Here is a 142,208-nt window from a genome sequence, read left to right as displayed (position 1 = left end):
AACTCGGCCCGGAGCTTGGAGCCATTCCCACGGAGGAAAGGCCGGGCAAAGATAAGCCTGGTCCTTCGGAGCACGGGATGCTTTGACTGCTCCGACTTCGGTTTTTCTTCACATCCTTTTCTTCCTTCCGAGACGTTTCTCCCTGACGACTTCCTCTCCTTGTTTGAATGTGTACCCGTGGAAAGGCTTGGGTATTGAAACCAGTGACACATCTGTCCTATTGCTCTTGGCTGGAAACTTCTGAGGGGGGACTGGATGGGGATGTTCTTCCACAAACAAGCCCGTGAACGTTGACGTCACCAGGCAGTACCTTTAGGCCCCCTTAGAGCACAAAGAGAAAGGAACACATTTAATCAAAGAGCCGGGGCCCAGTCCCTCCCCCTTCTCAGCTCCCCCGGCTCCCACCCTCCCTCCCAGTGTTTTGAATCTGCTGAGTGTTGTGTGCATGTCGGTTCCTAAGTTTGTGGTTTGCCGGAGGGGTTCAAAGGCACCGGCTGGTAGTTGGAAGTAGTGTAACTCAGTGGAATGTCTTGATCGCGTCCCTTAGAAACATGCTCTACTATGAGGCAACAGGTCAAGGACAGAGTCCAGAAAAATCAAAGGCTGCCCGGATTCTTTGAGGGAACTTTGCTCCTAAGGCCGGACTGAGGAAGTCGTCTGTGCCGGGCTGGCTTCTCGCCCACTCTCTCTCGGGCACATTCGTGGGGCTCAGGCTTCCAAGGGGACGGGTCTTGGAGACTCAGGACCTGATAGTAAAAAGCCTCAACAGAGTCCCTCAGTCACAGGCTATGGAGAATTTTCACACAAATTTTAACTCCAGTGCATGTTCTGCTGCCGGCATCTAGGACTAAAGCAAGCTCCCTGGGCCCCCGGGAAGGATGGATGTGAGAAAATACTGTTAACATTCTTTACAGGGTCCTGTAGATGTCTGACTAAAGATGAGCAAACAGGCCTGAGATGCAAGCCGAGACTCTGCGGAGCTGAAGTGACTTGCCCAAGGGCGTTTCATAAATTTCTCCTGGTGACGGTGAAGATGGGGGGGGGTGCTGCTGGTGGTGATGGTACTAATGGTAATGGTGGTGACGATGGCAATTTTGGAAGCGGCAATTGTGGTGATGTGGTGGAATATGGTCATAATGGTGGCATTGGGACATTGGCGGTGGGGGTTGCCCACTGGTGGGGGAGAAGATACTGATGGAAGGAATGCTGTAGTAGTGATGGTGATCATAGTGTTGTAGTGGTCAGGGCGGTATGATAATGATTAGGGTGACTGTGGACGTGATGGAGATGGTGATAACGATGGAGGGAATGGAGATGATGGTGGGGATGGAGATGATGGTGGAGACTAGATGCCAGATCTGAGTTTGGCTTGCACCAAATTCCTCATACCACAGCCTGGGGTGTTTTACCAAAGGATGCTGGAGGTACAAGGTGACTTGTAGGAGCCCACAAAGAATGCTGTAAGAGTGAATCAAACTTTAATGTTTAATGCATCGAGTTTCTTGTTTTCTTTTCCTAAGGAAAATAAGAAGCTCCTAATGAAGCAAACATGGAAAATATATCCAAGTTTAAAGGCAAAGGAGCAGGTATATCTGGGGGGTGGAATTTCAGAACATATTTGCTTCTGATTTTTAACATCTATGTTTTACATGAAGGTTTTTACCACGTGTTGATTTTATCTTTTCAGGTGACAGAATGAGATTTTAGGATGTCAATAAAAGCTTTCAGCCCTGACTGGTGTAGCTCAGTGGATTGAGCGGGGGCCTGTGAACCACACGATCGCGGTTCAATTCCCAGTCAGGGCACATGCCTGGGTTGCAGGCCAGTTCCCAGCAGGGGACCCAGGAGAGGCAACCACACATTGATATTTGTCTCCCTCTCTCCTTCCCTTCCCCTCTAAAGATAAATAAATAAAATATTTTAAAAAAAGAATTCTCTTATAAAAAATAAAAGCTTTCATTTTGATGGCTTCATACCCCCACAATGGATATATAATTGCTGGAATATCGTAGATGAGAAAATTAATAGGCTAAGTAACTCACCCCAACATCCTACAGAAAATGAGCGGAAGAGTCAGGATTCGAACTCGGGCTTCTTTGATCCAATGGGATGCCTGTACCCAGAAGGTAACACTGTCTACTGAGGAGGGCCCTTAGGATCGTCATGGGAACACTGTCTCCAGAGACGACAGCTCACGAGCCTTGGGAAGTGGTCCTTCGGTGGCTTTTGTGAATCGAGCTTCTTGGCCCCACCTCACCTGGGTTTGGTTCCAAGGGTTTGGTCTCCACTGCAAACCCTCTCCTCAGTGCGAGAAGCCCTTCGTGACAACCCAGGTAGGTGGTCCCGCTTGGTTCTTGACTACTGTCTTGACAGGGAGTCCTGGCTCTCCTGGGCAGCCATGGAGGAACGTGTACACAGGGTCTATTCAGAAGGTACCCAGCCATGTACTGTGAAAAATAGAGACATTTATTGAAGAAGACACAAGATACCATGTTTCTTGTATCTTGTATCTTATACCTTGTACATGGGACAATGACACCCCAGTCCCCTTCAGAGTAGGCCCCTTGGGACCTCACACAGTTCTCCCAATTGCCATCAGCTGCCCAGTCGCGTCTTCCTGAATCTCATCGATGGTCTGAAATCGCTTCCCTTTCAAAGGTGGTTTTAGTTTTGGGAAAAATCAGAAGTCGCAGGGCGCCAAATCTGGGCTGTAGGGGGGCTGAGTCACCTGGGTGATTTGGCATTTCACCAAAGAACTCTGCGGGAGACAGGATGCGTGCGCAGGTGCGTCGTCGTGACAAAGCTGTCAATCACTAGTTGCCCACAGCTGCGGCCTTCTGATTCATCCGAATAGTTTCCGTGGAGGCATCTTCAAGCTTAATGCAAAATTTGATGGAGATTCGCTGCTCTGCTCGCTCAGTCAATTTGAACGTGATGGTCACACAGGACACATGCTCACTCTACACCCCCCGCTGGCTAGTACAGTGAAATCATCTCTGTTCACGCATGCGCATTCCAGTCCACTCTCCTTGGCCTCTAAGTAACATCGATGTTGTGCAAACCGTTCTCATCATACTAACAATGGCTGGACTTTTTCCGGACAGACCTCGTATATATAAATCTCTCTTACTCGACTACATATTTTAAAAATATATATTTGAAGAGCCCTAGCTCTTACAATCTCGATCACATTTCCAGCCCACACGATTCCCACGTGACCTTCGTCAATTATACGGAAGGAGGCTCTTTCTTCTTCAACAGCCCAGCTCTCCAGATTTAATTTGTGGGCTGCAACCTCCTGTCCCCAGGATTAATAGCCCCAAGATGCTTAATGTGTTGGCCTTGAGGTCCAGCATCCGTTCATCTTGGTATTTCCTGTCCTTCACGGTCCGAGGAGCCCCAGACCCGAACCCTAGGGGTGGTCCAGTCAAGAATGTTGACTCTGATGCTTCCCTGTGAATGCGGCCCAGCCCAGCTCTGAGCAGCGTTTCCAAATAGCTTCATCGAGATAACGATCCACACACCACACAGCCCACCCGTTTCAAACGTACAGACGGATGGTTTTCGGTGCATTCACGGGTATATGCAATGATCGCTCCAGTCCATTTTTGAACATTTGCATCTGTTTTTTCAAAACGAAATACTGGACCCTTCAGTTCCCATTCCACTCTGCTCTCTCCCTGCCCACCCCAAAATCAACCGCTGAGCTACTTCTGGTCTCTGTGGATTTCCCTGCTCTGGACATTTTATGTGAAAAAAATCAGGCAACACGCAGCCTTTTGTGTCTGGCTTCTCCCCCCCCCCCCCCGCCCCCAGCATCCTGCTTTCCACCTTCATCTATATTGTAGCATGTGTCCCTGCTTCCTGCCTTTTGATAGCTCAACGATACTCCATCAGATGGAGAGACCCCACTTAGCACCTCCATTTGCCCACGAATGCACAGTTGGGATGTACCCCCACCCCTAGTTGCTTTGACATCACTTGCTGGTGGGTTTCAGGGACCCAAAGCCCTGGGTCCCAGGCACGTCCACCGCAAGGAAGTCACTTGTCTTTTCCTCTGCTTCAGCATTGGATTACAAAATACAAGTGGGCTTAAATTCACCCCTCCACCACTCTTCCCGCAGGGTTTGGGATTTTGGCTTCTTTTACCATCATCCTGGTTTTGCGGTATCCTCCCCAGTTTGATGTCCTCTCCAAACAGGGCTGTCTTTGGGGTTGTGGCTGGGAATGGGAGGGAGAGAGAGGACCCCAGCACAGAGCTCGGGGCTGAGGCAATGTTTTCCCATGGAAGTTCCTCAGATACCTAATTCCATGAGACGAATAGGTGTCATGAGAGAGGGGGTTCTCCGCCGGGAAGGCATGGACAACTTCAGCTCCTTTGTCCGTTTCCAGCCAGGGGCCAAGGTGAGGCGTGTTCCGGAGGCACCGGGGCCCTGTGGGTCTGAGGAGGTGGGGCCACGGGAACCCAGCAGGCAGCTGGCACTGTCAGACTTGGGAGATTGCTCCCAGTCTCCCTCCCCCAGGTTATAGTTTCCTCACCGTGTCCTTCCCTCGTTCTTGGGACACATCTCCCATCATCCTCCAGGAGCCGTGGCCAGGGACCATGATGCCTTGGAAAATCATTTTCCACTTGAGTTCCACTAGGGTGAGTGTGCATGCCTGTAACAGTGGCCTCTCGGGGGCTCTACAATGCATTCACCCACCCCATTGTGCTTTGCTTTGACAGGAAGAAAATTTGCCCAAATATCAGCAATGCTAACCTGGCCACGGCATTCTCCGGGAGGTCTTTGTTTGAGTTATGGTTTAAATCAGACGTTTTTAAAAGTAAAAGATGAAAGATTCGGAACCTGGGGGTTGACAGGGAAAGGATGAGAGGGACAGTCCTGGCTGAGCATGGAAAGAAACGTTGGCAGGCGGAGAAGGCAGGCAGGCTCGATACCTTCCCATCAGAGACCTCAAATGTCTCCCCACTGTTGGAAAGTACATTGCAATAATGTGTACATTGTTTACACGTGTAGGGATATCCTTCTGTCCGCCTCCTTTGCTTCTGTGTCTCTGTTTCTCGGTGTCTTTCTCTGCCTTTACACTCTGACAATAACCATCGAAAGGAAATTTGGGACTTTCGAGAGATGAGCAAACAGAGTCTTGAGGGGTGGGGGGGAGAGACACGCCCCCTCCCCGCCCCTGCCGGCCAGCACAGTGACAGAACTGTGCTTTGCTGTTCTAGCATTTTCCCTGTGCTCTACCAACTCTGTGGGCAAGGGAGCTAGGGAGCAGCTAGCTACCACCATCCTTATTGCTTAATCACAGGCACCGCCCTTCCCCATCCCAAAGCAGCCCCAGGAAACAATGACGGGGGCGGGGGGGGGGGTATTTTGTTTTCTTTGTCTGACCTGCTTATCTCGCCTGCTTTACTGTTAGCTTCTAAATGTGCGCATTAGAGGTGATTAGGAGGCTTGGGGACATCCTCTGTCATTAGTTAATGCGTTAGAGAGGGTCTCAGCCCCAGACCACGGCGTCCGGGCCCTTCGCCCCATGCATCACTGACCGCCGACAGGCCTTTCTGGCCTCCCTCGCCAGGGCCTGCCCCACATCGGGCTGCAGATCCGAGGGGTCGGAGACGAGTTTAATTTAAAGACAAGCCCCCCTCGTGCTGCCAAAGGAAATGGCATGTCAGCTGCGTCAAAAATAGATACTGTTGCACAGATATATGGACCGGGCGGTGGGCGCCGCCCCTGTCATTTATTACCTGGATTGCCTTTAAACGTCAAAACAAATCCTTCTCCGGTCCTTCTCCAAAACTTAAATCATTGAGAGAGACAGGGTCAGCCTCGGCAGCTTGGAATGCTGGAGGAGAGGGGGATGGGTGGGCGCCTGGTGGAGGGGTGGGTCAGCAAAGGCTGCCTGAGCGGCCGGGGTGGGGGGTGGGGGGTCTCTGCGTGCACGTCCTAAGCACAGATTTTCCCTGCCGTCCTCCGCCAGACCGAGCACATTAGTGTTTGCCACGGGCAGACGTGTGGACACAGAGGCTGGTGTGGGGAAAAGCGGCCACTCGCCCTGTGTGGGGACATCTACAGCCCGTCAGTGTCGAGTAAGGCATGACAAATATAACAAAAACAGTACCAGTCGACACTCATCACTGCTTTTTCTGTGTGAGACATCAGATGCTCATCTCATTGAACAGTAGAGAGACCCTGCCAGGTGGGTGGTCCCCCCTCCGTCGACAAGTGGGAGGACTGAGGCTCAGAGACGTTGCAGTACCTGCTCCAGGCTGCACAGCACTACTGGGCACAGCCGCACAGTACCTCGTCCGAGGCAGGACGCCACAGCTCACGGTCTGAGGCTGCGCGGGTACCGGAGCCAAAAGTCAAAACTGCAGCTCATCGGGAGGGAGAGGAGATGCTCGGCCTGTGTTGGCACGGATGCTTGACAGCCAAGGGACCAGCAGGCTGTGGTAGGTCATTTATCCTGGTGGAAGAAATCAGTACCTGCATGGTGGTTAGGAGCCTGGGAGCCAGGGGCTTCGACACCTTCTGTTTCCTAAGTATATGCCCTTGGGCCCAGGATTCATCTGCTCCTCAGTGTCCTCATCTGTAAAGAGAATGACTTCACCTTCCTAGTTGTGTGGCCCTGAGACTAGAAGGAGTGAACGCTTGTCCAGCATTTCAGTAGCTTCAATAGTTCGAGTATAAACTTTTAATAAATACTAGCCAGTGCTAAGCACACGGGTATGAGGATTATTTAGCTTTTGGTCCTTTTCGCTCAGTGACTTCACGGCTTCTGAGTTAAAGAATTCTGGGCTGCTGAGACTTTCCCGAGAGTGTGGGGGTGACAGATAGATGATGGATAGATGGAGAAAGATGCCTTGTAGCATTTACGTAGTTAAAGGAATTGTTAATATTCTGGGTTATTTACATATATAGGGAAATTCGGGTGTTCTCAAGGTCTAATGGATTAGATAATTATATATCAATATACTTTTAAATTTTTATTTATCTTAGAAAGAGAAGAAGGGTGGGGGAGAGAGAGAGAATCTGTTGCTCTACGCATTTATGCACTCATTGGCTGATTCTTGCACGTGCCCTGACTGGAGATCGAACCCACAACCTTGGTGTTTCTGGACGATGCTCTAATCAACAGAGCTACCTGGCTGGTGGACGGAGGCCTAGACTGTGGCACCTCCACGGGACGGAATATTACTTGGCTAGAGAGAGGCACAGAGCGCGGATACCTACAGCGACAGGAATCTCCAGAAACCTGCGTGGAGTGGAAGGAGGCCTTGCCATAGGATCCTGGCTGCACACAATGTCTAGCAGAGTCGGGGCACTAAGGGAGGAAAAGCCTGAGTGTGTCCGCCCGGGTCTACGGCCAGAACCGGTAGCGGCTACAGATGGGGTCAAGGGTCCTTCTGGGGACAATGGAAATGTTGTCCCCCAACACCATTCCCTTAAAACATGCATTTTGTGAAATATAAATTTGTCAAAGAAAATGGAACCTCCTAAAAATGGAACCACTGCCCATCACAAGTGGTTGTTGGTATTCCCGTGTTCCTAACAACAGCATATATTTAAATATTGGCATTCTAGTCTATGTTTTTAAATTCTTATGTTCTTTTAATAAAATATTATAACACAAAGGCATGGGTGCTCTAAAAAGTCCTGGACAGCCCTGGCTGGTGTGGTTCAGTGGATTGAGCACAGGCCTGCAAATCAAAGAGTCGCCGGTTCGATTCCCAGTCAGGGCACACTCCTGGGTTGTGGGCCAGTTCCCCAGTTGGGGGCGAGCAAGAGGCAACCACACATTCATATTTCTCTCCTTCCCTTTCTCCCTCTCACTCTAAAAAAAAATCCTGGGCACTACAGAAGTGTCAAGTGAAAAAGAGAAATTTACCTTCTTTCTATGCCTTTTCTCCCCAACTATTTTGCTCATAGCTGAGTGTATCTACTTCCAGACCTTTCGCTAGAAATGTATATGATATGCCTTATCCATACAAATGGCATATGCTATATATGCATGTATATAATGTACTTATGTGTGCACAGTCATACACACATACGTGAGAGAGAAAAGGAGATTTTATTTCTGTCATTTTTCTGGTGTGTGCTCACGACACACACACTGCTCTGTGGCTAGAGGTCAAGGTCGATCCTATGAGCAAGCCTGGTTTTGATTCTTGCCCCGTGAACCCACCTTAAGCTATTCTCCCGGCACCAACCGTGTGGGAGTGCCGTCCAGCCCCCTAAACCCGTGCCTGTTCAATTCCTGCCCCAAAGTCCAGGGCGACCAGGCTCTGCAGAGTCTTCACACAGGAGGGGCTCCAGGTTAACCCTGGATGCACCGAGCAGGGGCCCGCAGCGTGTGCCCCCTGCGCCTCTCCACATCAGTTCTGCGGACACTTGGGGCTGCACAAGTCATTGTGGGGGGACTGGGGGTGCCCTGTGCATGTAGGGCGCTGAGTAGCTTCCCTGGTCTTTACCCACAAGATGCCAGGAGCGTCCTCACATCGACCCCACCCTCCATGTTGACAAGCCAAATGTGTCTCTGGACACTTCCTAGGGGGACTAAAATCACCCCCCATGGAGACCCACTGCTCTGGAGAAGCGGTCCCGAGCTTGCTTTTCCTGTCGGGCGTCTGGGCGCTTTGGGGGAACTGATGCATGACATGTGGCCATGTGGCCCGGGGAACCTGGTTTGCTAAGGGAACACGTGTGTTTCCACTCGGGATGGAGTCACTTCCTGGTGACAGATCCATTAGTGACCAGAATGTATGACGTCTTATGAAGAAGACCCGTCTTCATGATGTGATTACAAAAGCATTAGATGGTTTTTTTCGGTTTAAAAAAATAGAACACTGCAATTACGGTTGATTTAGACAGTGAGAGTGCCTGAAAATGCCATCCCCCTGGAAAGCCCCCATTAACATCTGCTCTGTAGACGGGCACACACATGCGTACACACACATACACACACATACTCAAATGCACATGGGTGATCATGTACCTCCATAGCTGAACAAGGGCTTACCATAGACATTCTTTTTATTTTACATTTATTTTTAAAGTATTTATATTGAACAAATAAAATAAAATATTTTTATTGATTTTAGAGAGACAGGAAGGGAGGGAGGGAGGGAGGGAGAAAAACATCAGCTGGCTGCCTCCCTTTCTCAGCGTGCGCCGGGATCAGGAATCAAACCTGCCATCTTTTCGGTGTCGGGGACGACGTTTCGCTGACCGAGTCAAACCGTTCAGGGCACAGTGGACATTCTTTGGCAGCTGTCCCCCCACATATTCACAGCATCGTATGTGTTCGTTTTCGCCGCCCTGAAGCTGTGTCGCAAAACCGCCCTAACACTCAGTGGCTCGCGATGACATTCATTCATCCTCAAGCTCTCAGATCTGTGGGTCAGCTGCAACGCAGGATGAATCCAGGTCTGGCTCCCCCGGACCATCCCGAGCACAAGATCTGCTCCACGCGTCTCATTCTGAAGCTCAGATGGACGGGCGACGACTACGTTGGGAAGGTCCTTTTGCTGCCAGATCCTCAGAGCGCACATAGGGCATGCGCATGTCAAGCCTCTGTGCACCTCACATCTACTCACATCCCATTGGTCAAAACGAGTCACGTGGACAAGCCCACCCGCAAAGCTGGCCCCGCCCACCTTGAGACCACAGCGAGGAGGCCTTGTGTAAAATGACCTCAGGTGACCTTGTACAATCATCCAGACTAATCACTCAATCTCCCAGACTCATAAGAGATGTGCCGTCTTGTGACCAATGCCTAGTCCCAGGCCTTGCCTGTTTCGGGGTTCAAATCCACCCTCCCTCCTGCAGTGTTCTGTTTCTCCGAAGCTTCACGGTCATTATTGTAATATTATTTCCTCACAATAATAATAATAATAATATGCAACCGGCAGGGAGTAGGTGGAAGACAGGAGGCAACACCACACTCTGCCTCACATGGTGCAGGTTCCAAAAATGCGGGTGTTGCAGTCACTTTGGTGTAGTGCAGAAACCGCCAGGCCGGCCGTTCACCATCATTGTCCCCTGAAGCCTGTCACCCACGTCCTGTCCATGGACGTGCCCGTCCATGACTTGGGAATAACAGTCTCTGGCCTGGCTCTCTCCTGGGGCGAGTTAAGACACTGGACGTGATGATGAAGGCGAAAGTATGGGCTGAGGACCAACAGGCAGGTCCAATGAGAATGTGGATTGCTTTCCTTTGTGTTTTCTTCTATGTGTATAGCTTCTCCAGCGAGCTTTCTTTTTGCTCGTAGGGTCTGACACGTTCAACGCCAGCCGGGTTGCCTCGGGGAGCTGGGCAGCTGGAAAACGGGGCGTGCGCCACCCGGACAGGGGCTGTCTGTAAAAGGCTCAGCAGGAAACAGGGCTGGGGCCATTGGCATCAACTCGCCAACATGGGTTAACTCATTTCGTTGTCGCGGCTGTGCCAGGGGCTGGAGAGCCCTGAGGTACGCACGAGGAAACTGAGGCACACACAGTTTAGAGCAGAAGAAATGTGTTCTTCTGCTCCCTGGAGTTGCTACCCGTCCCTGTCCCTTGAGACGGTCTGTCCCAGACGGGGTCCCATCTGAGAACGGGACCGGTGTGAGGTCTGGGAGGAGGCCTTCCCCAATGCTCACGGCAGGGAGAGCCGTGGAAGCCAAGGCCCAGGAAGAAGTCAGAGGTTCCCGAAAGGCATGGCCAACCAGACACAACCCGAGCAAGGGTGCACGTCCAGCAGTTACAGTGCACAACTGGAGGGAAGACTGTGGGTGGGGCGAGGGGTCCGCACGCAGTTCCGCTTCCGTGCGACTGTGGCCTCCATGAGTCCAGCTCCAAGCATCTGCTGAGAGCCTGGGGCTGCTGTCGGTCAGCCGTTGGGAAGCAAAACTGGAAAGGGAACAGAGAAAAGGCGGACACGCCTGTGCCTATCAGCATGCGTAACCCAGACGACCCTCTGAGGACAGTGGCTGGGCTCCCTTCCTCCCTCCTCTCACACACATCTTCCTTTTGGCCAACTATGACCTGGACCCAAACAGGAAGGGGACTCTCGGGGACATAGTTCCCACTTAGCCAGGGCGACACCCCACAAACCGCCACATGGTCCAAGTGGGAGTCTGTGAACTTGGTGTGGAGAACCCACTCTGGGACCTGCTCCATGAGGCACCGAGTCTATAAAGAAGACACAGAGCGTCTTTTATGTCTTTCCCTTGTAACCCTGCAGGAGAGGCGAGACCCGGACACATGCACCATTCAGAGACCTCGTGGCGACACCGCACCCAACCCCTGGGCCTGCAGCTACACCTCTGCAGCCGGACACGGAGACATGCCTGTTCCCTCCACAGTTTCATGAGCTCTGACCAAGACAGGGAAAAGCGAAAGTTGGCAGTGGGCCGGCGCTGGCCTCTCCACTCGTGATGGAGTGAGTGGTTGTCTGCTGTGTTGCATAACGCCCCCCCCCGCCCCACCCGGCGCTACATCCACACCCTTGCCTCGTGACTTTTCGGCACTGCCTGCCGAAGCGGATGGGGCCCGTTTCCCTGACCCACTGACTCGAGTCTCGCCCTGGACTTGCCTCCGCCAGTGACACATCAGGAGTCGTGCCGGGGATGAACTCACAAATGCTTGGTTTTATGTACCTTCCAGTCACGGTGTGAAGAACATGTCCTGAGTGGGCTTGTCCGTGGAGGGTGGGCGGGAGAGAGGATAAATCGAGCCTGATTGCAGCTCACAGCTTTGCACGGAGCCATCCCCGCTGAGGCCGGCGTGCACCGGCAGAATCGCAGTCCACGCAGAGGTTCTCGAGCAAGAAGGGTTTGCTGTGGAAGCCGTCGTGTGCTGGGAAGGCGTGCTAGGCGGCGTTCTTGGAGGGGCAGCTGATGGCAATGCCCTGTCGCTCACACGGAGACTGACTTGGGGAAACCTGAGATCTACTAAAATGTCGTGGTCCCCACCGAAAGAAATTCAGAGGGGCCGAGTGACGGCTCAGGGCAGCAGACAGCAATAGATGCGAGCGCTAACACAGTGTGTATGTTGTGGTCCCGACTTGGGGGCTGCTTCCTTACCGACATTGTTCTTCTGAGGGCGATTGGATGAGCTGTGGGGAAGGAACTGTGGGTTTAAAAACAAGCCACTCTGCTTCTTCCTAGAAGTCCTTCCTCGCCAGAGCCTGTATGTTAATGTGCGCCATCCGGAGCACCTCGCAGTCCCTCGCCTTAAGATTTCCTCATGGCGTTTATTACTCCGTTCACTTATGTGTATCATAGAAAATGGGGGGATTAAAATAAAACAATGAAAAAAAGAAGAAATAACCTAACGCCACCATCTAGAGACAGCGTGTCTAAGCTTATTGGCATCCAGCCATCTGTATAGATATTTTTCCTAACAACATGAGGATCACATCATCTATACTGTTTGACAGCAATTCCCCCTCCCCCCCCCGAATGTACAGACCACATACATTCACTCTTAGAGACAGTTTTCTAAACTAGGAAATGCAATGGCATAATCTAATCGACCAGTTTTCCGTGGCTGGACGCGTGAGTTATTTCCAATTTCCTTCCATCCTAAACAGCACAGCAATGAACATCCTGCAACTAACGTATTGGCGTAGGGTTCTGAATATTTCTTTACGGTGAATTCCTAGCAGCAAGATGACTGGGGTTCAAGGCTTGTCAAAAGCGTGTTTTAAATTTTGCCTCCAGAAAAGTTGATCAGCTGGCACTCCTATCTTTAGTTTTTAAGAATGACCCCTTGGATTTTCTCAGAATGAAAGGATCTCAGAGTTCGTCAATTTTTTNACATTGTTCTTCTGAGGGCGATTGGATGAGCTGTGGGGAAGGAATTGCGGGTTTAAAAACAAGCCACTCTGCTTCTTCCTAGAAGTCCTTCCTCGCCAGAGCCTGTATGTTAATGTGCCCCGTCTGGAGCACCTCGCAGTCCCTCGCCTTAAGATTTCCTCATGGCGTTTATTACTCCGTTCACTTATGTGTATCGTAGAAAATGGGGGGATTAAAATAAAACAATGAAAAAAAGAAGAAATAACCTAACGCCACCATCTAGAGACAGCGTGTCTAAGCTTATTGGCATCCAGCCGTCTGTATAGATATTTTTCCTAACAACATGAGGATCACATCATCTATACTGTTTGACAGCAATTCCCCCTCCCCTCCCCGAATGTACAGACCACATACATTCACTCTTAGAGATAGTTTTCTAAACTAGGAAATGCAATGGCATAATCTAATCGACCAGTTTTCCGTGGCTGGACGCGTGAGTTATTTCCAATTTCCTTCCATCCTAAACAGCACAGCAATGAACATCCTGCAACTAACGTATTGGCGTAGGGTTCTGAATATTTCTTTACGGTGAATTCCTAGCAGCAAGATGACTGGGGTTCAAGGCTTGTCAAAAGCGTGTTTTAAATTTTGCCTCCAGAAAAGTTGATCAGCTGGCACTCCTATCTTTAGTTTTTAAGAATGACCCCTTGGATTTTCTCAGAATGAAAGGATCTCAGAGTTCGTCAATTTTTTCACTGAGTGGTAAAGTTCATCAAAACCTTAAGTCAGTGGTTCATCCATTTGCTAGGTCTTTATTGGGTGTAACTGTGTGTCACGCACGGGGTTGAGGAGGAGACCGAACAGTAACCAGAGCGAATAGAAATCTCTGCCCTGGGTATTTAAGGTCCAAAGAGACGCCGGCACTTGGACGGAGAGTGGCCAGGGACCCAGCTCAGCCCAGACAAGCACGGATCCGCTTGCTGAGACCCCGGAGAAGGGGCTGCACTCTCCAAGGAGCTCCCGTCCATGTTTTTTTTAAAAATCCACAGTTTTCAACCTGGAAACCCTAGAAGAGAGTGAGTCAAGGAGGTAGGTGAACACTCCTTGAGTGAAAATGAGAAGCCATGCCAACTGCCCCCCTCCCCCCCCAAAGTGAAAGGGAAAACCCTCCGCTCAAGAGGTCAAGTACATACCTTCGGAGCCGCCTGCCCTGCACGTGCTCAGGAGACCGCTCTTGCTGCAGTGACTTCGCCACCGTGGAGCCCTGCGCAGGGAGTTCGGGCTGATGTCACCTGGACCGAGGATGTATTTACGGTTTCGTGTCCGCGGCTACCTTTCACTTCTCCTCTTCGGGTTAATACATCAAGGGGCCATCACGGCGAAGCCGGCGAGTGCCAGCTGAGTGGTTTATGGTGGCGCCTGGGCTGGGAGGTGTGTGTGCAGGCCTGCCTGGCAGGTCCCTCGGCGCGAGTTTCTACGATGCTAGGCCCTAGAGCCCCAAACCAGGAGACCACGGAGCCTGCTTTTGTCTCTTTTAGGATGTCCCCTCCCCTTTTGCTCCCAGCCCCTGTCCTCAATGTCAACAGAGCCACCTCCCACCCCACATCTTTTCTTTCTTGAGTCGCGGCCAGAGAAAGAGGCACACATCGTCCTCGACCTCCCTGGACCAAATTCCAAATCTCTTCAGCTCACACCTCCACCATGCTGACCTTTTGACTTGTGATTTGGGGGGAAAGGAAGGTAAAGGAGACATGAATCTAGCAACTGAATTTGACCTCTTCGGCAGTTGGGGTAAGGGTGGGGAGGGGCACTCGGGGGTTGGTGGGGAGAGGAGGGTAGAAGGGGAAGTCCTCTGGGGAGACTCCATGCCTCCCATCCCCGGTGGGGTTAAGTCTCCCTTCTCCGCGCTGACCTCTGTCTCGGCTGTCGGGGCATCTTTCACACTCCAGGGCACCATGCCATGAGATGCTTGAAGATGGGGGCCGTGGGTCTAGCGGCCCTGGCTCATTCATTCATTCTTACATTTGATGAAATGCTGCCCCCACCACCACCGTGCACCAACAGCAGGTTGCAGGGCTGAACATTGATTCAGTTATTCATTCAGTAAAAATCCACGGAGCGCCTACTGTGCGCCAAGCGCTGGGTTTGGCTCCAGGGGTGACATGTGAAGGATGGGCCCTAAGTTCATGATGGTCGGCCGAGTCAGGAGGAAAGACGAACAGGGAATTCCCATTTTGCTATGAGTGTCCCCCGTGGGGAGAGAACTGCATTCTGCGGGGCCACAGAAAAGGGGGTCCTGGCTGAGATGCTGAAGCCCAAGAGAAGGGCTCCTTGTAGACTTGTTTGGGGGAAGGACTGCAAATCACTTGTCTAGCTCAATGGCCAAAAGCAAGAATGCCTTGGCCTCCAAAGAGATCACATGGTATTCCTAATAATAATTGCATTCGCTTCCATTTGATGAAACCAAGGGTTGGTGAGGATGTGGGGCCCCCCAGTCACCCCTGGTGGCAGGCAGGGTAAATGGGACAATGTACTGGAGTGCACACTGGCCATAGCCGAACAATCCCAGGATGCACAAACATTTCTACCCAGCAATCTCTGTGGTCTCCGGAGAAACTCCCACCCACGTGCACGGAGGGCCACGCACAGGAACGCTCATCGCAGCGTTGGTCGTGGTGTTCAAATCCCCCAAACTCCCAACATGGCCATCAACCGGGAAGGAATGAGTTAACCGAGGCACGTTCATTCAGCCGAATGTGCTGGAGCGGTTAACATGACCAACCAGACATACAACACAGAGCGCGCTCGGGAGCAGGGTGCCGGAGGGACTTTGCACAGGGACATGGATGGGACGATACTATTCATGCGAAGTTTTGCCGTGTGTGAAACAAGACCAGGTGTGACGTGAGACCATGTAACGTTTAAGGGCTACAGCCACCATTTCTGGCGAAAGCTTACAGGTGCGAATGATAACCCTCTGAGTCAGGAAGGCGGCCCCCCTTGGAGAGCGTGGAGGAGAAATGCAATCAGGAGAATTACTTAGGAGAAATGCTGCCTGGAAGATTTTACTTCTTACGCCGGGTGTTGAATACCTTGGTATAATATTTTCTACTCCTTTCGTGTGTCTGCCATATTTCAGAGGCCAACCTGCTGCATAACGTCCATTACGTCCTTTGCTCCTCGAGAAACCCCTGTGGCAAGAACGCGTTCTTGTCCCCTCCAGGCCCTTCCAACCCTCTCTGTGATTTTGGACATGGGGAAGGAGGTTCCCAAGGTTTGGGAGAAAGAACACCATGGCTAATATTATCTCAGCAGCACGATGAGGTATTTAGGATTAATGGCCCCATTCCACAGAGGCAGCAACTGAGGCTCGGAGAGGGAGCAGCTTGCAGAAGTCACCCAGTTGCGCAGTCCTGGGGCAGTGGGGCTTGAACTCACGACCCAGAGCTCCTATGCCAGGGAAGCATACTGTGGAGGGGTTGAGAGGGTCGCCTCTGGAGCCACACTCCTGGATTGAGCTCCAAGCTCTACCTTTTCCCAGCTCTGTGGCTTTAGGCAAGCTCACTTTCCCATGCCTCAGTTTCTTCACCTATAAAGTGGGGCTAATCATAGGAAATTCTTCATAAAGTTGTCATAAGGATTTAAAAAACTCACAAAAGCTCAGGATGGTGCCTGCCACATTTTAAATGCTACAAACATCCACGTGGATACTGTTGCTAATTAGGCCTGAACCCTGCCCTTCTCAGACCTCCAGAAGTCAGACCCAGGTAACCTTCAAGCCTCACGATGACCAGCGTTGCTGGGGGCTGGTGGGTGGTCCAGGGCTGGCTGCCCAGTCTGGGGGACCAGGAGCTTTTGCAAGGGGCACCTGGTGTGGCCAGCGGATGAAAGGACATCAGGGAGGGCGAGGCGGGCTGGGCACTCCCCGCCCGCCTGCATTTCAGCGTCTCTCCCTCACCATCACTCACTGGCTCTGTAAACAGATTTCCCACTAATCGGTTTGCCTCCCCTTTGAAGTCGCCCCATCCATTCTCCCTCTGTTCTTAGCCCGCTCCCCTTCCTCTCCAAGGAGGACCTTGTGTTGGCAGCAATTTCCACCCGGACAGGCCCAGAGACGCAACATAACATGCCCCAGCCGGTCAGTTCAGTTCGATCCAGGGCATCTTTTCAAAGGAGCACCTACCGGGTGCCTTTGAAGAACTTGGTTGGGGCCGGGGGTGTTGAACACCACAAGGGCGAGAAGGAAAAAAGTCTGACCAACTGCAGGGGGAGCCGGGTGTAGTCGGAGTGGGAAGCTTCGTCTTTGCTCTGAGCCTCGGTTTCCTCATCTGTGCAATGGCGCAGTAACGCTGACCTCACAGGCATCTGGGAGGGGTGCAGGGGCTCAGCGCCTGGAAGTTGCCCATTTCTGTTGTCACTGGTGTGATGGAGAAGGAAGACACGGGCCACGTGCGGCTTGGAGATGTGGTGAACAGAGCAGCCCCGGACAGCGGCTAGGAGCCCAGGAAAAAGCCAGATCTGGAGAGAAGACAATCGATTCCAGTTGGAACACACTGAGTTTGGGGGGGCTGAGTGTGCACCACATGGAGATATCCAGGAGGCATCTGGAAGCCCGGGTCTGGCGTCCCAGGGCTCACGGCATGGGATGGCCACGACTCCTGGGGCCTAGACTCCCAGCGTCCCCAGGGGGCGCACAAGCCTGCTCCGAGGAGCTTGAATCCCTCACAGTTCGCAGGGGGACGAGCTTCACCAGCCCCCCCATCATTGCACGCACGCACACACACACACACATCTCGGAGCCAAGTTCCGAAGGAAGCACCCGGTTCAGAAAATGACCAACTATCATTTCTTTGCCAGAAAAGGAAGTCCAGCCTCATCCCCACGCTGGAAACGGCGCACAGGTCGTGTTTCCGGGAGATTTCATCTCCGAGGTTGTAGAGCGCCCTTGAGAGATCGATCCCGCCCACGGCACAGGGCCAGCACACAAAGTGCGTCTCCCTTGTATTCGATAGGTGCCACCAACTATGTGTTCTCTGGGTGGGCTGGCCCCTCGGCCCTTGAGTCTCTTTAACCCATGAGAAGGGTGTGGCTGAAAGAGAAACAGAGTGGGATGGGCACTCAGGACAGGGCCCCCCTTACCCAAGACTCTGGGTCCACTGCACATCCGTGTGTGTGTGTGTGTGTAGCCTCCATCAGCTAAAAGCCATCATAAAGCTCATACACAGAGTCTGGAGAAACACATCTCAATAACCGTCTATGCTCTGGTTACATGTGAAAAATAATGACCGCGCAGGGACCAGAGGGCAGGAAGACTTAAATATTTGACCGGTCGCCATGGAGAACGGCCGCCCATGTACCCTTCCGCCGTGACGTCTCCTCCACACCCTCCGGGATATTTTCTTGGTTCTTCTTCACTTTCTACAGTGACTTTATTAATTTCTTAAACTCTTGAGGGATGATGAGAAAAGAAGAACTTCTTTAACCGAACAAAGCCAGAGCAGGCCTTGTGGCAAAACGCTGCCCATATAGAACTCTCAGAAACAGAAACTAAAAGCCAACCGTCTCCCTTCCTCCTCCCGTTCCCCAGAGGCGTCCACAGCCCCCTGGGGTCCTTATTTTCTCGCTCCATCTCCACATGGGACATGGAGGGAAGCTAACTGAATATGTGCAATAAATACAAAAGGTTTTGTGTGTTTTTTAAAAATTCCTGCTCGTTCCGCAGTTGTGAGGGGGAGACGCCATGGCCCATAAACATGTGTACTTGGAAAGTTCACAAATGAAGATTGGTACTTTGATGCATGGCTTAAGAATTTATTGAGTGTCTGCCTGGTCTATGGAAGGCAGCATGCGTATTTATTTGTACGCAAGTGAGCAAGGCCTGGCGAGGCCTGCGCTCCGGCCAGTGTCGGGGGGACGTCCATTTTTTATCTCAATTGCTTCCTTACCCGGGGTCTGCTGGTAGCCGCCACAGGCCAGTGCACCCAAGGCCCCTGCCTTTGTGGGGCTCCTTGCTCTTTTTTATTCCCCCCTCTTTGGAGATTTTATTTATTATCTGTCGGGCAGTGTATTGTTTGGAGATTCTGGTTTTTATTTCTCTGCTGGCTCTGACAGACACTCAGGGAAAGGGGTGTGGGAGGCGGGGAGGGGGGAGAGAGCATTTGGTTTTGTTTTATGATATGCCGAGGAGACTCTGTTAACTTCTCAGAGGCCTCCGGGCCGGCAGGGCCGTGGGAGTGGAACCGCACCGGCGATGGTCAGGAGGGTCACTGGTGGCGGGAGTCCTGGGAACACGGGAGGGGTGATGGCGATGCCAGGGCTGGGTTCAAGGCCAGCGGCAGTTCTAACAAGAGCTAATGATATGTGGCCCAGAGGGCGGACTGAGAGTGAGGGGATCTGCTTGGCCTGCGGGCTCCGCCTCTGAGATAAGAGCACCCCCTTGGACCTCCTCCCTGTATCACCTGGGGCTAGTTCCTTGGTCCATCAGGGCCTCTGTTTCCTCTTCTGCTAAATGGGCGTGATAATCACGGCGGGTTATGGAAAGCCTGTAGCTCTGTGCCGGGGCACTTAGGACAGGGGCCGGTGTTCTCTGCGGCCTCACGCTGCTGCAGGAGAAGCAACTGGATCTCTTTTTATGGATTAACTAAGTTTTATTAAACTAGGTTACGTCTCCTGGACAGAGATCCAACGTCCTTGCCATCATGAAAGTCAGCGTGTCCCAAATCAAAATCACGTCTCTCTTTCCTTGCTCTGCCCAAGCCAGTGTTCTCGAAATTCTCCCCAGAGTCCCCTGGAAATGTGTCAGTAATCCAGCAGCCTCCAACCTCAGTCCCATGGGGGCATTTGTAGTGGAGATTTTTAAAAGCGCCCATGACTGGGGCCCAACCTGCAGGCTTTGGTCGAGCTGAGTGGGTGTGGAGATGAAACAGTTCCAGCTGGGGAAAGCTCCCCTGGATGGTTCAAGTGCACGGTCAGGGGCGAGGAGTGATGAGGTGCACAGCCGCCCAGGTGCAGAACACGCTTTCTCCCCTCCGCGCCTCCCCGTTCTCGGGGACCCTGTTAACCCCTCTGCCCAGGCTCTGCACACTCCACCCCCATTCTCTCCCTCCTTGGCCCCGGTCCGCCTGCGCCTCCCTCCTCACCAGACGGCTGCACGGATTTCCTATCGGCTTCTGGACATTTATGTAGTGTAACCCTGGTCAATTGTCACCTACCTTTCTGGCCCCGCAAGGCCTCCTCCTACAGCTGGCGTCTAAGTACAGAACGTAATCCCCGTGATGGTTTCTTATTACCCGTATGATCAAGTCCAAGGTCCCAGCCTTCACTTCGAACCTCTTCCTACCTGGGCTCAGCCTGCCTTTCCAACCTCACCTTCATGTTCTGCTCCTGCCTGAACCTTCCCTGTTTGATGGGCCTTCTCCCGAATGCCCTCTCTGCCCTGGCCTACCTGGGGCACCCCCTCTCCCCCTCTCCCCCCCACCTCCTCACCCCCCGCCCCGCCCCCGAGCTCCAGCCCGATCCGCTGCTCAGGCAATACGGATTGCTTCCCGGGCACTGTGTAGCCTAACATGGTACACGCTGTCCAAGTCGGTAGAGTATGGTTTTCATTTACATAGCCATCTCCTCCATTTGCCTTGGGAATTCCTCAAGTTCAAGGACTGGGTCTTATTTATCCACATGCTTATTCATCACCCCGAGAAGCATTTGTTGAGCAGAACAAGCTGTATCACCACCAGCTTTGACTCTGTGGTGCGTTGGACTCCCCAAAGGCTGCTCCTGCCGCAGCCTCCACCTTCCATCTCCCCCAGCGTGGAACTTGTGTGCGCCATCCGCTGTCTCGTTTTTCTTCTCTTGAATCTGGGCAGGTCCGTGACTGCTCCTTCCGTGAGAGGAGGCAGAAGTACTGCCGTGTGACTTCCAAGGCTGGGACAGAGAAGTCGAGGCCACCTTGGCTTTGCTCCCTGGAATACTTCCGTTTCAACCCCTGAGGCTGCTGTATCCTGAGGAGGTCAGGCTATGGGAGGAGGCCAAGGTTAGGTGCTTGGTACACAGTCCCAGCTGAGCTGAGCCTCCATGGGGGCCCCATCCAGGCACCAGACGTATGTGAGTGAAGGAACTTCCAGCAGATTCCAGCTCCAGCCATCAGGTCACCTCTGGCCATTGGCGTCTCCCCAGCTCAGATGTCAGGCATCGTGAAAGAATGACTGACCATTTTTTCTGGGCCGAGCCTAAATTCTGGACTCTTGGGATCTATGAGCTTAATATAAAAGTTGTTACTTAACACTATGAAGTCTCGGGATAATGTTACGCAGCAATAGTATCCAAAGGACTCTATTTTTTCCTTTTCGTAAGATACGCAACTGTGCACCGGCCTTCCTGCTTCTCAACCACCCAGCCGGTTCCTACCTCAGGGCTTCTGTCCTTGCTGTTCCCTCTGCCTGGAACAGTCTGCCCATGGCTGCCTTCCTATCAGCACTGAATGAATCCAAATACATGCTATATACCACATGTGTTATGTAATTGCAAACATATAAATGACATGCAAATTATAATATATTATAGACATATACAATTAAATGTCTCATAGAACCATGGCCAACGAGCTCCTGAAAAGATGCTTGATATCATCGATTATTTAGGAAATACAACAGAGACGCTGAGGTGGCTGAAATGGCTGAAAGGACAAAGGCTGACCATAGCAAGTACTGTCACAGATATGAAACGACTGGAATGCTCATTGGTCCCCGGTGGACTTGCACAGTGGTCTGGCCACTTTGGGACAGCGTTTGGCAGTTCATTGTCAAGGCAGACCTCGAGTTCCCATGTGGGCCAGCAGAGACACGCCTCAGGCTTCCCCCGAGAAAGAGGAAAGCACGTCTCCACAGGGGGACACGGGTGTCCGTGTTTGGAGCTGTTGCATTCTCAGCAGCCAGGACATGGGAACCACCTCCTGCATCCGTCCACCGCTGTGCGGACAGACACACGGCAGCATCTCACACCCTGGGGAACTAGTCAGCGATGGGAGGGAACAGGGGGAGGAGACATGCAGCGACACAGGGCCACCTCGAGCATATTGAGCCAAGCAAAAGAAAGCCAGGCCCCAAAGACTACATACTCCGTAATTCCATTGCTGTGACATCCCAGAAAAAGCAAAACTGGAGGGCAAAAAAAAAAGACATCAGCAGTTGCCAGGCATCAGGGCAAGAGACACGCACTGTGAAGGGACCCGAAGGAACTTTGGGGGCGAGGGAAATGCCCCACTATCTCGACTGTGACGGAAGCCACATGACCATATTACATATTCGTCAAATCTCACTGGACTGTGTGACTCTCAAGGGTTAACTTTTTTAAAAAAATATTTTATTTATTTATCTTTAGAGGGGAAGTGAAGGAGAGAGGAAGGAAACATCAATGTATGGTTGCTTCTTGTGCATCCCCTGCAGGGAACTGGCCCCTGCGGGGAACTGGCCTGCAACCTGGGCATGTGCCCTGACTGGGAATCGAACCGCGATTGTCTGGTTCGCAGGCCCGTGCTCAATTCATTGAGCTACACCAGCCAGGGCTCAACGGTTAACTTTAACGGATATAAATTTAACTCAAGAAACCTGCCTTTAGAAAATGTACTTTTTAAAAAAGATTTTTAAAAGAGATTTTATTTATTCATTTATCTTTAGAGGGGAAGGGAAGGAGAAAGGGAGAGAAATATCAATGTGTGGTTGCCTCTCGTGAGTCCCCTGCTGGGAACTGGCCTGCAACGCAGGCATGTGCCCTGACTGGGAATCGAACCAAGATCCTCTGGTTCAGAGGCCCGCACTCCATCCAGAAGTACAGAAAGTACTTCTTCAGAGAGCCCTTCCTCCCCCCACTTCATCCAGCGGAGGCCTCCTCCCCCGTCACTCTCTCACATGAGCTCCTTCCGCTTCCTGCGTAGTACTCCCGATTTCTAAAAGTACGGACGATGCTCTGTGTAACTGCGTGTAAAACATATTCGTAAAGTTATTAAAAATTAAATAAAGTAACACACAAAATACAAAACCATATAGATCATTTTGGACACCGTGGAGTGCTCTGTGGAAAAGAACGTAAAATCACGCGTGACCGATTGGTGGGGCGGGAGGGTGTTTGTGTGTGTGTGTAGATATTATTTTCTGCACGTGAACTTCAAAGTTGCATAGATAATTACGGATGCATTATGCATCATTTTAGAAATCAGCACGGGTTATGCAGAAAACTACAAACAAGCAGGCGCACACCTTGTATGTATAAAACCGTCTGGCTCCTCCCCTCCAACGGCTACCCCACCAACACCGGAATTCTGCCCATCAAGTTCACGCTTTTCTCCCTAGCTCTAGCACCTGAGTGCCCATAATGGTCAAAATAAAGATTTCTTGAGTTAATCAGCAGGAAAACAAAGGCGCTCGGGGGAAACAGATGGCGTGACTCAAGCTGGATGCAAACCCACGATCGAATGGCGGCGCACCCAGTTACGTCTGGGCTCGGCTCCTGCGCCGCCAGAGCCCACCCTCCGCCAGGGCAGCCCCTTCGGAAGAGCCCAGCGTCGGTGGCGAGGATCCCGGCCGGACTGGCCCGGGGGTCAGGGGACGGAGATAAGAGCTTTGGCGGGACAGTTCGGGTGGCAGGAGAAAGCTCCCCGCAACCCCAGCGCGGCTTCGGCATATGTTCCAATCAGGTAATAAAACTTTGGTCAGAGGCTTGCGCCCTTTGGGTTTCATTTCATTTTATTTTATTATTAAAAACTAAACATGTGGAACACAGATAATTGGGTTCTGCAGGAGGCTTCCTCTGGCCCCTGCATCTGAGGAATTTAATGAGGGAGAAAAGCGAGGGAAATATAAACATAGCTATTCGGTATATTTGGAAGGGTTGAAAGCAAAGTTGTACTTCAAAGGGTTATTGGGGTTACCTCTCTGGGCACGTTGTGATCAGTTATGCTGCCTGGATCGCCGTACCGTGGGCTTTTTGAAGGATTTGGAGGCGGGTGGGGGATTGTAAGATTTTTGTTTTTGTTTTTTTAAATTAGTTTTCAAAGGAAGAGCAGAGTGACGGCAGAGCCAAACTTCTAAATACCCTTCTTGGAATGGTCAGAATTGAGTTTCAAACCTTAACGTGCTCCAAGGGGCCGTAATCACGGCTGGAAAATAATTATTTTCCGAGCTCCAGAGCTTCTCTGCCCCTCTGTCTGCACTGTCCTGGACTAGTTACGTCTCCACACACGGGTCGTGCTGCCCCGTTAATCGTTCCCTGCCCCTGCCTCCCCTCAGCGTGACGGAGGGGGCAGGTTCTGTGTTATAAACTCTTGGGGGTCATTCCAAGACCCGCATTAGCAGAGCAATTTAGAGTTTGGCCTTTAGGAGTTTGAAAGGGTGAGACGAACCGTGGTTCAAGTTCAACTAGACTCCTCAGACGGGTAAATGTGGCGGCGGCTTCTACCCAGCGCTATGCTGGAGAGTCATCCACATTTTTGGCGCCATGTGGTAGTTATTTTATTTCCACTGCAGAATAGCATTGCCAGTGATGAACTTCCCACAATGTATCCATCTGCCGCACTACTTACTGATGGATGTTTAGGTCTTTGTGTCCGTGGTGGGGCTATTAGCAATAACGTTGTCACAGAGGTTCTCATCCGTCTCCTGGTGAACAAAGGCGCTGCTTGCCCTGGAAAGCCCTTAAGCCCTTCGACCCAGTCCAAAACCCTTTTGGGGTCATGGACACCTTGAGCAATCGGATGCAAGCTGGGCCCCCTCCCTTAAATGCGCAGATATAGAAACGCGGAGGTACCGACATAAACCGTATTTCACGCCATGTTAGGGAGGCCTCACAGAGGCCCACGTGCACGCAGGGACCACCTCCAGGCCCCTAGCTGTACTTTGATCCAGGAAGAGAGGCCGAGAGGCCGTCTCTGTAGTGTGGGGAGAGCTGTGTCTATGGGTGGGAGGCAGAGCAGGGAAGGTGGGCTCCCCTCAAAGGCTGCTTCTGAATGCCTTTGTTTTTTCCTCCTTGCTGCCGAGAGGGCTCCGGCCCAGAGAGGGAGAAACAAGAGGCCGGTCTCCCTGGCACAGCCCCAAGCCCCGTGGCGCTCAGCACAGCCCGCTCGCTCTGTGTGGATGTCTGTGTGTGCACCGAGGGCGAGGCGAGGCTGGAGCCAAGAACAACCCATAATTCTGTACACAGCAGGTTGAGTTTCTTGGAGAGTTTGCTCCCAGAGGAAACGTCTGCCGTGGCAGGATCTGAGCGCGGCTGGGGCCTCGGAGAGTGGGTAAGCTGTGTGTGTCAAAGCACCCACGCAGGGTCTGCAGACAGTCAGGGCTCCGGGCGGCACCCGCCGTGGGGTCCGGCCGTGCCAGGGGTGCTGCTGTTAGTTCTGGGTGAGGGGGGCGTCTCTGCTTTAGGGGGCTCTGCCCTTCCTCCCTTCTGAGTATGCCTCTCTCCCAGGGGCAGAGGGCTTGCAGGACAGAGGCCACACATCCCCATCACTGTACCCCCATGTTCAGGGCACCCAGAAACGGAGGCTTCTGTCCACATGGTGCCAGCCTGAGCCCAGGGTCCTAGTCCCTGGATCTATCTCTGGAGTATGAACACCCCCACGCTTAGGCCTGAGGGATGGCCAAGGGGTCAGTACTAGTCAGAGGGGATGCGGATGAAGCTTGTGTTTGCACGAGAGGGTGTCCACACAGGTTCACGGAGCCTGTCGTGGTGAAAACAGACGGTCGGGCATGCAGAGAAGGCTGAGTGTCGGCTCTACTGTGCTTTGGGGACAGGACTCAAGGCCGCTTTGGCCTCCCAGGTGATTAGAAAGATACGCTTGTCAACTTGTCAGATGACGGGAGGCGATTTGTTAACCCTTTGCCAGCTTCATTTACAACTCTGAAGTGCTCCTCTCAGGTGTGTGGCCCTCGCTCTGGACCCTGCCCTGTGGAGCCACAGTGTTACATTAAGGTTGGGCCTGCCCAGGTGGTAAACCCCGGAAGGTTCTTCCCTCTCCACCTGGGAGGTGCAGCTCAGAGGCAGAGGTGGGTATTTGGGGTCAAGAGCTCAGGGACAAAGGTCCAGCCCCTAAAGCAACTTCCAGGGAACAAGGGATTTTCCTGATCACCGCCCCCCATCACCCTCGTAACTCTCCTGGGGTTGGGGATTGGCGCGTGGAAGTCAGTACTCCGGCCTCCAAAGGCCTGGGAAGGACTCAGGCGGTGGAGGTCCGGCAGGTCTGGTTCTAGCTCAGGCTTTGCCGCTCTCCTACAAGGTCGGCCCCGCACAGCGGCCTGGCTTCTGGGATTGCCAACCTGTCTCTCTCTCCCTCTCTCTCTCGCTCTCTCTCTCTCTCTTTCTATGCCAGTTTCACAGCATCTCCTCCTCCATGTCTCTCCTCCACGTGCCCTCTGCTCCTCTCTGTCCGTCCGTCTCTGATCGGACCTTCTGTCCGGCCTAAACAGATACACCCCTCGGTGCCTTTCCCCTCAAACTGGCCTTTGCGGGCAGCTGCCCTCAGGGATCCCAGGACGCTCTGCGCCCATTTTGCACCCCCTCCTTCTGCAGCCTTCAGCTGCAGAACACTGGGGGGACAGACGGAGCAGGACCACACCCCCACTTTCTCCTGCCAGCGCCCCAGGGGGCCTTGCCAACAGGGGGTCTTCAAAACAACAAGAAAAAAAACAATCAGAGTTAGGTTTGACATGACTTCTTTTTTCAAAACAAAAAGTATTTTATTTATTTATTTTTAGAGAGAGAGGAAGGGAGGGAGAAAGAGAGGGAGAGAAACATCAATGTGTGGTTGCCTCTCACACCCCCTCAGGGGGGACCTGGCCTGCAACCCAGGCATGTGCCCTGACTGGGAATTGAACTAGCAACCCTTTGGTCCACAGGCCCCCACTCAAACCAGTGAGCTACACCAGCCAAGGGTTGACATGACTTCTAAGGTATGCATTTCACTCCTCGAGGCCCCAGCGCCCATCCAAAGGAGACAGGAAGCTCTCTGCTAGGAACCCAGTCTGCGTTTTCCCGCACCTCCCACGGTGCCAGCCCTTTGGGCACCATCCAGAGGTCTTCCTGGGAAGGGGAGGCACGTAGCCCCTGCCCCAGCCTCCAGCGACAAGAGCATGGATCTTGGGGACCGGAAGGAAAGGTCTGGGGCTGTCGGAGTCACCAGTGTGGGGAGGTGGCCGCGCTGGAAACGGGCGCGGGCGAACTTTCCAACGTGCCCAGGTTTTCGCGCTTGGAGCCCGGGGCCACACCCGAGTGCCCCCGCTGGAAGTCGCGCCCGCCAGCGTTTGCCTTCTCCAACACGTGGCTGGATTACTTTTTTCCATTCCAAATAATAATTTTAAAAAATAGGTCAAGATTACTCCAGGCAAACCCTACCCGTCCAAACTGAAGTTGGGGACGGTTAAATTCCAATGCAAATGACTGAGCAGAGGGTTTTGCAAAAATTTCCCCGAATTGCGCAAAATCGGTTCCACCCGGACTCCTGAAACTGAATGCAAACGTCGCAACGCACGGTCCTAAAGGGTATTTTTGCGGGCGGGCGGGGGGGTCCCACAGCTCTCACCCGATTTTCAAAGGGCTCCAAGGAACCCTCCACCACCGCAAAAAGGGTGAAAAGGTTACGAACCGTCACAAAGGTAGGTTTTCAGGAGGGAAAAAAAAAACCCGCCTCTGTCTGCCCACCTCTCTTATTTTTTTTTTTATCTCTCCCTTCTCCCCCGCCCCTCACCCCACCTCCTTTTTCCTTGTGCAACTTTCCTTTGACATTTCAAAGCCCCCTCTCCTGGTTTCGATTTGAAGCTCCCGGATAAAATCGATCAATTTCAAAACGGAAAGGATTCGGGGTCTGGAATTCCAAGTCCTCCCCCTTGGACGGGGGCGGAGCTGGAGCCAGAGGCTGGAGGGCAGAAACACGTAGCTTCGGCACCTAATTTCCCGCTGCTCCCCCCTTCCCCCCCGCCCGGCGTCTTCCCCCCAAAAAAGAGGGGCATCAAAGAGAAAGGTTTAAAGTTCTTAGCGCTCGCGCGCCCTCCGCGCCCAGAACGCCTGAGGTGGGGGGAGCTGGCCGTTGAACTTGCCCTCCCAACTCTGCCGCAGGAAGTTCCCAAACGGTTTTTTACCTGCTTCTGCGACCTCAGGTATTTAAAGAAGGCAGTCCGGCAACTTTAAAAGGGCTGCGGAGGTGGCCAGGGTCATAAACGGGAAGACAGAAAGCGACTCTTGGAGCTGAGACCTAATTCCTGTTTTATTGATCAAGGAGAAGAGCCTAGATGGAGTTCAAAAAACGAGACGGAAAGTTGGAATGTCCCACCGGGTCCTGTTTAACCCAAGTCCTCTCGGCCTTCCAAACAGCCTCTGTGCCCTTCACCCCAGCTCACCTCCGTGGGGAAGGGGGGCGCCCAGGGCGGGAAGACGGACATTTACGGCGGCGGCCCTCGGCCCCCCGCAGGAAATTCAAAGGGCTGAGGCTTAGGGGGCGGAGGCAGGGGCGAATCTGCTCCCCTTGGTTACATTCGAGCTGCCGGTGAGAGGGGGCCACCCTGGCCCCCGACTCTTTCCTCCTTTAAAATGTTGACATTTTGTTCATCGTGGATTTTTGTTTGCATTTGACTTTTAAAAATATATTGCATTAAGACATTATTCACCTGGATTGCTGAGTTTTGGGCCCCCTCCTTACCAGTTTCACCTGAAGCCTCACTCTGGTCCTTGGTTGGAGAACATTTTGGGGCTGGGTCACTGTGGAGAGGCTTGGGCACTTAGGAACTGAAGGGAGAAAGGGGACACAGGCTATAGCCAGGGGAGAGACGTGGTTTTCTGACTGGTATCACTAGCCAGATCAAGGTAAGGGAGAAATGTCATTTTCCCCCCCCAAGACAGGCCTCGTTCTTTTGCTGTGTGACATCTCTGGCTGTGAGGGAGGGCAAGAAGCCTTGGCCATCCGTCGAGGGGTCGGAAGCCTGGATTTCGTCCCTGGTAGCTTGGGTCACACTCACTGTGTGGCCTGGAGCAGGCCGCGCTGGGCTAAGACTGTGGCCTCCTTAGGGGAAAAAAAAATCTTTTTTTAATGGAATAGACCAGCCAGATACGTCGAGAACATATTAAATAAAGCAGTTTTCCAAAATGCTGTTTGAGCTCATTAGTGTTTTTCTTCTTCTTCTTTTTTTTTCATTCCCCAAAAGCCTCTCTATTTTATTAAAAGGCCTATAATAACGGCTGAGATTTATGGAGCGTTCACCCCAGGTCAGACGTGTTAGCAAGCCCTTTCAAAGCATCATCTCGCTTCGTCCTCCCAACCAGTCTCAGAGACAGGGAGCACCCCTTCTGCAAATGAAGAAACTGAGGCCCAAAGAGGAGAGTAATTTAAGGTCACCCAGCAGCTGAAAGGGAGCCTGGCAGAGGCCGGGTGGGTTCCCGCCAGAAAGCCAGTTATTCAGTAGAACTCATTGGTGAAAACTTGCTTCATCTGCACTGGAGGCCATTTAAAGACAATGGAAGCATGGAGGGGAATTCAGAGAGGTGAAGCCACTCGCTTGAAGTCACACAGCCAGGGAAGGCTACAGAAGGAGCCTGTGCATCTGCATTTCAGGGCCATCGGCTTGCAGACTGGCCTTCCTTGCCCTGTCCATGTCCCCCAGAATGAACTAACCCGCCATCCAAAAGCAGCTGTTTTTTAGCCAGTAACAACCTAGGCATGTACTCTGTGTACCAGAGGCGTTTCAATGAGCCACAGATCCTCAGGCAGAGAGGGCAGGCGCTGGAAGTCTGGAGCCAGGGATGGAGGAGGTGGGGCGGTGGGGGGGGGGGNGTCTGGAGCCAGGGATGGAGGAGGTGGGGGGGGGGGGGGGGGGCGGAGTGTGGAGCAGACAGAAACCAGAAGAGGAGCAACTGGGAACAGAACGTGTCCTGATCCTGCCTGAAATTCCAGGAAAAACGGATGCAGCAACCAGTGGCAAGGTTAGAGCCACGGGAGCAGGGCAGAGAGGAGACTGTGCCGGTCGGTCCCCATCCACAGCCATTCCTATCTCGGGAGTATTTGTTGTTGAAGAGGAAACAGCTGTGAATTTTAAACAGTTCCCAAGTGAAGCAACTCCGTGCCCCATAGAAGCCAGGGCCATCTGATTTTGTGGGGCACCTTAAATGCAGAAGTAAACATCATGAGACTTTTGGCTTTTCCGGAAAACCTCTCAAGGAAGGCGTGTTTTTTTTTTTTTTTTGAGGTCTGTGAGATTAGGGATTCTGCTTTTAGGCTCACAAACATACGGTCATCAGAGAGCCGATGGGCAGCTGGAAACGAACGATCTATAAAAAGAAGTCTGAAATATTTTCCCCTGTAGCCAATAATAATAATATCTTTGATGCATAGAGTGCTTGCTCTTAAGTGCTTTAAACACATTTTCCCCTTTTGTCTTCACTCCACACCTCTATGTGATAGATAGATTGGGAAATATGGCCTTTTCACCTGTGAAGAAACTGCAGCACAGCAAGGTTAAGTGACTTACCCAAAGCCACACAGCAAGGAAATGAAAAAGCCAGGATTCAAACCCAGTTCTTGTGGAACTCCAGACACCGTGTTCTTTACCCACCCTGAGAACCTTTGGCAGAGGGGCAAAGCTGCTGGAACATGTGAAACATTTGGCGAGGCTCTTTGGGGAGTTCCAGAGATTCAAAGTTATCAAAGAAATGCCAAAGTTTTAGGAGCAAGCCTCAGAAAGTTCCTTTAGTCTCATTTCCTGGCCGGGGCAGGGGGGGGGGCTCATTCAAGAGCAGAAGTTTGCTGTCCAGGAGAGACGGGCTGAGAGGACTGGGAGACCCCCCCCAAAAGATGCTACATGAGATTTCTCATTGACTAGATGGTGGCCAGATGAGACACTCCCATCCAACTTGTTTGAGCCAAGAGAACAGCCACCATTTGCTGAGGACCTGTGAGCCAGGTCTACCAAAGCATCCAAGAAGTGGTTGGCAGCAATATCAAATCCTCTCTCGCTAGCCATCTAGTGAGGTATCACGGAGCAGCAACGCACAGCCGGGCAGGTCTTGCACTGCACGGAGAGCATGCGGTTCACAGCGGGGCCTTTGCACGCTGCATTACCTCAGGTTTCCAGCAGATGGCAGGAGAGTGTCTTGTTTTAATGACATCAGCCTATCAGGACAAATTTCCAGCATGGAAGTAAGGTGACCGTGACCGGAGGAAGGTGTGCCTTTTTCTAATTTTCTAAAGGTGGACGGAGTATGGCCTCGCAGTGGCTGTGACCAACCCTGCCACTCACGGGTGGGCACACGGAGGCTCAGACAGGTGGAGTCCCCGCCTCCGGGCCGCAGTGCGGGTCAGAGAGGAGGGCAGCTTCCAAACCTAGGACCGTCTAACCGTACACCCTGCGCTTCCAGCCCGCCACTGCATTAGGGATCCTCCAGGTCGAAAAACACGTGACCCAAGAAGATGAGGAATAGGGCAGGAGAGATTGCTTCACCTGAGGGCCTATTGGTGGTGTTCCAGAAAGGAGCAGAACCCCATCAAAGCGTAGACTCTGCTTTGGGTCTTTACTCCCGATCGCAGACACAGCACTGATTTCTGACATGAAGGATCTTCCAGACTGTCCTGGAGAGGACCCACTTATTCGCTCGATTGGGCTAAGTTCCATTGCATCCCTAGTTACAATGTGCTTTACTGTGGCAGACTTGCAAGCCTGAATCTAGGATTTGAACATCTTTTCATCCTGCAGGGATACGGTTCATCTTAATAACACAGCGTCCTGACTAATAAGAATAGGGGCTCAGGAGTCACCCAGATTTGGGTTTGACCTCCCACCTCTCCTGCTTGCAGCTGCTGCGACCCTGAGCGAGTGGTCGGTGTCCTCTGGGCCTCAGTGGCCACATCCATACAATGGGATCACAACCGCCCCTACTGTGGGAGAGGCGAGTGTTCAGCACAACGCCTGGCTTACAAACGTCGGTCAATGTGGTCGTGAAGTGTGTATGACTTGCACATTGTTGAATCTTCCACGTTCATCCGTGTAGCGTGGACAGGTCTCACACCCAGCCCGGCACACAGGTTTGGGCATTTGGGGGCATTTTTACGTGCATTCTGGTCACTAGCTCTTCCTGGAAGAGTCTCTTATTTGGACGCATGTTGGCATCCCATTCTTCAGCCTTGTTTTTCTTCCATCTGCAGCAGGAGATGGGGTGAGTGCTGGGACTGGGGGGGACCTGGGCGCTTCGTGCAGCTGCCGCCGCCTCGGGTACCAGATAGAGAAAGAATATGAGAGAGCCAGAGAGAGAGAGAGGGGTTGGGGGCTGGGGGAGATGGTCAATTCAGAAACTCTCATGAAGTCCCAGATTTATTCCGCAAACGACGACTTTAATAATTCAAGCCCAGCAAACTCAGCTGAGAAAGTCAAAGTGCCACCTCATTCGGCACCTTGGTGACATTTGGAATTTAGCAGGCTGCCCCCTCGCTTCAGCCTGGTGATGTCACCAGAAGCCAGGGATGGAATTTCCACATCTCTCCCCGCCCACCCCCCCCCCACACACACACACCAAAATAAAGTTATTAAGGACACTGGGGAACTTACAATTTTTAACATTTATTATATAATTGTTATGATTATTACCACTCTAATTTATTTCCCTACTTAAAAATGTTCTGGCAACTGTAACTCATTTTAGGCCAATCCTTGCAAACCGGGAGACCTGGGGTTATTTAGAGAGAAAGCGTTTAGCCAGGTGCGCGGGTCTCAAATTTCCTCAAAATTGCTGCAGGGCCTCACTCAATATAGAAATAAGCAAAGAACAGTGTGTGTATTATATCAATATTATGATAATGTGCACCGAATGCAGATCATAAGTGATTAATTTGGTCGTTCTCCAAATTTATCCCCGGGGTTTTCAATCCTAGGCGGCCAGTGAATGAACGCATGCACTCACATAATCCCATCTTCCTAGGGCTCCATGGAAAAACACCTCAGTGGATGCAACATGAGAGACGAGAAATTGGGTACATTCAGTGGGAAAAGCAGATGATTCATCGTGGGCTCAGTCCTGTCTCTCACCTGCGTCGGGGGAGGGGGAGGAAAAGGAGGGATTCAGGAGGCACGAAGCCAATAAAACTGGCCGATCACTGTGGAGTATCCCACCGGCGTTTTAATATTATACAGATGAAACGCTCTTAGAAGGAGAAGTTTGCATCTAAGGCGAAACTGAGGATTTGGTATGAAAAGTCTGAGAGCAGAGAAAAATGGACTTTGTCACGGACAGTTAAAATACTCGTTGATTTGCACGCATTGGCAAGGGAAGGAATGTTTGGTTTCGGTAAAGGTGCTCCTGTTGAAACGATGCTTCCAAGGAGACTTTCCTGAGCACTCGCTGTGTCTGCAGTGTGCTCTTCAGCGGGGGGCGGATGAGATTGTGTCCCCCAAGGGGACGTGTGACAATGTCTGGAGACCTGAGGGTTACAACTGGAGAGACAGATGCACGCTGCTGGCATCTAGGGGGGAGCAGGTACGCTGCTGGGTGCCCTGTGATGCCCATGTCAGTCCCCACATCAGAGAATTTTGTGGCCCCAGTGTCCGCAGCGGGACGTGGAGAAAGCCTTCGCTAAAGACTTTGCATGCATCGACCTGTCTCATAGCTGCACCAGTTCTTCAGGTTACATATTCTTAGTATTCTGTCCACTTTGCAGGCGAGAAAACGAACTTTGAAGACATGGAGAGAGTTGTTCAAGGTCACTCAAGGACTTGGAGCTGGGATGCAGAGCCAGGTGCGTGGGAGGTGCAGGGCCCTACCTCCAGGCACGTGGCAAACCACCTCTCTGTAGATGCAAGTATGGGAGCTTGCACACCCACCATCTGCCCTGAGCAAACTCTGGAAGGATACGCATCCATCCATCACGCCATGCAGACTTCCCTTTGTGCTCTGCTCACACACGGAACGTGTAGCACTCCCGTAATCAGAAGAAAACAGGGATGTTTAAAAATAATATGGACGAAGCCTGTGTAGCAATGCGGGGGAAAAACGCAGTAGATTCTCTAGAAGCAAAACAAACAGACGATAGAGTGTATCTGCCGTGGCTACTGCTGACTTCGCAGGAACAGCAGCCTAGGATGCCAGCCAGGCCGCTTGGTGGAGGAAACGCAGGGCACCGGGACTGTATCTCGGGTCTGAGGTCAGCAGTGAACTGGCCCCCTCTGTTTTACGCATCGTCTGTTCCGTTACTTTATTGTACACTCCTATAGTCCTTTTATTACTTTTCATCTTTCATAAAGTATGTTTACAATAATAGCGTAAAATGCCTGTGTGGGTCCGCTCTAAGACATATTTAATTCTATTTTATGTGGCCCTGGCTGGTGTAGCTCAGTGGATTGAGCACGGGCCTGTGGAGCAAAGGGTCGCTGGTTCGATTCCCAGTCAGGGCCCATGCCTGGGTTGCAGGCCATAATCCCAGTACCGGGTGTGCTAGAGGCAACCACACATTGACGTTTCACTCCCTCTCTTTCTCCCTCCCTTCCCCATCTCTGTAAAATAAATAAATAAAATCTTTAAAAATTTCTATTTTATGTAAAAGAGGGCAAACGTTTGATGTTGTACCTTTTGAGGAGTCTCTCAGAGCTATTTATAGATTCCCAAAGCAGTCCCCCAAATAATCATTGAAGTCTCCAGGTACCAAGCACTTACTTTGTGCTAAGAGTGATGCCAAGCAGGTCACAAGAACCATCTCACTCGCTGCCGCAGTAACCCTACGATGCCAAGACTATTTCCATCCCTATTCAACAGACAAGAGACAGAGGCTCAGAGGGGTTCAGTCACTTGTCTGCAGACCCCCAGCACCGGAGACAGAATTGGAACCCAGGTCCAGCTGCTTATTAGGGCCACAGTCATTTACCTCCTAAAAAAGAAGCAAGAGGCACAGGATTTGGCTATTCCTTAGGACCCTTCTGAGGGTGGTATTTAATTCTTTTCTAGGAGGGTTTCGGGAACATGTGAAATAGAACGCTATGCATCGAACAGGGGCCGTTGTGCTGCGCCGCTTATGTGCGCTGTCCAGGAAAGACTCGGTGTTCCGCTGGAACCCGGGCAGAGAATCAGTCCAGGGGGTGGGGCTGGGGAGCGGGTGGGGAGGGGCTGGGGAGGGGCTGGGGAGGGGCTGGGGAGGGGCTGGGGGCTTCCATCAGGTCAGAAGCGGCTGGATGTCGGGGCCCAAGGCGGAAAGCGTGGAGGCAGCATTGGGCACCGCAATGGGTATTTCTGAGCCTGCTTTTAAAAACACCAGCAAAACTCAGGGCAGCCTCGGAGGGTGGACCTGCCACTCAAGGCAAGGGTTGTAAATAGTGTGCTGGCGGGACTCCTAATTAACCACAAGCCACCATGTCCTAAGTTTGGACTGTGTCTCTCATTGTGGCTCCTTGGAGGGTGGAAGAGGGTGTTAAATATTTAGGTGCGGTGAGAGCGGATGGTGGTGAAAACTTCAGTGGGTTATTACCTAGAAAACAGTGACCGATTCTGGTCACCCCCAGGCACGGCCACCCCAAGGCAGGGAATATGGTGACTTGAGTTCCACACGGTGCCAGGACCATGACTTCACGGCCACAGAATTTCAGGGGTGCCAACGCGCTCGGCCACCAAGACCCATGGTATGTGAATGCGCTATTTAAAAAAAAATGAATGCAAAATGATCTATGATGTTACATTTCATTCATTTAAATTTTAAATAAACACAAGATCTGACAGGTCCAGGATTCAGGCAAGGAGACGTAAGGGGTGGGGGAGGTCATACCCCACTTTTATTAAAAAATTGTTGCTGAAGAATTTTAAAAGAAATCCCACCCCTTGTGTTATTCCATCCTCACACATTTTTTTAAAAAGTTATTTTTAGAGATAAGGGAAGGGAAGGAGAAAGAGAGGGAGAGAGAGAAATGTGAATGTGTGGTTGCCTCTTACGTGCCCCTCACTGGGGACCTGGCCCGCAACCCAGACATGTGCCCTGACTGGGAATTGAACCGGTGACACTTTGGTTCACAGGCCTGTGCTCAATCCACTGAGCCACACCAACCAGGGCCCCTCCTTACACATTTCTGTCAGCTCCTCTAAACAACATGGACTTTTTAACATCACCTCGATGTTATTAGCACATTAACAAACTTGACAAGAATGCTCCCCTACCATCTAATGATCAGTTTAGAGTCCAATTTTCCTGATGGATGAAAAAAATTCTCTTGTTTTTTTTCTAACTAGCGTCCGAACCAAGAGCATGTATCACATTTGATGGGTACCCTGCATGGATATCTTTTCTTCTAAACCCAACCCCATTCTGTTTTTATGCCATTGACTTGTGGCAGAACTAAATTGGAGATAAGAGCCCACATTCTGGATTTTTCCGTTTGCTTCCTGTATGTCATTTAGCTTCATTTATTTTTTTCTATTGATTTCCTGTTTTTAATGTCATTATTTCTTTAATTATGTTATTTAATTATGATTATTTCTTTAATTGTGTTATTTCTTTTTCTCTGCTTACTTGATATATATGTTTCCCTGCTTTTTCTAGTTTCCTGGGAAGGTGGAAGTTGAGATGATCGATTTTAGACTTTTTTTTCTTTTCTCACATATCCATTCAATGCTATAAATTTCCTTCTAAGTGGTGCTTTCGCTACATTCCACCCCCTTTGATAAATTGCATTTTAATTTTCTATTTGTCGACATACTTCTTAAATTTCTCTGGAGACTTCCTTGACCTGTGTGTTATTTAGAAGTGGTGTTTAATCTATTACTACATTAATTTATTAATGTGTGTTTAATCTATTATTACATTAATTTATGTGGAGTGTGCTGTTTGGTCTCCAAATATTGGGGGACTTTCTAGCCATCTTTCTAGTTTAATTCCGTTGTGATCCAAGGATATATGTAATGGGATTGCTACTCTTCTACACATATGAAGGTGTGTTTTATGGCCAGAACGTGGTCTGTCTTAGGGAGTGGTCCATGTGGGCTTGCAAAGAATGTGTATTTCATTGTGGCTGGATAGTTTATAAACGCTGATTATATCTAGTTGGTTGATGACGTTGTGGAGTTCAACGACGTTCTTCCTGATTTACTGCCCACTGAATCCGCCCGTTACTGGTGGAAGGGGAATGGGCGGATTGGTGCCGAATTCTCCAATCGTCATAGTACATCTGTCTCTTTCTCCTTGCTGGCCTATTAGTTTTTGCCTTCTGTATTTTCAGTCTCTGTTGCTAGGTGCATAATTGTTGAGGATTATTAAATCTTTGAGGGGGATGGACCCTTTTATCACTATGTCATACCCCTATGAGGTCATTTAACTTGTTCCCAAATCCCTCGTGTTTCCAGTAAATACCAGTGAGCTCCAGAGGCTTGGAGTGGACAGCGTCTGGGCCCCCACGCCTGCCATTATGCCTGTACCAGTTCATCGCCCACCAGCCCACGGTCCACTGGTGGTGTCTGCCTCTCCGTGCCTGGACTCTCTCAGCTACCAGGGCTGAGAAGGGCTAGGGATTTGACCCCCGGCCTCAGAAACAGCTCTTAACCAATGGCTTATGGAAATTGCTATTTAAATACTCTTGCGGTTCCATCCCTTGGGTGGGTTGCCTCTGAGGGGCACGATTTCCACCAGCTCCCAGAGCTCCTGAGCTGGGTTGAGCTTTAGTTACCTACAGTGGTAACTTGCTCCCCCTACTGACCGACTACCTTCCTTTCCCCGTCTCACTGGCTACCAGCACTTCCTGAAAACGCCTCCCCAAAACATTACATGCCTAGGGGTCAGGAGACGGGGTTTAAAAAAGGTGAAGGGATTGAGAAGTACAAACTGGTAGTTACATAAAATAGTCACGGGGATGTAAAGTGCAGCTTAGGGAATACAGTCAATAATATTGTGATAACCACGTATGGTGCCAGGTGGATACTAGAAATATCGGGGAGATAAGTCTGTGAAGGCTTTAAGTGCCTAACCGCAAGGCCGTACACCTGAAACTAATACAAAGTAATACTGAATGTAAACTGTAATTGAAGAATAAAAGTTAAAAAAGGAAACGGATGTATAGCATGCCCTTGAGTTCTCATCTTAGGGCTGCTTGGGGGGAACTCAAACTAAGCAAGGCCTAAGTAGGTTCAGATTCAGCCTTTTTGGAGGGGCTTCATATTTCCTCGGGGTCCCATTTTTAGGTGCATGCTCATCGGGGATTTCAGGGGACAACAGCCTGAACCCTCCTTTGAAAATTTTCTCATCAGCCTTTCGTCTAACAATCTCATCCACAGGTGACCACTGGCTGCATCCACCTCACTTACTCTTAAGGTTTTACAAGGCAGAGAAAGAGAGAAAAGTGACAACAGTAATTTGCCCTTGGGTCAAGCCATGCCTGAAGCTGTCTCTATTCCTGGATTTCGCAGTTTCATAAGCCAATGACACTTTTTTGGCTAAGCCAATGGGAGTTCAATTTCTATCACTTGCAGACATACAATCCCTTGAAAGTCACCAAGTGTTCCTGGGGGCACCAAAAAAGGAAAGTCACATGGGCTCCCAAACCAGGATATTTTCTACACACACCAAACCACGTACAACTCTTCCCTTGGTCGGTGTCCTCTGTCTTGAAGTGTCTGTGCCATAGGTGAGCACTCCCAAGGTAACTTCTCTCTCCCAAGGTCACAGGGCGGGCGAGCAGAGGTGAGGGGGTTGGTCCTTCTCCCAACTCTGTATAGTTCACAGCAGATCCATCAGGGACATTGACAGGTTCTGCCTCTCAATACAGCTGCGGCAGAATGGGCACAGGCCAAGTTCACCATTCAACCCTGGTTTTTCCCCTCTTCCACTCATTATTTTTCTAGTTTAATTTTACTTCTCTTAAGCATGTATTTTGCATATAACTGACAGACAACACTGTGTTAGATTCAAATATACAACCTAGTGATCCAATGTTTCATACCTCACGGAGTGACCGCCATCTGTCACCGCACCAAGCTGTAACGATGTCATTGACTAGATTCTCTAGGCCGTACATTACACCCCCATGACTTATTTTATAACTAGAAGTTTGTACTTTTTTTAATCCAACTCTTCCTTTTCCGCACCCCCCCATCCGTGTGTTCTCTGTATTTATGAGTTTATTTCTGTTTCATTTGCTCGATCGTTTGTGTCTTAGAGTCCACATATAATTAAAACCATACTGCATTTGTCTTCCTCTGTCTGACTCATTTCACTTAGCACGCTGCTCTCTAGGTCCACCCATGTGGCCGCGAATGGCGAGACCTCATTCTTTCCATGGCCGTCTACTCACTGGGGTTTAATCTGAGGATCCAATAGCGTCTGGAGTCCCTGCTTTCAAAGGTGACACACCTGAGACGTGCTCCCATGGTTATTTCACTTCCGATTGCCCCGCTAAGGCACACAGCGGTGGGTGAGCGGGGCCCGGTCGTGTCCTCCTCTGTCGGGGAGCTGCATCCCCTTTACCAAAAGGAGCCGAGGACGCCGTGCACTCGGGAGAGCTGCCGTGCGTTCCAATTAAACAAGGCCTGGGGAGTCCCCTTTCCCCGCTGCCCCTTGGCCAGCTGGACGCACACACGAGCTTCTGTTTATAGAGGAAACTTAAATAGAACAGAGCGAGGAAGAGGAAGCTTGGGTTCGGTTTTAAACTTCAATTTCAAGCCAGTTGGGAGCAGGTGGTGTGACGGGCCAACTTCAAAGGGAAGGTTGCCCCTGAGCTGATGAAGAACCAGGTGTGTGGAAGGGAGGCATCTGCGGTCCTGATGTGCCGTGGCGGACCCTAGACTCCCGGAAGCCCCAGGGTGATGATGGGAACACATTGAGCTCTGGCCGGACCTTGTGGCCGGTGATCTCTGGGGCAGTTCCCAAAGCCACTCTGTTTTAGAAGGAGCATGGGAGGTCCCGGGGACTGAAGGACCCGTCTGAGCAGGCAGAACCCGCGTGTCTCCTGCAGGCCGAGCACTTGGCATGAGGCTTTTACACACACACGCATTCACTGACTCCTCACAGGGACCCTATGAGGCAGGCCGAGTTCTTCTCCCCACCCCTCCCCATTTTCCAGAGGAGGAAGCTGAAGCTCAGAGAGAAGTCAAGTTCGTGCCGCCAGGAAGTAGCAGAGTCCCTATTGAAACCCACAGGGGCTTTACCCAACGCCTCGATTCCATCGCCTTCCAGCCCGGATCCAGGGATGCACTGGGAAGCCCAAACGGCTGTTAACACGGGAGGCATCATTTCACCCGACAGGACCGCAAGGTCAGGTGGAGCTGGGCCACCGTGCCTTCGAGGCCTTGGGTTCCTCCCTTCTCTTTCCTCAGTCACCCTCAGCGTGTGGCGCTTGCCTCCAACAACTAGATCTCTTGTGTTCCCAAGCTGGCTGCCTAGAGCTAGGCCTGACGTGTCCAGAAAAAAAAAGTGGAAGGGAGGGGGGCACTTCGTCTATATATCTTTCTCAGAAGCAAGGAAACTTTCCCCAGCAGCTTCTTTCATGCAGCTTTGAGTCGGCTGGGCTCAGCTGGGCAGTTCTCACTTGGGGTCTCTCTGGAGACAACAGTCCGACGACAGCTGGGGCTGCAGCCACTTGAATGTCCACTGGGCTCCGTGTCCAACTCCAGCTGCATCGGGGGTCACTGAACAGATGGAGAGTGGCCGGGCATCTCTCCCCGCGCAGCCTCTGCAGGTGGGGAACTCGGGCTCCCTCTCGGCATGACACTCACAGGCTAATCGGACTTACCTGGCAGCTGGCTTCCCCCAAGGAGGAGATCCGGCTGGGAGCTGCGAGGTTTCCTGTGGCAACCTAGCCTCAGAAGTCACACAGAGTCACTGTAACCACACCCTCTGTGACAAAAGTCAGCCCCAGGGCCAGCTCGGGTTCAAGGGGCGGGGTCCCCTACCAGGGCATCAGTACTGGGAGACCTGGTTTACCATAGGCCCCTTCCTCCCAGTTGACTTCTCCTTATGCATCACTGGCCAGAGTGGGGTCACCGCTCCATTCCTACCAGTCATTGGCAAGGGCGTCGGGTTGGTAGGATTGGCCATGCCATTGGGGCAGGTTCCACAGTGAGGGCTCAACATCATTGACCTGTGAGAGGCCACCAGGGCAGGCTGGCCCTTGCCTCCCCAACCCTGCTGAGAATTTACTGTGGTTGGTTCTCACCAGGATCCCTTCCCTCCAAATTCCAGACACCTCCTTATCAACACCCCCAAGACAGATCAGAGAATCAGGGACTGAAGACTTAGCCCATGTTGGAACTCTTGCCAATCCCCTGCAAAGGTAGAGCAAGGTTCTCTTAGAGTTTTTGAGGTTCAAGTTGATTTCCAAGTGGCATTGACCAGCTTGGTGCCAAGGACTATCCCAATACTGTATTTATTTATGTATGTATTTATGTAAAGATTTTATTTATTTACTTTCAGGGAGAGTGGAAGGGATGGAGAAAGAGAGGGAGAGAAGTATCAGTGTGTGGTTGCCTCTCATGGGCCCCACACTAGGGACCTGGCCTACAACCCAAGCCTGTGCCCTGACTGGGAATCGAACCAGTCACTCTTTGGTTTGTAGGCGGGCACTCAGTCCACTGAGCCACACCAGCCAGGGCCAATACTGTATTTGGTCCTAGACTCCCTGAAGGTCTCTGGTGTCCTCAGTGGCTTTTGCATGAGCTGAGTGGGGAGAGAGGTGGCCCGGGGGGGGGGGGGGTCACAGAATGAGAACTGGACCGGAAGTCCAAAGACCTACTTGCTGTCAAATGGCTTACTTAACCTCTATGAGTTTTGGCTTCACCCACACATGATAATAATAATGAAATGCAGAGGTGTCGAGAAGTTTGAATGAGATTTCACGCAGGGAAAACAATGCACAGTAACGTGCAAATAGGACGTCCTTGAACTCAGCAATGTCATCCATCAATGGGATACGACCCACACGTACAGACAACTCATCCAACAGCAGTGACACACGCAGTCTCCGAAGCTCGCGTGGAACACTCACCCAGACCGACCCCACGGTGGCCATAAAACACGCCTTGATGTATATAAAAAATAGAAACTGTGGGATATATGCCCTTCGGTCGCAATGGCACTAACCTGGAAACCAACGGACTTAACCTGGAAAGAAGCTAGAAAATCCCAAAGTATTTGGAGACCGAACATTCTAAGGAACACATTAATAAATTAACCTGAGAATAGATTGGACACCATTCGTATGCGAGAAGGGGAAGGCTGATATTGTGTTGGGCCCTGGTGAGGAGCATAGAGTCGGAGAAGCCGAGGGCTCGGCTCTGCCCCTTCCAGCTGTGAGGATTTTGGGGAAAGTGACCCAGCCTCTCTCACTCTCTCTGTCCTCATCTGGAAAGGGGTGGGGGGTGGTCTGCCTGCCTGACTCACAGAATGGGGGGATGTTCCGTGAAGAAAGAGATATCAGCGAGATTTGAACCCCACCAAATGCTCTATTGATTATTATGAAAGAGAGGACGAAAGAGAGAAGTGGATTTTTTTTTTTTTAAGGATGAGGTTACAGGAGATGTCTGCGTCCCCAGGAGCAAATCTTGAGAAAGAATTTCAAACACAAGTTGTTGATTTGGGAGGTGGTCCTAGGAAATGGCAGGGGAGTGGGGAGGTGGGGCAGGGAAGGGAGGGGGTCAGTACAGGGGATAGAGTCAGGCAAGTTGCCCCTGTGAGCTTAGTGCCCCCCAGGGGGAAACGGTGGGGATCAGCGTGGACCAACGCCCCAGAGTACGCCACTCCCGGGGCAAGAAAGCTGCAACATTTACCTACAAAGTTCCAGTGGTTTTTGACTGAAGGCTGCCCTGGGGACCTCCAACAGGGAGAGAAAGTCCTCAGGCAAAGAATTTCAGGTGCTGGCCGTTGGAAGATGAACCGGCTTCCCGAAAACGAAAATCCGAACAGATCCGTGCAGGCACATCAGCGCCTCTGTGATCAATGCCTGCAGTTACCTCTTCGATTTCACCTGCTGACAAGGCCGTACCGAGAGCGTAGCCTTGGCCCGGTTGTAAGGGTTGTCTTCTGTGCAGGGGGCATCATCCCGTTTAGTTCTAACATCAGCATCGGAGGTTAAACAATGCAGTGCGCACAGAGCGTTTCGCTCTGCGTCTGGTGTGGAGTCAGCTCCGGGCTGCCGTTAGGTATTGCTTTTGTTATCATTCTCCCAATAAAGAAAAGGATTCTCGCTGAAAAGCGGAACTCAGAATCTCTTCTTAGGTGACTTTTTAAAAAAATAAAGATTTATATTTATTTGTTTTTAGAAAGATGGGATGTGAGGGAGAAAGAGAGGGAGAGAAATGCCAATGTGCCAAGAGATACATCGCCTGGTTGCCTCCTGCGCACCCCCCCCCCCCCCCCCGCCCCNCGCGCCCCCCCCCCCCCCCCCCGGCACCTGGCCGGCAACCCAGGCGTGGGCCCTGACTGGGAATTGAACCACTGACCCTCAGGCTCACGGACGAGGGGGGGTGCTCAGTCCACTGAGCCACACCAGCCAGGGACTCAGTCAACATCTGACTTTCTTCATCCCTGAAGGGAGATCGCGCCTGCATCTTCCCTCTGTCCGTTTCTCACCCTGAAAAATCGCGTGTGCTGGGCGCTTTGGGGTCCCTGAGCAGGAAGGCCCAGGGCAGCCATAAACTTCGGCAGTGCACCTCCCTCCAGGCGGCCACAGAACACCCCTCTCCCTCTTCTTGAATCTTGGCTTTCCTGCATCTGGAAGTCCTTCTTATTCCACCCAAATACCCATAAACCTCTTTTTATTAGTCTGTTTTCCTGCCACCTCCTGTCACTTTACAGAGATTTTAATACACATCTTAAGAAATCCATATCACTGAGGGTGAAGGAGGGAAAGTTATTTTCTTCCTTCCTTCCTTGTTAATCTACAAAAGAACTCATTTTATGTGCGTTGCATAAAGACTGGAAAATGTGGGCAAGCAAAAGAGAAAAGTATAAAAATACCAACAGACCAAGGCACTCAGAGATAACCAACTTCTATGTATGTCTTTTAAAACATTCTTGTATGTGCGGACTCACAAGTATCCTTTGGCTCTTTGTGCTTTCATCTATTTTTAGGAGGAAAACATTCGTATGGTTGCCATTTCCAAAGCCGCAAAGATAAAAAGAGTGAAAACTCTACCTCCCACCTTGGCACCGGCTACTTCCTTGGGTCCCTTTCTCCCTTCTCACAGACACTGGCCCATCCTTCACCCACTGTTGCTGGTCTTAGCCCTTTCTTTAGCAGCGGATGTCAGACAGGGCTCTCGGCTCACTCCTTTTTCAGCGCTATATAGTATTCTACCACGGGAATGAAATTGTGGTTTATCTTAACCAGACCCCTACTGCTGGGCATTTCAAGTGTTTCCGATCTTATGTTATTCCAACCAATGTTGCAACGACTGTCTTTGTAGATAGGTCGTTGTGCAAATTTGCAAGTATGTCTCGAGATGGGATTACTGGCGTGTCAGAGGGCGTGTGCTCTTGTCATTTGGACAGGACACTTGGGTATGTCGAAGAAAATACAGTCAAACTATTTGGTAACCTGGTTGGGTTTCCAACATTTTCTTAGTCGTGCGAAATGGATAGATGGAGTGTTGTGCGAGAGAGGATGCAGAAGTAGAGTTCTAGAACCTTGGGGATGTCAGGCAAACATTCCATGTTGCAGATGCATCGTTGTTCATTGAACCCACCATCACTCGGGGAACGGTTAGACTCTGCCTTTTCAGAATTAGAAGTCATTGGAGAATTCCACCCGCTTCGTGGCACACGAGAAAGCCTTTTCCAGCCATGAGATTCAGTGTGAGAAATCAGAATGACGACTCAAACCACCTCTCAGGCGTTAAGGAAACCGAAAAGAATGAGTAAAGCCTTGGTATAAAGAGTCAGGTTTTTTTCTTTAATCAATACAGTATGAGATCCTTTTGACTTATTTTCTTCTCCCATAAGAGTTCAGTGGTTTAACTCGTACCGCACAAATAAATTATGTATAAATTACATTCCTCTCTTTTAAAATAAACACCATTCCGCCAGACATTTAGATACATCAAATGACATCTATTTATCAAATTGACTCTTCATGCCTACTAACCCACGGTCTAGCTAAAGGAATTGTTATCTAACAGTTAGGTCAAAAGTGCAAGAGTCCAGACGTATTAATTCTAAGCCTGGCCAGGCCATTGATTAGTGGTGCGGAGGGAAGGGCGGGAGGGCCTGGCCTCTGCACACCTCGGTTCCCTGGGTCTTCTCACCTCCAGGACGACACTGTTTTTCCCGGCCTGTGCTGGTGGGTTTAACGATGTTTGTGTAGCGCTCAGATAAAAGCTGAGGGGTGAGACTTAAGTGGTTGTTAAAATTGTCAGCCCCAAAGTCATTCAGAATTCCAATTGATAACCCGCACTTACAGTGAGAGGGGAATTTGTTTTCTTAGGAAGGCTGGTTTTCCCTTTTTAAAGGCTGGGAAAACTCCCTAAGTTTACATTCAAGGCTGGGGGTGCATTTTTTATTCCCAGAACCTGACGTCTTACTTATTATTATTATTATTATTTACTATAAAATCTGAGCTTCTGAGCTAGCAGAAGGGCTGCATGGAGACCTTGAACTAGAAGTCCAGGGTTCAGGAACACAGGATCTCAGGCTGATGGGAGAACCATGGATCTGAGTCCCAGAGGCGGGGACCACCTTGCTAAGGCATGGGATGAGTGGGGGTCCCTCTGGGCTCAAGACCTGGGTTTCTTTCTTTTGAGGGTTCCTTGCTAGGCCGCTCTCATGGGAGGCCCATCTGCCCATTTACCAGGTAGATAAACTGAGTACGAGAAATTCAAGGCTTCTAGAATGTTCATTTTTGTTCTACGTCATCTCTGCTCCTGGGGGCCTCTTTTCGTATTCTTCTAGACTTAAAGCTGGTTTAAGGCTTAAACACATCTAGCTCCGTAGGAGAACGGTCAGAGCCTTCCAAGCTACCTCTGAAAAGCAGCTTAAGCCTCCACACCACACCCTGGAGTCTTTAGACCCGAATCCTACCATCACCGCCCTGGAGCCATGGCCAGGGAGTCTTCCCAGGCCTCAGTGTTCTCATCTACAAAATGGGCATGGGAACGGGACCTCCCTTATAAAGTTGTGACAATGAAATACCATAATCCACGCAAGGTTAAATTACCTGGATTAAACAACAGTTAAAAATCTACGCTTTAGCACAGTGCCTGGGCCCCCGAGTCACTCTCGGTAAACGGTACCCATTTTTGTCATTGTTGCTGCCACTGCCATTGCTATGAAAAGGCACGTGAGTCTGGGCAAGTCACGTCACCTCTGTATGTGACAATGCCTCTCTCTGTGTGACAATTCCTCTCCTGTAAATCAGGCATTCTGTTTACCTGAGGCGACTGGTTGGAGGTTAATTGAATATATAGAATTGATCGTCATAATCCGTCACATGACAAACCGGAAATAACTGGGAAGTGTAATATTCCCCTATGGCGTATACCTCTAATGAACACAACAGAAATGGTAGGAATGCCACTGGGGACTGTGTGCCTTGTTACACGCGTCTCCCTCTCCTAGGAGTGGCAACAGCGCCCAGAGCAGGACGTGGGCTGCACTGGACTGTGAGGCGCTGACCTTGATGCTGCTGCAGCCCAGAGGCTGATTGGTGAGGCTGGGCCGAGGCTCAGGGACCAGCATTCACAGCACATCCACCTGGCGAGGGGTGGCAGGTGGTCCCAGACGCACACTTCATGCAATACGCGATCTAGGTGGGGCTCTTTTGCACGAAGCCACAAAATGCTAATTCATCGATCAACTGGCTCGTACGTCAGTTCGTTATTGGTGCCTGGCGAGGTCCAGCGGAAGGCACTCACAGGCTGGCATTTTGGTGGCTGCGGTGACACATTCTGTTTCCGACTGTGGAATATTCCCACTTTACTTCCCTTTCCTCACAAGCCAGGGTGGGCGCAGGTCTCTGCAGGCTGGACGGTAAGAACTTCGACTCTCGGGGGTTATTTTGAGGATCTCAGCCAGGGAGGGCAACTGCCAACCTTCTCGAAAACGGCTCAGTACCTAGAACCTCTGCCCCGTGTCCCCATTACCCCTGGGTCTCTGTGGCCCCCCCTGTCAGGGTTTCAAAGGCCATTTGGAATTACTTAGCCCCAGGGTCACTGGGCCTCCCTCCAGCCCACTGAGATGCCCAACTTTGCCATTTTCTTGTTGCAGTTTCTCTGGGTTTGCTCCCTCATAATAGCAACCAAATGTCCCCCAGGCCTCACAGGCCCTCTTTCTCATCCCCCTCGGCAGTGACAAGCCTCCCCACCTTAACTCCTGGCCTCTCAGAGTAACCTCTTACTGCAAACCCACCTCATTGCCTCTGCTGCCTTTCCAGTCCTGACCGGGCCATCCTGGCCGGCTCATTATTGTTCGGTAGTGGAAGTCGGAGTGAGCCGCACCCCTGCACTGTGGCCCTGTTAAGGTCAGCAGGTTTATGAACCCCTAGAATCCAGAAACCGGGCTGCAATAGCAGAGGAAGCCTCAGAAAGCTCTATAACAAAAACCCCAAGGGGAAGATGAACTTGAACTTGAGGATGAAGATGTCTTTTGCACACTTGCAGAAGAACGGGGTGACATTGTAAACACTGACAAAACCTTATGGAAAAGTTCCAAACATATATAGAAGTAGAAAAGGCACTATGATACACCACTGTAATAAACCACCATAATTTCATCACCAGCCTCAAACAGGGAGACCCTCGGGCAAAAGAAGTAGAGAAGTACAACCCCTCCAAAATTCTGTGTTCTTGCCTCCCAGTGTTCGTATCTTGCTGTATATGCACCAGCTTTTTAGTGAGCATGCAACACACACACAGAGATGCACCCACAGGATGAATATGGCATCAGCCCCAGACAGTGTGGCTCAGTGGGTTGAGCACCAGACTTCGAGGAAAAGGGTCACTGGTTCGATTCCCAGTCAGGGTACATGCATGGGTTGTGGGCCAAGTCCCCAGTTGGGGGCGTTCAAGAGGCAACTACACATTGTTGCTTCCCTCCTTCTCATCCTCCCTCCCTTCCCCTCTCTCCAAAACTAAATAAAATCTTTTTAAAAATAAATAATAAATAAAGACTATGGGGCTGTAAAATATATGCTACTTTATATCTGCTTTTCTCACTTAAAATTGGATTTTTAGTGGCTACATAGTATTATTCATCTGTGGATGTAGCAAAATTTTATCGGTCCCCTATTTTTGCACATCTGAGCTCTTACCTTTTTGTTACTATAGATTTCACTGCATGGACATTCTCACAGGTCAATACTTGTCCACATTTCTAGTTATTTCTTTAGAAAACCCTTCTAGAAGGGAAATAGTCACACAAACTGCCAACTGCCAAGGTGCCTTCGGTCAAGTTGTTCCCACGTACAGTCTCCCTGGTGCTGTGAGCGAGACTTACTGTTTCCGTTAAGATCAGCTCCCCGCATCTCCTGGATCGGAAGGCCCCAGAAGCTTGGCATGTATTTCTCATTATAATTCTCCTTCCTCGGATAAGAGAGGCATGAGGGGAGAAAGGATGAGAAAGGAGAAGATGTGATTATAGTGGGAAGAGAGAATGACAGACAGAGGAAGGAAGGAAGGAAGGAAGGAAGGAAGGAAGGAAGGAAGNGCTGTGAGCGAGACTTGCTGTTTCTGTTAAGATCAGCTCCCCGCATCTCCTGGATCGGAAGGCCCCAGAGGCTTGGCATGTATTTCTCATTATAATTCTCCTTCCTCGGATAAGAGAGGCATGAGGGGAGAAAGGATGAGAAAGGAGAAGATGTGATTATAGTGGGAAGAGAGAATGACAGGTAGACAGAGGAAGAAAGGAAGGAAGGAAGGAAGGAAGAGAGGGAGGGAGGGAGGGAAGGGGTGATGGAGGAATGGGTGGATGGGTGCATGCATGCATAAGTGGATGGGTGAAGGAAAGAAAAGGGGCGGTAGATGGGAGGAGGGTTGAGCACAGGAAGGAAGGAAGAAAGGAGATTAGGGAGGGAGGGACGATCACACGAGGCCAGAGCAAGAGAGAACAGGAGTGAGAGAAAATGGAAGCAGAAGAGATCAAGGCGACAAGAACCAATGAGACCAGCAGACAGGCAGGCAGACAAAACCGCTGGTCATGAGGACTCTAAGCAAAGGGCAAGCTACTGTGGGCCCCAAAGGTCTCCTCCAAGGGGTTCCCCTTTGCCTTGTATTCTGCCCCCCCTTCTCTGCACCAGTGCCGCCAGCACTGACGGGGCCCTTCCCACCTGCCACCTGGGAGACAGCCTAGAAGCCTTCACTTGGAGCTTCCCAGGTGTGTCAAGAAGGCACTCTGTGTTTAAAAACCACAGGAACAAAAACACACAAATACCATTCGGGAAAATCCCTTTGCCCAATGGTCTGGGCCAACACGTACAAAAGGGAAATATAAAAATTAAGTGCTGACTTGGTGGCAGGGGGTGGGGGGCGCTGGGCACGCGGGGTGAGTGAACAGGAAGGATGATCCTTAAACGTCAGTACACCCGGGCAGGAAAAATCACATGGGAAGGCAGGACCGAAATAGTCCAGTGCCCCCCCGCCCCCCCCCCCACCCTGGCCCACCACCCCACAGCTCCTGGTCAGCGGTGGGGCTGGTGTCGCCAGGCCTCCATCCTGAAAGCCTGCCCCTCCGCACAAAGCGGAGGGTGGCTGTGACTCTGCCGTGTCTCTGAGAGACCATTTAAGGCTTTGAAAATCTCCTGCCCTGAAATCAAGTCCGGTGACACCCCCGTGCGAAGAGCGGATGAGCATGTTTTGTCCCCGGGACATCGCTATCTCTGATTGGAATGCAAGACACGTCCGAGCCTTCCCTCTCCTCTCCCCTCTCCATCCCGTCCCTCCCTCCCTCTCTTTCTCCGCCCTCCCCCACTCCGGGTCCCTGAGCGCCGCAAGCGGCCCTGAGCAGGACTTGACCCCCCACTGCTCCCCGGAGAACCAGCCCCTCCCACATTCCCTGTCTGTTTGTTTGCTTGTGTATTTGGCAAACTGTTTTACCTACGGGGATGAGTGATGAAAAGCCCATACTTGAAAAACACACCAGCAATGAACCCAATGACAAAAATGCCAAGCACAGAGCAGTTTCCACTGTGAGGTCCCTTTGCAGAATGTAAAAAGATAGGCAAGACACAGGCTGGGTTGTGGGGTGGGGAGTCAGTTGCTGGGGTGGGGAGGGGAAACCAGAGATGTACTGGCTAGGGGTCATCACTTACACTTTTCCCTGTTTGATCATTTTTTTATCATATGCTTTTATTATTTTAAAAAGCCATGATTGTCCTTGTTGTTGTTATTATTTCAAGCGTGGCAGGTCTGATTTGAATCTTGCCTTTACCACCTAGTGGCCCTGAGGGGTGCGCTCCTGACTTCAATGGCCCTTGGCTGTAAAATGGGGCGGTTGCCTCCTCTGCTTGTTAGTGTTGCAGAGCAGACAAGACAGAGCGTGCAAAGCTCTGAGCGCTGAACCCGGCACGTGTGGTCGAGACGTATTGGCCCCATCATCATCACCATCGTCACCATCATCGTCACCGTCCCCGTCATCCTTAGGGTTAGTGTCTGTGGCTGTTACTCTGCCCCTAGAGAACCCAGCCGGTTGTTTGTTTGTTTCCTGAAAACCAGGAAACTCTGTAATATCACCAACCGCCTGTTCTTTGAAGTAGGGCCGCCTGCTCCACTGGGGAGGTTGGGAGCCATGTGTTACGGTCCCGAGGCATATAGATCTTCCCCCGCAGATCATTAGGGCCACCTTTGTCACATTTATTTTGAGGAAGCTGGTGGGGAGAGGGTGGGTGAGGTTAATTGTGCTATGGATCCCGGGCAGCCCTGTTCTCCAGATGGGGGGAGGTTCGGCAAAGCCTGGAGTGATCCCAGAGCTCCTGCAAGGGCCCCGGCCCCTGGGCCTGACCAAGCGGAGAAAGCAGACTGTCAGCCTGGAGAGGGGCGGCTGCGACCTACGCTCTCGCCCCTGGGGCCCTGGGCCAGCCGGGCACCCGAAGGGCTCTGCTGCAGTTCGCCCAAAGCTTGCAAAAGCACCCAACGTGCCCCTGCCCAGAAAGAGTCAGCCTCCCCTTCTCCAAGCCCTGATGCCAGGGCCCGTCCAGGGCCATCTCTGCGTGAAGTTCTCAGGCATGAATTCGTTTCTGGGGCCCTTTTGGGGTCTGATGGCCCGCCCTCCTTTGAGTGGCAGGCTGCGCCCCAAGAAAAGCCAGTGAGGGCGTCCTTCCCCTCCATCATCAAGGTTCAGACTTTCCACATGCCTTGGTCCTAGACCTATTGCGCGCCTGGAGGAGGTGGACAGAGGGCCGTTTGGGGGTGCAGTTCCACGGCTGTGTGTGTCTGGGACACCGTTCCCCCCTTTCAAGCCTCTGGCTCTTCATCTGAAAAATGGGGGAAGGAATAGTTACCCCCAACCTGCAGCCTTTTTTTGAAGGATTCAGACACATACGGGATCAATGAGTGGTAGCTACTATGTGATTATTCTTACTCAAACTACATAAGAACCAATATTAGCTTTCTCCTGAGAATCCTTCCCTATCTCTTAAACCCTCCGTCTTCCCAAGGAGAAAACAAATCAATCCATTAGACTGCAAGCCTCGGCCCTTCCAGAGAATAATCAGGAACACACAGCAGTCCTGGATAAATTGGTAGAAAATTAAGTCCTGGTGGATAGGAGAAGGAGGCGATATATCTACCCAATATTGATTTTCTGACCACCAAAATACTCCTTTTTACGGACCTGCTAGGACTCTGTGGATTAACAACTTTGGCCCAGGGCTCAGGCACACGTTGCCCCCACCCCGGCCAAGCTCCCCAGGCCCGGCAGAAGGTGTGACTTCAGACATAATGGTAAGGGTGGGGGGTGGAGGGGGGGCGGAATGCAGGCCTGTGTGTGAGGTGATTGTAACCAGAAACACCTCGGCAGGCATCTCGCTGCTGTCCTGAGCGGCTGCTGGCAGGCAGCCGGGCCCTGAGCCGGGAGCGGGCCTGAGGTGCCCTGGCTCTCGCTGCTGACTGCCCCTCCTGGGCCGGGCAGGCCGATAGCTTATCGGCCCCACTCCGGGGGCGCCCAGTGCTACAACCGGAAACGCGGTCGGAGGCCGGTGGATCCTCCATGGAGTGCTCTGCGTCCTGGGGCGCGCCCGCCCGCGCTTAGGCTCCGCTTGCAGGTCCTTCTCCATCCGCCCGCGACCAGGTAAGGCGTCAGGTGGCTGGGGAGCGACTGACGCGCCTCCACCCCGAGGGAAGTGTTCTCTCTGGGCTGGTACAAGGCTGGTATTTTATGGGCAAGGGAGCGGGGCGGGGGGGAAGCTGGGGACTGGGTGTGGAGGCGGGAGCCAAGGCGGAGGTGCCAGGGTCAGTGCAGCCTCGCCCGAGGGCTTCAGGGTGGGAATGACACGAAGGTAAGAGGAGGGCTGGACATGCTGGGACTCAAGCTGTGCACCCCAAGTTGTCGGCAAAGGTGCACCCCACAAGTTGCGCCTGGCTTCCGATGCACCTGGTCACTTTCCCACAGCTGGGCCCCAGGTTCCTGGGCTTCGGCAATAGCGCGGTGCGCTGCGCCCTGTTCCCCGGAGAAGCCAGCATGCGTGTTGGGGTACCTGTGTGTTGGGGTAGGAGGGCCTGTAATAGAAACCTATCGTAGTGCATAAGAAAATGACAGGGATTTGGAGTCTGAGGCCTCAAGTTTGAGCCCAGGCTCTCCAATTTTTACTGTGCGCTCTCCAGCTGGCTGCTTACCCTCTCTGGGCCCAGCCTCCTCCTCACCTTGGGGGCCGGGGCGGTTTCTAATAACAAGTGAGTTGTTGGGGGTTAGTAAGATGATGGTTTGGAAGATCGTTAGAAAAGAGAAAGAACTTTATTTCCAGTGGTTTATTATTATAGGAAAAATTTGGCACTGCTTGGGAGAGCCAGTGGGCAGCTCAGCTGACTGAGATGGGTTTTCCCCCAGAAGGGGGACTGGGTCAAACACGCCGCACCCCCGCCGCTGGCTTCTGCTCTGAGCAGGTGCCCCCCTACCCACCTCGCCTCAGGGAAGAGGTTAAGGAAGAATGGCGGCGGGAGGCGGTGATCCTCCCCCACAAGGGTTGCAGACGTCAGCTGAGGGGGACTCCGAGGCTCGGGTCGGGCCCCTGGGGACCCGCGGTCAGAGCCTGGCCCCCTAGCGCGTCCTCTCTAGGGCGCGCCTGGCTCGCCGCGCGCCCTCGCACTGGTCCAACCGCGCGCGCCGGAGCGCATGGAGTTCACCGGGGACAGCCAGGGACCCGCGGGCAGACGCGCAGACAGACAGACGCCGCGGTGCCGGGCGGTCTCCGGTTGCGCCCGGGTCTGTGAATCAAAGGAGGGGCGTACTCCTCTCACCCTCTAACCCTTCTCTTCTCCCTGGGAGCGCTGAACCGGCCTCCGACCAGTAGGCTCACGTGGCCTCGAGTCCAGAGTCTTGCTGAGACCCTTCGCTAGAACACTGGTCAGGGCTGATGCTCCATCTCTTCACTTTAAGCAAGGGACCGTCACCTGTCCAGGGACCCCTGCAAATTGTATGCAAAACCGCCCATTTAAGTGCTTTCTTTTTCTTTTCTTTCTTTTTTTTTTTTTTTTTTGGTGTGGAGTAGGTACATTTTTAAATCCACTTTCCACAGGGACTTCATTTCCCCAAAGGTTAAGAACCACCCTTCCCCATCTAGAAGCTCAAGGCCTCATCCTTCATGCCCAATGGAACATTCCAGATTGTGTGTTCTTCCCCCACATGCACCCTCAAGGTAGTTGGCCACAAGACAGAAAACACGTGGGCGCACACACCCATCTCACAAATGTCCTTTCCGAAAGTTTGGAGGGAAACTGAGGCCGGGAGAAGACTTGCCACAGCCTCCAGGTGAGACCGCTGGGCTCACTGGAGACTGAAAACAGCGGGGGGACCCCAGGGCTCTGAACCTCGAGCTGCTAAGAATCCCGAGAGTGTCCTGGGTCCGAAAGGTGGCAAGTTCAGCTTCCAAAATGCCCCAGCTGGAGGCGGCTTCCGATCATTGTTACTCTTCAGTGGCTCCTGCCAAAGGGGTTTGGAGGACACACATTTGGCGAAGTGTGCGGCTACCGCAGCCTGGGAAGAGGAAAGGCCCTGCTTAGCTTTCTTTAATTAGTGGATTTTTAACTTTTTGCATGACAACATATCCACAGGGAAGCTGGTGAAAACTATGAATTTTTCTCTAGGAAAAAAAACACACCAGTGTGTGCAATTTTGCACCGTCTGCAATGCTCTGCAGACCACTAACAGCCGTGCATGTCGTCACGGTTAAAGTGACCAGAAGATGAAGAGAAGGCGGCTTCGGGCAGCCCCTCTGGTCACGGGGTCTCGGAAGAAGCTGTCCCCGGGAATGTGTGGGATCCTCACGCACGTACGTGTGTGTGCACACACACACACAGCCCCTCAGGCACACTACACATCGGTCCCGTAGACCCGAGGCTAGGCACCCACAGCCAGGCCGGGAGAAGAGTTCAAGTCGCCAGCACACTCTAGGCTGAAGCGGTCTCTAGCGCCCCGGCCCCTTCAGCCTCATTGTTTATCCATCTGAACCGCTCCCCTTCCCCGGCCCGCTCCCACCCCCACTTTTCCGAGGTCGACTATAAAAATAAACTATTTTTCCTTGTTAATAAATCTCCGCCCGGCGCCCTCTTTTAAAGAACTCCAAAAAAAAAAATCGCTGCGCCCAGCGCGAGCGAGCAGAAAGATTAATCTCGAAGCAGGATTTATGTGGCGCGGGCATCCTCAAACAATTGGACTCATAAAGTGAAATGAGATTCGGAGGCGGGTGGGGGAGGGGGAGGACCTCGGGAACCACAAACACGTTTGTGTAGCTAAACAATGTGGAAACTCTTAAAGACCCTTTGCTGCAGACATCTTGCAGCAACGGCGCTTCCCTGTCAGCCCGCGGGAAAGGGAGAGAGATATATTAACTGAAGACACGATCTAAAATTACTTAGGGGGTTTAAACATGCGGGCAATGGGGGTGGGGGTGCTGATAAACTGTTGTCCATATTTCCTTCTCTCCGTGTATTATTTCCAAGATATTTCACCCCCTTCACAATGCCCCCTCCCTCCCCGCCCCGTCTTTTCTCTCTCCATTCATTACGTTGACTGGTGTGCAGTGGCCGAAGCCTGGAGGGACTGGAGACCCGGGGGCAGGGTCCGGCTTTGCGCCAACCCGCGGGGCACGATTGCTCCCGCGCGCAAAGATGAGGGTGAGATGCACCGCACGCAGGCGCAGGGGCTTCAATCGGTCACATCCGCCCCCGGGCTGACCTTTCTCAGGTCCCTTTCTGCCATAACCTGGGGACACTCCAGGTTTTTAGAAGCGTTAGGGATTCTAAGCTGTACTTTTACGCGGGGCCTTGGGTAGGATCCCTTCTCGCCTGGAGAGTAAGGGCGTGTGAACACAGCTACCCAAGCAATTATGGGTCCCAGCGCTGCTCTATAAGTTTAGAGCTGGTTATAGCCTACTCCAAGGGTCTGGGCTTCGCCTGGCTGGACCGCTGGGCTCCAGCTATGCTGCTGGGGGAGAAGCAGACCCTTGGCGCTTTGGGCAGGACTTGCATAGAATCGTTGCAAGCCTGGAGGAATTGGGGGCCACGGGCTCAGCAAGCATGAGCACGCTGGCGCGAGGGGCACAGGACTTACAGTCATCAAATCCCCGAATGAACCAGGTGTCTTGAGTTAATTAGCTGTTTGGAGCTCCGGTTTGCTTGTCTGTAAAATGGGGATATAATTGGACCTACCCCTACTAGTTCCTGAGGAATTAAATGTAAAGTTTGATGAAAAGCGTAGGTGGCCAGTGAGTGTCAGATGTTGCTGCGGTTATCACTTATTATACTGACTCGCGGGCGCCTGGCAGAGACCGCAAGCCGGCCCTGTGCTTTTACAGAGGGGACGTGGGCCAGGGAGAGACATTCAATGTCCCAGAGGGGATTACGATAAAGTGAGGTTTTTTTTAAAGGCTGATTTCTGAATTCATTCATGGATTCAATAAATATTCCATTAGTTTCAGGCTCCGTTCTGGGCCCTGGGGACTCCGCGGTGACCGGGATGGTCCTCTACCACGTGCAGCACCTCCCCCCTCCCCGCGCCCATCCCTGAGAGAGACAGTTTTTTAAAACTAGGGGTGCCTCGTTCCCTGCCAAACTGTTGCTTGTGGACGTCCTTCACTTCTTTCTGGTTGAAGTCGGGAAGCAGCGGACAGAGCCCCGCCCCCAAGGGGGACACAAACGTGGAAGACACACACGCAGAGGCGAAGGCGGGAGGCGTTCTGTTCCGCCGAGGACGCCACCCCGGGCACCGCGCAACGCCAGCCCGTAACCCGCAGCGCAGTTTTGCGCAGGCCGCCCGGCTCCCGCTGTCGCCCTCGCGGGGCAGGCGTCCAGCAAAACACTTCTAAACGTGTCTGGGCCCGATTTCGGAGTGTGAGGCAATCCCTCCGGCCCACGCCGCCGGCGGACCCTTTATTTAAGCGCGTTTCAAGCCGGGCAGCGTTCGTCAGCGTCGCTTATGTAATCTTTTCTGGGTGCGCGCGGGCAAACGTGCTCTGTGCGCGCCCAGCGACCCTTCCCTCTGAGCCGCCCCCACTTCGGCCCGTCGAGCCAGGGATTTGCTCCGGGAAGTAGGGGGGCTTGGCCAGCGATGAAAGTGTCCACCACGCCGTAGTTCTCAGTGCCTCGGGGAGTGTGGCGGAGGCGGAAATTGTAGCCAAAACCGCGCATTTTGAATTAAGACAAAACGAAAAACTCAGCTACACTTTCTTTTTTTTGTATCTTGTCTCGAAATCGCCGCCTACTTACAAATCCCCCCATAGTATGTCTCTTGAATTATCCAAGAGAAATGGCCAGTTACCCAGATGTTACACGGACTTGCCCAGCGTCTCCTGGATTTTGCCAGGCGATCCGCATTTGCTCCTGTGAGGGACAGTTGTCTAGATTGGAATGTGCCACCCTCCAGCTACAGCCCCGGACGATGCACCGTCTCCTGAGTTTTCCAGATATTTCTAGAAGTTATTTTTTTCCTTTTCCAAATATCCCAGTGCCGGAGGGGCTGGGATGGAGAGATGGGGGTGGTGGCGAAGGTGGCAAGGGCTGTCCACTTGGCCTTTTTCAGACTTTGTTGGTTTCAAGGCGTTTTCTAAGGAAGATCCTCAAAGCTGGCTCCCTCCCCTCACCTACTCCCCCCCCAACTCCCCAACATGCACAGAGAAATAGAGAATTAAAGCGCTTCTAGTCATCAAGACATTAAATCTCTAAACTGTCCCCAAATGTCCAGATAAGTAAGTGTGTATGGGAGAGGGAAAGCTAAGCCCAACATTCCTGGAAAACTTTCTAATTTTATTTCATCTCCATTCTCTTGAGGAAGGTGTAGATACACAGGTTTTATCTTGAAAGGCAAACAAAGCAAACCAAAACACCGCCCCCACCTCCATATTTGTTCGCTTGTTTTGAACAGCCCCCTCGAAGCCAGCCAGGGCTCCTCAAAGCCGGCAGGGTTCACTGGGCGGCGGGTGGGATTGCGGGCCCCGGTCTGGGATGGCTTTGCCGACTTCTGCAGCTTCGGAAACGGCTGTCAGATCTCACCGAGAGTGGATGTGGATTTGCCGGAGGCGCCAATTTCTGACCATTCCGTTTCCTGGAGAGCCCCTGCAGGGGAGAGGGCTTCTCCCTCGTCCGGTGCTCCCGACCAAGCCCCCAAACAGAGGCAGGGTTTGCATAGCAGCAGGGCGAGGGCCCCCCAATGATTTGGATGTTTAGGGAGGAAAATGGCTGGCCGGCTGGGGCCGGGGTGGAATAACCCAGACAGGCTGGGTCTGGACTCCTTTCCCTTTCCCTCGTTCCTGCCAGTGCAAATCTCTGCTGGAAAGCCAGGGAGACTGAGACCCGGGTCGAGAAACCCCTCCCCCGGAGCTCCTTGGGTATTGGGGCTGGTCATTGTCTTCCAGTTGTGGGGGGACATTTTTTTTTTTTGCCAACACAGTGGCCCCTTGAGATTTGCAGCTGGGAAGAAGGGATAAAACTGTGCCCTGTGGTTGGGTCCGAGGGTGTCCCCACCACTGTCCCCTCTAGCTGCAGACAAGAAGAGGGGGGTCGGGATATGTGAAGGATCCCCCACCCTTCTCCTGTCCCCATGAAAGCCGGGTAGCACCATTGCAGCCACAGGCCAGGGCCTGGACCACAGCTGTGTCCTCAGAGACTTTAATCTGGGTTCACGGGTCGCCTCCCCCTCAGAAAGGAGATGCTGAATTTGTCTCGCATCCCAGGGATGCTTCAAGCTCCCAAATGTTAAGGCTATCTCTACAACCTGATCCCCACCAGCACCCCCCACCCCCCCTTACCTTCGGACTTCAGTTAAACCCGACACCTTGGGTGGGGTTGGGAATGTAAGGAACGGTCAAAACCAAGGGTGCTGGACCCCCACCACCTAGACCCAGTCTCTCCCGTCTTTTGCTGAGGGACCTCAGGCAAGCGATCTAACCTCTGTGAACCGAGGACCCTTTGCGAACTGGACGATAACAATACTTCCCTCAAAGGGTTGTTCAAAGAAGCGGGGAGAGGAGGCGATGGCCGGGCCAAGATGGGGCCCGGTAGAGCAGGAGCTTTTCTGGTGGAGCAGGAGGCCTGTCCCCGCTGAGCGCTCAGCCAGAGGGTGGCAGAGAGCAGGCTGGCAGCGGCCCATCTCAGCCAGATGGTGCAAACGCAATAAAATATATATATTGTTGAGCTATTCCAGAAAAAGCAGTGTGTGGTTTAGGAGTCCCTCTACCTGAGTGGTGAGCGTGGACGTCTGCTTCTGCCCTTCCTACCCATCCCCTGAGCTGTGGGTTCCAACCCAAGTGCTGCCTCTTTCTGGCTGGATAACTTCGGGCCAGTGTCTTCCCCTCTCTGGGCCTCCTGCCAGCTGCGGGAGAATTCAGTCCTGCCTCCAGGGTCACCGCGCGGGTCAAGCAAACGAGTAGGTGTATGGTGGCTCATGGTAGTGAGATGGAGAGATACAATATCACGGCACGTCGTAACAAACACATCAGCACAGCCTAACACAATATACACATCCTAATGGAAGGTAAACGCGACATAATATCCGATATTACGATGTGTTATATTGTATTATAATTCTGGGCACACGTGTGCGCGCTGGGAGGGACCGACTGCTTCAGCCAGGACAGGCTTGGCCACTGCAGCGCCCGCGGGGGACACAGGAACTTGCCCGTCCCGCCTTTCCCCCAGCGGTGGTCGTTTGGGGTGTAGTGACGCATGCAGGCCCTCGGTAAAATGCAAGAACGTTCTCTTTCTCCCCGTGGCACCGGTTGGGATTGGTGGCACCTGGCTCGGGAGGGTTTAAAGGCTCCAGGGCACCGGGAGACCTTAGCAGAGCCCCAGCGCTCCGGGCAGCAGCAAAAAGACTGAGTATGGCGGGGCGTCAGGAACCCGGACGGAGCACAGCAGTGCTTTGCAAAGGCGCCTCACCTCCGGGAGCTGGAAGGTTGGGGGGGGAGCACACGGAGGACCCTACAAGGCCTATCCGCCCTTCCACCCTCCACTTTCCCCGGGGCAAAGGGAGCAAGCAGAGCCGGCGTGGTGACGGCTCTGTTGGAAGCAAGACGGTTTTTCTTTTATTCGCTGTTTCTCGGGACTTCGCCAGTCCCGTGGATGTGCGCCCTGGCCGACTAGAGAGACACGATTTTGGGGAGCCCTTTCTTCGCCTCTGTAAAGGCATCAGACATCCACACACATTTGTCTGCAGCTTAGAAACACTGGTGCGAACACCAAATCGCTTGCACGCGAAACAACTTCCCCGAGAATTATATGCACATCGAGATACTTGCACACCCCAAATCGTCCGGCACGTGGGCTCCGAGTTTTTTGCACCTTCAGTAATCGTTCACACATGTCGTTTGCATTTTCCGAGCCGCGGAAATCTACGCGGAATTAACCGTAGACAGAATCATTATCATTGCGCGCGCACACACAATTCTTTGCAGGCGCATAAGCGCACATACACTTCCTTGTATAAGTGCGCGTTAGGTCACTCCCGCCGGGGTGGCACAGCCCTGGGCACACACCCACAGGCCAAGACCGCAGGGCAGAAGGGCGAGGTCTCTTATCTTCTGGGAGAGTCCTGGGGTTTAGAAGGGAAAACTCTCTGGAGCTCTCGTTGGTTCTTTGTTCTAGCTGTTCATTTTTCCGACAGAGGTCGGAAGCCGGGCAATGTTCCGGCTAGGAAAGACGGGGCGGGGGACAAAGGCCAGACAGCAGGTCACCAGTTTTGAATAGAAGTCCAGCAGCAGCTCCGGGGTTACGGGGCCGCGCGACCCGCACGGAGCTCTCCCCGCGGCCTCTCCGCCTCCCCGGGGCCGAGAACCAGGTGGGGCCGGGAGGGACCCAGGGCCTGCACTCCGAGGGCCGGGGGAGCTGTGTTTATTTTCTAGTTATTCTTGGCTGCCTTCCACACGATTATTTGTAGCAGCGAAGGGAACTTCTGGGAGAGCTGGGGCCTTGGGGGGTGGGGTGGGGGTCCCTTTGCCAGGCCCCGCGAGTTTTATGGCATCGGAGCTCGGAGGGCGAAATTACAGGCGGAATCAAAATGTGTAAATTATAGGTTTGCGTTGTAAAGAGGCCTAAGCATGGCGGCTCGAGAAAGGCGGGTTGTGGGTTCCACGGTGATCGAGCCCGAGCAGCGCACGCCGATGCGCTCCCTGGCCGTTTGCGGGCTCCATCCCCGCGCCTGGGAGCCCTGGCGCTGCGGAGGGCTAGTCCCAGACCCGGTGGCCTCACCAGCCAGAGAAAATCGACCAGGCCCAAGTCCCGGGCCTCCCGCGCGCGTGAGGCCCCCCGATGTCCTCATAGCCTGGGTCACAGGAGTTGGGGCCCAGCTTCCCCCTTCCAGCTCCCGCCGGGGACGCTTTTTAGTTCGGCTCGCTAATTAGGTTTAATCGAAAAATGCCTTTATATGCCTAGCCATGAGCGAAAGCTTGTTTAAGAGGTTAGATGTATGTGCTGCCGAAAAAGCGAGTAGCGGGAGTTTCCGAAACATCGCCAATCGGAAGCTGTCTTCGCCATTTCCCATCATTCACCTTTCTCCGGGTTTCTTTTGTGTTATTTTCTCTTCCACGTTTTGCCTCTCCTACCTTTTCATCATTCCCCCCTTCTCTCCTCCTTCCCCTTCTCCCCCCCCCACCTTCCCACCTGGGTCCCCTCCTGCCCCTTATATGCTCAATTTTCTTTTTTCTTTTTCTTTCGTTTTCTCCTCACATTTGCAATATTTCAAGTCTCCCCCCTGCCCGTTCCTTCTGGTGTCTTTTCTCATATTGACACTGTTTTGTATTTCCCTTTCCCCCCTTCACACCCTCCTCTCCTTTTATTATTGTCCCCTCCTTCTTCTTTTCTATCTACTTGAGGTTTCCACGTCTTGACTCAGAATGTGCGACATTTGAACGCCAGCTTTCTTGGTTGTTGGAAATTCAACCCAAACAAGTCACATTGGCTTGCAGAACATCAGAAAGGGGACGAAGATGTTTCGTGCCTTTCGCACTGGCGCCCAGAAGTCCTGCACTGGGCTAGCTTTCGCCTCTCCAGGACTGTGGGGTCCGGGCCGTCCTGGGTCCAAGGGGCCCTGGAGGGAAGGAGGGGCTGAAGGGTTACTAAAAAATACAAAGGTTCCAAGTCAGCAGGACGGTCTGTGTAGATGGGGTGAAATACCCAGCCCCCCCCCCCCCCGCGGTCTGCCCTGTGCGTGGTCTTCCACGTGTATGTAACCAGGGTTTCTGCGTGCCTGCCTGCCGTCTGCTTGACCCCCATCTCTGTCCCGTGCGCCCAGGAGAACACCTGGCCAAGAGTTAGCAGGAGCTCCGGGAAGACAAACAAACCACCCAAGGTTAGAATCCTGCGGAGCCCACCTTGCTTGCCTTCCCGGATGACAGATTCCTTTTTTTTCTCCCCCTCCCCTCTGAGCCCAGGTCTCCCCCTTCTCAACAGCTGTTCCTCCATTGTTGTGGTTATTAGGTAAATATAAACCACATAAATACACCTGGATGAAAAGCTTCTTGTTCCCTAATACGCTGCTCAGGGCGGCCAACATCCATCTTCCGACCGGTTCCCTCCTTTGCTTTGACAAAGAGTGTAAGAATCCTACACCCTTGCCCCCTTTCCTAAGTGATGAGAATATTAACATCTGACCACTCTGCCCCCAGGAGGAGCCCCCACCCCCACTACCTTCCCCAAGCTTCCTTACTAATAAGAGGTCATTTCCTCCCAGACGTGAAACCTCAGCGCGCAATTCAGACCAGACAGGGAGAAAATGTTGACATCTCTGAGCCAGGGGCAGCGCCAGGGGTCATCACAGCCTCTCATGCAGGGACAGGCTCCTCAGAGACCCAGGCGGGGGACTTGTGCTTCTTAGGGACAGAGCAAAAACAGGCGCTCCTGCGTGGGATCAAGGAGGGGACTCCAGGAAAGGAACAGTGGTAGCAGCATCTCACGTCATTTCCCTGACCACAGGGAAATGGTAGCAGCTCTTCGTGTCTGGCTTTTCTGGAATGATCCCAGCAGCTGCCTTGTTTTTTAAGCCATTCATTGCCGAGCTCTCTTGAAGCTTAGGAACCAGTAAGAAGATGGGTAAAGGTGAAAATATTTTATTAACTCTGGTGAGGGTGTGGAAAAGAGGTCCTCTCCGACATGGGCCAGGTGAGGGTAAATGGTTACAAATATGGGGGGCAATTTGGGGTATGCATTAAAAATACACACACACACATACACGATGATCTCTGTATAAGGATAGTACACTGTTGTAATAGCAAATGTTGGAAAAGGGCTTGACGGGAATATGAGTGGGGATCTAACGGTAGAAGGAGCGGTGGAATATTATGCAGCAATGAAAAAGATGGGAGCATTTCTCCATGTACAGTTAAGGAAAGATCTCTGGGATGCCAGGGAAAGCAGTGAAGGAAAGGCAAGGGGCGGGTGGGGTTTCGTGCACAGAAGGGTGGACAAAAAGACACAGTCACCCTGTCGCCATAGTGACTTCCAGAAGGCAAACGGAACAGGTGAAGGAGAAAATTCTACTTCAGCTGTGCACTCTTTCGTCCTTGCGGTGTCGTTTTTGCCCTTTGCCTGTCTGGCTTCTACCAAAGGAATGTTGTAAATGAATTAACAAGTCATAGAAAGGGGGCCACTGTCTTCGCGGCCCTTTCCCCAGCCGTCCCCAGATTGCCCACTTCTCTCCTCTTCCGCCTCCAGAAGAATACTCGCCCTCCAATGAACCCCCGCTGTGCGCAGGGATTCAGCCAAATAAAAACATGTCATTTCATCCCTGCGTCAGTTTTGCCAAGAGCCCTCGTGGCCCCATTTCGCAGGTGTATAAACTGAGACTCTCAGAGACAAACCTCCCACCTGCGGTCTCAGCATCTTCTTCACTGTCCACCGTTTTTCTCTTTTTCTAGCTCTCCCATCCTGCAATTTCCGCCCCATCACCCCACCACTCACAGCTGAACATGTGAAAGAAAAATTCTTGGAAGAGGACAGCTTAGTCCAGACCAAGGCAGGCCTGCTGGTCATAGTGTTCACGCAAAGACAGTTTGTCAGGGACACGGTGGCAGAAAGCATGGGGAGGAGACGAATAAGTCAGGCACGTCTCAGTGGTTCACAGGAGGCCCAGCCGCGGGCTTGGTGCTTCAGGAGGGTTTGGTTCCGAGTCCTGTCCTGTCCCCAGCTCCTACCACGGTCGCCATAAATCCTAGCAGCGCTTCATTCCCAGGGCCAGCTGTGCGCCCTGAAAGCTAATGGGGTGTGAGGATATGGCTTTGGAAAATTTCTCGGTTCACGTCCGGAGGTGGTGCTTGGATTCCTGTGGGGAGTCCTTGAACGTGGGAGCTGGGGGTTACCAAATTTCCTCTTATCTGAGGGTGAGGCTTGTGTTTGTGCCACCTTATTTCCTCTTATCTGAGGGTGAGGCTTGTGTTTGTGCCACCTTCGAGATTCGAACGCAGCCCTCTTCCACCAGGGAGATGCCAGGAGCCTACTCGATGGCAAAAGGCACTAACTCATGGCCAAGTCAGCAAATAGCCTTTGAGTATCTTATGATATCCGGGGCACTACACATCCAAGATGCTAAAATATGTGTTAGACTCCTACCTACTGGTGTGGTGCAGAAATTAAATTGGAGCTCCATTTCCACATTACACAGGGAACATGACTCTACCTCTGCCCTTCCCACAATGCGCCAGTTTCTTTCCTCCTCGGCAATTTCCACTGGGGGTCCTTTCTTGCATATTTTCTGGATATAATCTATGCATGGTTCATGTCTTCTTATTTGAATGGTGACCTTTGAGATGCAACATACAGCCTAGTTTCCAGAGCTCAGGTGCCTGGACCCATCAACTGGGCCGTGACTTTTTAGCTCTGTGACCGTGGGCAAGTCCCTCGATTTCTCTGCCTTGGTTTTCTCATCTGTAAAACGGGGTTCATGCCGATACCTGCCTTACACGTTTCTTTATGAGGCTTAAACGTGACAAAGTGCGCGAAGCATCTAGAATTGTGCCAGGCACAAAGAAAACGTGCAATGAATACTTGCTATTAATGTCGGAACGAATAACAGACCATTGTACTCTAATCTCTCTGTCTTACTGCCTCATTCGCCTTCACCTGGTACCTTTCTGACATCGGTCATAGTTTCTCAGACCATTAGAAAAATAACTGAGGAATGAAGTTTCTACCATGGGAGAAAGTATCTTGAAACTTGCAACATTTGAAAGAGGGCAAAGATGCTAAAATTCTCTAAGCTCAGCTTCTTCTTCCAAATAGAGAGATGAAGACAATAAAATGTAGAACTGATATTTCTGTTACTCCAGTGTGTGTGTGTGTGTGTGTGTGTGTGTGTGTGTGTGTGTGTGATATCAGTAGTTTGAAGCAAAAGCCTGAACCCAGAATCTGGCCACTTGGAATGTGGGAGGACCTCAGTAAGGAAGGAAATTTGTGTTACACTTGAAAATGTCTGTGGTCATATTAAAAAGTAAGGTGGTGTTTATAAATTTAAGGCTGCTGCACATGTTATAAAGTATCTGTTGACTTTCCACAAGGAATTCTTCTGGATAACAATTCATGCCCTTTTACAAGTGTGCCGAGCATTGCGTACTCACACCCACTGCTGTCTCGGCCCGGAACATCCCACCTTTGGCAGAAGGTGTTGCCCTGCATTCTTGGGAGGGGACTTGCAGGTTGGTTCCGGAGCTCCCGGCTGGGGTCTGAGGTTCAGGCGTGTCGTCCAAGGCCTTGGTACCTTTCAGAGATAGGAGTCAGTGCTGGCTTCTTCCCCAGAGATGTGTTTGGGGAGTGACTTTGTAAAGCTCATCACACAGTTGGATAGTAAAGGATGCTTTTTTTTGTTTTGTTCTGTTTTTGCTCAGGAGTAAATAAAATCTTTCCCCTCTCCCTGCCAGGAAAGAAGCCAAAAGTAGGAGAACAGTGAGAATGAAAATATGCTGAGTAGAGCTTTTCAGCCACATAAACAAAACTCCTGTGGGCTTTTTCTTTATGCTTGGAAAAATTCTTTAAATACAGAAGAGTATGTAGATTGATATCTCTAATACCTGTGCACTACGTCCAGGAAAAAACTCCTACTAATGTGGCATATTCACTTCAAAAACAATTTTTTAATAACAGAAGGAAAACATTATAAAGTTGAAGTACTTTTTTCTTTTCTAGACTCAACTTCCCTCCACCCCCATCTCGTCCTCTCCTTAGCGGTGGCTACTGTCATCATTTTGGTAAATATCTGCAGTCCACATTTTTATGCTTTAATGAAAATATGCACTTCTTGCCCTGGCTGGTGTAGCTCGGTGGATTGAGCACAAGCCTGTGAACCAGAGGATCGCAGTTCGATTCCCAGTGCAGGGCACATGCCTGGGTTGCAGGCCAGTTCCCAGCTGGGGAAACATGAGAGGCAACCATATATTGATATTTCTCTCCCTCTCTCCTTCCCTTCTCCTCTAAAGATAAATAAATAAAATCTTTAAAAAAATGCACTTCTTCATCAGGGATACCCCAATTTGGCTTGTATTTCTTAATTTGCACAAACCTCATACTGCGTACATAGTTCGACAGTTGCTTTTCTCACTCAACATTATATTTGTGAGTTGAATTTATCTTGGTAAATAGACATAATGTTTAACTGCAAATATTATATAAATATATTTTATTCATCTTAATTGCTACATAGTGATTTATTATACAAAAGCGATGGTAGCTGACATCTCCACGTGCCAAGCATCTCCATGTTCTAAGCTGTGTGTATAATGAATTCCCTTACTTCTCAAACCTGTGCATAAGTTACTATTGTTGTCCTCATTACCCAGATAAGAAAACTGCAGCATACGGCGTCCAATGACTAGCCCAGGGCATTCTCTGTTGATGGATATTTAGAGTGTTTCCTTTTTTTCTGCCATGGTAAACAATGATACAGTGAACATCTTGGTACCTGCTCCTTCATTGTACCAATTGTTACTGTGTGTGCAAGAGTTGCTACTGAGTAGCCGCTCAAAGGAACCTCTGGGACTCTGAGCGCGCACTCTGCTGACTTCCTCAAACGTTTTCCATGTCACACTGGCACGTGGAATCTTGGTCAGCCTTCACCTTGCCGATCCTTGGTTTTTTCCTTTGTAAGATGGAGACGTGAGGGCTGGCTTGTAAAGGCTGAGGTGGAGATTAAAGGCGTGCTACGTGGCAAACACTCAATAACTCGCGGCTGTTAGAGTTAGTAATAAGAATATTACTGTTGCATTGCGCTGTGGCCGGGCCAGCCAGACTCTTATCAAGGACACACATTCCAAAGTTGAAAAATGATCTTTAGGACTGAGCTAACGATGCGTCTTAGTTGTTATTATTTTACAGGCTTGAAAATAAGCAACAGGGACTTCTGTTAAAGTTTTATATCAAACCACATCAAACAAGCCAGAGTGAGCAAAATGAAGCCGAGACTTCAAATGGGATGGGGCCTTTCCGGGCCTGTGGACGACCGCTGTGTGACTCCAGGCGGCTCACCTGACCTTTCTGGGCGCCCAGTTCTCCAGGTCTCATGGAAAAATGATGATATTTTCTGGCCTTGCAACATAAAGCTGCGATGAAGAAACAGAGATGGGCAGGTGGTGAGGTGGGCAGTGAGGGTGTGAATTGGGTGAACCCTTTCTGAATGATTGAAAATAGGAGATCTGAGATTCATTTAAAGATACTGTCTTCCGTCTCTTAGAGTTGGCTGGACATTCAGAAACCATTTTTTCTGTTGCCTGCCTATCCCAAACATTTCAGAATACTTTTATCTTGACTCCTGAAATTGGGAGATAAGGGGAATACATTATATAATTACTCTGACAGAATGTTTCTCGTGGCTGTGCCAGATTCTGGTCCGTGGAAATACTAAGGCTTTCATTCCCTACACAAACTGAGGTACGCAGTAGAAAGCTGGGGAGGAGAGAAAAACACGCAGCTGCAATGCAATTGGCCGTTTTGCAAACAGTTGGTTACTTGATGTCTCTGGATTGGTTTTCGAAACATCCTGTCTGATCAAGTTCACTCTCTTCCCCCTGTCTCTCGGCCACCACCGCTGCCGAGATCTTAAAGCCCCCGATCGCCAAGATGTTAAAGCCCCCGACGGCACAGTTGTGTTTAAATTTTCTTCCATCAGTTATCAGCTAAATTCAGCTTCTTTTTATGTCAAAAATAGCTCACTGGTAGCCTGAGTCAAGCCAACTGGCTTCTCTTCAAACTGGTTTGTCTGAGGCTTGAGGCCGCAGGAAACACGCTGGTCCTGCTCTAGCTAAGACCCTATTGATGTCCGTTGGAGGCGAGCCATTTTCGTTTGCTAATAAAGCCACAGAGTCCATGGAGAAGAGCTGATGAGAGGTGCTGGCAGCCGCGGGAGGCAGAGATACAACCCACCCGATCCTTGAGGGGAGGGAGAACATCAGACGTGAACTCCACCAGCGATCCCAACCTGCTTTCTCAGCCAAGTCCTGGTGGTACAACGGCTGGCTTAGTTTTCCAAAGGCTGGTGATACAGGAATACATGGGCTGGAAAGAGAGAGCGAGAGAGACAGCGATGGAGGAAGGACAATCAAATAGATGGTTTTTATTTGTGTAAGTCAGCAGGGAGGAGAATCGAGAGTGGGCATGGTTCAAAGACGAAAAAGAGAGCTGTGCCTCCTGGGGGCGGGGAGGGTGAGCACGGTCGCTTGAACCCCAGCAGGCACAGTGTTGATGTCAGGTTTGGCAGAAGTTCGACTTCATGATTGTCATTACTGGGGATACAAATGCGGTTTCAGGAGATGGGTACGGGTGTCAGGCTGACCCGGAGTGGCCTGTGGTGGCCTGGCAATGGGCGTGTGCGAGTCCGTGTATCCCAGAAGCCATCGCTTCCCACGATTCGGTCATTGCTGGGCTCACTCTGTCCTTTTCCCCATATTCCAACACGACCTACTCTATTTCCCTTTATATGCATAATTCTAGATCTAAATTCACCCACTGTGGGCTCATTCTAAGCAATCATGAGTTTGGTGGATTAGTCTTTTTTAGAAATACAATATACATTACAATTGACACATAAATATTAAGTTTTTTCTGAAGCTCATCCGGTTGTCACTTTTTTTCCTGAAGTTCATCCGGTGGCCCCTACAATCGTCCCGTGAATGGCCAGGGTGTGGGACAGTGGCCGGGGAGGGGTTAAGAATATAGGGCTTGGTGTTAGAGCTGATTTAAATCTCAGCCCCAATATGTAGCAGTGGTGTGATTTTGTTTGAATTCCTTGCCCACTTTGAGCCTCGCTTTCCCCATCAGTAAAATGGGGGCACAGTGCTGTATTTATGGAGTTAGCATGAGAATTAAATAGATCAAGGCATGTAAAGTGTTTGCGAAATGCCCAGGACAGAAGGAGTTTTCTGACAAGTAAATAAAAGTATGTGATGGGCTGGACTATGTCCTCCAAAAAGCCACATGTCAAATTTCCGATGCCTGGTACCTCATAGTGGGACTGTGTTTGGAGGTAAATCTTTCAAAGAGGGAATTGAGGTAAGATGAGGTCATGCAGGTGGACCCTGGTTCACTCTGACTAGTGTCCTCATAGAAAAGGACATCAGGATACAAACACAACACAGAGGAAAGGCCACGGGAAGACAAAGGGAGAAGGCAGCCGTCTGCCAGCCAAGGAGAGAGGCCTCGGAAGAAACCAGTCCTGCCAACACCTTGATCTTGGACTTCTGGCCTCCAGAATCGGGAGAAAACGCATTTCTGTTGTTTGAGCTTCCCCCACCCCGCCACCTGCAGTGCTCTGGGACCGCAGCTCTGACCCGTGAATACAAAACATAGTACACGTGCGTGGGAGGCCTGGTGCAGACATGGACTTGGGTTCTCCTCTGCTCCAAGATGATGACATAAGCCACACACACACACTCTCACACACACACACACGTAGACACTGGAGGAACCTGTGCCTTCTTGTTGCCCTTCTTGGCAAATTCCCAGAAATGCCGTCATCCGGGAACGTGTCCATCTCGCACGAAGGGTGACTAACCCCCAGGGATTTCAATCCGTCGTGCTTTCTCCATCACGATTCTCGGATTCTGTGAATGGCAGTCATTTGTAATGGGGCGGAAGGGTTCGGACGAGCTCGGGGCCTGGCGTCGCGGCTCACGGTACCGTGCACATGGTCACGTCTCTGCCGGGCGCTCGGGCCTGGGAGATGAATGTTCATCTAGGAATCTGTTTTCAGCTCTTCTCGCTTGGCAAACATCATTGGTTAAGCCTCCACCTCACAACCACATGCTCTTCCAATCACCAACTTGGCTATTTATGTGATTTAATGAATTCCAACGACGTGCGTTAATTATTATTACATATCGGTCCCGGTACACTCCATTCCTCCGCAGCTGTGGGTGCAGTTGGTAAGGGAGGGTATGCAAGGCCATATACCGTCTCCACACAAGTGGGCGGTTGATGGTTGGTCCCTGTGGAGACCATGGCCAATGGTGGCTCATAAAGGAGAGGGAACTTGGGCTGGCCCCTCCGGACCACAAGGAAATGAGAATTCGGACAGGTGAATAAAAGAGAAGAGGCTATTTCAAGCAAGGAGAGGTTGAGAAAGCTCCAATAACATTGTATTGCAGTAGTTTGTTATACATCCACCTCCTGATGAGACCACAAGGAGAGCATTAAGAGCGGGGATGAGGTCTCAGTCATCCTTGCCTCCCCGGTGGCTCGCACACCGCCTCCTGCACAGTGGCCCTGTACGACAACGTCGAGATCCTCGTCGACGCCTGGGCAGTTCTCCACGTACTCCCCTCCGCCGGCAGAGACACAGCTCAAACTGGCTTGAGCAGAAACAATTTAAAAGGGGAGGAGTTTATTGGCTCATTAAATCGGGAACGCTGAGGGCATGTTGGCTTCAGGCGTATTTGGATCAAGGGCCTCAATTATAACTCTTCATCTTTTGGCTCGGATTCCCTCTCTGCTGGATACATCATCAAATAAGATGCTTCCAGATAATAGTCACTGCATGCTCGGTGCTTAGAGCCAAGCCGGCCCATAGGGCACTCTGTGTACTCTCTATTTGTACACACACATGCATATACATGTATGCATGCACACACATATAAGCACAAATAATTTTTAATGAACCATCTGAGTACGTTAGAGACACGGTCCCTTTTTTACTCTAAACATACCAGCAAGTATTTATTTAAAAGGAAGGATGTTCTTCTATGTAATCGTAGCACGATGATCAAATAAAGAAAAATACAATGTTAAGCCCTGGCTGGTGTGGCTCGATGGATTGAGCTCAAGCTGCAAACCAGGGGGTCACCAGTTCGATTCCCAGTCAGGGCACATGCCTGGATTGCGGGCCAGGTCCCCAGTGGGGGCCACGTGAGGGGCAACCACACACTGATGTTTCCACACACTGATGTTTCCACACACTGATGTTTCTCTCCCTCTCTATCTCCCTTCCTTCCCCTCTCTCTAAAAACAAATAAAATCTTTAAAATACATATAACGTGGAGTCCATACTATTCTCACATACTAAATCCATATTTCATTTCCCGCACTTGGCCCCAAAACAAATCTTCGAAGTTGTCCCGCCTTCCTGCCCCTCCTCATTCAGAATTCAATCCAGGACCATGAATTGCATGTGGTCAACACGGAGCTCTCCTTTAAATGTAAAAGAACGTGTCGGTGTTTCTTTGTCTTCCTTGACCGTGACATTTTTGAAGGGTACGGACCCGTCATTTTGGAAAACGAGCCTCTAGTTGGGTTTGTCTGGTGTTTCCACGTGCTTTTTTGCGAGCATCATTTTAATCCTTTCGAAGGTGATGGCTTTTTCATTAGACACCCAATATAACATGGCTCCGAGCTTTTGGTTTCTGTGAACTCGTGGAAGTGGGCTTTGAAGGAGGCCCATCCGAGTTTCCTGTGTTACTGGCTCACGGTTTCATGATGCTTGTTGGCCAAGCTTTTATGGGTGCTGGGTTTTCAAAGGCCGTGCGACTTTTTAGAGCCACCTTAAGCCCACAGGCCATTCCAGGTCATCTTCGGCTAGGTGTGTTTCCATAAATCTGCTTACAGATGTGAGTCCCCCTTAAGATTTGTTCAGGAAGGCAGCCTTCCTGTAAAAACATAAAAGTCTTTGGTTCCCCTAATTTAACCATTTCCACTCAAACCGTGACTAGGGCTCCATACTGCAACCTGTCTGGATGTCCTTCACACCCTCTAACCCGCTCCAGTGATTGAGGTTTTATTCACAGGCCACACTTACACCGCCGATGACCATGGCGGAGTTCTGAAGTGCTTCTTTGTTAAATCGAATCGCTTTTATTCCCTGAGCCCCCAGGGGTCTCTCTGTACACAGGAGGCGATGACCTTGCCTCTTTCCTAGGCTGTTGTGAGGATTCGATTTGCGTTAAAGTCCGTCGCTGTGCGGTGGAATGCCCGACGCGGCATCATTGCTGAAGTCATTTTTCTGGGTCTCCGGCTATGCTTTGCATGAGCCTGGGCGTCTCGATGTACCTCTCTCTGTGGGTGGAGTTCACCCTTTCCTTTGCAAATGCAGACCTGCCTGGCCCTTTTCAGAGCAGCGTTTGAGAGAAAGCTGGGGATGAGGCAGCTGACGTTGAGGTGGGCCAGCCCCTTTTCTCATTTGTGGTTGACCAGGAGGACAGTAGAATAGGAGCTTATTGGGGACAAAGCTGTGTATTGCTTTGGGTCACTGCCGTGACTTCAGCACCGAGAGTCGTTCTGGGCACACGGCAGGCACTCAGCCAAGATTTACTTAAATTATAAGCCCCTGCTTGGACGTTGATTTTGGAATAGGACAGGGTTCGAGTGTGCAGGGGATTCCAGGTATCGCTCAGAGTGACGTCTGTTAGATCTCTTTGCGTTGGTCCAGAGCAACGGGCGGAAGAGCTGCTCTCAGCCTCCACCCAGGGGGGCACGAGGTAAGGGCCGCTGTGGGAGCCGAAAGGGGTGTTAAGGGAACAGCAGCGAACTGAGGCTGTGTCGATGGCGTCCAAGGGGCTCTCGGTCGGATTCACCACTTATGATTCTAATTATCCCCGATCTCCGGCGACTGTGTTCCGCCCTGTGCCAGGCACGCCTGAAGCCTTATCTGTCATCCTCGAAGTAACCCGACAAGGTGGGTGTTCACAGTTTCATCTTTTCAGATAAAGTCATCAAGGCCGAGGAGCAACCTGTTTGGGATCGACTTTTCTTCCCATTAAAGGGCCCGGACGCTTTGTTGTGGGTTGAGGGAAGCAAGTTTTCTCAGCTTTACACGTGGACCACAGAGAGGAAGGGCGGTAATTCCCCTACATCTGGCCGCCCTCTGTCAGGAGTGTGTTAAGCGTTCAACATGAACATCTCACTTAATCCGTTAATCCTCTCAGCAGTTTTAGGTGGGAGGTTCCAGGACATCCATTTGGTAGAAGAGGAAACTGAGGCTGGGAGAGCTTTAGAAACTTACTTTACTCCTGGCTCCCCAAGGCTGCCCCTTCTAGGCTCTGAACCACGGCATCCGAATGCCCTTCACAGGGAGTCCAGCTACTGAGCGAGCTTAGACACTGAGAATCCCCACACCCTCCAACAAGCCTCGGCCAAGAGGTATCGGGTGGTTTTGACATCGCACAAGAGCCCACTAATAGCGTCGCTGTCCCTTTTCCTCTGTGTCAATGAAGCGAGACGTTAGATAGCACACGGGCCAGGAGGTATTGAGCTATTAGTATCTAAAGAAATATCCAATGAGTGGCCATGTGAACGCATTCTTCCTGGTAACTTTCTGGGGCCACTGAGATGTGGGAAGTGGGCTGTGACTGGTGCCCATCAGTTCGACCCTCTGGCCACCCACCTCCAAGCAGATGGTAATGACTTTCTCAGCCAGAACGTGGCCACGGAGATGAAAGGCTCTGTTTAAGATTTCCCAAGCCTTAAGCAAGCCACCTTGACTTTGGGGCCACCCTTTGAACTGCCTCCATAATCCAGCCGGAGAGGAACTATAAGTCAGCTCGGAGGAAGACTGCCTTCCATTAATGCTTAATAGCCTCCTGGAGGTCTCTTGGTATATTGCACCCCCTCACTGTTTGCTTTCTTTTCAGGGGTGTGAAAAGGGGAACAAGGCTTTGATATAAATAAACAGCGACTAATATTCCTGGGAAAAGAGGATGTTGTTACCGTGACCCATGCGGGCTGGGCGAATATCTTTCATCATTGCAATGTAAATTGTTGCAGGTAAATTACTGAGGTCTCGTAGGAGATGATGGGTCCACACCCACACCCCCGCACTGTCTCTTCATATAAATCGAGGCAGGGCTCATTTGTGAGCTGGAGGGGGTGGTGGGGGTGGTGTGGGATTAGGTGGGGGGTGGGGTGCCAGAAAACTGAGCTGGGACAGCCTATAGCTGCACTGTCATGAAAACAGTGCCTAGATATCTCCAGGTGTTTGAACCGACACCCTGGCTTTCGGGCTTGGAGCTGCTGAAGACATCTTACCATCTCGGCTTTGTTCACTGCCCCTTGACCCACACTTCCTTGGGAACACAACAGGAGCGGATAGCTCATCTGGAAGTTTCCTCTTTCCAAAGAGATGAGTTCCACCTCTCCCCAGAGACTCGAGTTGGTGGATCTCTAGCAGAGATTTTGGGTGATCTGTCTTGCTCAAGTCTCAGTTCTAAGTACGAACACCACGGTGTGTGTGTACTGAGTCTGTTTGTCGAAACTGAGATTTAAGGAAGTGTCGAGGGCAAAAACGGGGGGAGGGGGCCAGAACTATTCGTGATTGAGCCCTTCAGAGGTTGCAAGCACCTAACATGTATGAGAGTCGTTTAACTATCTCCCGAATCCATGGAGGTGAGCCCTGAAATTATCTTGATTGTGGGATGAAGAAATTGAGGCTCAGAGAGTTTGTTAACCTGCCAGAGCCACACAGCCTGGAATTGTCAGTGTGACATGGTTTTATCAGTGACGTGCCAGTCACCTTCGTTTCCCCTGTGTGACTTTATTTAATTCTTATATCACCTTTCCTCTCCCACCAAGTCCATACGACAGCCGAGGAAGTGGAAGCTCAGAGTGAAGAGGTAAATCGTTAGGGTGGAGAAGCAAGAGGCAGATCCAGATCGAAGGCATCCGATGCTCTGCTGTGGTTGTTTGCAGGATGCCTGTCATGTAGGCATTGCTTCGTGATGTCCCCTTGGCCCGTGGATGTGGATTTTGGTTATCTGGACCCTGGAAACATGCCAACAGGTCTGGGCATGCTCTGCGGGTGAGGACCTTGTCATGGGTTGAGTTTCATGCCCCCACATCCACGTGTCGAAGCTCTTAAGTCCCGACTTCAGAATGGCACCTTATTTGGAGACAGGTTTTTACAGCAGCAATGAAGCTAAAATGAAGTCAATAGAGAAGCCGTAATACAATATGACTGGTGTCCTTACGAAAAAGGGACATTTGGATGCAGACACGCACACAGGGCAAAAGCCACGTGCACAGGAAGGCAAAGATCAGGGCGGTGCATCTACAAGGCAGAGCGTGCCAAAGGTCGCAGCAAACCTCTAGGGTACAGGAGAGGGCGGTGAAACGGATGCTCAGACATCTGGGAAGGAACCCACCCTGCTGACGCCTCGGTTTCAGACCAGCCTCCAAAATGGTGAGATAGTACATTTCTGTTGTTTGAGTCACGCGGTACCTGGTACTTAGTTATAGCAGCACATCCTTGGAGGGCAGGGATACCGTGTGAATGGCCCTGAGAATAGACTCATTCCAAACTCAACTGGTCCTCAAGGCAGGCAGTAATTTCTGCAGCGGCCACGTCTGTGCCCCGAGGGACAGGGTGGCTCACTGCAAATCTCCCCTCACTAGAGCAAGGCAAAGGATATGACTGATTAGAGTGAGTCAGGATTCTCTCTACTTGAAAAGACGGCCTTGAATTTTTACTAGCGCATCTGGGAGCACACGCCATACGGTATGTTCACCACTCTCCACGTGCATATGGAAAGCATCATAGAGACGCACCCGTATATCTGCTCCTTTCTAGTTACGAGTTAAATATCAATTACAGATCCAGGCCAATGGGTGTACCAAAGGAGTCATACACACACACAATAGCTAACGTGTGTGGGTCACGTGCCTGGTACTCTCCCTGTATTATCTCATTCAAATCCTCACAACTCTATGAGTGGACACAATTATTCTCCTCTTTTTTTCAACGAGACAATGGACTCCGAGGAATGTCAGGCACTTGGCCATTTGGGCAGGCTCTCCCCAGTGTTATTACAGCATTTTATTAAATGGTGAGCAACAACACCTGACTTTGCATCCTCGAAACTCGAAGTCCAGCAGAAAGGGGTCTTCTCTTCCCATTGTGTCTGTCCAAAGTCCCACAATAACTTCTGATTGGATAGAATTCGAACACGTGCCTACTGCTGAGCCAATCATGGTGGCTGGGGATGAGGTATGCTAATTGGCCATCTACTGGGTAATGAGAGTGAGGAGGGGTTGATTCCTGGGGGAAATCTGTAACCAGAGGAGGAAATGGACGGTGTCCCATTGTGCAGACCGAGACACTAAGGCTGACGGGGTGAAGAGACTTGCTCAGTTTGCACCACCATGTCCACTGTGGCATGGCCACTTGTGCTATGGAACAACCCACCATAGCGTTTCTCAGAAGGATCACTCACTGCTTTACAAAACTCAGGTTCATGTGTTTTAAGATAAACAAGGAAATTGCTTCAGTACAGACCTGGCCTTATCAGAACTCTCCCTCATTCCTTGTCTTCTCCAGTTTCCACAGCTGGAAGTTGGAAGCACCCATCGACTTTCGACACTTTAAATAACCAACGTTCGAAAGTCAGGGGCTGAAATTTTGCAACGGAAGCCTTAAAACTCCTTTCCTTGGCCAAACCTGGCACGTGGGGATAGTCGGGGCTGGATTCAGCTCAAGGTTCTGTATCAGTTATCAACTGCCACAATAATGCTGCGTAACAAATGACCACCAACACCGGTGGCTACAGCAATAACATTTATTTTTTGCTTATGTGACTATGGGTTAGCTGGGTGGGTCTGCCAAGCGGGGCTTACTCAGGTGTTTCTGATCACCTGCAGGTCAGCTGCAGTCATCGAGGTGACTTTACTGATCTTGGCTGGGCTTTCTTACTAATCTAAGGCCTTGGGGGGAACAAGTAGGCTGACTCAGCTCTGTGTCCCATCCCCCAGCGGGCTGGCCTGGCTGTAAATGGAGAAGGCAGAAGAAGGACCCGAGAGTAGAAATGCATAATGTATCAAGTTGGTTACTGTCCCATGGCCAAAGCAAGACACAGAGGCCAAGTTCAGAATCAGTGTGGGAGGGGGCTCCCCAAGGATGTGGGCTTAAAGTGGTGTGAGAACTCAGGTGGTTAAATACAATCAATCTTCTAAAGGCTCCAAATCCATCCTTTTAGTCTCCTGATAGCGGGGTGATCAGAAGTGAGGATCCTGCCACAGGAAGCTAAGAAATAGAACAGTCACTGCCAGCAACCTTGACTTTGGCCTCACTGACCCAGGAGGCCTAGACAGCAAACCTCTGGAGGTCCCTGTCTTTTTTCAGGTTTTCAGCCATTCACTTTTCAGCCATTCACTCGATGAGCATTTCTTGATGGTCTAGGACTTGGGGGGAAGCCACAACACAGAGGGCTGTCTCCGATGGGAGCCAGACCGGAAGTCAGTGGTTGCATGCTCCGTCCTTAAGGGCCTCTTTGAGATTTGGGGGTGAGGCACATGGCAGGGTGTCTCTGGGCCCTTCCGACTAGGTCTCCTTTTTCCGTCCTCTCCCTGCCTCCCTTTCCCCAGAAGTTGTGGTCAGTGGGGTCCCAGGTCCTCCTCCCAGATCCTGTAGGTTGGTGCTCATGCTCTTCAGCGGGCCAGTTACCCATGCAACTGCCAAGTTCAGTTCCTGCCTTCCTCTCCTGCCTCCTCCTTCCTGCCACAGGCTGGGTCTCCCGTGAAGCCAGTCTCTATTGTCCTGGAAGGACTGGCCTCCTTCAGAATGACGCCCTTATGAAGCCCTGCTCTGAGCTGCGTCCGAGGTTTGACATGTGTGAGGTCTCCTGTCTTTTTCCCTCATGCCACCACCTGGGGCTGGTGTTCTGAAACCCATTGCACAGACCGAGACACTGAGGCTAAGGAGGTGAAGAGACTCGCTCGGTCTACACCACCAGGAAGCAGCGGGGTCTGGATTTAAACCCGGGGAGACGGCTAGGATCGGAACCCCCATACCCGGCTTTCTCTCCAAGCCCTTTTCACCCCAGTTCTTTGCTCTGTCTACAGTCCCTGGCCACGGGTCCAAGCTCTAAATATAACATAATGTGAGAAATATAATACAAGAAAGCCATTCTCTGTGAGTCCCAGAGAGAAAGAGAGAGGCGCCATCCAGCCCTGGCTCCTTTAAGCTGACTCTGCTCTGAGCTCCTGCAATCGCCCCTCCCACTGGAAGCCCAGGTCCCCTCCCTGTCCCCCGGGAGCCTGCACCCAGGGGGAACCGGAGGCCGGGGGTGGGCGACGGGCCAGCAAGATCAGCTAGACACAGCTCTTTCTTTTCTGCCAGTGACGGGTCCACACCCTGGGTGCATAAATTCTTTCTTTTATTTTTATTATTATTACAGCTCAGGGTCTAGCTTGGGCCATAAATGGATTTAAGAGGCTGCTGGAGTATAGAATTTAATATAGTTGGCACCATTAAATAGTGGCACAGTGAACCCGCTTGGGGAAATCCGGACCCTCCCTCACCACCGCCCCTCTTCCTCACCCCTCTCACCTCCCTCCTGGTCCCCAGGGCTCCTGGCAAAGGTCTCCTGCAGGCCCGTCCTCCCTGAGAAGGGAGGGCAGGGGGCGACGGGACAGCAGAAAGAAGGCCACACAGGACATACCTTTCCCAGGGGGTCTGCAGCCCTGGGGGAGAGGGCACTGGGCAAATGACCAATTAGGGACACTTGGGGAGATGGGACGGAGCTTTCTAGATAAGCGTGGTTTTTATCGGCCTATAAAAATACCACTTTCACTTATCTGCTGGCTCCTTCTCCAGGCTCCTGGGAACAGATGGGAGGGTGGACAAAAGAAAGACCCAGAGGATGAGGGAGGGGTGGCTGGGGGTGGGAGGCACTTGGGGTAGGGAGAGAGGAAGCAGTGCAGGCTTCGAGGCTCAGAGAACCAAAAACGTGCTGTAGGGTTTCGTTCCCTCCACACTTACCACCGTTCAGACTTTTGTTCTTATTTAATGCATGGAGAGGGGTGAGTTCTACAGAATCATGCATTTCGTGGATTCCTTATAGATGCTTTGTCTGCGCCTCCAGATCCTTGGCTCCGAGTCCATCTGGTGTAATACCTTTATATATTTTATTCCACAAATGCTCATCTAGTTCTGGCTGCGTGACAGGGACAGAGGCCGTGTTGAGTAAGACAGCCACAGTCTCTCTTCTCTGCCTCTCAGAATCCAAGGTAGAGACATAATAAACAAGCACTCAGTGAAAGTGATAGGAGGCAGCGGCCAGCCCCAAGGAGAGCTGGGAGCTGAGAGAGTGGCATGGGCTAAGGCCCTGAGGTGGGCACAAAGGTTGGTGCACACGAGGAACAGAAGGAAGGAGGTGGGTGAGATGTGGAGGCAGAAAGTGGGGCAGGATCCAGCTCCTGCAAAACCTTAAAGATATGGGAAGGAGTTGAGATTTTATTCTAGAACTTTGGAGATGCCCCGTGGAAGGTTGTGAGTAGGCACTGGGCATGACCTGAGACCTCATTTTTGCCTAAGGGCAGGTAGCTCAAGCATTTTGGGGGGCTGGACTTGGCCAGCCGGCGGCTCTGGAGGTGGTGGGGGGTATCCAGTAATCTTGCAGTGTGGACTACACGGGCACAGAAGATGGGGTTCTACTCCCAGCCCTGTTCCAAAGTCTTGGGGAACTTTGACTGTTCCTTCCCCATCTCTGCACCTCTATACCTCAGTTTCCCCATACGTAAAATTAAAGGACTGGACTAGTTGTTGCTAAGGGATTCCTCAGGTCTTGCCCTCCGGGATTGGCCTGTGTCAAAGTCCAGGGGCTTTTGCAGGAGACGGGGGGAGGGGACAGGCCATTAGGGGACTAGTATCAGGAGACTGGCTTCTCCCTGGCCAGCTTCAGGAACCCCCATGTCCCTCCTCCTCCTGAACTGGTGGGCCCCAGCCTGGACGGGCTGTAGAATGCAGGGGTTCCTCCAGGGGAATTGTACCATGCCGTGGTGAGTAATCCCCAACTGGGTGCACCCCTGTGCCAGACTGCAGGAGAAGAGACAGTGAGGGTCTGAGGGACCCAGTGACTGAATGAGAATCACGAGGGAATAGATGTGAACTTGAACCTGCATAGGAGCATGTGTGTGCATTCAGGTACACATGGCTAGGGCATGTGACTCGGGGTGAGGGGCTTTAATCGTGTGTGAGGCTTTTTGTGTGTGACTGTGGCAAGGGAGATGGCTTGTGATGGTATGTGTGAATAAGTTCACATCTGTGTGTGTACAGGCATGAGCCTGTGGGTGGTTGTATGCAACGTCAATGGCGTGTATGTGTCTGACTCAGTGTGTGCAGGTAGACGTGTGCATTTGTGTGGCAACGAGTATGGAAATGTGTGAGATTGAACAGGTGCATATTTGTGGGTGTTTCTCTGTGCGAGCTCACATGAGACTGAGTGTGCGAGTGTGTCTGTGTATTTGTGTGTGTGATGGGGTCCATGTGTAGGTGTATCCCACCTGCACGTGTGGTGGGGGACTCTGCTATGATTGTGTGGGGACAGAACTGCCCCACCAGGACATGCAGCAGTGACTCTGTATGGCTGTGTGTGTCCTAAGGGACACCCAATGGGCTGGTATATTTCACTGCTTGACCCTTTAGGGACAGAAGGGCTGTGACAGGGGGGTCAGCTAGGGCCCAGGACACAGGGCTCAGGCAAGCCCTGTGGGGCAGAAGTGGCAGAAGTCAGAAGCCTCGGTGCTCCCAGCACAGGGCTGGTGGAGGGACGGGCTCAGCTGCTGTCTCCCCACCCGGTCTTACCCCTGTGTCTGCAGAGCCCCCCAGCCTGGCAGATGCTGGGGACAAGCTCAGAGGCTGCAGTGCCTGATTCCTCGGGACCAACTTCCAAAAGCAAACATGGTTAGGACTCGGAGTCAACTCCTCCGCCCTGGGAGCAGGTACACTGTTGGGGGTGCCGTGGGTGGGGCTGGGGGTGTGCTTGCGTATTCACTGCCCCTGCTCCTTCACTCTGCCTGACAAGAAGGGCCTGTGCTCCGCCCCTGTCAAGGTATGCATCGGGCATGTTTCTCTCCTTTTCCTTCAATGCTATTTTGTATCGGTCTCAGATGTACAGCTTAGTGGAGAGACAATCAGATACTTACTTCCACAGTGATCCCCTCGGTATCTCCAGTGCAGTATCCCAACTGGCACCGTACATAGTTGCCTCAATACGATCGACCCTATTTCCTATGCTTTACTCACACTCCTGACCTGCCAGGAGAGCAGGGCCCCCCCTGAGCACTGGGGCGTGGGGAGGGGGGCTCCTTTGTGGCATTCTCTCCTCCACTCCCGGGCACCTTCTGCCCCGTTCCCAGGAAGGGGCTGTGGAATTTGTTTCCAAATATAGACTCTGGTGGCCTGGGTGCCTGTAGACAGCCCTTTGGCCTCCCGTCTGGTCGGCACAACTTGGACCGTCTTTCAGGAGGCCCAGGCCGGCTGGTTCCTGCGTGGAGCTGTCGGTGAAATATGATAATCATAAAAGTGGCCAATAAAAATGGAAGGGAGTTGAACAGTGGGTTAGGAGCCCAGGGCAGCATTTGACCCTTGGTGTCATTCTGGGGGTAGCCGCCCTGCGGGGGGTACACACACAGGCACGCATTCCACAACAAGACACGGGTCCAGCCCTGACAGTTGATTTGAGTGTCATTCCAACAGTCCAAGGTTTCTGGTTCGATCCTGATCAGGACACACAGACGGTCAACCAATGAAGGCACCCCTAAGTGAGTGATGAAAAATGGATATTTCTTTCTCTCCCTCTAAAATCAATGAATAAAAAGGGCAGAGACCCACACAAGCCTGAACCACACCCATGCAGGGCCCATGTGTCCATTGCAGGCTCAACACAACACCAGAGAGGCCCCTAAAAGTCCCTCCTCGAATGACACACTGTCATCCACAGAGACTTGGGGAGAATGTCATTTTCAGCCACACAGAAGGAGTCACACAGCCCACCTCTCCAGGTGGGCAGCAGAACCTGGAGCTCTGTGTTACAAGATGGAGACTGGAAATGGAGGCTGGGCAGGGCGGCAGTCCTGGCCCCGAGCTCGGATTCGGGTGTTCTGGGGTCAGGCACTGCCTCCTGGGTCCTGGGCTCTCGCCAAGCCCCACTCGGACGGGCCCCTGGAGGAGCTGCTGTTGGTGAGCAGGTGGTATGAGAGGTCTGGGAGGAAGCCTCCCAGGAGGAGGCTGGTGTCCTTGCCAGCATCTTGGAGAGGAAGGGCGTGGAGTTCTGGGGGGCGCTGGAGACGGGGCAGCCTCAGAGGAAGCGCAGTTTTGTGTGAGGGTGGGAAGAATCCGTCCCTGGTAGAGGAAACTGAAGAGAGGAAGTTGGAGCGTGGGGACGGCTGGCACCTCCCTTTGGGGCCCAGCTCCTGGCATTTGGATCTCAGAGTCCCCCACCCGCCCTTCTTAACCTGGACTTGTGGCAGCTAGTGCGGCTCCAGGAACCTCGTCATCGTGACCAACAAGCAGCAGGAAGAAGAGTCTAGAAGAGGGACAACCAGAGGGGCATGACTGAGAGTCCTCCGGACCACGCCTGGTGCAGATCCCCCTGGGTCCCGAGCGTGGGGCTCCTAAAAGCTTGGGGACTTTCCTGAGACCTGCCCCTGGGACCTTGAGGCAACAGGACTCCACCAGCCCCAGGAAGCTCATTGTGTCTTGAGTAACGCAAAGACCACCGAAGGGCTGCACCCGTCATGCTCCCTCCACCCTGAGAACAGTGTCTGGGGAAGACGCACCAGGGTCCAGCAGGCCGGGCAGCCAGGTCCATCTGATTGGTGCCTCCACCCCTCCCAGGTTTGGCCTCAGCGGGCCAAGCCAACAGCCACCTGCTCACTGCACTCCACGGGGAGGCGGCCGGGGTTCCCTTGCAGCCTCTACCTGAAGACACGAAGCCTAAGGAAGGGTGAGAAGATGGGGGGACTTCCAGCAGAGGCTGTGTGACAGACAGTCAAATCCTCACCCTCTCTGAGCTTAATTATTTGAGAGCTACGCGGGTGAGTAAAACTGTGCTATAACCGCTCCTGGCCTAAGTGTTGGCTGTTATTGGACCTCAAATGCCAACAGAGTTTTGAGCCCCAAATGCCCACATTTCTCTCTTAGTGGCTGCGTAGACACAGACAGGTCTCTACTGACAACATTAATGCAAAACCCTGGGGAGGGAAGGAGACGGGGTCCTGAGTCAGGTTAAGGGAAGGTCTGCGGGCTTTCGAATTCCTACTGGAAAGGAGCAGGTGGGGGCATTACAGGCCAGCCCAGAGCTTGGGGGCAATTTAGATAGTCCATGGGAAGTAGGAGAAGAGAAGCTACGCTTTGTCTCTCCTGCCCATCCTGGAGACGAATGGGGTCCACAACAGAGTGAAACAGGGGGTGGGACCCCAAAAGAAAAGTCCCTTCCATCCCAGGGCCAAAGGCCACTGCAGGCACCCAGGCCTGGACCCCTTCTTTCTGCCTCCCCTCTCTCCTCTGGCTCCCTCAGTCACCGGGAGTGTGGCCAGTCTGAGCTGGTCAGCGCCCCGGTTCTTTCTGAGTTCACTGCTTCCAAAATGCAAACAGAAAACTGGGGCTCTGTTGCCCACTGTCCATCCCCAAAAGAAAGGGGCCTCTTCCCCCTGCAGGTTCGAGAAGAAAGAAGCACAAGCCAAAAGCATTAATTTAATGTTATTTATCTTGCATCCACAATCGCAAACGTTTTCTCTAAAAGGAAAGGAAGGATAATTTATTCTTGCCCTCAATAAGACCTTGCAGGTATTAATGCCACAAGGGCAGTTCCCGACTTTTCTCCTTTCCTTTAGGAGAAGTTATTCCAAGTAAGCTTGGAAAGGGTTGCTTGGACGGATGTGGGGAGCCTCGGACGTGGATAGGGGTGGGTGGTCGATGTGAAGAGCTCCCCCGAGGACTCCTGGAGTCCCAGGACCCCGGCTGAGACGTTCCAGGTTCGGTTTCGATGGAAGTAGCCGGCCAGCTGCCTGCGCTCGGGTCTCCGCAGCCATTGCTCTGAGCTCTGAGTGGGGGCTTTTTGCTCAGGGCTGGAACCTCCCCGTCAGAGACTGTACAAATCTCGGCTTTCTCCTCCGTTGAAAAAACGACGAGTTTTGCAATCCTCGCCTTGTCAACCCACTACGGGGGGCTCCGGAAAGCCAAGAGCCACGGGCGGAAGCGCCTTGCAGGCCTCAGAGCGCGCTGCAAACGTGCGCGCCTGTCCCCGGGGCGCGCCCCGGTTGTTCGACGGGAACTCCGGGGTTGCCATGGTGACCAGGAAACCCAGGGCCCTGGCGGAAACCATCGCCAGGGGCTTTTCCACCACTAACCTCTGTCAGTCGCACCCCAGTGTTTTCCGAGTGTGATTGTGGTGTGGCCGGGGAGCGAGGTGTCTCGGGTCCCCGCTTCCGGGCCCTTCTGTCGCGGTTGCCCCCAAAGGCCGGAAACCCAGCACCGGGGAGGCCAGAGCTGCGACGCGGTGCTCGCGGCCCCGGGCTGAAAGGGAAGAAAAATTAGAGGTCTCGACCAAGCAATCGTTCTGGTGACGGATCCCTCCAGTTTGGGGTTTGGCCGCCCTCCTCACCGGCACCCCCACCCACCTCCCTTCACCTCCTTAACGTCATTACTAGAGTTTTCACTCGCAGCTCCAGGAGGGTCGGCCGCCTCCATCCGCCCCCCTTTCCCTGCTCGCGCAGGGCTCCTCCCGCCGCTGGGGCCTGCAGCCTTCTCTCCTGGCAAGTTTCTCCCCAAAGACAGGGGTAAGGGTTGCAGGTGTTAGCCATGCAGATTAAGCTGCCTATTTCAGCGTCCATAAACCAGCTTTTTAGGTTCTCGACCCAGGGAGGCCCAAGTCCGAAAAGCCTGGTCAGATTTTGTGAATTTCCCAAACTACTGGTCTGGCTCATGCCGGGCCAGGAGTGTTACCTGAATCCTTGGGTTCGTTGGGAGGTAGTCGGCTGAGCTTTCCTACAGGGGTAATGGGCCTGGCCATGCCTACCTCCTTTGTTTTCTTTGCTGCTCTGAGTTCTGGCTCTGCGGTGTAGACAGAGAGGAACCATCGCCCCCAACCCCCATCACTAAAGCGCTTTATGAAACATCAGATCCGATTCTGTCCGGTGGGGACGCCTTGCCCGGTGAGGCTGGGGCTGGCTGGAAAGAGGCCGGCGAGCAGCCAGCACTGGAGTCCTAGTTTCATCTCTGGTTTTGAATCCGGCCCTTTGAGCAAGCTTAACACGTGTGGATTTAATTTCCCTCTCTTTCTTGCTCTCTTTTCTCCCCCCCCCACCCCTCCTTACGGGGGAACAAGAAAAATAGTCTGCCGTGTCGACAGCGCGACACCGTTCCCTTTGCCAAAGAAAATTTGTCTTTCCAGAGCCCCGGAGAGCAGCAGGCTCCCAAATTTCCACTGCACCCTCCAGTTGAGGGAGGGGGTCTCCAGACAGCCCCCCCACCCCCGCCTGCCTCCCAGACCTGGAGGTATTAGCCTGAGTCTCTATCTCACCGGGCCACAGCCCTGGCATTCAGGACAGTTTCCCCCACGTCTTTCGAGGCTGTGGGACATGCTGATCCAGCAGAGGTGGTGACTGCACCCAGGGGCCTTTCTACAGGTTCTGGGGGGCAGATATGGCTGGAGGTCTCAGGCCCAGCCCAGCCCATGAGACAGGAGGTGGCAAGCTCCAGCTTCTCTCAGCTCCAGACCCTCACCCTTGTCCTCCCCTGGGGACCCTCCCAAATTGGAGGGGGCAAGAAAAGTGCTCCTTTGCATCGCCAGCCTGGCCTGCCACCACCTTCCGGAGCTCGCAGACCTCCAGCTTGGCTATCTCCGCTGGGCCTCCAGAACCACGTTCCCTTTTTATTTCTCATTCCGTGACCCTGAGCAGGGGATAAACATCTCATGCACCCAGCTCGGGTCAGTGGGAAGGACTATTTCTACAGCACAGAGACACCGCCAATGTGAATAATGATAACCGAAATAAGTAGCCATAGTACTCGGTGGCAAGATTGCAGAATAGCGGATGTTCCAGTAACAGCAACAAGCAACAGACAGTGTTCTTCCCCAAATGCATCCGGTCAGAAAGGGGAAGCTAGGAATAGAGTGAGAACCTTGGGATGTTAGAGACTGCGGTCCTGGGGAAGAAATATCCTGCAGCCAGATTTCACCAGGCAGGGGGAGAAGGCGACCCCCTGAGAAACCAGGGAAGTTCCCACCCTCCGCCTGACCCTCTCTTTCGAAAAACGCGTTGGTCCAAGTTTAGTTTTGTCGTCATTTCGATGGCTGTTATAATTCTTACCTATTTTCTCAGCCCCCTCCTCACTTCTCCCTACTTCCCCCCCCCTTCCATGGAGACCGGAGTCAGGCAGGACACATCCAGAGAGAAACAGAAAGCGGGTGGATTCTTAAGTGAGTTCTCTTTTAAGAGAAAAGAAAGACGGCGTCTTTCTTAAAAAAACCGGGAAGGAGTAAAGAAAAAAAAAAAACAATAGCAACAGTGGTCGGTCCTCGCTTTTGTTTTTGTTTTCGTTTTGGGCTTTTTAAAAAATAGGAACCCCCGTTCTCCCATCTGTTGCACTTCTCAAATCCGCAGACATTTGGTTAAAGGGGGAAAATAGATTTTTGAGAGAAAATCGAGCTGAGAGCCGGTCAGGGAGAACATGCGTTCTACAAAAGGAAGGAGGGAGGGGGCGGGTTGCAACCCCCGTTTCCAGTTTACTGCCCAGTGATTCGGGGAAAGGATGGAGATTCTCAGATCTAGCTGAAGTCTTTCTTTTTCCTTTCCCTGGTGCGGCCTCCAGAGCGTGTGGGAAAGTGGGCCTTGGAAAGCTGAGCCTGCGGAATCCTTTCTGTGAGTCGCCGGGGTGGTTTGGGGGCCCGCACGGGGATTTGAGAGAAGGGAATCCGACGGAAAGGAACTTGCCCCGCTCAGGGTTTTTGCCTTCCCTTTGCTGCCCCAACGGGGCTGAGGCTTCGGTCTTTAGCCCACCTCGGCCCACAGGTCAAACAGCAACTCCTCTCCAGGCTTTGGGCGAAGTTATTTCGGGGTGCGTTCTTGGAATTTGGGGGCAAACTCTACACCCAAGGGCCTTGGGTTGAGGAAAAGATAATGATGAGTAACTTGGGAAATGAAAGCGAAGCTCGCGGAAGCCGCTGTGGCCTGGGCCAGAGTGGGGACACGGGTTCTGCCTTGCTGGAAGCAGAGGGGTGTGAGGCCCCGCTGGCCTGGGCGCCCGCGTCCCTCGCTGAAACTGCGTGCTCTCCCCGCGGGCCTGACCTCCGCTCCTCGGGGGGCTCAGTGGACCGCGTGGCTGCACTTTTCGCCGCCGCTCCAGCCCCAGAAGAACCAGGCCTGGAGCCAGGCCAGGCTTCGGAAGGCCCTGGGGACTGGGGTCTCGCGAAAAGCGGGATCGAACACTGAAGCTGGGGGCAAGTCTAAGTCCGGCTCCCTAGGGGGGGGCCCTTGGCGGAGAACTTACCCTTCCACAAAGCCCATCGCTCACTCGCTCTGCGCTGGTCAGGCCTAACTCTCTCCTCCGCGCCGCTGTGGGCGTCTACGCAGCACGCGATTCCCAACTGACCCTAGCGCGTTTCCAGCTGCGCGCAAAAGCTCGCGCGCATCCTTCTCGGGGCTGCGTAGAAGTCATGCCCATGGATGAAAACAAAAATAATAATAAACGTTATGACAAAACAAAATACAGTTCCTCGTTTCTCTGCAGGCCCTGACGCTGTAATTTTTCTCCGAAGAAATCGCTCCTCTCCATCCCCACCCCGCCACCCACTGGCACCCCGCCCCCGCCCGGCCGCTTCGCATCCCCAGATTTAGCTAAAGGACCATTCGCAGAATGGACTTTTTCTCAGAAACACTACAGCCGCCTCTCTTTCTCCCTCCCAACGTGTCTGTGTCATTTCCCCTCCACGATAACCCAGTAATTACTTCTATGAAGGTCTGCAAGGGGAAACTAACTTATCGAGTTCCACACAAGACCAGCTAGAGAGGCGCCGCAACATTCACTTTGCCGAGAGCTCCTCCTCGGAAAAAAAATTAATTTTTTAAATAATAAGAGGACTCTCTTGTCTCCTGGCTCCCGCTGGAACTTGATTGCTTTCCAATTGCGGGCTGAGGTGGGCTCCCACCTCCCTTCTCAAAAAGGCCCCCCTCGCCCTCCCTAAGAAAATCGATCTTGGCTCAATTTGTGTCTGAAGTTTGCCACCCCCATTTCCCCAGAGGGCGCTGGGTTTGTTTATTTCTTTATTTATTCCCGTGGCCGAGGCGTCCCGGACTTGTGGCTGCGCAGACCCCGGGGACTGATAGGCGAAGACGGAGAGAAATTAACCTCCCGCCACTGCCCCCCAGTCGAGCGTGACAGCGCGCGGACCAGTTGCGTGACTCGTGACGTCTCTGAGTCCTATAGGTGCAGCGGCTGGTGAGATAGCCGGTATCGCCTGGTTGCCTCTTTATTTTATTGGGGTATGCCTGGTAATAAACAGTAATATTTAATTTGTCGAAGACCACAAACCAACTTCGAGCTGGGAGGTACATGCTGCTCTTGACAGAAGCTGGAAGAAGGTTTGGCCTAAAAGGGGTCTCTTTTGGCGGTCTTTTCCAAACTCTTCACCTGAGCCCCCCCCACCCCAGCGAGGCGTCACTCCTGGCTTCTGCGCTGGATAGAAGAGGTGGGATTTTTGGAGGTGAGTGTCGCCCTGGAGAGCTTCGGGGAGGAGGAGGAATAAGTTTCTCTCCACTCTTCGCCTGCCTCGGCCCCCTAGCTTCCTGCCCCAACTCAGCCCTGTTGAATCTCCCCTCGAAGCGTTGCGCCTTCGCCCCGGGGCGGGATGAGAGTGCATCCTCTTGGGTTTCTCCTTCGGGTGTCACCTGGCACGAATAGATTCCCCCTGGGGGTTTCACAATCCCAATTTTGCTTGGTAGCCCACCCCATCTGGGCTCCGAGAACTTGAGTGCATCTGGCCAGGCAATGACTTGGGGGAGTCGAGATTCTTTCTCTGGAGAGGGGCCTGCAGGTTATTTATGAGAATTTATTTTATCCGCAAATCTCTGAGAATTTAGAGGGATTGAAGCGGTCTTTCTGGATTTCCCTTTCCTCTCGCCAGAGATGCAGACATCCCGCCTCATCCCGAAGCCATGTTTGTTTTCCGTCTTTGGCCCCGGGGGTCGCCGCCTTAGCAAGCCCAAAGTCCTCTGAGCTGACGCTTTGGAAGGGTGAGGGTGTTTTCACAAATAAATAAACAGCCTCCGTGAAAGGCTGTTTGCAAACACACCTGGAAGGTGGAGTGAGAAGTATAGCAAACGCCCGGGGTCGGTTTTCTCCGAGGTTGCCTCACTCTCAGAGGTTGGACGATTCACTTCGGAATTCCGCACTGATATGCAGGGCCTGCCCCAGGACTTTGTCCCAGCGGCCACAGATGGCTACACCTCGCTGGCTGCTGATCCCCAGGATATTTCTCTGCCTTCCTCCCTCTACCCAGACCTGGGCCTGCAGGTCCAAGTCTCTAGTCTGAGCCCCAGAAAAGAACAGGGTGAGGGGGTACAGGAGATGATTAACAGGAACCCTGACATTTATTCCAAGCACTCGGTGCTCCAATCTGGGTCTGCTCGGGCTTAGACCTACAGACTGTGTTTACGCTTCTATTGACCTCTTCAACTCAACCCTCAAAATAATACATTGTTGGGGGGGGCGGGCAGGGAGAGGAGCCGAAAGAAGATGAAAACCCCAGCCAGCCCCCAATGACTGTTTGATTATTTTAATAAAACTGGGCATTGCCTGTATACACATCCAGCCAGGGAGGTCTGGTGGCCCTGGGGGGTGGGGGCCAATGGCGATTTCTCAGCATCTTTGATCTCAGGCCCCCATCCCAACCCACCTTCACCCTGCCTTCACCCCGCAGTCACTGAGAGTCTGGGTGATGAGTGGGGAGGGGGAGAGATGTCAGGGCGGCTAGCAGCGGCCGGCTGGGCCAGGCGGGGTCATGCAGCTCTCCCTCTTGAGGTCAGCTGTGGGAGACAGAGCCCGGGCAAGGCTGCAGAGGAGGCGTCCTGCGTTCAGACTCCGTTCCCTGCTCAGCCCCAGTCGCTGAGACTGCTTCCCCGGGGCAGAAGCCGACCGGTTTCGGCGATGATTTGTGCAGGACTTTTTGCAGCCACGGAGCCGCACTCAGAGAAGCAAAGATGGATGGACTCTGGGAAGGGGGTGGAGGGGAGGGGGTGATCTGCAGGTCTGAGTTTGAGAGTCGTGTTGTGATGTGAGTGTTCGGGAAATCTAATGGAAAATGTGGTTGGGGGAGGGAGTGGGAAGGGATAGGGAGGGAGGCAGGGAGGGTGGAAGAGAGAGAGAGAGAGAGAGAGAGGCAGCGTGCAGTGAGAGCTAGTTGGATAGGCAATTCCAGGACTTTGTAAGCATCTAGGCAGCCCAACGTCACTGAGCTCAGCTGGGTCGGCTTGTATTTCTGAGAGAGAGAGAGAGAGAGAGAGAGAGAGAAATCTTACCTCGGATTCCGGAACTTTAACCCTGAAAGCGGCACTCAGAGAGGACTAGAACCATTCCTACGGCTTCCTCTGGTCTCCCGACGTTCCCTCCCTGGGGGTTCCAGGGAGGAGCAGGGCACTGAGCTTTTCCTATTGAAGGTGTCCCCCGCCGCGGCGGCTGTTTTGCGTTCTTTGGAGCCCGTCTGGTGCCTGACAACTTGGAAATCTGTAGGGAGAGCGCAGCGCAGAGCGGAGGAGGTGTGTGTGCCGGAGGTGGGCCGCGGCTGCTGAGGCTCCAGCGGTGGGTGCTCTTTGTAGGCAGCAGTAGCCGCTAGTCCGGGCACGCAGTACCCCGCATAAACCCGGAGCCACCATGCCGGCGCCCCCGCCTCGCCGCCGGCTTCCCTGCTAGGAGCACAAGGGATGTGGTGAATGCACCGGCTTCACCGAGCGAGGTAACCTTGCCCGCAGATGGCCCGGGAGTCTCGGGAGGGAGCCCCCCAGCCCAGCGGGCTCCGGGAGGCGCGCCCAGCGGTACTGCAGCTTCGCCTGGGATTCTCTGCAGAGCCCAGCTCGCAGAGATTTCGAGCAGCCCGGAGCCCTGGGCGCGTGGAGCGGAGGGGAGCAGGCAGCCGCAGCCACAGCCGCAGCCGCGGCCGGGGAACGGCGTGGTTTCCAGGACGCGGCCTGGTTCTGTCAAACCGCATCTTGTTCTCCTTCGCCAGCCCCTAGCTCCCCGGGATCCTGGCTAGGGCGGGGGTGGGGTTGTCCCCGAGGCCCGCGGTGCACGGGAGCGCACGTGGGGGACGCCGCCCCAATATCTTTTGTTGTGAGCCGGCTGCGGGGCTCCCATCACCGCGTCCCGAAAACCCCAAGGGCGTGGTGAGGGAAGCTCTTGGGAGTTGGGCCTCAGCCCCATTTCTGGGGCTCCGGCCACTGCAGACCAGGGTGGGATCGGGTTTTTTGGTGGAGAGGCAGCCGAGGTTTTGGGGAGTCGTCCCTTGCTCCTCCTTCTGTCTTCCTGGGGTTGGAGGGAGGGAATCCTTACTCGGGGACTTACGGGAGATCGGAAGGAGATCAGAGCAGGAGACAGGCTCCTCCAAGCTTGAGCGGCTCGCATCTGCCGTTCTATGTGTGTTCCAACCTCCTGCGCCTGCAAACCCGGGCCGTTCTGCACATTGAGTGGGACCTAGGCGGCGGAATCCACACCCGAAGCCCAGGATTTCGCCGGGACCCATTTTGTTCTGGCCAGTGCAGAGCTTGGGCCTGCACTTCCAGCGAGCCAGGCCCAGCTGAAGCTCGGAGAAGCTCCCCCAGGCCTGGCTGCTCGACAGAAATTCCTGACCCGGGCTAGAGAGCAGAGAAAGCCCGAGAACGCGCGCCCCGGGCGGCCGGCCGGCACAGAGCCGGCCACGGGCACCCAGAAGCGCGGCTCCCTACGAACTACTGAGCAGTGCTTTCTTGCCTGGCTGTCTTTTTGGCTTCTTTTGGTTTTGAACGTTATTTCAGGTTGGGGGACAAGAGAGGACCCTTAATGTTAAAGGACTTTTAATTTGAAGACCTGTAACTGGTAAAAGATGAACACGAAGTGTCTTTGGGACAGGTCTCTGGGTCTGCAACTCTGGCTCCTTTTAAGCTTTTGGTTTTGCAAGAGGCGGGTGATTTCAGACATTTTGCCTGCAGCACCTACCTATCCCGCCCGCGAGTTTTCATAAACAGGGCTCTGATGATCTCCTGTGATTCGACCAAGACCAAAAAAAAAAAAAAAACTCTCAAAAGGACACTCGGTTTTTGTTTTGTTTTTGGTTCGTACCCAACGGCTTCCAAAAATACCCAAGGCCTTATCTTTATTGGCTCTTCCAGAAGTCCCGGACAAATTTGACGGGCAGCTGGCTTATCGCCGGGAGCCTGCGCAGGGGAGATGCGGGCCTTGCTTCCTCCCAGGGTGACGCGGTTCTTTCACAAGAGCTTGTGCGTGGTCCTAAAGTAACAGTAATGATCATAATAACGGAACCTTCTGCGGCTTCCTTCATCTGGGAACGGAGGTGCTGGTAGCTGGAGAATGGGGCCCCTACTCCTCCCCCTTATCACTTGAACTAGGCTTCCAACTTTTCCCTCTCTCTCTGTCTCTCTCTCTCTCTCTCTCTCTCTGCTTCCCGTCCGCAGTGCAGGACCCTGCGCGGTCACAGGGCCCCAGGCACACCATGGCCGACGCAGAAGAGGGCTTTGGCCTAGCGCACACACCCCTGGAACCTGACTCAAAGGATCTACCCTGCGACTCAAAGCCAGAGAGCGCGCTAGGGGCCCCCAGCAAGTCCCCTTCGTCCCCACAGGCCGCCTTCACCCAGCAGGTAAGAAGACCCGGGCCCAGGGGCCTCTGCAGAAACCCAAGTCTCTCTTTCAGGGGAGGAGGGACGGGTTGCCCACTGCCCCTGAGTGCTTGCTCTCTTTCCTTTTTGTCCCCACTCATTTACACCTTCTTCTGCCCTGCCTCTCCAAATACCAGTGTATTCTAATCCACTTTATTTTGAAGATTATCTTTATGGCCAGAGGGTTTTAAAAATGCACTTCAGTTGGTAGGAAGCCTTAATTATCCGGCTATTTGGGGCCAGCTCACAAGAACCCAGATCCTTCCTTTTCCGACGCACTAGGTGTCGACTGGGCCCCGCGCGTCTCATTAAGGGCCAGGTCAGCGGCCGGTTCAGGCCGGTGTGAGCGATGGCTTGACCCCTCTTCAGATCTTGCGTAGCCTTCGCCTCCGCCCGCCTCTTCCGCGCCCGCGCCGGGATCCGCGCGGCACACCATTTGTCATGCGCCGGCCCTGCCCGGCTGGCGCGCAGGGCTGTGCGGAGAGGGCGCAGGGAGCCGCGGGCTCGCCAGTCTGGAAGCCGGGCGCGGTGCACTCACCAGGGTCAGGGCGGACCCAGAAGACCCTGATGAGTTTTAATAAGCTGTCAGATGGCGCGACGCAAGGTGACAACCAGGAGAGATGCGCGGAGATAGCTGAAACCGTTCTTGGGGATTTCAAAGTCCTGCCTGGCTAGTTCGTCGCCTCTCTACTTTGCCCTTCACGGGTCTCAGGAAAACAGGTCTATTTGTAGAGCAGCAGAAAGCAGTGGGCACGCAGTTGCGGAAACTTAGATTCCCCCCCCTTTTTTTTACAGAAAAGCACATCCACTTATTAGACAGTTATGGATTATTGCAAAAGGAAGACTTTGTGTATACCTCTTTTGCATAGCTTTTGTAAAATAACTCAGTCGAAAGTGGAAATGTTAAATGGCTTAGGCTGTGCTCACAGTTAAGACAGCTTGAGTGAAGGAAGTTGGGTGGGAGGAGAGCCTGGAAGGCTTATTCACACAGACATTTGAGAATTCACTTTTGTTTTGGACTGCGGGGAACCTATTATAATGCACACATACTTTTAAAATTTAAAATCGCACCTGGGTCTACATTTGCATTGCCATGGCGAGGAAAAACCTGCACGTATACAGTGTTTGCACATCCGAACGTTTTGCCTGTGGCTCTCTGAGTCTCCGGAAGAATATCCTGAGTGGGTTTTCGAGACTGAGGATTTAGTTCGTTCGTTAGCGTCTTGGCTGAAGCGGATAGAGACTGGACTAGGTTTTTCTCAGCCCTGTCCCCTCCACTGGACATTTTGGAGCACCCTAAAGAGCTGGGGGGGGGGGTTCTTTAGTCTTGTGTAGGCGACACTAGAAAGAGGCCCCCCTCCCGTTGTGGAGCACATATAGGGATTCCTGGGCAGGGGCTGCCCAGCGGTCCAGAGCCCAGAGCCCTCCGCGGTGGGGCCAGGGCAGTTTCTAGCTTCTTCGCCCACTGGCTCCAGAGGGAAGGAGAAGGCTGTGTGTTTCAGGGGGAGTTTGGGGATGGAAGGTTCGCGGTCCTCAGGCTTGTCTGTGTGACTTCCCTCTCTTTCTTCTAGGGCATGGAAGGGATCAAGGTGTTTCTCCATGAACGAGAACTGTGGCTGAAATTCCATGAAGTGGGCACGGAAATGATAATAACTAAGGCTGGAAGGTGAGCGGGTTGCCTCTGTGGAGAGGTAATGGAGAAATTGTGAGAGAGAAGAGACAGAGAGAGAGAGAGAGGGAGATAGACATTAGACGATATTTTGTTTGACCAGATTCTGGTTAAAGAGGCCCAGAGAATTCCTCCCGTGGCCCCCATCAGGGTTGGGGGGAAGAAATACCTGGAAGGGTCAAGGGCAGGAAAGGGCATTTCTCTCCACTGGGCATTTCTTCTCCCTCTTATACAAGGAGAATCTAGAGCTTGGGAGGCTGTGTTACGGGGACAGATTTGTAGCCAGAAAAGAGAGAGGACGGGGAGAGAGAATAAGGAAAACCGAGAGGTGCAAAGAGGACCCGCAGATGAGACCGGCTTCAGGGTCGATCCCTCGCGCCCATCCTCCTCCCCACCCTGCCTGACCTTGGAATGGGTCCAGAGTTCCACCCGACTGCCCAGGTCTGCATCGTTGAATGTACTCTGCTACCTCTTTCATTGTTTATAGAAAGCAGGCGAAGCCTTTGAAACTGACCCGGGGCTCGTCCGGGCTCTATATACAGACAGCGATAAACACGGCAGTTTCGCCAAGACACTCACCCTGCAGTTCCTTTTCAGAGTTCGTTGAGTTTTAGCCAGAAATGCTAGACCTTCTGGGGAAGGGGGTGGGAGAGCCGCGCGGCTCTGTATCTCGGTATACGAGTGTGCTCGCGGGGGCCCAGGCCTGGAGACATCCTGGCCACGTCGCTACCCTCATTGCCTGTCCCTCTGCGTCCCGGGGGTGCAGAAAGCTCCGCATTGACCCAGAGCGGGTGTATGAAGCCGAAGAGGCCGATAGGCCCCAGCCACCGAGTGTGTGAAGGGGGAGGGCGGAGCCGCCTCACCAGACGCCCCCGGCTTTCCAGCCCGAAGCCTCCCGCAATAAACTGACAACAGCGACATTTATTATTATTTGAAATTAAACAATGTCTGCTCCCCCGCTCGGCCTGGGTGAACTAGGAGGCGCGTTCTGTTTATACCAAGGAACGAAGGTTTTCTTCCCATTCCGGCGGGGAAGGAAAGCCGAGGCCGGGCCTCCTTTCCACCGGCCTGAGCGCAGACGATTTAACTATAAAAGGCCTGCGCGGGGCATACCGAGCCTCCGCCTCCCCGCGCGCTCAGTCGGGCAGATAAACACCGAGGCTTCCATGGCTTGAAGGGAGAGGCCTCCACTCAGCCCTTCCCGCCATCCCTGAGCGAGCCGGGATCCAGCAGCTAGTCCTTCCACCCCAGGCCAGCCTTGGATATCCTTGCTTTGCAGGGCGCACTCTTCCTGAGGCAGGGAATTTGGGAATTTGGGGTGCGGCTGTGTGCCCAGAGGGAGTGGGCACGGTGCACCCGGTTTGGGGGCCCTGGTTTCCCAACCACCAGATCCTCCGTTCTTGTTCAAACCCCGACCCTTTCTGAAACCACATCGGTTGGACGTGGAATTTCTTTGCGAAGGGCCAGAGAGTTTAGACTCTCCAAGGAGGAGTGCCTTGGAGAAGTTGTGGGGCGTGTAGGAATAAATTCCTGCAAGAGATTTGTGTTGGAGGTCGCCACCCGTGCTATCATCCGCGGGCGGGGGACTGAAGCCAGGACAAGGACTGTGTGGGCACCCACGGGTGTTCAGTCCCTAGGGGCACACACACCTTGGTGTCCGCATGACCTGGTGGCGCTGCCCAGACCCACCAAAGCAGCTGGCTGGGCAGAGGGGGAGGCCAGCTTTTTACCTAGGAGGCCTCCTTCTGTCCCCAGTTTAAAAAGTAGGTGTCTGGCTCCGAAAAGAGCATTCATCAGGAGTTGAAATTGGGGGTCTCATGCAGGGTGTCGTCAAAATCGACTCTCCAAGACCCCTCCCTCCTGGTTCCTGTTTTCCTCCTCGCTAGACTCAGTAGCCTGCCCGGTTTCTCGGCCTTTCTCCTCCCCATAACTTCAAGTGAAACCCGGGATGGATCTTAGCTAGAGCGGAGCGGGGGCCGCTTTTGTCTTTCCCATTTCTATAAGGAATGGCTTCTTCCATAGAGTCTGTGGCTATGTTCTTCAGAATATTAGCTTTAGGTCTCCCCCTCTCCCTCACGTCTTCCTCCTGCACCTCTCCTAGGCGGATGTTTCCCAGTTACAAGGTGAAGGTGACGGGCCTCAATCCCAAAACGAAGTACATTCTCCTCATGGACATCGTCCCCGCGGATGACCACAGATACAAGTTTGCAGATAATAAATGGTAGGCCTCAGAGTGCCACGTGGGGCGGCTACTCCCCCCCACTGACCCACTCCATATCTTTTTTTCCAAGTTCCTACCCTTCAGTGACAGGCTTTTCCTGGCCTATCTTCATTGCATCCCTTTGACCTTGCCCTGAAAGGAAGACAGAGCAGCTGTTAGCCCCCATTTTAGAGATGAATAAACTGAGGCTCAGAGGAAGTGAAGGGCCCGTGTGTACTGCTGCCCCTGTGGGTTGTCGATTTCTTAAGAAGGGTATTGTTACCAAGCACTGGAGGTATTTGGGGGTATAAAACGATTTACGGTGACTTTTTATGAGTTACCCGCTTTGAACCTGCCTTTTTATGAAATTGCAAAATCGGCCCGTGGTATTTGAGTAAAACAGGCAAGAGTGGAGAGGGGAGGCCCATTTCTTGGGTAGGTGGCTTCCACCGCTGCCAAGACGGCAGAGTCTCGAAGAGGAAGCCCCCTTTGAAAGCCCTCAAGGAGTTTTCCGAGACTTTTTTGCACACCCAGGCTCCCGGGACCCGCCCATTGTGGGCAGCGAGGGGCTGCAAGGTCCCGCAGGTGCCCCTGGTGCTGGTGAGGGGGTGAGGGATGAGGTGGAAGAAAAAAAGAGCTGGAGAGGGAGGCTTGCCTGATACCAGTGCCGGGGCCAGGGAGACCTGAGGGTCAGGCCATTTGCAGATCGTTCTCATGCTCAGCAGCCCAGGCCAGGCGCGTGAACCAGCTGCACCGCGGGGCGCTGAGGCTGGGCGTTCTGCCTCTCCTTGGTCCAGGTCCGTGACGGGGAAAGCGGAGCCGGCCATGCCCGGCCGTCTGTACGTGCACCCGGACTCGCCGGCCACGGGGGCGCATTGGATGCGGCAGCTTGTCTCCTTCCAGAAACTCAAGCTCACCAACAACCACCTGGACCCTTTTGGGCACGTAAGTACCTGGAGCGGCCGGCCTGGATTCTCAGGTCTGTCCCTTTCCTGCCCTCCGTCCCTCCTTCTCTTCCAGTTCCTGTCTTTGGCTTCTTGAACCCAGCCTTCTCCTTCCCTTCCCTCATTTATTTCACCCCTTGGTCTTTCGTTCCCCCTTCTTTCTGGATCTGGCCTTCCTTTCTCTTCTCTTTCCTGTCTCTCGTTTCTCTCATCTCTAACTCAGCTGTTGGGTCTCTCTCCTCCTTCTCCATTTCCAGCTCTCTCCCACTGAGAGGTTTGTCCCTCTGTGGTCTTCCCTGTGGTCCACTCTCCCACGCTCTGACCTGTATTTCCCCCCAGGTGGATGGAGAGGGAGCCCCAGGTGACCTGGGGCTCACGCTGTGTCCCCGAGGCAGGGATTGTGGTGTGACTGAAGCGGCACTCTCCTGGGTGGACCTAGGGGCTGGGAACCGGGTCTGTGCCCCCATCCCATCTGTGATTAAGGGTTGGGGGCTGTGTTTCCGTCCGTCCTGCGTAAAAGAACATTGTCACACCGAGTGGGTACGGCACAGATAGCACAGGGGCCAGACCATGGTGGGGGCCGGTACACCTTCCCCACCCGCTTCCGAAACCTGCCTTAGGATTGGGGTGTTCCCGCAGAGAGGAAGACCCCAAGCCACCTGACCCCTTCTACAGATGGGCACGCCAGCGCACTAGTAGTGAACTCTGGAACCCTCCTCCTTCTAGCTTGACATTCTCAGACCCATTTTTTTTTTCCCAGTTTCCATCTTTCCCTCTCCCCCAGCAATGCCCAGGGCAGGCAAATCTAGACCTGCGTCCTAAACCTGGGGTTCCGTTGGCCCCCAGAGAGAGGGGCCCGGGGAAGCCTCTGAAACCACACGTAGGATCTGGAGGGGGCAGCCCCCACCCTCCCAGAGATGTGTAGCTTTTAGCAAATGTTCCAGAGGCTATCACCCTCTCTTCCCCGAAGAACAACAAACGAAGAGCAACACACTGACTTTTAGGAGAGTGTCCCTCAAACCCTTTGGCGGAAAGAATTCATCACCAGGACAGAACACGGTCTCTGAACTCCGTGTTTGGAATCCTTGGGTTGGCAATGCCACCCTGACCCTCACAGCAGCCTGGGGCGGGGGGTGGGCGCCCGGAGAAGAGAAACACGGAGCCTTTGGGACTGGGCGTCCAGGGCAGGGGGGAGGGGACTTGCCCGAGGTCAAACAGCTTGTGTTTGGGGACAGGACTCCAGGGTAGGTCTCTAACTCCACGAGAGCTGCCTAGTGCTGCTGTGTTCTCTTCAGAGGGAATGGACAGAAACATGGTCCCCACTTTGGGGACAGGAGGGGACTGGGTGCGAGTGGGTCTGATGGGCATGGAGGTCCGTTGTGAAGGCCCCAATGAGAAATCTGCTGCTGTGGAGCCCTAGAGGCAGGGCCGCAGTGGGAAGGGGACCCCAGGGCCATCCTCCCTGTGTGCTTAAAGCTGCTTTCTACACGTGCTCGGTGGGGAGACTGAACTACTGGTCCCAGGGGCGGAGAGAAGGCGGGTTCCCTTTCTGCGTGGTCAGGAGCACCCAGAAAGGTGCAGAAGGGGCTGTTTCTACAGGGGGGAAATGCGGGTCTCCTTTTCGTGGAAAGCAAGGAGTTGTGTCTGCAGCGTCCTGTGTGCTGGTGCACCCAGAACCAGAATGATCTCGAGGTGGCCTGGGCGTGTCCCTGCGGGCACTGAACTAACTGATCATTGAGGTTAAGCGCTGGAGAGAGGCGGGACTATTTAGTGAAGGTCGGGCATTCATCTTCCGGCTGGCTGGCATCCTTCTGGAGGCTGGGACCCTGTGGTGGGGTCCTGCTTGAGATCTTGATGGCAGGAAGCGGGACTGCCCTCCGGCTCCCGTTGGGCTCCTAGCCTTCCCTCTGGGGCTCTTGGAGCCCTCTGGGGGCACGCCGCATGGGGCGGGGGAGGCATACAGTCCCACCACGGATATCCCGGCACTCTTGCGGGTTTCAGGCTCTCCGAGCCGCGGAAAGAGAGCGCGCGCACAGAGCTGCTCCCGAGTCCGCAGCTGCCACGCAAACCCACACCAAACTCCAGACTTCGAGTCCCCAGCCGCCCTGATGAAATTAGGAACCATTAGATCGCCCTCCGCTAATGTCTCCACACTGTCCCCGGCCGTCAAAGCAATTTGGCTAAGCCGGGACGATGGCCGCGCCGAGCGGGGCGGGGGGGGGGGGGGCTGCGGCGGCCCGCGGGGCCCCCGCTGCGTCTCTCTGTCGCCAAGCCGCCCAGAGCCGGCGTCTCTATCCGCCAGGCAGGCGGCCGCGCTGCGTAGGCCGGAGATTAGAGCCGCAAGGCATGGATCCGGAGGGGTCACCGGGCCCTCCCCTCCTCCAGGCCGGTCTCTTGGGTTGGCCCAAGAACCCTGCCCCAGGGTCATCAACGCAAACAACCAAGGACAACCCAGCACCCTCCCCCGCTGCAGCCTGCGATCCTGGGGAAAATGCAGGCCAGACCTTCAGCCCCTTAAACGCGGTTCACCCCTTCGATGAGCACCGATCAGAACGGTTTGACCAATATTAGCGTTAACAGGCTCCGGGAGATGTCAAACCCAGGTGTCATCAGAACAACACCCCCAGTTTATTAGTGGGGGTGCTCCTCTCCTATGAACGGGCCTGGAGGCCCCCTACCTAGTAGTGATCCGGGTGGTTGTAATAGGCACCCAGCTACATCCCTCAGACCCCAAACACAGAGAAGATAGAGAAGCAGGAGGCAGAGAATATTTCCCAAGAAAGTGGAGGCAGCAGTTCTCTCTGGGGCCAAGCCTGGCCATGACTTCCAAGTTGTGAATCCTGAGATGTTGATAAAATTGGAGAAAGAATCTCAAAGCAACCAGGCCCGCATTTGGTGGTGAAGGGGGTGGGGGGGTACTTTCCCCATCATCTCCCCATCCTTAGAGCCCCCCCACCCCATTATTTTCTCTTTTCATTGGCTTTCACACATTCTCCAAACAAAGGGCCAAGCCCGTGATTTTTATTACAGTTCTGCAAAAGCTTGGTCTCTTCATTTGCATCACAGAGGACTTTTTTTTTTCTGGCGGTGGGAGGTGGGCGATTTGTGTCTTTGATTGTTTGTTTGTCTCTTCTCCCCTTTAATTCCAAACATTGTCACCCAGGCTTCCCAGGGGTGCCACTGTCTTGCTCCCAACTTGCCTTGCTCCCGTTGGGGGCGGCAAGTGCCCTGCGTAGGGAGTTAATTTATTAAGCAAACTTTATTAAGAATTCTGATTTACTGCCGTGTGTGCTTTGGGTAGATTCCTGGAATATTACCCTGGCTTTTTCGGTTGGAAATTGTCATTTTTGAAATGTTTCTTTTTAATGAAATCACTGGACCCTTTTCAAAACAGGAGGGAAAAAAATCGGACTATTTTTTCCCCCCCGAGAGCCTATACGAAGAGGCTCATTTTGGGGGGTGGAGAGCGAGGTTTTATCTGGAAACAAAGGGATTTTCATTTTTCTTACAATCTCACTTTCTTTATTGTTTTTAGATTATTCTAAATTCCATGCACAAATACCAGCCCAGATTACACATCGTGAAAGCGGACGAAAATAATGGATTTGGCTCAAAAAATACTGCCTTCTGCACCCACGTCTTTCCGGAGACGGCATTTATCGCGGTGACTTCCTATCAGAACCACAAGGTAAGGTTGGCACCCAGGAACCGCAGGGCCTGGGGCTGCCTGCTTGTTGGCATGGCTCTGAAGGCGGTTCCCTCTGCGACTTCGAGCTAAGGGCGCCTTCAGTCTGCACGGCGGACACCGGCTCCTGCCCCAAGGGGCGGCGAAGCTGGGACAGAGCTGCAGACTGAAGATTGTAGCTGTGTTGTGCTCTGTCCCCGAGTTTGGCAACCCCCCCCGCCCCATGCACGAACACGCATGCACGCCCCCAGGTGAGAAACAAGCTGATCAAACCGTAGATGTCCTCACACTCAGACACGACAAGGAGGCATCCCAAGAACACTCAGGAAATGGTCCGTGAGAAGAAAGGTCACTCCGTTGCCTGACTCCATGCTCTTGGGTGGGAGCCTGGGGCTAAGCTTCCTGGGGCCACGTTCCCGTCCGGATGCCTCCTTCTTTCCTCCACTCTGCCTTTTGGATGCATTTCAACTCCCATCAGGGCAGGTGGCAAAGTTGCCGGAAACCCTGGGCTTGGATTTTCCAGATGCGTCTATAATGGGTTTCAGCAACTTCTGACCAACGCCCCCCCACCCCCGCGCCCTCGCCTGCCCCCAGACCACATGCTAAAGCAAGATTTGCATTGTTAAAAGAAAAACAAAATTAAGCAAGCGTGGTCACCAGCAGCCTGGACCATCGCTCCCAGGACTCAGATAGGATCCTGCAAAACCACAGCTTGGGGAGGTGGGGGCGGGGGTGGGGGTTCTGCGTGCGGTCAACGCTTCATTTGCGAGAAGGCGGCTGCAGTTGGGGGTAGAGGTGGAACATTGCCTTGCTGACAGACCGAGTGTGTCAATGTCAGACCCCACCCTGTTGGAAATCCAGCCTCTGATTTGGGCATTTCGAAGCCTGACAATACTATTGGAACAGGGCACCCCATAACCACAGGTTAGGGGAACATCGCCTATTCTTACTCGAGAGACAGGGGCTTGTCTTGACTTGTCCTGGTCGATGTCCGTTCTTTAGAAACCGGAGGGCACGTGGATCCGTTGTGTTGGGGGTGGGGCGGGGTGGAATGATTTCTAAGGCTTGTAATGAAAAAAGATCTGGAATCTGAAAAGGCCGGATATGGGCGCTGGAAGGGGCCGCAGCCACGGTGGGGTTGGAGACTGTTGAGAGTATTAAGCGGTGATTTGGGGTTAGAGGGCTGTTATAGAGGGAAGTAGGGCATTCCATATGGGATCCGTGAGGGCGGGTCACGTGAACGACTTCGGGAGATGGATGTGGGAATGGCGACGCCCCTCCCCCTCCACAGTGCCTATCACCACCTGCAAGATAAGGGAGTTACAGGGGCTGCGGAGCCAGGCCGGGCGGGCGAGAGCACCCTGGAGCCTCCAGTTACCCAGTGAAGCTCATTCCAGTGCAGACTGGGTGTCAGATAAGCCCCGCCCCCCCATACCCCGTGAAGCCAGGGTAGTTACAAAACGCTGTGGAGTCGTCTCCAAATTCAGATTGTCAGCGGCCAGGCCAAGCTGTGATGGATGGTCCACCCCTTCTAGGCCACAAGGCCTGTCTGGGAACCCAGATCTTGAAAGAGCGTCTCTCCAGAAGAAAACTTGCTCTCCCCCAAACGCAATGGCTTTTTCAAGGGGCGACAGGATTTTTCTGAGTTCTCCCCGTTCGTTGAACCGACAAGACCTAAAAACACGAAGACAGCCGGATGCCCAGAAAGTTGCAAAACCATTGCAGGCTAATTTGAGGCCGCTGCTAGAAACCTGTTTCCTTGTCGCTGCTGTAAGCCTGTGTTTAGCTTTGTGGTGACAGTGAATGATGAAAAATGGAAAAAATAGCAACAAAGATGCTACTTTCCATATATATATATATATATATATATATATATATATATATGTATGTATTCCCAGCCCAGAGAGAGACTCCAAAAATAAGCTGAGTCTTCCCCCTGCCCCCGCCCCAGGAAAGCCCAGGTTCATACGAAAAAGACAGGAAGTGGTGGACATAGGCCGGTGACCTGCTAGACAGACATGGGGACGGTCAGATCTTTTGGGGGTAACTCCTCGGTTTTGTGCAGTTACCGTCTTAGGGTCCCTCAGGCATGGGTAGATCAGGGGGCGTTTCTCTCCTGCTCTGTTTACAGCTTTATTGAGTCATAATTGTCAGACAATAAAACTATAACTTGGAAGCCCCCGATTTGATTGGTTGAAACACGTATGCTCTCAGGAAACTAGTACCCCAAGCACTTGAGACGGTCCCTAGGACCCTCCCCGCATTTCTATTCTTTCTTACTTAAAATTTTTTTTAATTTGTTGGGCTAACATTGGTCACTAACATTACATAAATTTCAGTCTACCGAATTTCTACTTAAAAAAAAAAGGTCTTCTCCGGTAGGTATGTCTAGTGATCTCCCTACACGAAGGCATGCTTGCCCAGCGGGACTCAGGCGTGTGGGTTTTGAGCAGAGTCTGGGGCGGGGGTCGAGTGTCTAAATGCTCCCGGGTCTAGAAACCATGCCTCTCCAGACATGCATTTGGGTTTTTGTGTTGTTGATGACCACACACAGCAATCGCCTTTTTACTTCCATGGCCGGTCCCGGGAACCCCATTGAGCTATACATACAGGTCTTTTTAGTCAGATTGGCTTCTGGAAGAGGGAATGCATGGCAGACAGCTTTCCGTCCCTCTCCCCTGCGTGAGGGTTTCCCCCACTTTCCCCGCTGTGAGCACGAAAGGCACTTAGTTGCTTCGTCAGGGGGAAGTCTCAAGCGGTACAGTTTTCCAGTTCAAGTCCAGGGCCTCTGCACACGTTCCCCGCATGGATATATGACCTGTGACTTAAACCAGCCGGCCAGCCGGGGTGTGATTTATTCTGTCTTGTTACTTTATTGTCCCACCTGGACCTGGTGTTGAGACCCCTGACTTTATGGGTAGGAGCCACCTGAGTGTAGGGTCAAGGTTGGAGCTGCAGGGGCCAACTGCCTGGGTTCAGATCCATTGGACTTCGAAAGTTACTTCACTCAGCTTCCCCCATCTGTACAATGGGGGTAGTAAAAGACTCATTTGTTATTACTGGTGTGAGGATTCCGTGAGATAACCCGTGGCCGGGTGTCTGGCGGACCCTGGCACAGAGCGAGCACAAGGCGTCAGTGATACTTCCATGGGCTGACTCGGTAACCGTTCAGTTTACCAACGGGGCGCCTCTATCCAAAACGCAGCCTCGGGAAAACTTGTTGCTACCCTGACTGTTTTAGACTCTAAAAGACTGAGCTTTTCTATAAGTCCTTATTCCTGTGGTTGCCAGACCACAAAAGGTCAGTCTCCGCCACTCAGTTTGTTGGCCGATCACGTCTGTGAGTCCAGTCCCAGGACTATTCGCCCCGTGTTGCTTTGGCCAAGTGCGCAGGGAGAAAAAGCGGTCCACGGGATTTGGTTGCCAGGGCAGTCTGGGAAAAGAGGAGCCACCCATTTGGGGGTCAATCGGAGGGGCTCGATTGTTGACCATGATCTCTCCCTGGGTGCTGGGACCAGGGGGGAGGCAGGGACGTGGCCGAGTTCCCGTCTGACGCTGCCGTCACTCACCGGTGAGCCACGGGCTGCTCGGGGCACCGTGTATTTCCCGCAGCCCAGCTGTGATTCGAGGCTGGATTTGGGAGTTATTTCCCCAGATGGCCGACAGCTTGAAAAAGATATTTAAAAACACGAATCTTCCCCAGCGACGTTCGCCCCGTGAAACAGGTTTTTGTGAGGTTTTCACTGGAGTTGTCAGCAGCTCTGGGAGCGACCCCTAGAAATATTTAGGTGTTAAAAAAAGGTCACGTGGGCATTTCATTTCCCTGCTCTTGCAACAATGGCTGTGTATGCGAGCATGTCTATCCCCCGATATTAACTTGCTCTACCATTAAAAGGCATTTTCCTCCCACTTAAATCATTGTGTAAGGAGCCTGTATTTATGAGGTATGAGCTTTCTGGTTGGGACCAGGAAATGAACCCCTAATAGAGAGACATAATTAAGATTTTTGGCCCTCGTGAGGGTTTTTCTTTCTTTTTTTTTCAAAAGCAAGAATTCACAACAATTATTCTCATTAATTTTTACAACCTCTGTCTCACTGGTTGGAGCTGGCATTTATATTCGTATTTTCCCCCACTCCCCCGCCCCTCCCCCGGATATCCGGTTTTATGCTCTCGGCCCAGGGAGTCCACTGGCATGACCCGGTGGGACTCCGTTTCAGGGGCGCGCACTTGTGTAAAACTCAGACAGCACAGTGTATCGGCTTGTGTGTTTGTGCGTCCGTAAAAGTGAGCGAGCTGACACACAGCCCATCAGAGGGGCGGCTCAAGGACGGGATTATTGCATGGACTGAAATAAAGAAGGCATTTTTATTACGGAACAAGAGGGACATTTTCACCTACAGCTAAGCTGGCATGGTCGCATTTCTCCAAGGTAATTCTTACGCCTGATGGGCATCTATACACGGTTTCCAAAGCAAGACATGTGTCAGATCAATACACCTCAGTGTCTGTACAGCAAATCATGTTTATCCTCTGCGATCGTATTTCTGGAAGCTATGGTGGTAAGGGCCAGAATTAGGTAGAAGTAAACTGAGGAGCGAGAAATGGGTTTGAGCTTCCATCTGATGACAATATCAAAAATCCACCCTGTTCTTTTCTTCCTCGGGTAACGTTTTTGTCCGGGTCTCTCGGTAGAACAGCGACCTCATGGGCTGGGTGTTCATTCAGTCCTGACACCACATTCCAGTTTATTTGCGGTATTCTCAGGGTCTGGCTTCAGGGGCTGCAGGGGATGGGGACAGGGAGTTGGGACAGGAGATGGGGACAGGAGAGTGGGGCAAGACCGCCTTTTCTAATTTGATCTTCAAGGATCTAATTTGTACCGAACTTTGAGAACCCGCCCCCCCCCCTCTTTTCAAAGAAATGGTTAATGGTCAAGCTGGTTGCATTTCACGGGAGAACACTTGAGTGGGAAAGGAAGCCCCATTAGGTGATGGGCGTTTATACTCCCCATAGAACTGGACTCAGGAGAGCATGCTTTAAAGACCATTTTTAACGGGGGTCTTGTCGACTTTCCGACTCATTCTGAAGAGTCAAGTCGAAATCAGAATGTGCTGCCGGAATGGGCACAATTTTTTTAAAAGGGAGGGAGGAGGGAATGTGTGTACACATAGCTACCCCCCCACACAGGGTAGGGCAAAAGTAGTTTATAATTGTGAGTACACAGGGCCCGGAGTTTGTACTCACCTTATGATTTATTAAGTATTGTATCATGTTCCGTTACAAACAACTGTAAACCTACTTTTGCCCCATCCTGTATTAGAAACATTTTCAGTGGATTTTTTTTTTTTTTTACAGCAGTATTAGGTTCCCAGGAAAGCTGAGCGGGAGGGTACACAGATGTGCTACCTGCCCCCTGCCCTGCCCCGCCCCCACCCACAGCCTCCCCCGTGATCGGCACCCGTACTGGAGCAGGACCCTTGTCACAATCGGTGAACCAGCACTGACACGTCACAGTCACCCAAAGTCCAGTCTACCTGAGGGTTCACCCTCGGTGGCATCGTTCTGTGGGTTTGGGTGGAGGTTCAACGATACGTGTCCCCCATTCCAGTGGCGTACAGAACAGCGTCCGCTGTTGCCCTGAAACTCCCCTGCTCCGCCCTTCCTCCCCTCTCGTCCTGCCCACCGCTCACCTTCCCACCGTCTCCACAGTCTTGTCTTTTCTCAAGTATCCCGTGATCGGAGCCGTGGAACACATTTCGTAAGTGGGAAACTTACATAATTTTTCATCAGGAGCACACACATCTGCGTGCACATATAGAGTAATTTTGTGGTCATTCTGGAGTGTTGGGGGCAGAAGACCCTCATAAGCCATCACTGTTAGACAACAGAACATACCGGAATGCCTGCCCCCAAACGGACAAATTAGAGGGCAGCCTCATTAATTACCCGTAGTACGGAGTTCCTGAAGGTCCAGACTCATACTCCGGGGGGTAGATGAGATGGTGAGGGGCAGTTACTGGACCATGATGGAACCCCAGCAGCCTGTTCTCTCTTGATGGACCTTTCCATCGGACGATCAGGGAGACGGGCTCAGTTTAGTCGCTGGCGTTGTGTTCCGTTCTGTTCTGAAAGTGTCTGATCTCCCCACCTTGGGACAAAGGGAAAGCCGGCCCTGGGGTTCCGAGCTCTCTGTGGGCACCAGCAGAGAGAATTGGATATCACTGATTCCTTTGCATTGAATAGCAAGTGATTCTGGCTTGACATAGAGAGAAGTGATACAGTGCTTTGTATGAAATACATTTAAGTGCAAGGGGCTTAGATGTAAGTAGAAAGACTAAGCAGACCAGTGCACAGGTACTGTCGAGAGATGACAATGACCGTGAAGGTGAGCCCTGAATGACTGAGCCTTGGCGGGTGCCGCCTTGCAGTCTGTAGAGTGATGTGATATAGAAAAATGTAGTTACATTTACAAGTTCCAGTTACATTTTTTAGGAACTAATTCTGGTACACGCTCTATAGAAACTCTCATCTGTACCTGTTGCTGTTCACTCACGCTAATAGAAAATGTTCGTGGTCGAGATGAAAGTTTCGGGCCTTGCACCAAAGACCCTGCTCTCTTGCTACATTTTGTACATGGCAACAAAAATATCCAAGAAAAAAATTACAGAGGTTTGGGAGCTGTTCGACAGCCATTATATATGTCGCACTTCTATCCGTTGGTATTTATTTAATTAGACACCATTTTCCACCTGAGCCAGCAAAGGCTCTCTGTGAAACTGGGCCGTGAACCTGAAACGAGGCATCAGGACTTGGAAAGCGATCGTCAGGCCCTCCCGAGGGGAGATTGTGACGCCGTGGGGGAGTGTGACGCCACCTGCCCACATGCACGACTTTCCAAAGGGGGAGGTGGGGACCCACGGATGGGGCCGAGTTGGTGTTTGGTGCACAAAATGCCCCGATGAAAGTCAACAGCAATAACGAATGGCTAGAATGATCCAGGATATGACTTTAATTAATGGGTACATCGAACCCAGGTTTTTGTCTCTGTTCCTAGGCAGTCTGATCTAGGACATTTTTTTCCCCAAAGCTTTGGCCTGACTCAATGGATGGGTCTCGTTGACAGCACTGTCTTAATTTGCATGTCCCCCCCTTTTTTTGTGTGCTTGCTGAAGCCTGCATTTCTGCAACACAGGCTTAGCTCCTGTCCCGAGGTTCTATAAACCATCTCTCTCCTTCCTTCAGATCACCCAGTTGAAGATTGAGAATAATCCCTTTGCCAAAGGATTCCGGGGCAGCGACGACATGGAGCTGCACAGAATGTCGAGGATGCAAAGGTAAGGAAGTGGGTTCGTGGGCTCCCTCCTCGCCGCGGACACCCCAAAGAGCCCCGGTGAGCCGGCCCTCCCCCAGCCAACCAGGTGCAGGGAGACGGGGCCCTGTGAGCAAACCAGAAAACGGAGAGCGAACCTCCTTGAGCCCTGCTTTCTCTCACCCTCCCATGCGGCTTCCTCTCCCAGGCAAGCGGCAGAGTGTGTGTCAGAAGTGTGGGGGGGGGAGGTCCAGGATGATTGGACATTCCTCATCTGCCAAGGGGACAGGAGCTACCCTTGTCTCCCCTTCCTTTGCTGTCCCTCTCCCTCTAGTGAAGTCCCCTCTCTTTCTTCCCATAAGGTCACTGCGGCTGAGTGACTTTTTGTCTGGCAATAGCTCTCTTGGTCAATGAATAGGGGAAGTTAATGACTTGATTTTCTGGGGGCGAAATACAGACAAACTTGCCACCACGTGGTGTCCAGGGCACCGGGGGATTGGGAGATGGTGATAAAGATTGCTCCGTATTTTTACATATCCTGTGGTCATAGTTGCTGATATGATGAATGGCAGGGGGCTGGCGCAAATGTCTACAGTGGGAATTTGGTCTGATTTCAAGGGATTGTACAAGCATTGCCAATTTTGTCAAACACTCTCTCCACCTCTTGATATGCTTCCAAAATAAGTTACCATATGGCAAGAGAATTAGAAATACATCTTGATCCCTTCGACCAAAAAAGTTCTTTTTTTTTCTTCTTCCCCTTTGGGTGGGTTTCGGGTTTCAAAATAAAATGGGGTCACTTAGGAAGAAGCTTTTCCTTTTTCCTTATCCTTTCTGGAAGACAGTGAAAGGGAGACTCAGAGATGGGACAGACATGTTTGTTCAAAGAGAGAGAGAGAGAGAGAGAAGTGTCCCAGCTCTGTGGTCTTAGCATCGGCTTTGGAAATACATGCATGCCATGGAAATTGTTTTTAGATAGCAGGCTTACCACTTCTAATTTTGCACACTTTAAAAAACTAAAGGGCAAAAAGGTGAAGGGGACTAAGAGGCACAAATTTCCAGTTACAGAAGCAGTAAGTCATGGAGGGTGTGAGGTTCACCATAGGGGATGTTGTCAGAAATAGTGTGATAACTTGTGTGACGGCGACGGATCCCTTCATCAGGTGTATTGGTATTGACTATGGTACACCTGAAACTAATATAATATGGTACATGAACTATATTTTAATAAAAATAAAGATGTCATTATCCTCAGGAGTACACACATATACCACACTCATATACATCCCTTCAGTCATAATTGGTTTTCTTCATCACTGTGGATCAGTAAAATGTTTTTGTGGCTAAAATAGCCAAGTTCTTAAATTATTATTTTAAAAAAATTTGGCGTTCGGTCTGCATTTTGAAACTGGAGTTGGATTTCGTCTGTGGCCAGTGAAAAGGCTGACAACAAATAACACAAAGAGAAGAGCGGTCAAACCTTCCGTGGCCCTGGGATCAAGGGCCAAGTTCATATTTCTGTCATGTTCAGACTTCCAGTCCAGTCTGACCATTACCTGCCTTTCGGGCGGCTTAGCCTTCGACAGGGCCTCCGCTCCTGCAGGGGAGGGTCCGGGTTGTGCAGGAGAGGCCTGGGCGAAGCCACCAGCCCCAGCTTGCCGATGAGGAGCTTCTCCCAGCCCCCACTTCTTCCCTGCTTCCCACAGCGCCGAGAGCAAGTGGGGTGATGGGGTTAAGGTGTGGTGAATCACCCCTCAGACTTCACCCGTTACCAGGTCCTGCTGATTCTGCTTTCTTAACTTATCTCAGAATTCACCTCCCTTTCTCCTTCCAGCCCGTCTATTCACTTTAAAAAATACTTTATTTTTTTTTAGGGAGAGGGGAAAGGAGAGAAAAAGAGAGAGAGAGAGAGAGAGAGAGGGACATCAATGTGTGGTTGCTTCCTGCATGCCCCTAAGTGGGGAACCTGGCCCGTAACCCTGGCTGGTGCCCTGGCTGGGACTCAACTCCGCAACCTTTTAGTTCTCAGGCTGGTGCTCAATCCACGGAACCACACGAGCCAGGGCTAGCCTGTCTGTTCTAATCACCACCATCCCCACTGACTTCAGGCAGCCGCTGAAGACATCTTTGTAAACCACAAATCAGACAAGGTTACTCCACACCTAGAACTCGCCGAGCCTATTGCTTTCAATATAGAGCCCAGACTCCTGCACGTGATGGAGTACGCCCCGCCCCTCATCAGGGCTGGCCACGCCCTCTAGTTCTGCCCCTCATCAGTGCCTCCCACCTGCTTTAACCACGTTCCAAATTTACCATGATTTTTGGCCCTGAGAACACGTTTAGTCTGCCTCAGGCATTGTCCTCCCGTCCTGCACTTGGCCATTCCCTGCCCGTCACTAGGGTCACCTTGTAGCTTTTTCTTTCTTCCAAGAAGCTTCCTCCAGCCACACACACTGCGCACATCGTCTTGTCTGCTCCCAGGACCGTAGCTGCCCTCCTGGGTCAGGTCTGGGCCCTGCACTTTGGAAGCTCATTGGACAGACAAAGACACGGGAGGAGACACAGGTGGGAGGTACAGGAGTTTAAAAGCTCAGGTATCAGTGGTCCTGAGGGCTCTCCCCCGAAGTTCTAAACACAGGGGTTAGGTCTTTAGGCAGCTGACTCTGCTCTGGTCAGAATTGGCTGTCCTAACCCACCCCCTCGTGGCTGTGGATTGGGGAAGGTTTGATCAGGTGACCTTCCCGGGTAGGCGCTGCAGGTGGAGGGCGAGAGGGGGCAGCTGGGCACTCAGTAATTGACAGGCAGGATCAAACCTCGCCGCCTGAGAGCCACGTGTGTCTTCATGGCGGTGTCAGGAGCTGCACTGAGGAAGGAGAAGGCTAGCCAGGGGCCAGGTGGGGAGTGTGGGTGGGGTCCTTTGCCCAGTTCCCTGGAGATGGCCCAGGGGAAGGGCAGAAAACCAAGCTGAGTGACTCCAAAATAAAATTTGGGAGTCAGACACACCTGGGTGCAGTCCTTCTTCTGCCTGTGACCTTAGGCCAATGACTGGACCTCACAGAGCCTCAGATTCCTCATCTGTACAATGGGCACAAATAAACGCAGCTTCAGCTTTCCAGGGTTCTAAAAGAATGATGTGACGGATTTGAGAGAGCTTGGTGCCTAGTTGAGGCTCAATACGATGTATCCAATTCGGGGTGAGACTCCCCATGACTCCCAGTCGCGCTCCCATTCCGAATTTATTCTGGGCTGTGGTCCCACTCCCAGGTTACAGCAGGTAGGGACAAGTGTGCCTGGAAGGTGGCTGTCCAGAGTCGGCCGAGATAACGGCCTGGCTGGACCGGCAGGCTCACTGTTAATCTTCTAATCCTGTTTCCTGTTTGACTCACACCCGGTGACAGCTGCTGGGGAGCAAAGCGGGAGGGGTGAGGTTTCCTCTCAGCCCGGCCCCTGGAAGGAGGGCCGGGCGTCCACGCGAAGCCAGCCCACGGGAGTTGCTTTGGGATCAGCTCAGCCCGAGTCTGGGCACTCACCCCACTCTCTCTCTCCACCTGCCTCTCCGTGTTTGGAAAACTACCGAGGGTGTCTCAGTGAGCGTCCAACACTCATTTATAGTTTCTAGTTACAACCACCGATGATGAAAATCGGAGAGCACGAAACATTGTTCAAGGATGTAAAGTCATTTAAAAATCCTGCCTCTGGCAGACTGATTAAAATAGGCACCAAGGTTATTTCTCAAGGTTAACCGGTGGCTTAAGAAACGCCGACTCCTAGAAACCATTGTATCCCAAACCGCAGTGCCCCTACCCCGGCGACGAAGTAAATGGACTGGGCAGGTGCACAGACAGGCACGTAGACTGATTTCCTAGACATTATTGCTCAGGGCAAGAGTAAGTTCAAAGGCAGGCAGGCAGGGGGGAAAGAAATGAACTGAAGGTTGGTCATTTAAATAAAAACGTTAGCTGCAGAGCAGTAAAGCTGGTATCGAGGTTTGGCAGCCATTGTCAGGGGGCCATGCAGACGGACAGACGTGGGGAAGAGGCACCTAAGGGCTCTTCCTAATCAGGAAGGTGTGGGAGCTTCACGAGTGTTGGGAACGGTCTGGACTCTGAGTTTTCACGGAGCTTTGCTTTCTTTGCCCTTCGCGGCGGCAGTCTCTAAGGTGTGCTCCGACAAGTTCTGTACTTCCGAGGAGTCAAAGATGCCAGGGCTGGTGTGGGGGCGGGTGGAGGTCGGGGAGGGGGAGGTGGGGGGGGACAGACAGACGCCTTTGTGGAGAGAGGGGCACTAGGCTTTGTAGGAGGAAGGGGATTTGAATCTGTTGGGAAGAAGGGTTTCCCGGGTTCCCGCAGAGAAGATGTGGGGAGGGAGACAGAGGCCTTGGGGCGTAAAGCAGGGGTCGGACTCTGAAGCTCTCTGAAGGCCGCCTGGAATGACACTGTGCCAGGGTGGCCGTGGCATTCCAGAAGTCGAAGGGACCGCAGGAGGCAACATCCGGTCTAGGCTTCCAGACCCTTTTGCAGGACGGTAAACTGAGGTCCAGGGATTCACTCCTTATTTAGTTTCTGGTCTGCTGATTTGTTATGCAGCGAACAGGCATCGATTAAGTTCCTACTGCATGCCAGACGCCAGGAGGCAAAGGTGAATCAACACGCTGGGGAACAGGCTCCATAGATGGAGAAACGGGCTTTGGAATTGGGGTCCAGGTTTCCGTGCGGAGTCGCTCCAGGCTCCCTGGATCCCCTGAGCCTCTAGTTCCTCATCTGTAAGATGGGGGGAGTTATAGAACCTGCCCGCAGGCCCGTTGCATGGGCGAAATGAGATAACGTGCGTGTTCTGACCGCTGTTGCTACCTTAGAAAATACTCCCAAGCTTCAGTTGGCCTGGCTGGCAAGGCCTGGGCTGTAAGCTGTGCCACCCGGGACAGCCAAAGCCCCAGAGACCACGTCCCTGCAATGCATTTATGGCCACTCAAGGGACAAGGAAGTACGGGCTGCCCCAGTTCACCCGGGAAGAGCTCAGAGGCCATCAGAGTACCACGGATTTCCTCCAATCTGCTGGCCCTTGGGAGTGTCCTGTAAAGGCCACGGTGGAAAGACCAGGTGTGGCTCATGTAGGAGGTGAAGCAAGACATAACATAACAGGGACGCACTTTTGTTTTGTTCATGATTGGCGGGGTGGGAACTTGGCAGGGACGCCATCTGGGAGGTTCTCGCTTGCAGCCAGATGTCGGCAGGGCTGCCAGGCGTCCGGAAGCATGAGCAAGCTGGGCATCCAGGATGGCACCCTTCCGTGACCCACCGTGGAGGCTGGCTTTCAGCTGGGACCTCAGCTGGGCTGCCACCTGGAGCGCGTGCACGCGGCCCATCCGGCACGGTGGGCTCAAGGGAGTTGGGCTCCTTCGTGGCTGGCTGGCCGCCCTTAAGAGAGGCAGGCAGAAGCCGTGTGGCCTTTGCTCACGTGTAGAGTCACTTCCGCTGCCTTCTGCTCATTGAACAGTCCCAGGGACTCACTTCGATGGGCCCGGATTCAAGGGGGAGGCGTAGTGAGCCCTCCTCCAGCTAGAAGGAGAGTCGTAACACTGGCCCCGTAGGCATGGGAGCCCTCAGCATGGTGTCCGCCCAGAGCGATGCTGGACCAGGGTCAAGTGTGAGATAAGGCCTGTGGCCTTGCAAAGCCGGAGGCCAGGTTGGCTTGCCCAGGTTCACATGGTTGGTCAAGGGGCAGAGAGAGGCCTGGCAGGGGGAGGGCCTGGCTTCTTTAAGTGGAGCGAATCCCCCTTCTGCCCTTGGTCCTTGTGCAATAAAGCCCAGAATGGGAACAAGCAGCAGGCGCTTCCCACTTTGCCTTGCACTGAGTGGCCGTGAGCAGTGCCTGGCCTTTCTGCCACGCACCGTCCTTGTGGAACATTACAGGGGGCTAGTTGACACTGGCTGCGTCCCTCAGGATTGGGTGGTGGCTTCAGAGGTCCTCAAGGAAGGACTGAGGTTGCCTCTGCTTCCTTCATCTTTGTGTGGCACCTGATGCGTGGCAGGGAAGGGGTCTCTGGGACAGGGGTACCCCCAGAGATCAGATAGGGGAGCTTGGAGCCCACAATGCCCCAGCTAGACCCAATAGGTTGATTGGTCACTCTGGGGTCATGGGCACCTCTACTTGCCAACATTGGAAATGGGTCGTTCTCCCCAGCCTCTGTGATGCTCATACTCACCTCCTCCCTCGGGGTCTCAGACCCCTTCTCAGTCAAGCAAGGGACTCTATGAAAAACTCAATGTCCAAGTACAAAAAATACCAAACAACTTCACTGGCTTCATGGGACCCCTAAAAGGTGAAGGTTCATCCAAAGGAGCCTTCCCTCCTTCTCCAGCCCGTCCTTCCTGATTTTAAACCCATGTTCAGCTCCTCACCTCTGAAGGTCAGTTTTCAAATGGCGGCCTTAGCGCTCTGGTATTGTCCTGCCCGGGCTTCCAGGTAACCAGCCCGAGGGCCCAGGTGATGAGGAGCGATTTCCAGCATGGTTCTGGAGAGGGCCCTGGCTCCCCATTTCCCGCTGTACTTGTGTCGAGCCACATGGCTTCCCCCAGGGAAGTGTCAATTTATATAAAACAAGAGGGCCTTGTGTTTGGGAAGCAGAGCCGGCCTCCATTGTGAAATAGGTTTGTCCCAAAGGGTCCCATTGGCTCACAGTTGTCCCGAGGACGTGCAGGCTCAGAGCGGTCTGCCTCCCCTTGTCATGTTTGTCTACACCCTTGTCCCCACCTGTCTTCTCCCTGCCCCCCTGCCCAAATGCACCTGGTCTTCAGGGACACTGGCTGGGGGCAGATCACTTAACTTGTCCACCTCAAAACAGCGTTCCTCACACTTTAGGCAGATGTCACAGTTGCCTAGGGTTGGGAGGGGGCACTTATTTTAAAAAGCAGGTCTCTGGGTCTCGCCCTCCGAGGTTCAGAATCAGTGGCCCGAGGGAGCAGCCAGACACTGCCCTTGGACAAGGTCTCTGATAGAGGTGTCCCCTGGTCAGACCAGGATAATCCCAGGGCCCTGACTGAATGAGCAAGGACACGCAGGTAATAGTGACCTTATTTGCTGGAAATAGAGCCCTGTGGTATTTGGGGGGAAAGAACCCTATTCTCTACTTAGTGCTCCATTCTGGTGGAGCATTAGAAGCACCTGGAGTGTGCTCCAAGGTTTTCTTAGGAAACAGGTAAGACTTCCAGAAAACCTGGGAGAACTGCACAGTGAGCACACACATACCCCCTTGCTTAGGTCCTTCAGTTCCCATTTGGCCATGTGGTTGGCCTATCACACATCCGTTCACCTTTCCATCCACCCACCCTCCCAACTACCCATCATCCACCCACCAATCCATCCATAATCCACCCATCCACCCATCTATCCATCTATCATCCATCCACCCACCAAACTACCCATCTACCCACCAGTCCATCCATCCACCTTTTTTCTGATACATTTCAAACCAAGTTGCAGACCCTAGTACGTTCCACCCTTATGTACTTCAGCATGTTTATCGTGAACTAGGATTCAATTGTTCATGTATGATTCTTCAGGTAAAATTTACATACGGGGAAAGACCCAAATCTCAAGTGCACCATTCTCTTCTTGACAAATGCACATGCCTAGAAGGACCCACCCCCACTTCCACTCCATCCAGTGAATTTCCGCCTCCACCACCCACAGCAGTCAGTTTCCGGTTTCCTTTCACTATAGGTCACTTCTGTCTGTCACGGAATTTAGCATACATTGAATCATTCAGCATGTACTCTGTAGCATAAGGCGTCTCGGGGAGCTTTAAAAACTCCCGCTGTCCAGGCTGCGTGGAAGGAGAACAAAGACCAGAGTCTCTTGGGGGAGGCAGGTGGACTCAGGAGTCACCATTTCGAAGGAGAGTTCCCAGGGGATCACAGGGTGCAGTCCAGGTTGAAGCCCGCTCACTCCCCGGAAGAGATTTCCCCAGCCCTCCCCCTCCCCACTCTGCGCCCTGCTTCTCCTCTACCCCATCCCAGTAATGAATGTGCCCACATTAGGAAACTTTTTTTTTTTTTTTTGCCTATGAGGACAGGCAGATTTTTGGATCAGCACACAGAGCATTTGGTGTTCCTGAGAGCTGTTGCTTTGGGGTGACTTTGCCAAGGTCACCATTTGCCCTGAAGGGTCACCAAGACGTCCTTGACTTACCTCTGCGTGTGATTCCTGTCCGAGCAGAGGAGGCCCCAACACGGTGCCCTTGAGCCCAGGAAGCAGTTTGATTGAGGTCAGTTATACACTTGGCCCCTCTGGCCTTCCGGCTTCTAGAAGGATCAAGGCTTAGCCCCCGACCACTCCCTTCCACCTTCCCTCCAAAATCACGGAAAGCATCTATTAAAACTAAACATTGTTAAATGTGTGAAAACTGTTAGATTTATGGGATGGGACTAAAATGTTGAGCTTCTCAATTCATTGCGAGGGACCAGGTGACACGACCCCATGTCCAGTTACCATGAGCCTGTCGGGAGTTCACTTTGCCTTGACGCTTCTGCCTGTAGCTTCGCATCTAACTTCTACTTCAGGGGATCTCGACTGCTGATACAGAGCATGGGTCTTACTGTTCCGTTTGGCAAGGGGAGAAACCGAGGCAAAGAGACACGTCATGAATGATCCACAGAGCTGGCCTGGGACGTTCCCTGGGACTTCAGGGCCAGCTCTGTAGTATCACCCCAAAGTTTTTGTTTTTGTTTTTTTTAAATCCAAGCTCCCCTCTGAGTAGCAGATACCATTATGGACCACTTCCTAGAAAACTGACAAGCTCTAAATATCTGATAATTGGTGATAATGGGTGACAATTGGTGCCGTGCGGGGTTGGGGGATGTTCGTAGACCACTGGAACATCCCTTGTAAGAGAAGAACTTCTTCTCTTATATAATGTTCAAAATATAATAATGTTAAAAAACAACATAGAATAATGTGTGATCTCTAAGCTGGTGTTTATTGTGCTGTGTGACCCAAATATGTGCTAAGTCTGCCTATGTGCCATATTATTTTATAATCCCAAGAGGTGGCATTTCTCATTATCCCCATTTTATAGACAGAAGACTGAGGCTCAGAGAAAGGAGGAATCTAGCCAGTACCACATGGCCAAGTTCACTGGGGGCTGAAGTAAGCCATAGCCACCACCGAGCCTCACTTCAGAGCCCCAGCTTGAAATGCCCACCCTGACATCTAGAGGGTTAAGAGGGAAGCCCCGTAATCTCAAACCGAAGTTAAGTTTTGGCCACTGAAGGACAGAGAGGGCAATGTCTTCACATTTCTCGGTGCCCCTCAAAACACTGAGCCCTGGTGGAGTCAGTGATGGGGAATCGAGGTAACTTCTGGTGTCCCCCTGTCCTCCCCAGCAGGCTGGTCCCGGAACGGCCAGGGCGCTCACCGTCCCTTCTCCAGCTTGCTGGCGTGGTGTGAACAGAGTCATGAAAACAGTTGTAGATGTGAAGGAGAGGGCGACTTTTATTAGCACTGAGCTAAATCCCACCTGGGGCGAACCATCCCCGGTTCTTTGTGTGTCCACACATGTTACATCAGAATAACTTCCCCAAGCACGTTGGGGAGTGAATAAATGGCGAGAGCTGTGGCGGGATTGGGGGGCCCCTCGTGAATTTTAATCACAGATCGGTGCGCTCGCCAGCGGAGGAATCTGCTCCCGGAGAACAGGAATGTTACAGTCCCTAGCCTTGCCCCACTGCGCTGCTTTGGTTGTTTGGGAAAGGCTGCCAGAAACTGAGTAAGCATCGCAGGGCACAACAGCAACACCATGTCCCAGCACGCCAGCGGCCCGGCCACCTGCCGCAGTGAAAAGGCCAATTCAGACTGCTACAGTGGAAAAAGGTTCTCAGGGGCGTTCGTTAGCTGGCGGCATGCTGTGGGTGCAGCTTGGCCCCGGCTTTCAATATTCCCTTGTAACGTTTTACAACCCAGACCCGGCGACAATGGCGTCATTCATGGCACTCGCTCACGTGGAACAGAATGTGAGAGACCGGGAAAAGCTGGGCCGCGGGCTCCGGGCTCCTACACCCAGGGTGGAACGAGGTGCTCAGGACCCCCCAGTGGGTGTCCTGTGAGCCCAGTCTATGCAGAGCGAGTTGGCAGGGTGTGGGTGTAGCTGTTGATACAGCCAATAGCAGTGGGATTTAACGGGCAACTAAAGGTTCTTCAAATGGGAGGCTCAGCAGATTGGCCGGTAGAACAGGACATAGCCTGGGGGTAGCCAACCTCCAGTGCTGTTGTACCGGGAAGCGTTGTATCCCAGGACAGTTGTGTTGCCCAAGCAGCTGGTGCGAAGGCAACGATTTGCTGCTGTCCACCGTGAGTTGGCAAGAGCTTTGGAATATCGCTGACCTGGGCTGAAGCTCCATGTCACCTCTTCCGAGCTGTGTGATCTGGGCCAAGTTGCTGACCATCTCTGAAACTTAATTTCTTCACCGCTTAAGTTAATCCGATTGTACCCTAAAATAGAGTTGTTTCCAAGATCAAGTGAGGGAAAGCATGTGAGTCAACCAACACAGTGGCTGGGACATTAGGAGACACTGACCGGACAAGGTGGATGATGAAGAGGAAGATGAGGAGGAGGATGGTGGTGATGGTGGTGATGGTGGTGGTGGTGATGAAGGTGATAAAACACCAGCCCTGTGCTGCTGCCTTTCTTTCCAGACACACCAGGGCTTTTCATCTTGCACTTTAATTCTCCTGGGCCCTGGATTCTGCAGGGATGCACCCAGGCTGGAGACGAAGGTCGTTCATCTGCTCATCACCGGGACGTTAGAGGTCGCTGCTCTATTGCATGCTCTTTCGCTTGGTTCTCTGAAGAGCCCCGTGAAGGTCACCTGAATGTCATTGGATTGTATCGTTTTCTCTCCGTTGCCTCTATCATATCATACTAACCGGGAAGTCACTTCACCCTTTCGTCCCCCCTATTTCGACACCCGCCAGATGAGCTTGCAGACGTCGTATTTCAGGCACCGAAAGAGACGTGCCCAGCTGACGGTGGGGGTGATGTTTCAGGCTCTTTGGAGAGAAGCCAGCTGTGAGGGGCAAGTGCTTCTTGGGGTGAAGTGGCTTCCCCGTGTCTGTGAGCTCGAGTCATCAAAAGCAGGCTTTTGCCCTTTCCAGAGAGTGATTTTGCAGTTTGGCAAGGCTGGGACGGAGAATTCCTTGGAGCCCATTGATATGTTCTCTTGTAAACTCCCTCAGCCAACATTTTTTGGGAGTTATTTTCTTTAATTAAAACAAAGTAACCATCTCCGTTAAGAATATAAAACTGAAAGAACGATCCTCCCCCCTTTGTGGGAGCTCTGACAGCCCAGCACTTCCACGAAGCAGACCCAAACAGAATTGACGGCGAGGTTGGACAGCTTTTATTATTATTACAATTCTTCATTTTCCATGACGTAGCTGGAGCCGCAAAGTGAGAATTCTAAAGCTCATTCCATCCCTTTCAGCCTCCTGGCCCCAGGGAGAGATGCTCAGTGGCGGCATTGCTGCTCAAGACGGCTCCGGCTTTGGTTCTGAGAGGGCACATGCCACGGGAAAACTCGGCGAGGAGACCCCTGGGGGTCCTGAGCGTGCCTGGAGCCTCACAGAAACTTGGCAGGCCCTTTGTGTGCCCTGCCTGGCTGCTCTGACATGCTTTCACATGACAGACAAAGGCGGGGCCCAGAGTGAAGGCTGTCACACCTCCGAGGGGTGGAAATCATGACCCCCCAAATCCCTGCTCCCCTAAAAGCACATTGTGTTTTGAATATTGACGGACGTAATTAGGTGGTTGTCCAGAAGTCATTAGGGGACTGTTGGGTTAGGTTTCGGTGTGTGTCTTCCCAGCTCTGTGACCATGGGCAAGTTGCTTAATCTCTCTGGGCCTCACTTCCCTAATCTGTAAAATTCAGGCAAGAACATACCTACTTCCTGTGGTTATGGAGAGGATTAAAAAATGGGCTAATGCCGCATCCTTCAAAACATGTGTGGTGTAGTGTTTTATTACATGAGATGACTTCAGGTGTACTGTTTGATTTTAATAGATAAGGATTTATTTTAATAGCATTAGAGAAGCTATAATCAGCATCACAAGCCCATAATTTCACAGATATTACTGCTCAGAGTGAGGTTAAACTTATTTGGATGAAAACCTAATGTAGGAAATGCAGTAAGTTAAAGAAAAGTTGGTTCTGAGTCATGGCAAAAATCACAACTATATTTGGGATTTACTGATACGTATTTTTTCGGGGCAGGGATTCTGAACCCATTTCATGCCGTGGAGCTCACTGCCAGTCCAGTGACAACTGTGGATTAATTCTTAGAATAACCCGATCGAATGCACAAAATAAAATGTATTGGTAGCAAAGGAAACCAATTATATTAACAGTGATATAATGATGATAGTTGTCATTTGTTAAGCACTCATTCTTGTTCAGTTTTCCGCATGTATTTGCTCACTGCTTCTCTCAACACCCCTTTGAACTGGGAATTTTTATTATTCCTTGGGAAACAAAGGCATGGAGGAGTTTGTCAGAGGTAACAAGTCGAGCAGCTCAAAAGGAGATTCCAAGGCCCAAGCAGCCACCTACCTGTGCAGACTAGAGTAACCTAGGGTCATCCCTGACTACCCTAGTGGTCAGCTACCATTCTTGACTCATTTACTTTTCTAGGACTATTCATAAACCTACTTGCCTAATGTATAAGGCATGAAAAGTCAGTGCCCAAATGAGTACATCCAATGCATATGATACACTTGAGTATAATTGGATCACTTTGCTGGTCAAAGACCCTTTTGCTTCTTTTTCTGTGGCTTTTCTGGTGGGTCCTTTGACCCCATGGCTCAGCCGGTAGGGAGGGGAATCTCTATCAGGACACCGATCAACGTTGTTTCCCATCTTTTCTCTTTCAGTAAAGAATATCCCGTGGTTCCCAGGAGCACGGTGAGACAGAAAGTGGCCTCCAACCACAGCCCTTTCAGCAGTGAGCCTCGAGCTCTCTCCACCTCATCCAACTTGGGGTCCCAGTACCAGTGTGAGAACGGTGTGTCCGGACCCTCCCAGGACCTTCTGCCCCCGCCCAACCCATACCCGCTGCCCCAGGAGCATGGCCAGATCTACCACTGCACCAAGAGGAAAGGTGAGTGTGACAGCCCCCACCCAGCATGCCTCTTTCTCTGCTTCTTTTCTTTCCTTGCAGGGGTACGCAGGACTACGTTTATTCATTTAAAAATGTAAACAATCCAAAAATACAGTGAGATGGTAAGAAACTCAAACCATACAAGCAACACATGTCCTACCCCAATTCCAGCCCCTTCCTTGGGGAAAACTCATGTGAAAGGTCCAGACCTATTTTCTTCACTGACACACACACACACACACACACATAAAAAGTTTTGCTTTTGCTTTTGGTCATTGGTATCAAACTGTATGTGTTTTGCAACTTGCATTTTTAAAAAAACTTCAGAATATGTTGATATCTAAACCTGGAGCTGCCTCATTTTTAAAAAATAGTTTATTTATTTATTTTTAGAGAGAGGGGAAGGAAGGGAGAAAGCCAGGGAAAGAAACATCAGTGTGTGGTTGCCGCTCATGTGTCCCCTGCTGGGGACCTGGCCCGCAACCCAGGCATGTGCCCTGACTGGGAATCGAACTGGAGACCCTTTGCTTCCCAGGCCCATGCTCAATCCACTGAGCTACACCAGCCAGGACTCATTTTTTTTTAAAGCAATGAAGAGGAAGTATTGCCTCAAAAAGATGAAGTGAGTGTATGTCGTCACTCTCACTAGCAGACTGGAAGGTCGCTCCCAGCGCTGCTGGTTGTATCACGGGCCATGTTGTTGGGAGCGATCTTCTAATTGGATGTGCCTCTTTAGCTCACATGCCAGGGTTTCTCCTGGGTAGGATCTTAGCTCTTCTTTCCTTTCCAGTTCAAAATCAGCACAAAAAGGAGAGGAGAGAGGAGGGGCGGGGAAGAAAGGAAAGGGGGAGGGAGGAAGGGTCACAGCTGATTTTCTCTTCTTTGCATCCTTTCTTTTTTTTCAAACTACTAAGCTGGTGTGTAAGACATTCCTAGTTTCCTTTGCCAAATAACAAATGGATGGCTTTTCCTTGGCCATTTGAGTCCCAAGGGACTAGATGAAGGAAGGAAATTTCTGGTGGCCTGTTTTCTGAATCAGAATTGAAGCAGGTGTCACAGGCAGCGTGGCTGAGCTCTGCTTTACTAGAACCATGGCTTGGTGTGAGCTGCAGACAGGCCCGGTGAGCGCGGGGAGGGTAATGGGGCCCTGAAACGCAGGTTCAAGTCTCACCTCGGCCACCAGCTTCTTGTGTGACCTCAGGCAGGGTGTCCTAGCTCCTCTGTGCCTTAGTTTCCTGCTTTGTAAATGGTGCTAAGTTTTGTTGAGCACCAGATACTTACAAGCACCTAGTTAGTGGTAGCTGTGATTGTGTAAGGGGCACATATTATTCCGGAAAGCATGTCCCTAAAGGAAGCAAAGAGAAACTCTGCTCACCTGGTGAAGGCTTGGGAAATCAGATACAGGGGCCTGGGACCATGTAGCCTAGGGGTTATGCCCATGATGTTCAGAATCAGATAATTGGGGTCAATCCTATCTTTGCCATTTGCAAATGTTTATGATTAGGAGTCAGTTACTTAACTCCTCTCTACTCCTCACTAAAAAAAACCCAACAAACTCACCCAAGGACAAGCTTGTTGATCTTAGAGAGAGAGGGGGGAAGGGAGGGAGGGAGAGAGGGACTGAAACATCCCTATGAGAGGGAAACATTAATTGGTCACCACTGGCATGCACCCTGACTGGGGATCGAACCTGTAACCTAGGTATGTGCCCTGACTGGGAATTGAAACTGCAACGCTTAGGTTTATGAGATGATGCTCCAACCAACTGAGCCACATCAACCAGGGCTTCTATGCCTCAATTTTTAAAAAATCTGTGCATTTGGGCTTATGATTGGGCCTGTCTCACAGGCTTGGTGTGAAGAGGTTGCAAAATCATGATTGTATTTGGCACAGGGTTGACTCAATGCTTTGCTTGGGCCGGCCCAAATCTGGGTCTTTGGAGTGGCCCGTTGTGTCTCAAAGCCTCAGTAGCCAACACCGCACCTTTGGGAGTCCAGTGCTCAGTGTTCGGCCCTTACAATCAAGCTCAGTAGTAAGAACCAATGGACACGAAGCTCTGGTGGCTTTCTCTGGGGCTGGGGTTACGTGAGGAAACTCACAGTTTGACTGTTTGACGTTTACTCATCTTGCATTCTGAAGGAGGGAAGACCTGTCTGTGGTCCAAGTCTGGGCTGGGGAGCTGACCTGGGGGAGGCTGAGGTCTCCAGACTTACCTGAAGCCCGCCCAAGCTCCTTGGATCTCAAAGGCCTGAACAGTATCACCCCAACAGGCTCCCTGGCCCGACTCCCAGCAAGTCCGAGGCCGGATGGGCTGGGGACCAGATGCCTGCAAACACGTCTGCTTCTGCAGGCATGAGCGAGGGTTATGAATGTCTCATGGAGCACGGGTCCCTGCCTGAAAATTCTGTTTCCTATTAGATTGAGGGGTGTCCTGCCTAGGTTCCAGACCACAGCCTTTTCGGGAACACTATTAAGAAGGTGCTTCTATGAACCAACTTTATCCATGGGGAAACGGAGGCTCAGAAAGGCAAAATCCTGTGCTGGTGGTTCTTGAAGCTGGAATTTGAACCCTTGCCTGGTCTGCAGACTCTGCCTGGGCCCCGAACCATCCACTCTGTACCTTCCCCTTTGCCTGTCGGCTACAATCTCCAAATTGCATCCTCCACGGGAGACTTGCTCTTGAGACTGGGTCAAGCGGGCTGATTAAGAGCTCACCAGGTTTGAATTAGGAGCTCTGTCTATTAAATTAATGCCAGACCAAAAGAAGAGGAGGAAGAAGTTAAAAAGAATCAAGGCGCGTTTTTTAGGTTCAATATTTATAGCAGCATCCTTGTAAGTGCATTCCTAGAGGATGCAGGGCCGGGGCGGGGGGGGGCGGGGCTTTGAACGGAAGGCCGGTGAACCGCTTTCGATCATGGGAGCCATTGACTTTCAGGGGGAACTCTGTGGGGTCCTTGCGTGAACGGAAGGTCCACTTCAGGTGGCCACTGGGGAGGCTGGAGTTGATAGCTGGTCCATGGCAAGGTACCCCCATAGCGGACATTCTCCAGTTGTGTGGCCCTGGGCAAGTTGCTTTGACTTTCTGAGCCTTGACTACCTTTTCTGCACAATGCGGGTAACAGGGGTGCCTCCCCTGGGGGCTTGTTCGGAAATGAAAGGAGAGAATCCACGTGAAGTGCCCGAAGCAGGGCCTGACTTGTAAGTGCTCAGTGGACGGTCACCAGCCACCGTCCAGCCCTGGCGCAGCTCACGTGGTCACAAGCAGATCAGACATTATAATTATGCGAATGGTGACCGCAAAGTGCGAACGAGCAAGAAAGTGGGTATCAGACGGGGGGGGGGGTGGGAGGGGGGAGGGAGGGAATTGAAGCCCAGCGTTGTCGTTGCATAGAAGACGGGAGAGACGGTGGGTGTCTAGGCACAGAAGAAAGCATGTGCACGGCCCCTCAGACGATGGGGAGTCTGCCCCCCAACCTTGGGCAGTGAACAGAAGGCCAGCGTAGCTGAGCACAGGGAGGGGAAGCCAGGGTCCAGCGCGAAGTCAGCCCTCCTGAGCTGTCTTAAGGACTTTGGATTTCATCCGAACACCGGACGGGCAGCCGTCACGGGGGTTTAAACCCGTGAGTGACAGGATTCAGACTGTGTTTGGAAGCAGTCACTTGGCTATGATAGGAGGGGACTAGAATTGACAGCAGAGCTCTGGTGCGAGGCTGTTGGGAGCCTGGGGGCGTGAGCGGATGGTGGCTCGGACGGGGGTGTGGGTGGCATCGGGACTCGGTGACGGGCAGGAGATAACCAGGTGAAGAATTGCCCCTTTTTCACAGATTTGGAAACTGAGGCTCCAAGAGGTTGAGTAACCAGCCCAGTGTCACCCACCTAGTGAGTGGCCCCACCCCAAATCCACACCACGATCTGTGCCCTGGGAGTGCTTGGGACAGGCACCCTGCGGCGGTCCTTTCACCCTTCCAGAAACCTCTGCCCTTCTCACCTCCCCCCACCCCCAAAAGAAAGCTCCCAGGGACAGGGAACATTCCAGCCAAGTGCTGTCTGTCCTGCCTGCCCGAGAGACAGAGAAAGCAATTCATCATCAGCCTCCATTGTAAAGTGATAAGAAATCAGTGGAGGTTTCCTTCCAGTTTGGGATTCCCGTTAAGTGATAACTCCATGGGTGGCTTTCCCCTGGCCCCTGGCTGCCCCACTCACTATCTGACTTCCCCCCATTGTCTGTCTCCTTTCCAATGAGCCCAGGAGGCCAGTGCAATGAAATGTCAAAGGGCCAGGCAGGCCAGAGGGCTCCTTGTGTTTGGGCCCAGCTGTCTCCAAACTATCTATCCCGATGGATGGAGCCGGGAAGGTCTTTTATCAATGCCACTCAACCACAGCTGGGACCCCAGGGCCTGGGAGAGCACTTGTCTGTCTTCCTTCCCCCATCCCTCCCTGACCAGCCCCCACCCCTTTAGAAACCAAAGGCAACCCAAATAAAGATTTTAGGCAAGCGCTTTATTGCACTGGATATGCAAAGGGGAGTCGGAGGTGGGAGGGAAAGGGGAATTGCACACAGTAAAGGGCTTTGCAGGGTGCTCAGTGCTTTCTAGGGCAGTTTCATGGGGCTTCCCTGCCTGGATCCTCACCGCGGTCTTTGAGCCAGGGAAGCTGCCCTCCATCCCCATCCCGCGGGGGCAAGCAGAGGACTAAGGGCTTGGGTTAAATTGCCAACGTTGTGTGACTGGTGAGGGCAGCTCTGGGATGCATTCATCAAATGTGTATGATCAAGCATTTCCCTAGTACCGGCCACTGTGCTGGGTGCTGGGGATACGAGCAGGATGACAGCGTTTCCCGCTCTCGTGAAATTTGCTTTCCACTGGTGGAGACAGACAATAAGCAAGAAAAGAATGGCTTTGGCTAATGGCTGAGATCTGAACTGGAGTCTTTTGATTCCTAATCAAGGACGTTCTCACAATACCATTGCAGTCCCTTCTACTTTAAGCTAAGAATTAAAATCTACTCACCCATCCATCTGCCCACAAGTCCATTGGTCCCTCCATCTATCCATCCTTCCATCTATCCATCCCTCCATCCTTCCAAATATCCACCCACTCATCTATCCATCCATCCATCCCTCCATCCTTCCAAATATCTACCCACCCATTCATCCATCCATTCATCCATCTATCCATCCATCCATCCATCCATCCATCCATCCATCTATTCTTCCATCCTTCCATCTACCCACCTATTCATCCATCTGTCCATCTACTCATCCATTCATCTATCCATCCATTCTTCCATCTACCCACCCATCCATCCATCCATCCATCCATCCATCCATCTGGTCCAAAGTTACTACCTTTCATCTTCTTTGAACATGAGCTTCATGAAAGCTGAGAGGCTAAGACTATGGAGCACAAAGGGCACTGTTTGGTGAGTCAGAGGCCTGGATTATGGTTCCACTTCTGTGTTGCTGAAGATCACTCAGCAGCAGTGGCTGCTCACCACTCTCCCTCTCTGGTCTCAGCCCAAACGAAGTCATGTTGCCAAGGGAAATGACCCATGTGGGAATGGCGATGATATTTGTTCAATGGGATTAGCGATTTGAAAGTGATTTGAAAGCAGCTGTGTGTTTCCCAGCTCTGGAATCCACCCAAATACCTTCAAGTATTGGATGACCTTCACCAAGCCATCTGTCTACTCTTTCAAGGGAGAAAAGAGGTCAAAGAGAGTAGCCCCCCGTTATTTAGACAGAGAAGATTTAAACACTCACCTTATGTGCAAGGAAGATGGACAGAAACTAGACTGCCCTTCTGATGATCTCAATTCCTACACTAAACTTCTGTATTATCATCACGTACAGTCAAGAGCCGAGACTGGCATCATCCCAGCGGTTCATCCAAGGTCACAGAACCAATGAGAGCCAGAGACATAACTCTGTGCCCTAAAATCTCTGTTCTGGATTCATCATTAAAGCCGCTTTTCCCCAGAAGCAATAGCATCCAGGAAAATGCAAGGGGCCGGGGTTTCTCCCAGGGCTCTGCAGCGATCAGTGGTCAGAATCAGGAAGAGCTTTATTGCTCCTCCGAGATTCGAAGCTGGGTTCAGGACCTCTCTTCTTACACAGCTTTCTCAGACCGAGCGGTGGCCTCGTCTCACCCAGGTCTCGAGCCGAGGCTTTGGCCCCTTCCCTCACCGTAGAAGGTAAACAGGACTTGGCTGGGGAAGAGGGGTCTTTGTTGTTGATCAGTTATCAGGACCCGTCCCCCCCCCCCCCCCGGCTGCGAGGACAGAAAGCAATCCATGACCAAAATAAGTGCAGAGATGATATCCAAAGCATTTATCACAACCTGAAATTTGGATGCTTGCTTTGGAGTTTCTTTACAATGTGGTGAGGTTCGAGAGGAATTTGAGAGCGCTCCGGACCCGCTTTCATCGATGAGCCAGCACGGAACTTTTCTGAGGGCTCTGCATCAGACCTTTGGGGTATTAAAGCCTGGAATGTGTAATTTTATGATTTTCCAAAATGAGCTCCAGCCCTTTTCATATTATTCTTCCTTTTTTTTTTTTTTTTTACTTGTAACAAATCTGGAAGGGGATCAGAAACTTGGGAATGGTTAGTTTTGCCTTGGGTTTTTTTGTGTTTTTTTTTTTCCCTTGCCAAGGGTACCCTTCAGCAGCTGCTCTTTCTATTATTGCAAAGGGGAACGCCCTGGTTAAACGGAAAACCCGAAGGTTCTGAATCCAGCGACAATGGAAACATTCCGATTTATGGATCCGGGGGTGGAAGCAGGAATGGAGGGAAGAAATCAAGGGAGGAAGCGACCAAGACAAAAAAAAAATAAAAAAGTTGAGTGTAGTCGTGTCTTCAAGGTGCCAAAAGAACGCCCGGTTGAAAAGTGAAAAGTGGGGTTGTCTTCACACATCTGGCGTGACGCGGACAGAACACCTGGGGGCGTGGCTGCCCGTTTCACTCTTTGTCTGGACACATCTTCGGGCGTCCTATGGGTCCCAGATGGGTCCCAGAAAGAGTCTAGCTGAAAATAAGTTTGTTGGCTGTTCGGTGGGTACAACCCTGGTGCAGGCATGCTTTGTTTGGGAGATGTTTGACTTGTCTGTGGAGAATGATGCCGGAGGAGATGTAGGGTGTAACCCAGGCCCAGGCTGCCCTACCGCAGCTGGGGGGCTGTTTTGTAACGGAGTCCAAAGTCCAAGGGGTGAATGACTGGCTGGGAACTTTGTATCCGAGGACCCCCTCCTGGTCACAGAGGGTCAGCCCCCCCGCCCTCAGTGCCCAGGGCAGAATGGAGAGGGGCCACGGATGTGTACCAAGCTCAGGACTGTCACTACCTGTTGACCGCTCTATCTTCAGCACCTGGCACAGGATCTGGGCACTTGGTACGGTTGCGGGAATATCTGTTGAATGATGGGGTGAGTGGCGTTGTCTAGCAGAAACCGAGAGAGCTGGCAGCAAGGTGTGGCGGGCAGAGTGGGTCAGACCTGGCTTTGACTCCAGCCTCCAGCCCCTTGGGTTGGTCACTTCCTGGGGCCTCGGTTTCTGCCTGGGAGACAGGAGGGAGCGCAGCCACCTGGGGGAAGGGCTAGGAGATGAGAGGAAGGTCCCTAGGCAGCCGCCCCATCAGCGGCAGCTCCCAAGTCCTCCCAGCACCGAGTCCTGCGTCCTGCCCTCGAGCCACCCACCACCACCGTGCGTAGCAGGGATGTCCCACGGTTTCATTTTTCTTCACACACCCCCAGTGACAGACGTAGTTCTGAACATTTATTGATTAGAGAGTGATCGGAAGATGAGGAAAGAAAAATCTCCAGTTTAGGGGTGGACCCGCAGCTCGGGAATGGATCTGAGTAGAGGTTTGCATCTCGGTAGAAAGTCCCAAGTACTCTTCCCCCAAAGGAAACACGCGGAGGTGTGTTATTACAGACGGGACCTGCCATGAGGCCGAGGGGCGGTGTTCCCCTCTCTCAAGCGCTGCCCTTGGAAAGACACTGGCAGGGGGGTTACACGCTTGCGCTCACTGAACTCTTAGCCGCCCAGCGGAGCGAGGATGACTGACTGACTTGGAGATGAGGCAAATCAGTCCCTGCGCGGGCAGATGCCGACACCCCACGGACAGGAAGTAGAAAAGCCAGGGTCAGTCCCGGACGGGTCTGCACGTCGGAACCTGGAGTCTGGATATGAGGGGGTCCTTGAGCCCCTGGAAGTGACGTGCACCCTCCACTCCCCCAACTTTGCGTTTCAGTGCATTTTTCCAGGAGGGAGCCCAGCCTTTTGTGAGTCCCCAAAGGGGTCGGCGAGCACGGAGGGGTCGGCACTGTCCATGCTAGGAACGCCTGCACCCAGAGAACAAGAGGAAGGGTCTTGCTCAGCCGCAGAGCGGCGGCTCGGTCGCTTGTGCTGACTCAGCAGATACTCCCCAGGCACTGGCCGGCGCGAGACGTCAGGAAAGGGTGTGGGAAGGCGTTCATTGGAGCTCCCATCCATTTGTCCATCCGTCCTTCCATCCACTGCACACACGGGTCTGGCGTGCCTTCTCCGTGTTGCATGGTATTGGAGAGCAGAGACTCTGGATTCTGATCCTACCTAAATCCACTGTTATTCGTCTCTACCAGGCTTGGGCAAGTCTCCTAACCTCTTTGTGTCTCCTCTCTGTCCTCTGTAGAATGGGGCTAATAATAATAGGACTCATGGGGCTAATAACAGGACTCATCTCATAGGGTGGCTGTGAAGGTGAAATGTGTTATCTCATGGGGAGAACTTCAAACCCTACGTGTTGTTTTTACTGCTATTGTTGGTTTTATTATTATTTTTTGTTACTAGGTAGGAATCGGGCTCTGGAAATGCCCCGCCTTTGTGGAATTTATGCAAATTTAGCCTGGGAGGAAGGAAGATCATTTAAATAATGATAACTCTTATTTCTTGAGTGTTTCTTTGTACCCAAGCTCTGGACTAACTAACACATGTTCTCTCGTTTCATTCTCAACAATTTCCTGTGTAGCAAAATGCTCTTAGGAGCCTTTCCATTTTGCAGACAAAGAGACTGAGCTCAGAAAGATCAGAGTGTTTGCTTAGAAGTCCATGGCCAAGGTCCTCACTGTGACAGTCCCCCCCTCTTTGCAGCAGAATGGAGCCCGGGGCTTCCGGTCCTAGGACATGTGACTTAACAGCTGTCCCTGCCTTGAGCAGCCCCGGGGGCCGGCCCTGGCCTCATGGCTCTCTCTCCTCCTGTCTTAGCAGATGAAGAGTGCTCCACCGCTGACCACCCCTACAAGAAGCCCTACATGGACACCTCACCCAGCGAAGAGGACCCGTTCTACCGCCCCAGCTACCCCCAGCAGCAGGGCCTGAGCGCCTCCTACAGGACAGAGTCGGCCCAGCGGCAGGCCTGCATGTACGCCAGCTCCGCGCCTCCCAGCGAGCCGGTGCCCAGCCTGGAGGACATCAGCTGCAACACATGGCCCAGCATGCCTTCCTACAGCAGCTGCACCGTCACCACCGTACAACCCATGGACAGGCTGCCCTACCAACACTTCTCCGCTCACTTCACCTCGGGGCCCCTGGTCCCCCGGCTGGCTGGCATCGCCAACCACGGCTCCCCACAGCTCGGAGAGGGCATGTTCCAGCACCAGACCTCCGTGGCCCACCAGCCTGTGGTCAGGCAGTGTGGGCCTCAGACTGGCCTGCAGTCCCCCGGCAGCCTGCAGCCGACTGAGTTCCTTTACTCCCACGGCGTGCCGAGGACCCTGTCCCCACACCAGTACCACTCTGTGCACGGGGTCGGCATGGTGCCAGAGTGGAGCGAGAATAGCTAAAGGGAGGCCCGCTTCCTGACAGACGTTCATGCAAGAGAGAGAGAAAGAGAGAGAGAGAGAGAGAGAGAGAGGGAGAGCGTGCAGGAGAGGGGGAGAGAGGCAGTAGCAGAGAGAACCCCACGGACAAGACTCTCCATTTTACCCCCATGTTCACGCCTGCACTCGAGAGCCCCCCACCCCCACCCCAGACACTGATCTAATCAGTAGCCCGAAACCACAATTCAAAAAATGTGACTTTGTTGTTTCATCTCAAAACTTAAAAAAAAAACCAAAAAAAAAAAAAAACGGAAAAAGATGAATCCCATCCCCACCACAGGCACCACGTTCATCAATGGGCCGTGTTCACGCTACCGCTACAGGTTCTCCCCGATTCCTTCCTTTGGTCTCAGAAAGTCTTGCCTCATCGAGTATTTTACCCTAATGTGGAGTTGGGGTCTTTTCCTGCCTTGGTGTTAATGTTGACATTGTTATATAATAAATAATAATATATTTTTTCTTTCAACTTTCTTAATGGGGACCCAGTCCCTTATTTGGGGGGAGGTCTGAGGCAAGTATGTTTCCAAGTCTGTACTTGCGGGGACCCCTTCCTATAAACCGCCCCCTCAAATCTAAATTTGCCACCTTCCCCTTGACTAAGAAATGACCTGCCTCTGCCGTGTGCTGTTCCTGAAAAGGTCCCCTACGTGCCCAGCTTTTCTTGGATCGGGCCCCACCTTCCCCATCCTCACGGAGCCCAGTTTGATTTCTGGGGGAGTCAGGATAACCTTGGACTCCATGCGGCGCCGTATCTTACTCCACGCTCGCTCCCGTCTTCCCAGCTCTGGGTCCTTCCAAGCCGTCTGTCGCTAAAGCGTGGCCTATAGCTTCCTGGGCCGGAAAGCTTGCTCTGAAAAACTTTAAAAGCCCTGGTTTACACGCGGGCAGAACTGTGATAAGCAAGGGGCGAGCCCCGTGCTGACAAAAGCGGTGAAAAAGCCAAAATAAATATTCCTCCTGATAAAAAACAAAGCCAGCCCCAGCCTCCAAACCTCCTGACGACCCAACTGGATGCAAAAGCAAAACCCACAATTCCTCACGAAGAGGCAAGACGTGCTCACCGATCAGTTCTCTCCAAGGAGATCGTACCAAAGGCCGACACCCAACTGTGGTTATGGAAAGCAGAAAACCGTGTTTTAAAAAAAAAGTGTGTAAGTAAAACGTTATTGCAGGGTTCTTCAGATGTAATATTTTACTGGTACTATTTATTTATAAATAGGAGTTCTAATTAAGTAATAACATGAAATCCAGCATGGGAGCTGGCCAAGAGCTTTTAATTTTATTGATACTCAAAACCAAGTTTGCGTTCTTTTTTTTTTCCTTTCGAATGTGCTTTGCTTTCTTGATTTAAAAAAAAAAATTCTTTTTTAACTGACCCTAATAAAAAGAACAGGGTAATATGAGAGGCCGAGTATGTCCAAGTACGTGAGAGTGTGTGAGTATGTTTGTATGTGAGTGTCTTCAAGCGATTTTGTCTTTTTATGTTGCTAAGGGGGGGAGGGTGAGAATTAAGTACTCATTTCGTATATTTGTGTGCCAAGTAATGCCTAATAAATACTATGTGCTTAAAAAAGTACAAGGGGCTTGAATACCCATTTTTTTTCCTGTTCTTTCTACTGACTGCATAGAAAGGAACTCAGGTAGAGGAAGTAAGAAGTTGTTGTCTTCCAGGTGAATTTTTCACCCATCTGCCCTCTCTCGCTCATTTCGAGGTATTTAGAATCTCTTGAACTTGAGTGTGATGGAGCTGAATCTATGTCTCCCCTGGCTTATCTCCGTGGAATGGAGGTATTCATTTTCATTGAATTTGAGCCAGCATTGGAAAAGAAAAACCATCAGGAATCCCAACTGGTCAATAAATGGTATCCGCCATGCTGTAGGTCACACCCCGATACTTGGGTTTCTGAAGGATCGCTCTCTTTGAATTCACTGCCGGAGTTGAGTATCTTGGAGGCCCCAATGCACGCAACTTTACAGACCAGCACTGGGCATTTACCGAAAACCCACAAATTTAGGTCTGTGAATCGGTCCTATATGACATATATGGGGTAGTACAGAGCAGCAAATAGGTAAGTGAATTAGTCCCACAAAATGTTTTTAATTCCACTTGTCCAGAATGTCACATTCCTTTGGAACGGGAATAACTGCCGTGTTGATGACAAATTCTTCATTTAATCAGATCCCCCTGGGACGCTTCCTAGTCGAAGAATCCCCGAGAAATGTGAACCCATGATAGACACGAGAAGTCTGCCTTTTTCCATGTACAGTGAAGAAACTTGGTCAGTGGCATTTTTGTCCCTACAGAGAACAAATTAGCACAGTTTGACTGACTCAGTTCTCACTGTCCTCTAAAGAGGTGTTTATTTTGATGGGTACACACACACAGAAAAGTGACCTTTGAGAAACTTGCCTTCCAAATGCCTTGGCCAACGACGCAAGGCCGTCAGTCTAACCCTCTCACAAGAACAGCACAAGAATTCCGAAGGAACGTCCCCCCAACCCCCGCCAGCACTCAAAACAGTGGTCGCCCTTGGAAAAATCATTAAAAACAATGTTCTTAGCGAGTTTCAAAAAAAAAAATCAGCAGAGGGACACGCTCATTCCTTAACACAGACAAGGTGACCTCTTTGGGCTCCAAACAAAAGAGATAAAGGTGTAAGGATGTGATGGCCAAATGTCCCTGTCGTTTTACCATTGTTTAGATGCCGAGAAGCAGACACAAATTACTCTATTTCTGTAGCATGCTTAGTGGACCCTTGCTCTGGACTAGACATGTCATTAAGTACTGGGGACCCAGGGGGGACCAAGGTGGTACAGGTTGTGTTTTCCTGGACTGTACGATTTAGTGAGAGAAAACAGCTCTTAGGTAGTTGCATAATCAATGGGCTGCAAATGCAGGAAGAACCGTGAAGGCAGAGTGAGGTCACGATGCTGTGATAAGATAAGACCAGGGGTCCTAACCTGCTTCACAGGAGGGGACTTTTGAACTGAGCTCTAAATGATGAGTAGGAATTAGCCTGGTGAAAAATTGTAACAGCATTTCGGGCAGTGGGAATAGCTCGTGTAAAGGTCCTGAGGCAGAAATGATGATGGAGAAATGAAATATCGGTTCAGGAGTGTGTAGTGTTCACCTAGTCTGCATCGCTCATCTGTTCAATTAGCACATGGCAAGGTCCCACCTCGTACGGTGGACACCTGCACTCACTGAAGACTTATTGGTGGTGCTGGTTCCCCCAACAGCAGAGCACAGACTGGATTTGTGAGTGGGTCAGCTGCTTTGTACTCGGGAGGAGAGTGTCACAGCATCTTCCTGGCCCCCTGGTCCAACACTGAGCACTTGAGTGTGGGGCTCACAGTTAAGGGGCAAAAGGATCACCAGCACTTTGAGTTTCAGATCATCAGTATTCCTGAGCTCAGAGACATTGGGAGCACCCCCAATGTGGCACAGCTGCTGCGAGACAGAGCTCGAGTAATCAGGAATGCCCCTAAGTATTTCTTTTCCGTGACATCCATTATGAAGTTTTCTTAATCGTAAAAACTGGGGACAGCCTTCTTATCCCATAACTTGGGGTTGGTAAATAGATCGGTGTATACTCACACAATGGCATACCACAAGGCCATCAGAAAATGCGTGAAGATGACTTAAACACGGTATTCAACATACATTATGGGTAAAGAAGGCAGCTGCATGTAGCTCCTCAGCTTTACTAAACATACCTGCATTCTCAGGGGAAAAATCAGAATGTACAATGAATAACAGTGGTGGGACTGTGAGGGGTTTTTTTGTTTCTAAAGATTTTATTTATTTATTTTTAGAGAGAGGGCAAGGGAGAGAGAAAGAGAGGGAGAGAAACATTGATCAGTTCCCTCTAACAAACCTGCAGCTGGGGACCTGGCCTGCAACCCAGGCATGTGCCCTGACCGGGAATCGAACTGGCCACCTTTTGGTCTGCAGGATGACGCCCAACCCACTGAGCCACACCAGTCAGGGCTGGGACTGTGATGCTTGACAGTTTCTTTGTTTTATTGGGCCTTTCTCTGTTTTGTGCGTGTGATGATGAAGATGGGTTATCTTTGTGGTTAAGAATAGGATTCATCACTGAGATAAAATCCAGTTCGTTTCTTGGTCATTGGTCCAACAGAATGTCTGAAGAAGGTGGCGCACCCTGTTCTTCTTTGAGGGCGAAGGGCCGGCACTCCGGAGTGACATGAGCCTGGTCAGTGAAGGAGCCGGGTACCAGGACCAGTCAGCCGGGGGCTGATGACGGGGTGCTCCACCTCCCAGTCAGGAGATGCCTGATGCTGCTCTCTGTCCCCACTCCCTGGGACGCTGCTTCCGTTCTTGTAGCACCTGTGGGGTTAGGCTGCTGTTCTGGGGTAAACTGTTATTCTCTGGTTCACAAATGCATCACACACACACACACACACACACACACACACACACACACAGAGCCAGGCAGTTGTAAGGATCTCACCTTTGTTCTCTCACTGGCCTGGCTTATCCAATTCACCATGCCACAGACTGCTTCTGTGACTGGGGGCAAGCCTGCTTGCCTGTAGGTAACACCCCAATACTTGGGTTTCTGAAGGATTGCCTGCTTGCCCAGGGGAGACACGGCGGCCAAACCCATGTTTTAGGGTCTGTTTTGAGAAAAACCTAAACTGAGAGAGTAAAACTGCTAACCTCGCAGCTTTTCCCCTTTAGACAAGAGGGTAGAAACACTTGACCCGAGAAAGGTTTATAATCTCTCTCTTTGTTTTTCTCTCTCTGTATCTTGTCTTTCTCCCCCAGAGAGAGAATCGTGAGAGAAATGAACAGAATGAAACTGCTAGTGTACACAAGTCTAGTCTCTAACTGAACTTTTTTTTTAGTTCCTTCCACCAAGATCCCCAAGATTGCCCCTTTATTAGAATCATGGCTCTCAGGCTTTCTTTCGCCTCTGCGAGTTCCCTTGCAAAGCTGCCGCGGGTGCATGGGTTGCACGCAGCACAGCCCTCAGAGCACGTCACTGATGTGGGTGGTTTATCTGAAAGGAGCTGAGCAAGGCACAGCCTGCCCAGCTGCCCCCAGCAGCCCTGGACCATCGATACTTCCAGGACATCCTTTCCTGGAGGGTTGCATCCTCACTGATCAAAACCTTGACATGGAAAAAACTTGGAGATCTTATGTCCCAGAGCTCTGCCTGCGGAAGGTCCCAGGGGTGTCCCACCCGTGGCCTGCAGGCCACCTGTGGCCCAGGATGGCTATGAATGAGGCCCCAACACAAAAATGATAAATTGACCTAACACCCTTTTCGGCTCATCAGTTTTCGTTAGTGTTTGTGTTTCGAATGTGTGGCCTAAGACAACGCTGGGTGTGACCCAGAGACGCCCAAAGTCTGCACACCCCTGGAACCACGGGTATGAAGTAGCTGTGGTACAAATTCAGCTCCTCTTCAGGTGGAAGGTTGTCCTTAAAACAAAGGTCTAGCTTTTCCCAACTTCTCTGCTACCTGCCTCCTTTTCCTGGAGAAAAATACATTTGAAGGGAAAGAAGAGGAGAGGGGAGAAGGGGAGAGAGAGAGAGAGAGAGACTCAAGAAAAGCTTTTACGTTGCTCTAATTTCTGAAACATAAAAGCTATTCTTTTAGAGTAAATCCATTTTTTCCCCGTGGCATTAAGGATAGAGAAATTCCTAGGAAAATAATTTGTCAAGTCTCGACTGATCAAAGATACGTATGAAAGCACCCCACTTTTTTTCTTCCCCAGGCAAAAACCAGCCCCCATCTCCGCTCGGAATGAATCGGCAATTCATTTACTGACTGTCAGATAAAGTAGCACAATCCCCATCACATCTTTAACTGGGACGGGACCAGAAGGAAGCAATTCCATGCCCACCGAGTATACAAGCTGGGGGTATGTTAGTGATTAGAGGGATCCTGGCCTGGGGAGCCAGAGAGATATGACTCAGAATCGCAAATGCACCATAAATCTCCCTTTTATTCAAAATGTGTGTTTTATAGTCGTTTCCTGGCCAATTGCTGCCTTGAATAAATATATACCATATCTGGACTTAGCTTTTAGGCCCAGAACTGGGGTTTGTCGTGAGGGCCAACTATTCTTGCTATTTCCAAGAGCAAATAATGCAAATCTCCTTTCTCCCTGACTCCCCAGCCACGTCCCACATCAAAAACAGAAACAGAGGTTGGTGCTCACTGGGCCAAGAGAGGGGGCACAGCACCCGGCCGATGGACCTGAGTTCCTGGACTCTTCGAACGGGCTGCCCATCCTCTCCAGGCGCACGCCGACGAAGTCGCAGCCTCTGAGGGTCATTGCCTGGATTGGGTTAGACCCACTACACTCAGATGTCTAGCCAAACACCTTGTTTTGGAGGATCAAGGGTTTACCAAAAAAACAAAAAACAAAACAACAACAACAACAAAAGAAAAGATTTTAGGAGATTTCCATTTGTTCTTGAAATATCGGCTGCACCAACTTCTCAAAACGGCCACTTTGTGGCATCAAAGCTGCCTTCTCCAAAGACGGGAGCAGGGAAGACCAGTGGCTTTTTCTCTCCTTTTTCCCCGCTCTTGCCATCAACTTCAGTTGAACTTGGAGTTCCAGACCCAGAGTGCTTTTGTTGCCATTTACTGAGGGCTGATGGCATGCTAAGCATTTCACATGTTATCCTGTGTAGGCCCCAAACTTGACTCTGAGCTTTGGAGAAGTCAATGCAGACATGGAGACCTACTCAGTGACAAGATTCCCAGTCCCGCCTGGTGAGGTGTGCAGAAAGCGAACTTACCCCCATTTTACAGGTGAGCAAAGGGAGGCTCACAGGGGTCACCACTTGCCCGAGGTGTCATTGCCGCGATAGACAAACACTCTCACTTTCTCCATTCACGATGCTGGGCGCTTAGAGTGTGCCCGACGACAACGCCAACACGGCCCAGTCCCTGCCCGCCCACGGATCTCAGGCCCATGTGACATTTGGCGGCTTGTGTCCAGATTCCTGAGAGCTGGCGCAGGACCTGGCAGGAAGTGGGTGCTCAGAAACTTTCTGCCAAATTCCCAAGTTCCGGACGGGCCGGCTGATCTAAGCTGGAGAGAATGTTGACTTTGATAGACACAGGTCTGTGAGTGCCCTCATCGTCAGGGGAGATATTTGGGGAGAGGAGAGGGTTACCTCTGGGATAAGCCTTCACATTACAGCCTCAGGTCAGGGTTCCAGTGTGGAGTGAGGCTCCAAAGATGAGAATGGGGGTGTGGCGGGGGGGACTCGACTGGTGGCTGAGTCAGGCGGCCCTGAGGGAACCCCACCTCTGATTCTTCTTCATGGTGCCAAATCTGGTAAATGTCTTCAGCTTCCTGTGTTTTGGTTACCCTACCTGTCAAACATCACCAAGAGGGACATTTGTGCATTAACCTGGTGGAGGCGTAAGGAAGGACCACTGTGCACAGCACCACGCAGGCAACAGACACTCGGCAAACGCGGCACTGACCGTGGATATCGTCCACCTCCCTCCGAGTTCCAGAGAGAATCTTAGGCTGCAAAATCCACATACAATTAATAGCACAATGAAGCCGAGAGCGACAAGCCCACGTCAGTGAATTCCACAGGTCTTATGTGGCAGCTTGTTCTTCTCAAAGTGGCCACAGTGATCATTTTGTCCTGTGTTGTGTTTAGAGCCATGCTGCCCCTGCTATCAAGAGGGGGAGTCTGATCCTTGCCCTTGATTGTGGGCTGGACCTAAGGGCTCCCTTGTGGCAAGTAGAATGTGTGTGTGTGTGTGTGTGTGTGCGCGCGCGCATTGGTCAGACCCAGGGTGAGGGACAGGTGGTGTGACCTCCTCAGTCAGAAAACCTCTCGAGGTCACACCAGTTCTGTGTTAACTCTCCCTCGCACTGGGATGCTCACTTTTGAAATCAGCCACCCTGCTGTGAGGAAGCCCCCACGGAGAGCCCACGTGTTCAGAGGCTGAAGCCCCTAGCCGAAAGCCAGCTTCCACCCTGGACGTGTCAGGGAAGAGCCTTCAGGTCGTCCTGCTCCCCGCTCTGGGCCTTGTGCTGCAGAGAGCGATCGGCCTTGCCAGGCCCTGTCCGATCCCCTGCCCTGCAGGACCCAGCAGCGTAAGCAAGGGTTTTAGGATGTGTTGCTTCTAAGCCTTCGGAACTGGACCATCCTGTGTAGTGAACAGAAATATGCTTGGCTGTGAGCTTCCTCACTACCAAAACAAGGAGAGAATTATAGTTAGTTACAAGGGCCCAAAGTCTTCGTAAAAGACAAACAAATGGAGATGTTTGCTGAAACCCAGGAGGGAATTTTCCCCGAGGTTCTTGGAAAGATACTGTGTTATGTAATTTTTTTTTTTTTTTTTGGTGATGCTCTGGAGGAGATCGCACCCCCGGCACCTCTTATAGGGCCGTTTATCCTGGCTTTCCTCAATGTGCTACCAAATGCTACGTCACAATCAAGAGGCCCAGAGGCCAAAATGATACAGTCTGGTTTCCAAGGTCTCGGCAGGTCTGGTTCCTCTTGGGGGCTATTTTGTAGAGGGCCAGGCCCTTGTCACCGACGCCTAGAGCAGGTCCTGGCGCAGAGGCCAGGCTCGGAGAGGACTCGTTGAATGAATAAAGAATGAACAGCTGAACATCCACTCAGCCGATCCTTCACTGGCATGAGCTCTCCTAACAGAGGAGAGCACAAAACACCCGAGTTACCGGGGTAAGAAGTCAGCTTTCGAACCGGGAGAGATGCAGGTTCAACCCCCCGTGAGATCTCTGGGGAGCTGTGCGACCCCCAGGGACTCACCTGGCTTCTCTGAATCTGCTTTCACGACCCCCAGGAACAACCACGCCTGTCCCACAGTACAGGGGGGAGGCACGTGGGGTTTTAAAGGGCCCGGGGGGCAGAGCTGAGGTCAGTCTGAGCGGCTGCAGGAGGCCTTTCCCTTTTGCCCACTCTCTCCTTGCCGGGTTCACACTCTCCCCCGGCCACTTGAGAACGACAAGGTTTGGTTTCAAGTGGTCCCCCTGGGACAGGGGGCCCCAGGTAGGGAGCCGGGGCGGGGCCATCCCGCCAGCACTCAGAGCTGAGCTAAAAACAGGCCAGGCCCTGGGTGGGGGTCACCTCCTCACTCTGCACACCGTGTCCCTGCTCTCTGGGGAGGTAGGCCAGCCCGGGTGCCCTGTCCTAAACGCCTCCCTTCCTCCCCTCCCCCCTTCTTCTCTTGAGGAGGGAGCTGTAAGTACTTTAGACAACAGGCCGATAGTGTCAAAGAGATGGATGGGACAGGCCGCTTATCTTGCTTAAAGAGACGTGACTGGCTGGGCCTGTAGCTTCTCCCCCTCCTCTTCCTTCCCAGCCTGTGAATCGAATTTTCTTTTTCATACGCACACACGCACACGTGCACCCAGACCCTGGGAGGCCTCTCTCTGCCTCTCAGCAAAGCTCACCTGTCTGCCTCCCTGTTGTCCGCTATTCTCACCCCTTACACAACTCAGAGAGCAACTGGGACACAAGATGGGGACCTTAAATGGACTGAGAGTAGATTCTGCAACCATGAGGTGGGGGGAGGCTGAGTAAAATATATGGTCCTCCCTAGCAGAATTAGAAGGGAGGGAGGGAGGGCAGGAGGGAGGGAAAGACAGAGAGAGAGAGCGAGAGAGAGAAATCATATCCTCCTCAGTATTTGACAGTGCCTCGTGCCCCGGACCCCTGGGCTCACATTCTAGATTCTGGAACTGTATTCCAAAGCACGGCAGTGCTTCTGGGCTTTGGGGCTGCAGCAGGGCAGTGTGAGAGTGAAGGTGCCCGGATTCTAAATCCAGACAGAGGGCCAGAATGTCTGCCAGTGGCATTGTCCTAGCGAACTGGAGATTGTGAATTACTGCGGGCACTTTGGGGTACTGCCAACTCGCCCCAACACGTCCCCTAGAATCCACCCCCTTTCCTTCTGAGTCCCTACCCTAGAACAGAGGCGATTTGGCTCCCCGGGGATATTTAACAACATCAGGAGGTGTTTTTGATCGTCGTGATGTGTGAGTGTGTGGGATGCCACTCAGCATCACACAGTACAGGGGACATCCCCCTACCACAAACGCTTGTCCGGCCCCCAATGTCAGCAGTGTCGAGGTGGACAGACCCTGCCCTGCAGACACGCCGGCACAGGTGTGCAAGAAAGAACGTTCAAGGTGGAGCCCAGCAGGCTTGGTTTCTTTGGATAGCTAAGATGTGGAAACAACTTAAATATACGTTAATAGGAGGCTGGTTAACAGGGGCCTGGCTGCCAAGCTACAAATCACTGGGAATTGGAACATTCGCATACTTAGGCCCTGCCCTCAAAGTTCTGCCTCAGTCTGTCTGGAGAGGAGCCCGGAGGACATCCATATTTTATAGGGGGCTGCCCCCACCACCTTCGTGGTTTCATATGCAGCTGAGTTGGAAGAACCGGATTCTAGGGCCCGTGTGGAATACTATACAGCAGTGAAAAGGAAACGAGGTTGATCTGGACCTGCCCGGATGGCAAGATTCCCAGACATGCTGCTGAATGAAGGATGCCAGTTGCAGGAAGCGTGTGTTTCAGGTGGGGCCATTCAGAAAAAAACCCCAAACATATCAACCCCACCAAAGAAGTCTTTATACTAATAGCATATCCACATGCAAAACAAGACAACCTATTGTGTGATGTATGGCGGGGGGACGCTGAGCATAAAACAGGGCTGGGAAAGATACACCCCTAAGTGTTGTCAATGGTTACTTCCTGGGAGGCGTTGAGGAGACCGAGATGGGGTTGGGGCTTCTGTGGCCTTCTCCGGAAGGTTAGTTTTCATAAGCAAGGGGACCATAGTCTTGATTGGGTAAGTGACACTTAATAGGATACAATGGAAAAATAAGGGAGAAAATCCGGGGTACAGTCACGGAGAGCTGTTAAAATCCAACAAGGCCGGACACTGCAGGTACGCCGGGGCTTCTGGCGGAGGCCTGGGCTTGCTTAT

At 52.1% G+C, this 142,208-nt stretch overlaps 1 protein-coding gene across 2 annotated transcripts; it reads left to right on the top strand.

Moving 5' to 3' along the window:
* The first annotated feature begins 90,011 nt into the window (after positions 1 to 90,011).
* Positions 90,012 to 131,470, top strand: TBX5 (T-box transcription factor 5). Of its 2 annotated transcripts, none has more exons than XM_037052176.1 (9): positions 90,012 to 90,507; positions 92,219 to 92,403; positions 93,993 to 94,087; positions 96,192 to 96,311; positions 97,088 to 97,235; positions 100,770 to 100,922; positions 108,164 to 108,255; positions 121,153 to 121,379; positions 130,621 to 131,470. In XM_037052176.1, the coding sequence occupies exons 2-9, from the start codon at positions 92,257 to 92,259 to the stop codon at positions 131,193 to 131,195; spliced, it is 1,557 nt and encodes a 518-aa protein (XP_036908071.1). In that variant the 5' UTR covers positions 90,012 to 90,507; positions 92,219 to 92,256; the 3' UTR covers positions 131,196 to 131,470. The 2 variants fall into 2 exon arrangements, with proteins under 2 accessions (XP_036908071.1, XP_036908070.1); XM_037052175.1 differs by having other exon boundaries at positions 130,618 to 131,470.
* Positions 131,471 to 142,208: the final 10,738 nt, after the last annotated feature.

Source organism: Sturnira hondurensis, unplaced genomic scaffold (assembly GCF_014824575.4).
Source record: "Sturnira hondurensis isolate 20B ecotype Veracruz unplaced genomic scaffold, ASM1482457v3 Scaffold0007406, whole genome shotgun sequence".
In the NCBI taxonomy this organism is placed as follows: Eukaryota; Metazoa; Chordata; class Mammalia; order Chiroptera; family Phyllostomidae; genus Sturnira; species Sturnira hondurensis.
Note: the sequence above shows the minus strand (reverse complement) of the source record. Positions and strands in the feature narration are given on the sequence as shown.

Excerpts from the sequence above, each read along its gene's own strand:
- TBX5 (XM_037052175.1), top strand. The coding sequence starts at position 92,257 with ATGGCCGACGCAGAAGAGGGCTTTGGCCTAGCGCACACACCCCTGGAA. Across the intron at positions 97,236-100,769 it reads ACCTGGACCCTTTTGGGCAC|ATTATTCTAAATTCCATGCA; the intron begins GTAAGTACCTGG and ends TATTGTTTTTAG. Across the intron at positions 100,923-108,163 it reads CTTCCTATCAGAACCACAAG|ATCACCCAGTTGAAGATTGA; the intron begins GTAAGGTTGGCA and ends TCCTTCCTTCAG.